Source organism: Trachurus japonicus, chromosome 17, assembly GCF_045865225.1.
Source record: "Trachurus japonicus isolate A0001 chromosome 17, Traja_1.0".
NCBI classification, from domain to species: Eukaryota; Metazoa; Chordata; class Actinopteri; order Carangiformes; family Carangidae; genus Trachurus; species Trachurus japonicus.
The window spans coordinates 12751220-12869614 of record NC_140923.1 but is presented as its reverse complement, the minus strand read 5'-3'; the positions used below and the strand labels follow the sequence as shown (position 1 = coordinate 12869614).

At 41.2% G+C, this 118395-nt stretch overlaps 1 protein-coding gene across 3 annotated transcripts; it reads right to left on the bottom strand.

The window, feature by feature from the left end:
• Positions 1–3133: 3133 nt before the first annotated feature.
• ak5 (adenylate kinase 5) lies at positions 3134–117840 on the bottom strand. 3 transcript variants are annotated; one of them, XM_085804232.1, is made up of 14 exons: positions 117472–117840; positions 115156–115342; positions 112745–112912; positions 108163–108335; positions 104422–104535; positions 89292–89483; positions 72949–73039; positions 62672–62745; positions 46023–46083; positions 44899–44943; positions 30320–30483; positions 9897–10013; positions 8529–8729; positions 3134–4022 (listed from the first exon to the last, which is right to left on the bottom strand). In XM_085804232.1, exons 1-14 carry the CDS (start codon positions 117529–117531, stop codon positions 3936–3938), a joined length of 1734 nt encoding a protein of 577 aa, XP_085660358.1. In that variant the 5' UTR covers positions 117532–117840; the 3' UTR covers positions 3134–3935. The 3 variants fall into 3 exon arrangements, with proteins under 3 accessions (XP_085660358.1, XP_085660359.1, XP_085660360.1); XM_085804233.1 differs by having other exon boundaries at positions 46023–46071; XM_085804234.1 differs by having other exon boundaries at positions 46023–46068.
• Between the last annotated feature and the right edge of the window lie 555 nt (positions 117841–118395).

Genomic DNA, 118395 nt, shown 5'->3' with positions numbered 1-118395 from the left:
AGTGGGAGTGGGAGTGGGGGTGGGGGTGGGGGCTGCTGTGACAGACATCGGACGGACACTGAGGATCGAGGCCGGTGCGTTCAGTTCAGGCGCTGCGGACCCACACCTCGCTCTGCAGACGGACCTGTACGTACGTGTTTCAACTTACACCACTGTCGCACACACACAAACGCTGCTCTCTACCCCTCTACCCCCCCTCACCTTTCAAACACACACACACAAACACAAACGCACGCACGCACACAAACAAACACACAGATGCACACTTTTCATCTCTTATTTCCTTTCCCTTCTTTGCTCTCTCCACTAAAACACGTCTAACAAGGAAGCACTACAGCACGGAGAGCAAAAAAATGTTTTTGAAGGCAGGCGAACGAACGAACGAACGGGAACGTACGGGGAAAAATAACAGAAGACTGTGTTTTTGTTTTTGTTTTCTTTTCTTTTCTCCTCCCCCAATGTGTGCCGTTGTTGATCATGTTGAGTGTACAAGTATATGGTGAAAAGTAGCCAGTGCTAGTTGCTGTGTGCCATTTAAAAAAAAAAAAAAAAGAAGAAATATTTTTTTGTTTTTTTTGTTTTCGGGGGGGAATCCCACCTCCGAACTTGGCCACAACTTTTCTCCCTTTTTGCGTGGCACCATCGACCCACATTACCCCCACATTATCGATCCAGTCACCATCATCATCATCATCATGCCTCTCTTAGACCTTCTTTAATTAATTTCACAGTCCACTTCAAAAAAAGGTCCATTTAAAAGATTGTATTTTTATTAATCTATTTAAAAGAAGAAAAAATGAATTGAGGTAGTGGTTGGTGCCTCCACTGTGGAACAACCCACACAATTTTATACACATAGATTTTGTTGTGCTTGAGTAGACACCATTTTGTATGGTTTTCGTCTCCTTCCCCTCCCCCCTTTGCCCTGCTTCAATATCTGTGTATAACAGTCTGTTCTTATGTAAAAAAATAATTTAAAAAATGTAAAAAAAAAAAAAAAATGCTAGAGGAGAATCGTGGAAATAAAAGTATGTGAAAATAGTGTTTCTACATATGTGGTTCCTGAAGCATTATTACATTATTTGTGTCTTCGAGTTTACTCCAGGTTTGACTCGTGGTTGAGCATAATGAATCGACTCGATTAATAAAAAAAAAAGTCGCAGAAATGTTTCAGTTCCGTATTCAGAAATTGGACTTCGGAGCTTTTCTGTTTTACATCATCGTGACCTGACGAAGAAGAATGGATTGAATAAGAAACCTGTGAAGTGAAATGTGAAGACAAACTATCATTTCATAATCTCATCAAGTATTTACTTGTTAAATCAATTAGTTCTTTGTGAAAATAACTTATGCCCAGTGATGGTTTATTTTGCTTCTTTTGTTCAGTTCAAAATCCAATTTGCAGGATTCATCAAATATTTGACTCTTTTTACTTGGTAAGTGATAAATAATAATCAGATTGTTTGTGTATATTCCTTTTGTTGTAGAGCTAATCAATATCTCTGCTCTATAATCTGCCTGAGATGAATCAACATGGGATTGGAAAAAATGCTGTGAAACTGAATCAAGATGTGCACGTGTGTTTAAAACAGAAACATATACTTGTACTATAATAATATATAGTATAGTATAGTATAGTAATACATACCTTCAATCTCTGTTGACCTTTTGACATTCAGATTTCTTCATTAACCATTGGAAAGTGACACTTGGAATGACCATCAGACTTGATTTGAGGTATAGTGACAATTTCCAGCCATAGCAAGTACATCTTTTGAGATAGAAAGGTCATCCTGGGCACAAATTGAAGCTTACAAACTTGGGAAGTTTTCTGTATACATGTGAATCAGTGAAAGTGGTAGAAAAATGTCATTTTTGACAAGAATTTGTTGTACGGACAGTAATTTTTTTGTGTTTCTGGAGAAATTGTGGGTGATTTTTTTAAATAGCATGGCAGAAGGTCCCAGAAACTTATTTTTTTTACTTTCCCCTATGTTTCATGATACTCCCTGCCAAATATCATACACTTATGACTATTTGTCATAACTAAATCGGGGCTTACAGTATTTTTACCGGGATTTTGGCGCTTTGGGCATCAAAGGGTTAATATTTAAAAATGCTCAAGGGATATCACCGATAGCACCCTCTTGGATTTTGAAGAGGCAACCCCCAGCTACAAGAAACAGCAGAGAAAAAAACTTTATCAGACGAAACAAGGTTCATCAAAAAATCAGGCTTTGGCTCCCGGACTATTGTGTGTTTTCTACATCTATAAAAGGAAACGGCAGGAAAACGTTGCTTCCCAGAAACAATGTCAGACTGGTTCCCCTTCATCAGCGGAGAGGCCGAGAGTGAGCGACAGCTAATTTACCACCTCCTCTACCTGCTAAAGTGCTTCTGTCGTGTAAAAACAAAGTGTGTTTTTTTTTTATAGCATGAGGGCAATTTGAAAAGCTCCAGGTGTTGTCAGAAAAGTGTGAACACATCCGAGTTCCTCATTTCTTTTGTCTCTTTCCATTTCTGCTGCTTTCGTGTCCCCTCGAGGCCTTCGTCAAACACCGAGAGCTGCAGCTAAAGGTCGTTGACTGTATCGTCGTGTTGCATCAGCATAAATGTAGACACATGAGTTATTGTTATATATTTATTATTATTATTATTATTATCTTAAACAATATGCTAAACCAGTGGTTCCCAACCTGTTTTTTGGCTCGTGACCCCGTTTCTGACGTCACAAATTTCTGGCGACCCAATCAAGATGCGCCAGCTCAGATACTATTCGCATTTTATTTTAACTTGATTTATATTCGTGAAAGTGAAAGTATAGAATACAGTTGTTAAAGATTGTGTGTGGTGTTTTTAATCATAATTTTAAAAATAATAATAATACATTTCAAACATTTCAGCTGACCCAACGTGGGGTCCCGACCCCAAGGTTGAGAAACACTGTGCTAAATAAACTCTTCTCCTTTGGCGCTTCTTCATGTAATTCCAGCTCCTCTTTCTCCTGCGAGCGTCTCACCAGCAGATGGCGCCATCAGATCAGCTGTGATCTTCTCCACACACACACACACACACACACACACACACACACACACACACAGGGCACAACAGCAAAGCACACACTCCAGAAATCCTCCTTTTAGCAAATGCACTGTGTTTATTTGAATGTTAAATACCAGACTGGAACAAGCACTTGTGCGATGAGCTCGGAAAAAAAACATACAAATGCAAATATTATCTCTCTCTCTTTCTCTCTCTCTTTTTTTATTTTTTTAATACTCTGCTTTTTATTTAATGCACAAAAGGCCGTTGAAGCTTGATTGTAATTCTTGCATGCTTGTTAACAATGTAAAGCATGTTGCTGTGCACACGAGAGCATGAGCACACGCTGACATTTTCACTTTGTGACACGGCGGGAACCCTCTCTGATCTCCTCCAGGGTGGGGGAGTGGGGGAGTGGGTGTGGGGACAGGGGAGTGGGAGAGTGGGGACAGGGGAGTGGGAGAGGGGGGGACAGGGGAGTGGGAGAGGGTGGGGGGCAAAATGGCAGAGAGATTTCAATACATTCAACTGGAAACACGCTCTCAGTCACAACAGGAAACGCTTTTCTCCCTTTTCTGTACATTTATTGGCCTCAATCCAGTTGGCAGTCGACGGAGAGAAAAAGTGGACGATGCAAGAAGAAGGAGAAGGAGAAGGTGAAGGTGAAGCAGGAACAGGAAGTGACAACCAGGCGCTTCGTCGTCAGTCGTCAGTGTCAAAAGCAGAGAGAGGTTTTCACCGATTTTCAAAAAAAACATCAGGTGGGACATGCAGACCACTGGAGTTCATGAGCAGATGTGGTGTGGTGCAGGTGAGAGGTGGAGTGGGTGGGTCTGGAGGGAGAGGCCTTCACCTCCTGGAGGAGAAGTGGTGGTGGTGCTGGGATGAACGGATCAGAAGGAGGAGGAGGAAGAGGAGGATGACTCCATCGCCTGGCAGATCTGGGCGAACACGTCCTCTGGAGATTTCTCGGCATCGATCTGCAGACGAAAAAGACAAAAAAGACGAGACGGTCGAGGGCCTTTCAGAGGGAGACGTCTGTGTCTTCACGTGTGTGTGTGCAGGGCCGTTGTATAGGGGAGAAAGGTGATGATAACTCTAGGGGCCCAGCGCCCAGTGGGGCCCATAAAAAACCCCAGTAGTCTAATCTTTGTATGACTGATTTATTCTGCGTAAGACCCTGACTAATACTCATAGTACACTGTAAAAACTCAACATCTTTCCAAGAATATTTGTCTTATTTCTTGTCCAAATGTCTCATTTCTAGTCAAAACTAATCTCTTGCCACTTAAAATAAGACTCATTACCTAAAAATTAACTTGTTTTTAGATCATTTTCACTTAAATTCACAATAAATAGAAAAATCTGCCAGTGAAAGTAAGTTTTTTGTGCTTGTAATAAGGAAGAAAAACTTGCTCCACTATCAGATTTTTTCTACTTATTCCAAGTGAAAATATGCTTGAAAGAAGTAAAAAAGTGTCTAAAAACAAGCTACTTTTAATATGATGTGTCTTATTTTAAGTATAATGAGATTTGTTTTGACTAGAAATTACATTTTGACTAGAAATAAGACAAATATTCTTGCTAAGATACTTGAGTTTTTGCAGTGTAATGCTGCATTAGCATCAAAACAAAGAAGGCTAAATAAAAAACAATAATACATACGTAGTCTAAGAAAAAAAAAGGAAAAGTTAGGGGGAGGGGCCCACTTTAGTATTCTTTAAGGGGGCCCAGAATTCCTAGCAACGGCCCTGCGTGTGTGTGGTCGAGGGCGACAGTCTGCTGCGGAGCGACTCCTGCCAGCTCACAGCAGACTGATGACCTCGATATGTTGTGGCATTAAACCACCACCATCACCCTCCACACACACACACACACACACACACACACACACACCTGATGTGGCATTTAAATGTTCAAACAGCTCATTTGAAAGCGACATTCACCCTCGACTAGAAACTGAAATAACCTGCCACCAAATGTGCAGTGAGTTAAGTCTCTGTAGCCTTCTCAACTCGACTTGTATTTAAAGGGGACATATTATGGAAATATCACTTTCTGAAGGCTCTTTAACATATATTTCTGTGTTTGTTTTGCCTTCCGGCCTCCAAAATGTGAGAATTGACAAATAAATCTGTAATTTGCAGGCTCCCTAGGTTGAAATCCATGTGGTTTCACGAGCTGCTCCCTCAGTTTTCTTCCAGTGATGTAACTAGGATCCGAAAGTGCATAAAACCACCCCTACCTGGTACCGGTAGAAGGGGCGGGGCTAGCAGTGGCTCATTTGCATTTAAAGGCACAGACACCGAAACCAGCCGTTCTGAACAGGGCTGTTTTTTTATTTTGACCACAGCATGTCACAGACATGTCTTCAAGACACCTGGGAACTATTTTGATTTGAGGAAAGGAGGCATAATATGTCTCCTTTAAGACAAAATATTAACTGGTGCATTAATAAACAGGTTCATTGATCATATCTGTAAAGAAACAGCTGTAATCAATCCTGTTGTTTATAACAGACACTGAGAGATTTTGGGACTGACTCCACTGTCCTCGTTCTGTGCATAACTGCAGTAATACAGTTTATTTAAACCTTATACAGTATGAAGCTCTGGGAAAAGTCTGAGTTTGGCAGTGACAAGTGTTTTTTAGCACAGAGTTTGTTTTCTGAGAATATTTTGTACCAAAAACACAAACTTTGAAACTCAAAACGCTTCATGACTTGAACTGCTGAGGCCTCATTTCAGGGTAAAATAAAGTCTGGACTGAATTTCTGCACCATCATTTCAGCAAACAAAACCTGCCTCAGTGCTCACACACACTGATGCTTTAAGACAACGTTAACTTTTTCAATGATTCATTGGTTTGGCCAATAAAAACAGACTTGATCGTTTGTTAAAGTGGGTCAAAGGATCATTGGGGTTATTTAAACAACCTCAGCCATGTCCACAGGGAGTTTTGACTTCTGCCCAATATGAAGGTCAAATAAAACCGATTTCTAAAAACATTTGTTCCTTCAGCTGTTGGGTTTTTTTTAATAACATCTGCACTGCAAGGACATTTTAATTAACTATCTATGGACTGATTTTATTCTTAGCTCTTTGCACTCAGAATGATTTGTTAAGTTATAGTATGTTTTAATGTGTCATATCTTGTCATGTGTGCAGAACTGTTGCAAACACAATTCTCCCTTGGGGACAATCAAGCCAATCTATCAATCAATCAATCAATCAATCAGATATGAACAGATGTGTAACAGTCCAGATTTTCATGATCTCATTTGTGTCCATTTTTCCTAATCAGTCTTTATTTCAGACTCGAATCGGTCCATATAACATACACTACACTTTTACTATACTATGACACATTGAAGAAAAAAACTAGTGCAGATATGTGATATGTTGTCAGTGTGGTTCACTATGTTTTTTTCATTTGATTACTTGGATGAATCTTGTGTGTTTTTATTATTTTTTAAAGATACTTTGTGGGCGTCTTTTGTCTTTATTTGAGAGGACAGCGTAGAGAGACAGGAAAATAAGCAGAATGGGGGGGAACGACATGTGCAAAGGATTTAACTTCTGTTTAAAAGCACCACTGTGTCTTTCATTTAACTTAATAATCTGGTCACGTACAAAGATTTAAAGAGCAAAGTTTTTGCCACAGTGTAGAAAATAATGTGGAATAATGAGGAGGTAAAAATAATTGGGGACTTTTCTAACCACAGTGCAGCTGATTACATAACACTTTAGGAGCCTGTCATGTTTTTGTGGAGATAAATGTTGGTGTGGACAGTTTCTCCTCTTAGTGTAATTACTTTAAAAGAAGGCTGCAAAGTGTTTGGAGAGCTTATTACAGCAAATGAATTTCAGCTCAGCTAAAGTGGATTAAAAGGAGACGACGTTAATTCGATGGGGGTGAGTTTGTTCCTCGGAGAGCAGTGAGCCTTAACGGGAATCGAACCTGTCACACAGGGCCGGCCCCTGGCATAAACACTCTATGCGGTTGTTTAGGGCCACAGCCGTTAGGTGGGGGGCCACATGATCAGAAAGGTACCGGGGTGGGGCGTCGCGTGGCGTAGTGGTTAGAGCGGGCGCCCCATGTATAGAGGCACAGTCCTCGCTGCAGTCGGCCCTGGTTCGAATCCCGCGTCGGGCGCCGTTTACTGCGTGTCATTCCCCCTCTCTCTGCCTCCCCGTTTCCTGTCTGTCTCAACTGTACTATCTATAAAGGCATAAATGCCCAAAAAATATATATAAAAAAAAAAAAAAAAAAGAAAGGTACCGGGGTTCATCAAGTCATTTAAACATCCTGAGGTCTGCACGTGCAGCTATGAGCTTTATATGTAATGTGAAGTCAATATTCAGCTTCTTTTATCTCACATTTGAGACATTTGGTGAAAATAGAACGGCAGAATGACAACATTTGTGCTCAAAAAACAATCTTACAAAATTTCATTTTAGACTTGTTTTCTACACTTATCTATTACTGTATTCATATCCTATTTCAAGCACCAAAACAGTTCATTCTCATGACTGAAGGAGTGTTTTCACAAGGGATTTGAATTTTTTTCAAAAAGCAGACCTCAAATTTCCAGCATTTGGCCTAAATTATTTCTTTCTACAGTGTTCTCAGACAAACTGGCCTCAGTGTGCTTACAGCGGAGGTTCTAATATTTAGACATAAAACACTTGAGTATTGTTACATCTGCAAGTATCTTAAAGCAGAAGTAAGCAATATTTTTGTGTTAATATAAGTCTTAAATAGTTATATCTTCCGACAGCAATCACTTACATAGAGTGTTTGGTCTGAAACACGGGTCTGTCAGTCACTCTGCTCTGCTCTGAGCCGAGGAGAAAACATTTATCGTATCCTACAGTTTTTATCCAATGAGGAGAGAGAACGGCATAAAGGGGCAGTGCTCTCTGTGTGTGCAGCCAAGGGATGCGCGTGAATGTGGTGACGTAGGGACGAGGACCAATAGATCCATGACGAGGGCGGGGGCTGCTAACTCCATCGGCTGACAAGACGTTATGGTGCATTCAAGGCAGCCCGTAACTCGTGTTTTTCCGACCTGTGAAGTCGTACCAGTTCAATCTGGTACGAGTTCACGGGTCAGAAGTTACGAGTGGCCGTTATAGTGACTTTCACAGGTAAAACAGGTCGGAGAAACACGAGTGGGTTGCCTGGAACGCTACAAAGTCGTAAGTTGTGACTTGAAGCTGTAACTTACGGTTTCAAAAGCCTGCCTGGAACGCAGCATTAGCCAAAACGACCGGATCGCTTACTTCTGCTTTAAAAAGATCAATTTAAGAAAATATGTAAAAGTCGAGAAAATGGCCTCAAACCTCAGAGGGATAAACACGTCTGTATTCAGTTTTAACCAGTGATTTGGTGTTTGTGCTTAGAGTGCAGGGCCACAAACAAAAACCTTGTTTAGGGGGCCACCAACATCCTAGAGCCGACCCTGCCTGTCACACTCAACTCACCGTGTGCAGGAGCCTCTTGCGTTCGTAGTGAGCGGCCACCGCCCGGCTGCTGCTGCTGCTGCTGCAGAAGCTCTCGGCCCGTCGGTGCACGGCGCCGTCTCTGTCTGTGGAGGGATGGATGGAGCGGCCGCGACACTGCAGACGACTGGACATGGTGTCGGGCGAGCAGCTCAGCAGGAGAACAGCACTGGGTTCACCCATCTGACACCGCAGGGGCAGGAGGAAGGGAAGTCAATGCAGGTTAATAGTAGTAGTTAGTTACTGTAGTAATTACACAGGAATTTCCTAAAAACATGATTTGCATTTGAGGAAATACATTTAAAGGGATAGTTAAACATTTTGACAAATTGGCCCATTGCCATAATCCCTATAGGTGAATCGTTACCTTTAATTGTCGGTGCAAGCTATTTTTAGAACGGCGAAGCAGAGCCGTGAGCTGCTCAGAGCTACGCTACAGAGGCTAATGGGATTTCTTGGTTTCCCTCATCAAACTCATCAAATACACAATCCAACAACTCCAAAACGCTCTGGTGGACAAGTTGTGACCTGCACATTCACCACGCTATGAGATAATAACACAACGTTACCAGACAGAGTTGTTTTAGAGGGAAATTCATGCAAAACCGCTGATGCGCGTTCCTGTCCAGGGCAGTCTTTCATCAAGCAGTCTCTGCATTTCCCTCTAAAACGGCTCTGTCTCGTAACGTTCTGTTATTATCTCATAGCGTGGTGAATGTGCAGGTCACAACTTGTCCACCAGAGCGTTGTGGAGTTGTTGGATTGTGTATTTGATGAGTTTGATGAAGGAAACCAAGAAATCCCATTAGTCTCCGTAGCGTAGCTCTGAGCAGCTCGCGGCTCTGCTCCGCCGTTCTAAAAATAGCTTGCACCGACAATTAAAGGTAACGAACCTACTGCTATGACTATAGGGATTATGGCAATGGGACAATTTGCCAAAATGTTGAACTATCCCTTTAACAGACCCAAATAGTATCTATATTAAGTACGGGACTTTTCATTTTTTCAGTTTGCACATTTTCAGACAGGGATGAAAATGCGGCGCACAAAGCGGGAAACCTGGTCACCCTAGTGTGTGTGTGTGTGTGTGTGTGTGTGTATAAAAACACAACATTTTTCTTTATGTCATTATGATGTCACAGTGACATCCTCCCCATTTCCTCCTGTTATTTCCACACTTTGTCACTGCTCCATTAACACTGAGTCACATCTAAACTGTCACCGATGTCAAACTACCGCTGACAATCAAACCAGCTCAGAGTTTCTATGACTCCAATTTGTGGAGAACTCCCTCCCTCCCTCCATCTCTCTCTCTCTCTCTCTCTCTCTCTCTGTCTTTTATTCTGTCACCTTGGCTTCGTATTCCTCCGCCTGCCTCAGGTCTCGGGGGAAGCCGCTGATCACGAGGCCTTTCCCCTGCCGTACCGACGACGCCACTGCATCACAGAGCAGCTCCAGCAGTGTGTCCTGGGAATCAACACACACACACAGTGCCAGCATTAATCACCAGTCATACCTGAAAGAGCAAGGACATGCACACAGGGCCGTTGCTAGGAATTCTGGGCCCCCTTAAAGAATACTAAAGTGGGCCCCTCCCTCTAACTTTTCCAGTTTTTTTTTTTCTTAGACTACGTATGTATTATCATGTATTATTTAGCCTACTTTGTTTTGATGCTAATGCAGCATTACACTGCAAAAACTCAAGTATCTTACCAAGAATATTTGTCTTATTTCTCAAAATGTAATTTCTAGTCAAAACAAATCTCATTATACTTAAAATAAGACACATCATATTAAAAGTAGCTTGTTCTTAGACACTTTTTACTCCTTTCAAGCATATTTTCACTTGGAATAAGTAGAAAAAATCTGATAATAGAACACGTTTTTCTTCCTTATTACAAGCACAAAAACATGCTTTCACTGGATTTTTCTACTTATTTCACTTGAAAATTTGTTTGAAACAAGTGAAAATGATCTAAAAAAAAGTTAATTTTTAGGTTATGAGTCTTATTTTAAGTGGAAAGAGATTAGTTTTGACTAGAAATGAGACATTTGGATAAGAAATAAGACAAATATTCTTGGAAAGATGTTGAATTTTTGCAGAATAATTCAGTCATACAAAGATTAGACTACTGGGGTTTTTTATGGGCCCCACTGGGCACTGGGCCCCTAGAATTATCACCACCTTTCTCCCCTATACAACGGCCCTGCATGCACACGTTCATATTTAACATAAATGTAATGTATTATTGAAGATGTGTAGTGAGATGGCGGATTCTATTTGCTTTATCTGTTGATTTATTATGAATAATTGTCAGAAAATACCAAAAAAATCGATTTGAACAAGCATTCACAGCTCTGAGTTTCTCTCACACAGCTCCCTCTGTAATATATTCAACACTCACAGTACATCAGGGGCAACTCGGGGTTCAGTATCAAACCCAAGGACACATTGACATGCAGAGTGGAGGAGCTGGGGATTGAACCCATTGCTGACCCCCCGATTAGTGAACGACCCGCTGCAGCTCCTGAGCCACTGCAGGCGCCGAGCTCCATCTGTAATTAGTTGGAGGAACGGAGCCTCTCAGCTCATACGTCTGCTCCAGACCCCCTGGTGGGTTCATCAGACCTGTGCACTGGTTTGCATTCATATGTGCTACTTTACTGGACATAAATAACCTACATACATTATATCCTGCCTGGTGCGTCCAGTGGCAGATATGAATGAATGAATTTAATGAATTTATTTATTTCGGTATATCAAGCTTATATAACCGAAAGGGTGTAGGTTGAAGCCAAAGCTTATATACCCCTACCCCTTTTACCTTAAAAAATTAAAATAAAATAATAATAATAATTAAAAAAAAATATATATATATATATATACGCGTTAATACAATAGGATCAGATCACAGACATTTGAAATTAATCAGTACACTTAAATTTCTGATCACAACAAAATAAAGAATTGTACACAGCGCGTAACCAAGGGGGCAGTTGTCGGTCTGAGAAGTGAAGCTCACTTCCGCGTTCAAAAAACTGCAATCCCCTCGGATTCCTCTGGGGGCTGGTGTCAGAAAGCAGCATTCTCCATAGGCCCCCATGTTAAAATCGCCGACTTTACATCCTCAGTAAACATGTTAAAAGCCTGGTGTCAGAACGTTTTTTCGTCTCAATCGATAGTTTCTACCCCCGCACACACTCTGACAGGGGTGATTTTTTTTTAACTCTACCGTTTTACTGTTATTAGGTTAAAATTCTGGCCAATTAGGGCGCGGAAACGTTGAGTGACAGGTCCGAGCAGCTCCGTGGACAGCTGCTTCGAGGCCAGTGGGCGGGTTCTCGGCCGGCCAATCCAACATGGCGCTGTTCAGGCCGCCATATTGGAGTCACAAAAACGACTCCCCAAAACCAATGGGTGACGTCACGGACGCTACGTCCATTCTTTTTACAGTCTATGCGCGTAACCCAATAGTACAAAATCATTGAACTTCATTTTCCATACTGTAACGAGAAATTATGTTGTTCTTATAAAGTTTTTTAAAGCTGACTAGAGTACAGCATAATTTAACATTTTCAGGACAATTATTCCAGATCTTAACCCCTCTAACAGAAAGACAGTGATTTTTTTTTTTTTTTTACAGTAGTTTGAGTCTTTGGTTTCTCAAATAATAGTGGTCTTCTCAGGTTATAACTGGAATCCTTAATTTTAAACAGATTCTGGATATCTTGAGGAAGAAGTTTATTTTTTGCTTTGTACATGGTTTGTATTGTAATATGTTGATGATATGTTGTTGCACTGGACAGATGCCAGAGTCTTCACAAGCAGCTTCAAAAATGACAAGTTTTTCTTTCTTTCTTTCTTTCTTTTTTTAAACGTAACTCAGGGATCTTGGGCCTCCTGCATCACAGCTTCTGTATGAAGTAAATTGATGTCATTTCTTATCAGAAACTCAAACAAATGACAACATAAATGAGAAAATATGTAACACCAGCTACAATCTAACTACAAATGGTTGTTAAATGAGCACAGAGACACACAAGACTAGTAAAAACAGGTGCAGAATGACTTGAAAGAGACACAAAAGGACAAAAAAAAGAGACAAAATGAGTATTCGTGGGGGAACTGCCCATTGGTTCGACCTCCCGTTACTCCGACAAAATCAACCACAAGTCGGACCAATAGGAGGTCGAACCAGTGGGTGGTCCCGTTAGTTCGAACTGTCATCGCTACTTTGTGACAAGCTCTTCCATTGATAGGAGCATGCAGCTTTCTCTCTCTCTCTCTCTCTCTCTCTCACTCCTTCTCTCTCTCTATCTCTCTCTCTCTCTCTCTCTCTCTCTCTCTCTCTCTCCAGGAGCCAGATCATGTCAGATCGCGCACAACCATCATAAATGCTGATCAAGATGTGTAAACTGATAATCAAAGCCCCCCCTCCCAGAGTACAGAGTAAAAGAAATACACCCCCCCCCCCCCCGCCCCCCCCCTCCGCTCGAGTGTGGCTGAACCCGGCGGCTTGAGCTCACTTCACGGGCGCGAGCCTGCTGCAGCCGCCGCTCCTGCTGACAGCAGACTGAGAGAAAAAAAAAGTAAATTTGGCTTTGGTTAGGTTCAGGCAATGAAGAAAGGAGTTGGTTAAGTTTAGTAAAAACACCAGGTAGAGGCTAGACAGGCTGGAAGCATAATGAGCGTTATATGTTATTAATATGAAGTGCTTGTTTTGCACATGATCCGTTTGATCCCAGAAAGGAAAAAAGGATCAATGCGCAGCCTCCGTTTCCTTTCTGATTGCGTCCGTCTGTCTGTTCGGAGTGGGAGAGAGAGACAGAGAACCCAGTCCACCTGTCTGTAATGTAAGTTTGATTTGATATGAGTGTCAAGGTTTAATTATGGACACTAATGAGCACGCAGCAGTGCGTAAAAGTCGTGCGTAATGACAGCTCCTCGTTGGTGAAACACAATAAACTGCACCTCTTCTTCCACGTGTGTCTTATTGACAGGTGGAGCCTATATGAATAATTATATAAATGCATAGTGAACGGTAAGAATGGAGAGTTGGACTAATGCTAATAACTAGTCCAGTTCGAACTAATGAGGACCTCCCATTAGTTTGAACTCTCATTACTCCGATTGTCGGACCAATGGAAGTTCGAACCAATGGGAGGTCGGACCAGTGCCATGGACCCGTTCGGGCCCATTAGCTCCAGGTCAAAGTGTCAGCCAATACATATCCAACAGGATAAACTCCATAGAAGTAACTTTTATTTATTGCAGTGTTTGACTGGACACTCAAATCAAGCGCACCCTCTGTGCTGTGCCGGCCTGTTTAAAGCTGCAGCTCCACCTGCTCTCTGGCTTCAGCCACCTGAACCAGAAGTGATGATGTAGCGATGTTAGCTCGGATGAAACACCTCTGTTGGTGTTGCTGCTTCACCTCAACCGACTCTGTTCAGTTAAGTTTTAGTAGTTTCTTCCTCTGCTTGGTGTTTGTGTGCTGTGCTGCCGCTTGTGTTTGACTCTTGGCCTCTTCTGTCTGTCTGTGCTAACGCTGCTAACGCTGCTAACGCTGCTAACTGTGTCTTGTGCTGCTGCTGCTGTGGTTGTTTGACTTGAGTGTATTGATGCAAGTGATGCTCACTTGCTTTGTGATATGATGTCATTATGTTAAACTGGCCCAGTTTGGACTTTCATCTCTTGTTTACAGTTTTTCTCGATTGTTTACACACAATTTCTGAAAGCATGCCTCATACTCTCATAACTCTACACACAAATCCAAAAACACACACACAATGGGCAAAACCCCTAACTTCTCCTGCAAAATAAAACTTTACATTCAAAACAATGTTATTTATTCTCAAAATGCTATTTTAGTCTCAAATGACACACGCAAACCATCATATGACTAGACATTTATAAGAACCAGTTGAACACTGATGTGCTCAGTGTAAAACACTATGATGAATGCAAAACACTTCTACTCCATTTATCATAATGACTTAGGCTTTTTTTTTTTTTACTGTAACTACAGACAGTGCATATATAAATGTGTTGTAAAATTTTAGAATATTGTTTTGATACTCAAATACACGGTAACAAATGCTGATCTGACCACAAAAGAAAAAGAAAGAGTCGGTCGGGGTCAGCTGGTTTACAGCCGAACAATTTTGAAAGACTGAACACATAATTTTGAGAAGATGAGACTACAGTAACATGTAGCTCACCTAGTAGAGGAGCGCTCTTTGCAGTCAAAGACTTTGTTCTAGTCTAAGTTCGAATCCCTCTATCAACATGTACCTAATTTTGGTGATCAATGCATTTTCTTTTCTCATCATCATTATGATCACTGCTATATGTGTGTGTGTTTATGTTGTGTGGCTTCTCTCTCTGTTTGGTTTCTCTCTTTTTGGTGTCAGTCCATCACTGCCTGTTATGTTTCCCTTTTATGCTAAAGCTCTGATTGCTAATTGTAAAACTGTGTGACAGGTGTTTACCCATGTGATGAGTCAGTGTGCATAGTAGGGAAACTAACTTTAGAATTTTGAATAACAGTGTGTTACTCGTGAAAACAAGAGATTTTCTTCATGAAAATTGAGCCAAATGCAGAGAATTGTGTGTAGTGTTTTGAAAAAAAGAGTGTTTTAGAACTGCAATTTGAGTGTAAAGCAGGAATTGTGCTTGTAGTTTAGCAGACTTGGTTCAGGGGGTCGGTGCATGAGTTAGATGTTGAGGCCATTGTGCCTCAAGAACCAGAAATTGTGTGTAAACAATCGAGAAAAACTGTAATACAGTGATATTGATCATAAGCTTCATTCATTCTTGTTGAGAGTCTTATTCACATTTTCTCCACTCTCTCTCTACTCAGCACTGGACGTACAACACAACACAATGTTCAGTTTATGCAGCCCTCCTCTACAGTATGTTCTTCTTCATAACATGTTTACACTGCTGTCAAACCACACACACATCCTCTGTCCATTCAAGCCAAGAGGTCGGCTCACACACACACATACACTTTGTCTTTTGTTCCCCATTGAACACATTAAGTGTTTGTGTAACACCTGGTTAAAAGGAAGAACCAGTTATTAATGTAAAGTAAATAAAATGAAAACTTAGATGTGGACCAGTACTCAGAAGATTAGATTCACTCTGGAGAAATGGGTGTAAGTAGAAAGAAAACAAACAAGAGGTCACTGCTGGGGTATATACAAAAGTAAATAATGAAATTTATTTCAATATGAATTGATTGTCGTCTTCTTCTCGGTTTCTTTTTCTTTTCTTTTTGTATTTCTTTCTTTCAAAATGACAACAACAGCAACAAAATCACATATAACCCAAAATGAATATTATATATATAATAAAATGAATAAATAACCTTTGTTCTCTCCACCTGTCTGGTAAGTAAGCCTATCTAATTTGGTTACTTCTAATTATGTTATTATTAAACTATTTATTCCTATTTTGTTATGTCAAATGCTATTTTGTTCCTACCTGCAGGTGGATTATCTAATCACTAATAAACAAATAAAATAATAAACAAAATAATAATGATGACAGCAACAGTATTACCACAGCACGTAAATTATCAATAAAAGTGACAAGACAGAAATAAAAAAAATCACTTCTTTAAATACACAAATAATTTATTCTTCAAAGACTAAACCGTATTGGACAGGTCAATATACAAAGGTAAGGTTGATCAACTTAAAAATAACCTGGTGCACATATCAAATGTTTTTAAATTACTCAGGTCAGAAAATCAGATTTTTTTTCTCTGACAGACTGTTCTGGGTTGGCTCGCCACCTCAGTCCCAACTGAAATGTCCCTCAGAACCAGCTGAGCTGAAGAATCACAGTCTCTTTCGTGAAGATGAAGAAAAAGGGGGGTGATGAAGGTGAAGGGGAGGAGGACGATGATGATGGGGGGAAGAGGGGTGACGATGAGGAGGAGGAGGAGGAGGATGGGCACACACACACACACAAGCTCCTGGCCTTGAAAGCACAAGCCAGGAAAATAATCAATATAAATCTAAAACATTCGCTCAATTATGTTCATATTATTATCATAAACTATCTTTTCTTTCACCAACTTACTTATTAAACACCAAAACACACCAAAACGATCTATATTAATTATTAGTATTAGTTATTTACAACCAGATCAGCTGCTAATCAGCTGATCCCAGCCACCGGCATTTTGCCTTAGCGTCAGTAACCATGGAAACGGCCAGTAACGGCAACCGATGCTAACGTTGCTAATGCTAGCGCTAATTTACTTGCTAACGACTTATTTTTTCCTTTGACAGTCAGTTAAAGAGTTTACTTTGTTGTTAAGTTGTTGTAAACTCACCAAGGCTCTTTGGTTTAAAGCAGCAGGATTGTAACTGCTCCAGGAGATGTTTCTTCCTTCTTTCTCTTTCTCTCTGTTAGCTTTCTGCCTCTTGTCTCTCTAGGTGCAGCTCTGAGAGTGAGGGTACTGGGTTACACAGCCTTTTATATCAGAGGAAGGTTGTTATGGTTACACAAAAAAAATATATACATATATTTATTTCTTAATTAATAATTATTTATTAATTTAAATAATGTAACCTAAATATAAATCAACCAGTGTAAATAAAATTATGATTATTTTTTATTAATTAATTTATTCAATATTCCTAGTAACCGGGGGTTACACTCTCCCCTCTCAAAGGTGTGTACGTCCCGTTACACCTACTTGGCTGCTTAACCACAACTGACTGAGGGACATACATGCAGGGGTGGAGCAGTGGTTTTAAATGTGGGGGTGTTCCAAAGAACGGAAATTGAATTTAAAAAAAAAAAAATGTTTTTAAACACACAGATCAACAAGAAGAGGCTTTTCCAACTTTAAACAGGTATATGGTTGTCCCAGGCCTTGGCTATCAGGAGTAAAATTTCCAACAGACAACAAAATATGAATTAATTTTATTTTCTCGGCTCGCTTTCCTCAATCCAGTCACTTTTGCCACTCCTTGAAGCAGTTCCTGTCTGAAACATGGGCTGAATCCAGTGACTTCATTTTTAGTGCAGTTGTAGGCATGCACTAATGGTCGTACAAAGTCACGCCAATGCACTTTGTCTTGGTCTTGCAAGGTTCCCAGCATGCTCAGAAGTGTTCGGTTGAATCTCTCAACAGGGTTTCCTCTTGGGTGGTATGGTGTTGTTCTGACTTTCTTGATTCCGGCCAATTCGCGCAGCTCTTTGATGGTCTTGGATTCGAAGTCGGACCCTTGGTCACTGTGTAAGCGCTCTGGGAAACTGTAGTGGATGATGATGATGATGAAGTTCTCCCAGAGACACTTGGCCACAGTACGAGCTTTCTGGTTGGGTGTGGGGACAGCGACTGCATATTTGGTGTAGTGATCTGTTGGACGTGTAACTTGAATGTTTACCAGTTGTGCAGCCTTTTGGGGGGGGGGGGGTCTTTCTCCGTACGCAGCGGTCACATGTCTTTATCTTTGCTCCCACTTCAGCTGCCATCTTGGGCCAGTAGAATCTGGAGCTCAGGAGGTCTGTTGTTCTCTCTATTCCTAAGTGACCCATGTCGTCATGCAAGCTCTTCATGGCTGTTGCTCTCAGCTCTTTGGGCAGCACTAGTTGGAAGTTGGTATTTTCCTTTTCTTTCCTCTTCCGGTAGAGAACACCTCCTCTCATCTCCAACCGAGGCCATTCTCTTAGCAGCAACGGGAGTTCAGGGAGCTCTTGTCGTACAGCTGATGAGGGATTCTGCCCAGTCTCTAATTGGAGTATCACTTCTCTGATCATCCATGGACGCTCCCAGACCGTCATCTGTTGAATCCCACTCCTTGTGGTGGAACATAGTCGAAACTCTCTCCTCAGGTGTGTCCGTCGACGGAGAATGACATCACTTTACGGTTAACCAGCTCACAGTTGATAACAATTCATATCTAAACCCTCATAATTAATCCGACCATTGAGCAGGTAAAAAATCACTTCTTTAAATACACAAATCATTTATTCTTGAAAGACTAAACCGTATTGGACAGGTCAATATACAAAGGTGAGGTTGATCAACTTAAAAATAACCTGGTGCACATATCAAATGTTTTTAAATTACTCAGGTCAGAAAATCAGATTTTTTTTCTCTGACAGACTGTTCTGGGTTGGCTCGCCACCTCAGTCCCAACTGAAATGTCCCTCAGAACCAGCTGAGCTGAAGAATCACAGTCTCTTTCGTGAAGATGAAGAAAAAGGGGGGTGATGAAGGTGAAGGGGGGTGACGATGAAGGGGGGGGGGGGGGGGGACGATGAGGAGGAAGGATGATCCGGCACACACACAAGCTCCTGGCCTTGAAAGCACAAGCCAGGAAAATAACCAATATAAATCTAAAACATTCGCTCAATTATGTTCATATTATTATCATAAACTATCTTTTCTTTCACCAACTTATTTATTAAACACCAAAACGATCTATATTTACAACCGGATCAGCTGCTAATCAGCTGATCCCAGCCACCGGCATTTGCCTTAGCGTCAGTAACCATGGAAACGGCCAGTAACGGCAACCAATGCTAACGTTGCTAATGCTAGCGCTAATTTACTTGCTAACGACTTATTTTTTCCTTTGACAGTCAGTTAAAGAGTTACTTTGTTGTTAAGTTGTTGTAAACTCACCAAGGCTCTTTGGTTTAAAGCAGCAGGATTGTAACTACTCCAGGATGTTTCTTCCTTCTTTCTCTTTCTCTCTGTTAGTTTTCTGCCTCTTGTCTCTCCAGGTGCAGCTCTGAGAGTGAGGGTACTGGGTTACACAGCCATATCAGAGGAAGGTTGTTATAGTTACACTAAAAAAATATATACATACGTATATTTATTTCTTAATTAATTATGATTTATTAATTTAAATAATGTAACCTAAATATAAATCAACCAGTGTAAATAAAATTATGATTATTTTTTATTAATTTATTTATTCAATATTCCTAGTAACCGGGGGTTACATTTGCATCAAGGTAACACTTGCTGCTCTTGTCCTGTTATTTATAGGATTGATTTGCTCTCTGGTGTTCATCTGCTGCTGCTTTCTGCTCATTGTCACCTTTGTATGATGTTGTTGTGGTAGCCTACATGTTCTGTGTGTTTTTGTTGTGTGGATTTTATTGAATGTCCTTTGGGTGAAACTGAAAAGAGGTGGACGATGAAGTCGGTGATTATATGTAATCTGCTGCACTCGTGGATGTTCATCTGCTGCTTCTCAACTACATAACTGTCTTAGATTGATTGAAATGTGAATGTCAGCTGGATTTAGATGGTGTCACATCTCTCTATACTCCACTCAGCTGCCAGTTTATTAGGTTCATGAAGGTAAAATTACTCCAAACTGAACATTTGACCGGTCGTTGTGTTGCATGACACTGGATAGAGCGAAGAGAGTAACAGATTGTGCTGAATTACATGCAAACACTGCCCTCTACTACTTTTATGCAAATGTATTCACATAATAAATCTGACCTGTTATTGCTTTTTTTAATACCGCTCAGGGACATTTCAGGAGATATGATTAGAAATGTTGAAGGTATGTGAGCTCTTTCTCTTTTAAATATTTGACTAAATCTAAAAATGTCCATGGAGAACTATTGATCAGGTCTGACGCAGTCATCGAAGGTCGACTAGAGCTAGACGCTCCGGTCGATAAGTTCCTGAGGAAACTGATTAACTATTAGTTGATGTGCTCATATCAGGAGGACACACAGCGGAGTCGGTAGCTCTTCACTGAGTCATCATGATCGACTCTGCAGCCTGAGCTCAGAGCTGTCAGAGACTCATCAAACCACGTGCAGCTCACACACCCGCAGGACAACGACCACTCCACTGTCGGTGATTAAACACATTAAAGGGTTTTTACTCCTCGGCCTCAGCTCAGAATGTGAAGCTGAGGGTGAATGTCTTGTGTGAAGTAGGGATATCACGATTACTTGTTTTCACAATTAACCGCGGTATTAAAGAGGAACTATGCAAGAATATTACCTGAACTATGCTACTTTGGCGCACTGTGACAGAAACACACCCTGTTACCCGTAATCTCTTGTTTATGACAGATTAGACTACACAAACATACACATCATAACATCCGTAACACACACCGCTCTATTTATTGCTTTCTCATTGGCTATGTTGAAAACGTATGCACATGGCCAGGAGGAGGGTTAGCAACACAGTGGAAAAGCGACTGTACTTGCATAGTTCCTCTTTGAACGCCACGGTTAATTAATCATAAAGACTTCTCAATACCGTGACTTTCACATGTGCAATGGCCTGAAGATGGACGTAATGTTGTCTTCTTTTCTTTTTTTTTAAGTATATTTTTTGGCGTTTTTTGCCTTTATTTGATAGTGAGTGAGGTAGACAGGAAAGGGGGAGGCAGAGAGAGGGGGAATGACACGCTGCGTTGAGGACTGTAGCCTCTACATGGGGCGGCCGCCTTAACCACTGTGCCACGTGTAGCTGTGTCAATGTTTACTTTTGTTTTATTCATCTGATCATTCATTATTGTCATTATTTATTTATTTTTCTAATTAATTATGGTGAACATTCTCAAAACCTGGTCAATGCTACACTACACTATCTAAAAAAAGTTAGAATTTCCTGTATTGTTTTATATCAGTTCTATTTCTTTCTAAGTTCCATCTTCACCTGTAGCAAGGGGGAGCGATATTGGGGTAACACACAAGGGGGTACGTGGGTGACGTCGGACCAAACTCCCGGCAAAACTATGGCTGCTTGCTCTCACGTTACTCTGTAAAATCTGCACTTAAACTGTCATGTAATGCGGTTGAAACAGTGCGCTAAAGTAACGACAGCCTTTTATTAATGTGTTACTGTGTTTTCAATTGTTTTTTTTACCGTGAAAAAGCGGCTGTAGTTTCGGTTTAACGTGACGTCTCCCGTGTGTGTGTTTTGTGGCCTGTCGTAGGAGGCAGACTGTTTCTACCTGAAACTGTGTGTTGACAAATATGGACACATGTGCAAACACACACATAATCTGTATGTACTGTCTAGAGCTAAACTTCAGCTCTGTATACTACCTACTGCTAACATGTTATGTCAAAATGTCATAAGTAAAAGAATGTTATATCAAAATGTAAAAAAAAAAGCAAAAGAAAAGATTGTGATAAATATTTTTATTCTGTGGGTAATGGGGGCGGGACTAGATCAGCTTTTGCTTCTCCCGCTTCCCCTTTTGGCCATGTGTATTGTATTATTTGAACTAAGATGAAGTGTGATGATGATGATTTAAATTGACATGCCCGAAATAAACAAATTGATTGATTGATTTCCTGACTCTGCCCCTGTGCTGCATTTGCAGGTGCGTTTTGTCTGAAAAATGCTTTGAAATGTGATTTCTGAGATGTGTTTGTGGTAAATATATGAGAGTTAAGTTTGGTCAGAGCTGTAAAAACGTCACTAGAGCACACATTATTTCAGTTTTTTTTATTATTCTCCTTGTGTAGACGAAAAGTATGGACTATTTTTATTTAATAATTTCATGGTGATTTTTATTCTGTTTTTCTAATAATTATTATTTACAAGTGGGTTATAGACATATTAATTTCATGTGATAATTTTCGTTTTATTACTATTTATTTATTTATTCATTCATTAATTTTTTTATTTTGACAAACAATACAGTAAAGAGCAGCAAAAAAGAAAAAAACTATGGCTGCTCTTGTTGTGGAGGCAGACTGTTTCTACCTGCAACTGTGTGTTTCCTGACTCTGCCCCTGTGCTGCCTTTGCAGAATAAAAGAACCAACTCAGATGCATGGCGTTGTCCTCCTTCAGCCTATAAGCAACCATTTCACAACTGCTACACATGCACCGCCCCATAATGTTGTCTTCTTAATAAGGTGCTCAGTCAGTGAACATTCAGATTTGTTAGTGCCATTGTATTTTAGTTTTTTTTTTTTCTAAATATGTTTTTTGGGCCTTTTAATTGGCAGTACAGTTGAGAGACACAGGAAATGGGGAAGCAGAGAGAGGGGGAACTAGGTACAGCCTCTGCATATGGGGGCGCTTGCTCTACCCACTGAGCTAAATGGTGCCCCGGCCGTGTCATAACGGGAACATTTCCCCCTGGGGATTAATAATTGGTTGTATATTAATAGCTACTTCTAATTAGTAATGTAATCATATTTTGACTAGTTTTGATTTTACACATTGTGAAATCGTAATAATCGTAATACCGCGGTTGTTGTTTTTTGTTTTCTTGGCAATTGGCACTACAGTACTAAAATATAAATAGTTGAGGCTTAATACATGAGGAGGATTAAAGCCCGATAGCTTCAGTTTATTCCTTTCGGCATATGCCATAACTATGGACTCCTAAGTTAGATTGAATATAGTTTGGAAGGAAGATTGGTGATGAGTTTTTGACTGTTTGTTGATTTTTTTACTATGTGTTTAATGCATATTACCAAAATAAACTACTACTATTATCTGTCTGACGATAAACCTACCAAGAAAATGTATAACCGTGACATGTGTTAGGGTGAAAACTGTCTTAACACTGAATGTTTGCCTTTACTAACTGAAGTTGATATTGTGCCTTACTGACTAACAAATAAAACAGAACACCAATGTTTTACTGACTGATGGAATAAAGTTGAACCTGTGTCTGTACACTGGAGACACAGTTACCTCATCAGAACTAACATTGAACACATATTCTCCACCTTGACATTACTGATCAACACTGAATATATCTCACTGATGATTGTTTTATTAGATTGAGCACTTACTCATTTTACACAATTAAACAAGTGAATCCTGTGTGGTGTGAAACATTTACCTTCATGTACCTGTTTATGCATTCACTTTAAGTAGTAGTAAAGTTTAGTCTCATGTTTTAACTAACCTATTGTGTCTTATATTTTTGACTAACCCATTGAGTTTAAAGACCACTGAAACTTGTAAGCAAACCATATAGATTTGTGTTGAGCTTAATGCAATGAGTACCAGTAACCTGTTTGATCATTCAGAGGCAAAGTTGAGAGCACACAGAGCCACAGTGAAAGAAAAACATCTCCAAGGCCGAAGGGAGGGGAGGATGAGAGGCCTGTGAGCTCTGCTGAATGCAGCATTGTGAGGAAGCGTTTTAATGGTCTGTATTATCTGCCCTGACCCCTCAGACACCTGGGATGGAGAGTTCTGTCAGTGTAGGGAGGGTTTGTTGTGTTTCAGGCCTTCATCCTTACATCCTTACCTGTCTTTTTATGAGTTAAATTAATTAATTTTTTGTATATTATCTCTATTGTCTTTATTTGTTACTGAATCACTTTGCACTTTATTTCTTTATTTTTTTTTCTCATTTCTGTTCTTTTTTGCTCATATAACATTGATTATGTATGCACTTTATCTCTTTTTTTATGTTTATTTGTTAGCCATTGAAATTTGTCTTGTTGTAATTTGTTATAGGGGTGGAACCTATGTACAAGCCAACCGGCTTCGTTCCCTCCTTGCACCATTGAAATTTGTGTGCTAAATAAATAAACTCAAACTCAAACTCAGGCCCAGAGGTTCGTGTGCTGAAAAGATGGGACCAGCCTGTGCCAGCCAGAGGGCACCAACGAAGGGAGGGCTAAGTCTAAACCACAGCCACTCCCCACCTGTTTTTGACCAATAAGAATGAATTAAATACACATAGTACGAGATATTAAAAATCAATGTAACGCCTTTGTCTTGGCCAGATGCAAACTGCAGAAGACAGAGAATTCTGTCTCTCTTGGGATGGTGGTTGCAGCTAACTGCTTGCAGACTGCGATTTCCTGAACAGGAGAGTTTTTTGTATCTGATTCCTTTGATGATCCAATTTACTGTAATAAATAGTTAACCGGAACGTCGTTGTTTGTCCTCTCTTGGAATAAACGAACACGCAATGTCAGTTTTCCTGTTTCTTCAACCTGACAAATGTAATCATATTTTGACTAGTTTTGATTTTACACATTGTGAAATCGTAATAATCGTAATACCGCGGTTGTTGTTTTTTGTTTTCTTGGCAATTGGCACTACACTACTAAAATATAAATAGTTGAGGCTCAATACATGAGGAGGATTAAAGCCTGATAGCTTCAGTTTATTCCTTTTCGGCATATGCCGTAACTATGGACTCCTAAGTTAGATTGAATATAGTTTGGAAGGAAGATTGGTGATGAGTTTTTGACTGTTTGTTGATTTTTTTTACTATGTGTTTAATGCATATTACCAAAATAAACTACTACTATTATCTGTCTGACGAATCTAAACCTACCAAGAAAATGTATAACCGTGACATGACATCGCTAGTGTGAAGTGTGACCTCTGCACGGTGAGACTGGGGTCCACACACACACACACACACGGTGCCTGTTACAGTAGTCGATGGCCAAACGGGGATCAGACCGTCTGCAGCCGGATTACACATGACAGAGAATATTAAATTGCCCCGTCTGTGTTGCCAGGCAACTGTACATTAACATTTCACCAGGTCCAACTTTCACCGACACGTTCATGTTCACCACCGAGCCTCGATCCTCAGATGACGGCGCTTTATCTCACGCCGAGATAAAAACCTGAACGGTGACGTGGGTGTGATTGACTTTATGATGCGTTCTGCACCTCAACAGTCCCAGTGTGGGATTATTCATCATCGTCGCCTCTCTCCATAACTATCTTGCTCACACACATAATAAAAAAAATAAGTGTTTGGCACCGAGTGTTGGTGAACGCACTGGGACGTGACCTTAATGTGCTGTAAGGAGCTTAGACAGCTGAGCTTTGCTTGAGAGCCACTGGGTTTCTCCACCGAGACGACAGAAAGTTACAGTAAATCTCTGCGTGGGTGTCTTTTTACACGCCTCGCTTTCCACTCCAGTGAGCCACTTTTTAAAAATCTGGAGTTGATGAAAAGCCTGAAAGTGTTTTTTTTTCCATTGTTGAGTGACGTCTAATCTGTGTTGCTCACAAAAAAGTATGAAATCACAAGTTTTGAGATCATCCATCCATCCATGAATCCATGAGCGATCTGTGAATCTGTTAGGGAGCGTAGAGACAAACAACCTCACACACTGTTATTCACACCAGAACAGGATTTTGAGGCTTTATACTGTAGAATAAACATCTCTAAATATCAATTATCTGACCAGGGAAAATATTGATCAATCATTAAAATGTGTCAAATATAATATCCTGTAAAGATCTGTTTTTATTTTCTGTTGTTGAATGATTGAATGCACAGCTGCTGTAACAATTGCAATTTCCTGTGAAGGAATATTAAAGTACAGTATCTACCTATCTATTTAAAAGCATAAAACACAGTGATTTGGTGATTTTGGGAGAACAAAGAAACTTTAAGCTCAAGAAAACTTCATATTTATTTCAGTAGCTGAATTTAAAACTTTGTCTGTAGGGGGAAAAAAAGTGCAACTGGGTCAAACGATGAAGTCTCATCCATTTTAAATCTGCAGTTACTGTGTTTTTGTGGAAAGTGGGAAAAAAGCTGTAAACATAAGAATGGCCTTGGATTTTTAGCAGATATTTGTACATAAATATTGAGCATTTATGAAGCAACATTACTGTAACAACATGTGGAGTTCTGGTTCTGATTAATTCAGTCTCTTTGAACTCTGTTTTTAGTCTCCACCGACCTCTGACCTCAGCATCAGGCTCGTCAGCTGCTGAATGTTTCACAGTGTTAACTAGATAATCCTTAAATTTGTCCGTTTGTGTGCAACAGGTTGTGCACGGTGGGATTTTAAAGGGAAATTATGCAAGTTCGGTCACTTTTTACCTGAACATGTGAAGCCGAAGCCGATGAGATAACATTATTTATCATATATGATTTACAATGTGTATATTTGTGTCCTAGCTTTCATAAACAAGAGATTACAGATTACGGGGCGCCTTTGTGTTGTGGTGCCACTAGAGGCGCTGATCTTATAATGTCATTTAACCATCACAATTACTCAGAAGTTGTTTTAATTAAAGGGATAGTAGCATTTTTTTAAAGTGGGGTTGTATGATCTACAAATAGCCCCTAAGTACTTTAATTGCAGTAGAAGACTCTCTGCACTCCTCCCGTTAGCAACGCCAGCCCATAATAGCCCTGCCCAGAGATTTACAACATACATTGTTGTGAATGGACCCAAAGAAACGGCCTATTTTCGTGGCCTAAAAGAGGTTTTACCTGAAAAAAAAATACACAGTTCCATTGTTCGCTATAATATAATTTTTTCCAGCCCCTCAAAGTGCAGAAAAAACGCTGTTTTTATTTGGACCTAACCAACTGCTGATCGTCGGGCGCTAACCCTGGGCGGAGGGATACGTGAGTTGAGTTAGGTCCAAATAAAAACTGCGTTTTTTCTGCACTTTGAAGGGCTGGAAAAAATTATATTATAGCGAACAATGGAACTGTGTATTTTTTTTCAGGTAAAACCTCTTTTCACCACATCAGTTGTTAATGTCTGCAGCAGCAGAAATGCACCACCACAATCACCACCACAGGTCACTGCTTGCAGAATAACGTGACTACCAGACAAGTGAAGCCAAAGGTGTAAGGTTCAAAGGTGATCACGAAAATAGGCCGTTTCTTTGGGTCCATTCACAACAATGTATGTTGTAAATCTCTGGGCAGGGCTATGGGCTGGCGTTGCTAACGGGAGGAGTGCAGAGAGTCTTCTACTGCAATTAAAGTACTTAGGGGCTATTTGTAGATCATACAACCCCACTTTAAAAAAAATGCTACTATCCCTTTAAGGTAAAAGTCTTGCAAAGCTCTTTAAATATTGTTTCCTCAGTGTCAGTCTGTTCACTATAACACAACACTTCCTCCAGTTTCTATGCTAATGTGCTCATCTTTACACCATCTGCTGGACCCTGAACGCAGCATCTTAAAGGTGTCTCTCTCTCTCTGCAGTTTCCTTATAGACAAATAACGTTTGTATATTCAGTATCGTTCACCTCTGAGTGGAAAAACCTTTTATGCTAACGATATCTTGCTCATGTTAATGTCACCCAAGTTAGCGCTCATCTCAAAGTACAGCTGTGCAGTCATTAGTTTTGTCGCGGACAAGTGGAAATTTTGACCTTTTGTTGTTGACAGTCGCTGTGAGTTATGAGGATTTATCACCTTGAACGTCTGCGGCAGATTTCATGGAAATCCAACCTTTTAGTGGCTGAGATAACTGAGTGTGGGTCTGAACTCACACAGGCTGGCGTGGGTGAAAATGTACGATTATGATAATGAATAAATACCCTCCTCGCCTCCACGGTTGTACAGCTGGGTGCTGCTGAATCCCATCGCATTAATGCTGTACAGTATGCTGTTTTATTGGGCTGCAGGATGAAGTATTAGTGTGAACTGTTTTCACATTCACCTGCTGCCGCTGACGGGAGGGAAAGTTTCTCCCTCCTGCAGGAAGGAAGGAAGGAAGGGCATTATTAAAACATGTCTTAAACTTCCTCTGTGGAGAAGAAGCTCCGTTTTCCAAGTGGCCGCGGTGATTTAAGCAGCAGTGTCAGTTTTCACAGTGTTGTGAGCTTGTTAAAGGAGCTGCAGTGAATTGTGATGAGCGTCGGTGTGGATGTAACTCTCGTCCAACTGTCTGCTTGGATGAATGAAGCCGTCGTGTTTTTGCCCGCTGGCTTCAGTCCAACATGTTTACGTCTTCTCACTAAGAATGCGCTTTTCCCCCCTCTCTTTTTCCTTTTCTATTTCTTTTTTTTTGTAAGTTGTGGATCATTTATCTGGTTTCACACTCGCACAGTCAGTGAATGGATGCTTTCAGCTCTAATCCAGCCTCAGACGGTCGTATCAGATGAAGAGTAGCTACAGTGAGTGTAGGAGTGCAGTCTCTGTGAAAGCCTTTATGAGCTGTGGATGTGTAATAGCTCCTCTCTGTTCCTGCTTGTGTGTGTTTTCTTATTCCTCCAGGCTCTCTGCAGGAAAACATGTTGTACAGGATATAGCACAGCCTCATGAAATAATGATAATATTCTGTACGATTTTATAGTTTTGTTGGCTTGATTTACAGCTCTTTTTTGCACAACTTGTCAATCATAAGTGTGGGTGGTGACTCTGTGACATCTTTATTTAATTCCCTGTTCGCTCTCTTTTTATTCTAACTCCATACAAACCACTGTTATTTTTTTTCCTGTGACATCCTCTCTCCTCTCCCTCGCACATTTTTTCGCAGTTATCAGTAAAATGTCGTTCTTGTTTCAGTAAATGTGTGAAAACGATGTCGTCTGCGTTTGATCTCTCTGTCTAGCCGCCTGTGTATTTTTTTTTTTTTTTTTACAAAGCAGAAGTGCAAGCCTCTCCAAACGCTCAGAGAAGCTCGTCATGTTCTCACAGCAGGTCTGAGTTCAGCTGGATCTCATTTGCTGCCAACTCGACTGCGACAAAAACATATCCAGAGGGCCAGAAACATTTCTCCATAGATTGCAAGTCTGAAGACACTTGAAACTAGGTCTGTGTAGTGTGCTATGTGAAAAAAAATCTATCATACTGTGATCATATGGGTAGATATTGTTGTTGTGATGTTGTCATCTCTGCTTTTTCATTTTCACTTAAGAAATACAAGATTTATGATGGTTTTTGTTTGGTCTTGTACCAAACTAACATTTATGGAGCAGACAAAGACAATTGCACTTGGTCACATCGCAATTAATTATGCAGCTTCTTTCTTTTTACATGGTATACCTTTAAAATGTCTCCGGAGCAGCAGCTGTAGCTTTTCTTGCGTGATAACAAGAACTGTAGATGTTTTCTATATGTCACGCTGTGCTGGAGGGCCAGATAAGATCCTGCAGTCTGCGCAGGACTGTATGACGGCGGTTTGAGGCTTGAGGTTTGTTTCATAGTGTGAGGACGGAGGACAAAAGAGGAGAAGCACGACATCAGCTCATGTCGTCCATTAGTGCAGATGTGCTGATTATTGTGCTGAGTCACGGTTTCTGTGACTCTATAGATGACATTATGGGAGGAGGACGAAAGTGTGAACTCTCGTTGAGGCTTGAAGGGATAGTTCAACATTTTGGCAAATTGGCCCATTGCCATAATCCCTATAGTCATAGCAGTAGGTTCATTACCTTTCATTGTCAGTGCAAGCTGTTTTTAGAACGGCGGAGCAGAGCCACGAGCTGCTTAGAGCTACGCTACATGAAACTCATCAAATACACAATCCAACAACTCCAAAACGCTCTGGTGGACAAGTTGTGACCTGCACATTCATAATAACGGAACGTTATGAGACAAGAGTTGTTTCAGAGCTCGCGGCTCTGCTCCGCCGTTCTAAAAATAGCTTGCACTGACAATTAAAGGTAATGAACCTACTCCTAAGACTATAGGGATTATGGCAATGGGCCAATTTGCCAAAATGTTGAACTATCCCTTTATGGTTTTTATTCTGAAATTGTACTGATAAACTAAGCAGCAGTTTTCCTCATAACTTGCAGAAAATTTTCTCATCTACAACCAAGAACATTTACGCTGTAGATTGGAGGGTAAATTACCGTGACCAACAAGATCAAGTAAAACTTTCTAAGCATTTAGTCTGGATGTGAAATCAAAGTGAAACACCTTAAAAAGACGTGAGGAACGCGTAGACAGTCATGTGACCATGTGGCTCTGGTTGCTCTCTGCTCTGTGAAAAAGTGAAACTTGAAGCTTGGTTGATGGTTTAGCTACTGGTTGAACTGACCTGCAGTTTGCTGTTCATTACAATATGAATGAGCTGTGTGCCGATCGCTCCACACTGACCTCGGGCAGCTGCTCCCCTCCCTCCAGGACGTCCCGCAGGTGGCGCCCTCTGTCGCTGTGACACTGCAGCTCGTGACACAACAGGTCGCCCAGGTTGAGGCGACGCAGGCCGAACCTGTCCTCCATCCGCTCGCTCTGCAGAGACTTCCCCGAGCCCGGACCACCTGAGAACACACACACAACATAATATAATGTATTCCCGAGCCAGTCTAAGTCGAACCTTAACCAGTAAAACTGAAAGCCTAACCCGATCTAAACCCAAACTTAAACCCAAATCTAAACCTAAACCGAACTCAACCTCGATGGATTCAAACCAAAACACAGCCACAGAGTCGTGTTCACAGATCAGTCCGTCCTCAGCACAGGGTGAGGCGAGGATGAGGATGAAGAGGAGGAAATTGAGAGGGGAAGTAAGAGCATGACAGAGGGCGACAATAGGAAGTAAATGGTGTGTGTGTGTGTGTGTGTAAGTGAGAGAGATGTGGGTATTCAGGAGGAGAGAGAAGCGTGGGAGAAGAGCCAGACTTCAAGAGGGAGGATAGAAGAGAGGAAACAGAGCAGCTGGGCAGGTGAACTCTGTGTGTGTGTGTGTGTGTGTGTGTGTGTGTGTGTCTATACCTGCACATCAGAGGTCTGATTCATTGCCAGCGGCTCAGAGCCAAGTTATCACAGATGATTATCTGAATATATCCGCTCTGTTGCATCAGTTTAACGCACGCGCACATGCACACACATCCGTATTAGCATAACATTATATTGACTTATATTCACTGTGGACTTAACGTCTAGTTTTACGCTCCAGCTCAGACATGTGTATAAGGACACAGATGAAATCTTTGGTCTGCACATTTTCTTTGTAAATTAAAGTAAATCTTTTACAAATGTCAGATGATATAAGAAGAGCATTTGTGAGTTAAAGGTCAAACATCTCTATGATGTTGTAGTCGGTATAGAACAGCTGTGAGGTGATTGGACAGGACTCAGAACTGCCCTCTACTGGACGTATTAGTCATTCATTAGTCAAAACTTGATCAAAACTTATCTTGTTTATAGGCTACATTTAGGTAATTAAGGATGGATTAAAGGTCCTATAGACACAAATTGCAATGTTGAGTTGAAAGAAAAGAAAGTGTCAGGAAACAAAAACACAACAACCATAAGAGCCACAAAACTATTCTGAATAAATAAAAGCCTTAACGATAATTGAAATATTAAAATCAGCGTGTACAGATTAGCTCAAACAGGAACAAATTGAAGTAAAGTGTGATTATAATTTAAGATTTAAAATGTCCTAATGATAAAAGTAAAGATAGTTTTGCATGTTGCATGTGAACAATAAGAAAAACTGGATCCATGGAGGTGTTGTAACTGGTCACTGTTTAGTTTGAGGCTCATTTCTGTTACAGTTTTTGTCCAACTTCAACCTTCAAACACAAACAAAGCTGGAAGTTTTCAGCTGCTGTTGAGTCACAACTCTTTTTTTTGAGAAGACAACATCCACGGCTCTCAGCTCAGCTGCCGTGCCGTGAGGTCTGCAGGTGTTTTATTGCGGGTTAACCACATTACTTGGCCTGGAAGCTGCGCGAGGCGTCGGTGGGCAGGAGGTGATTTATCATCTCCAGCCTTGAGCCCAGTAATAAAACTCAGCATGTGCTTGATATTCATCAGTATGCTGCTCCAGTCAGGGAGAGAGTCGCTGCCCTCCGCCCGCCTTCAAACACAAACGTCCTCACCTCCGTCTCCTCAGAGTTCACGCGCAGACACGAGCTGCGATCACCCACGGGGACGACCGCAGAGATCGATGGAGGGTGGAGGAGGAGATATGGATTTGTTCATTGTATATTCAGCACATTTACACTGACTTAATGTCTCCCCACAGTTGTTTCACACCTTGGAAGGACAGAAAGTGAAATAATGACCCACCAGAGCTGAAGCAGGAACCCTGAGAAACTCGTTAGTGACTCTGCTAGTTAGTGCAGAGATCAGCGGCTCTGTGGGTAAAGAGAGTTGCTCTATAGGAGACTGTCTGAAATTTAGATTACCTGACCTTCAGAGTCAGAACTGAGGCAGGGAATGAGGTTTTTTATTCTGCTAAAACTCTCCTGGGTTGTGCTTTTTCAAAAAGTTTTCCAATAGATAAAAACACATGACAACATATCAGTGAACCACTGAAGAACAGGTGTATGTAGAAACTAATGCAATAATAGAATAAAAAATCATTAGCTGTTTTCTTTTCTTTTCCTATAAATTCACCTAAAATTCATCCCACCTGACATTATTAGCATGGATTAATGTCCATGTAATGTTGGTAGGACATTGGACAGACATTAAACTTTATTTGGAGATGAACAGCAGGCGTCAAACCCAACTTTGGCCTGACATCAACATCCAGCATTGCACAGATGTTGGACTTTGGTTCATTATTGACACAACTTCAAACTTATAAACCAATATCAACATCTAATTTCACACTGTGGAGATGTTGACATTGTGACGTTTAACCAATGTTGGGTTTTGATCATAACTAAAGTTGGTATTCTAGGCTATGTCAATATGATGATGGAATAAAATGTTTAACAGACATTGGATTTTGGTTATTTAACAAAACAACTGAAAACCAACAAAAATATCAATCACACCAGATGTGAACGTGGTATGAATGAATAATGGTTTCTGTCACCTGCCCCAGAAACTACGGTTGAAAATTAGCCAACTTGGCTAAACCGGCATGTTTACAGAAATGTTAATTGATGTGCACTGTCTCTGTATACAGTATTTTAAACCAATAAACTAAACTAACGCACTTTGGGTATCGGGTATTGTTTAAAAAAAAAAGTGCTATATAGGGGAGAGTGGGGCAATGTGAGACACCGGGTAATGTGAGACACCCCCTATATCTAGAAAACGGAACACATTTATGGTCATCTGACCATTATGTTTTCAAGCCCCTTCCATTTCCCCATGGTCATGAAGGAGAGGAACTCATGATGCTGTGGAAAACATGTTTTTTTTCACAAAAATATGATTTTTGCATGTAAAAGTAAATTTTCTTGGTGTCAACTTAATCAACTGTTGTGCCAAAGCAAATTGATTCAGGTAGAAAAACGTATATGATACATGATGATGAACTACCAACACATACAACCATGTGATGATGCTGGCTGAAAATTAGCCTGAATTTCTAAGAGAGGTCGTTTTTTCTAAAATGGGGGTGTTGGGGTAAAGTGAGACAAATGCTGCGGGGTAAAGTGAGACCATGGATGTAGGCTATTATAATAAATCCAAGAGTGAGACACTGTGAGCACACCATACACAAAGATTCACACTAGAATCACGTCCCCCAAGCCAGAAATCTTGCGTGATCAATGATCTGTAGCCACACTGCTTTGTTATGCTAGGTGCTCTCAGTCAGCTTGTTTATTTATTGGTTAATTAACTCAATTTTAGTCACATTCCACTTTGTCGGCTCCCTCCACACACAAGAGGACTTTTGATCAAAATGGTCACCATTGTCGGGGCCTACAATCTGACCTCCAGACTATCTAACTGGTTCTATCTGTCATTTGAATGTTAATTAAAACATTTTGTGTTGTATTTGATTTTGGTTTTGAGTCACTTTGCGTTGAGAAAACAAAAGTGCTTAATTGACCAATCCCCATGTTTCTGCTACTAGTCCGACATTAGTTCTGGGGAGTGTGGTTGTCAAGCTGTCAGGACTCTAACTGTTAGAACATGTGTTGTTACGGTAGTTTCAGAGTGGAAAAAGTAAGTGGATCAGTTTACCCCCTTGATTTTTCTAGTTTGTCTCAGTTTACCCCTGACCTGGGGTAAAGTGAGACACGAGACCACTTTTTTTTGAACAATCATATTTTCACTGTCCTTCATCCTAAATACATTCTGATAATTTCCATTGCTAGGCAACATCCTGAATTAATGGGAAATGTGTAAATTTTACTGATAAATCATTTTAGCTCGCTTAGAGGGGAGCAAATGTAAAAAGTGTCTCACTTTACCCCACTCTCCCCTAATGATGCAATGTCAACTGTTGTCAGCATTTTATATCAGTGTTGTCCTCACTTACATCCAACCAAATATCACTGTCAAATAACATCAGTTGCCTGTTGGGATATAACTGAGTTAATCAACAGGTGTCTTTGTGGTGCAGGAAAACTGCTACAGATTGAACAAGTACTGGTTTTTTAGTGAAAGAAAAACGTTCTACAGATGTTAGGATTGGTCAAGGTGAACAGCTGGAGGAGCTTCGTCTCCAGTCTGGTGCCGTTAAAACCAGCGCAGAGGAAAAGAGACGATCATGCTTCATGCTCAGGATTCACACACTCACATGTTTTACTTTTTCAATTTGCCTAAAAAATTGAAAATCTATTTTAATCAGAGGGTTAGGCAGCTCTGTGTTTGTGTTGACCTAATTTTTTTTGCATAAAATCTGAAGTGAAAGCGAAACACCTGCTGAGCACCTCCAAGTCTCTTTGGAGAGGTTGAACCTTCCCACACACACACAAAGACGCGGATCTCCCTTTAACCCCTCCCCCCATGATGTGAGCAGGTCTGTCACAGCGCTGTCCTTGATTAGAGCCAAAGTGACAGATGAATATGTTGGAGAGCAACAGTGCAGCAGACTGAGATGAAGATGAAACACATGAAACGAGGCAGAGAGGGCAGACGACCACACACGCAGAGCGGCAAAATGGCTCTGTGGTAATTTAATTTGTGTATGTGGCGCTGCTACGTAATTACATTTTTCCTTGGAAGTTTCAGCAGGTAATATTTTGATGTAAAAAGGGAAAAAAAGAAAAGAAAAGAAATAAAAATCGGTCTAAATGACAAATGGGCTGCAGCGGTAACGAGCCTCTCGCCTCGGCTAATTGAGACACCTCGGCTCTGCAGTCGGAGCTGCAGACGTCGACTGGGAGGGAATTCTCCCGGTGAACAGGAAGTGGCAAATCAAAGCCTGAGAGCAAAGATGATGAATGTTCCTGCAAACACAGAGGAGCTCAGACCGAGGAGATGGAGAAGCGCTGGGCTCCTGAATGATAATTGAATCTGCTGCTTTGAAAAGATTTTGAAAGACTTTTCCATTGTCGATGTCCATGTTTTTTTTCAAGGTGCCGCTCACTGAGGTCAAACTCTGTGGATGCTGTCAGAGGTTTTTCTGTACAGATGTGACAGAGTCTGCGTTCATGATTGACACTTGTTTGGTTTGGAGCCACAACCTCCACATGTTGATTATAGGATCACACGGGCAAAAAGCACATTAAATACCTACTACAGTCAGTTGAGATGAACCAACCATATATTACTATTTCAGTGGCGGCTGCTGGTCTTTCAAAGAGGGGAAGCTCATTTTCAGTATCATTAGATTCACGTCACTGTGTTTCTGCGCCGCCATATTTGTGTCCGAATCAGGGCAATCTGGGCACAGATCACAGCATGTCACGTTACCAGAACAAGTGGAGTAGTAGGAGGAAATCAGCAAGAGACCAAAAATTGACATTATTTGAAAGATGCCAGGATTATATTGTGCTGTTGACTGTGATAGCAGTCGCCAAATAAACCCCGGACTGAAGTTTTATTCCATCCCAAAAGACGTAAAGTTAGCCTATAGGCGGAATAAATTAGTTGACTGCAGACTATCAGTGGCAGCATGGGCTGGGACAAGTCTCACAAAAAGAGGGGATTCACTTTTTTTTTAATAACATGGATATATTGAATTCTGCATTTTGATTACTTCTTATTAATTACTCACTGATTCTGCATTTAGGGTCTTTTTATTTCTGTATAACAGACCGTTGCTAAGTAAAAACGGGACGTTGCTAGGGACGCCGCTCTGATAAGCGGAGCAGGGCAGAAGAACTATCAAGGGTTTTTACCTTGTGTTTCATTTTTACCAGCTTCAGACTAACTTTTGTGACGTTAGAAAAATTTTGACTTGTAGCTTTTTAGAGGGAGAGTGGAGGCTCTCTGCCTCCCTCAGCGCTGCTGGAACCAAACCTGCGATCAGAGCGTGACAGAGCGGACGGATATATTTGACAGGTCTTCTCATAGATATATATATCTATGAGAAGACCTGTCAAATCGGACACAAACTATGGCGGCTGGTCCCTTCGACGTGGACGTCACTGCAACCATGAAATATACATCGGGACCAAACCAAGCCTACAGTGAACAAAACAAAAAAAACAAATGAACGAATGAATGAACTAACCAACTAAACTATATTAAACTTGAACAAGGAAATGTGACAATAATGTTAAATTGAAACAAGGAAATGCTATAACAGTGTTTTATATAGTGTATGATATGTGCAATAGAAATGAGCTGTATTATCTCCCATAAGCTGCAGTTTGTCGTTTGCCTCCACTCGCAAAATCTGCAGTGGGAACTGAAAAGTTTTTTTCTCGAAAAACCTCACTGTCGGTGTGTGTTTCAAAAATAGTGTTTATTTCCTCTTTTTTATTTTGAAGTCCTTATCCACCCCCCCCGTCTTCCTGTCAAGTGGTTGTGTGTGATTGTTGTCTCCCTTGTAAGCTGTGTTCCCCTTCCCTTCTGTGCCAGATCGTCTTGTCAAGTAGTTGTACGCGTTCAAGCCTTTTTGTGTTCCTTCGAGTGTTTTCCTGTGTGTGACCTGTGTGTTCCTTGTTCCCTGAGTTTTGTACTGCTGGATTTCTGTACCATTGCCTGAGAGAGTTTCTGATTCCCTGGTTTCAACCGTTCTTCTGAATAACGTGTCCACTGATCCGTAACTGATATTTGCGTTATGAATTTGCCTGTTGGATGAAAAAACAGCTTAACTACTATACAGGAACTTTGGATTTCTTCACAGTGTGGGTAAAGTTTTGTCTTTCCAATCCATAACCAAAAATAAAAACACAAAAGTCGGAGAGATGAATTGTTTTTGTGTCACGGCTCTGCTCCCACATACGTAGCTGTTCAAAATGGCCGTGTCCTGCTGGGGCGGGCAGTGGCAGCAAGAGGAACATACAGAGGCTGAACAAGCTCATCAAGAAGGCAGGCTCAGTGGTGGGCCTGAAGCTGGACTCTGTTGAGGAGGTGACGGTAGCAGCAGAGGACACTGACCAGACTACAGGGCAATCATTGAACAATGCCGACCATCCACTGAGGCTCTGCCTTTAACCAGCAAGAGGAGCACCATCAGCAAACATGACTGCGGTCACTGAACTGTTCAACCACAAGATACGTCAAAGTCCATTTGTCCCCCGAGCCATCAGCTGCACAACTCCTTGAGTGGGAGGAAGAGGCGGGAGGGGGAGTAGTGTAGGAGTAGCAGAAGAAGCGGTGTTGGGGGAAATCCAAAGGCAGAAGGTCTGGAACACTTCTGTCCCTTCTTGTTTCTGTTTCTGCTGTTGTGTGTGGTTTTGTCTTGTCCTCAAGCCAGTCTAACCTCCAGTTTTTATTTATTGTTATTATAATTATTTTTTAGATATTTAATAACTCTGTTTTTATCGTAAGTGGTGTGTGGACTGATTCTCTGTGAGCAGTTGACCACACCTGATTTCCTTCGGATTAATAAAGTAAATCTATCTATCTATCTATCTAACCCTCTGTTTACCCCTGTTGGTTCAGCTGCAAACAACTGTTGTAGTGGTGTGTATGTGCCATGATTATGAGACTTATGGGGCATTACTGTAACAACAACGATATGAAGGTGCTGGGGTTACAGCACACTTATGTCAGTCTGTGAAATGTAAGGATATGTAATGACGCCAGCTGCTGACAGAGCTATTATTTAAAAACCAAGACATGACATTTGAATGAATTCACATGAAACATCAGAGCTGAGACCTAGAAATGTTATTTTTACTACTTATTTTGTTCATTGATTCAACCCATTGTTTTTTCATCATGTAATTTAATGTCTTATTTTATTGATTTATAATGATATAAGGGTTGATAACGAATTTCTTTTAGAGCGTCTACACTGGCAGGGATGTGATGTGTAACGTGTTGGTTTTTCTCATTGTTAATAAAATCCTTCAACACCAGAAACAGTTTCCACCCAATTTCTCCAAAGTGCTAAAAATTGCCATGGCATCAATTCAGGCAGTCTGAAATTACCTCTCTCTTTCTCTTTCTCTCTCTCGCTACAAGAGCAGCTTATTCGCCATTTTAAATTAAAGTCTGATTACCGGGGTAAAAATGGTAATTTTGTGCAGAGAGGAGGGAAAGAGATGGAAGTGAGAGAGGATCGGATGCGGAGCGGAGCGGACGATGACAACGATGTGAAGAGGAGACGAACAGAGACAAAAGAGGAGAAAACCTCACATTAGCATTTTCCCTCAGGCAGAACAGCGGCTGCTGCATGCTTCTCCTCCACCACCTCTCATGGTCACTGGAGGGATTGGACGAGTAAACCCACATTAAAGGAGACACTCCTCCTCTCCACAACTTTTAATTAGAGCAGTTTGAGAACTTATACACGTGAAGCCTACTATAGTTTCTCCTGTGCAGAGTTTTAATTATCGCTCAACAAGCGCGCTCACATAATGTGATTGAATCGACCTGCATGTGTCGGGTGAGGATGTTTAACAAACAGCGGCAGGTTTAATGACATGTTTTAACGACCTGAATCAGTTTGGCTGTGACAGAAGAAACAGGCCAGTGCATCTTTAATTCGAGGCTCTTTTATAAAGATTTTCAGTATCTGTGCATCTGTTGGTGCGTCTGCAGCTCACTTCATAGTGTTTCCTTTATTCTAGTTTCACTGGAGGACTGTGACTCGTCTGGTTCCAACATACTGAGCGAGGACAATTATAATGCCACTGCTGCAGGGAGACAGAAGGAGGAAACTCTCATGTTTATATTTTGTTTTTCAAAAGTCTATTTTTTGTTTGACAGTTTGTGCAGTAACTTAAATGGAAAACTTGCTTAGTTTGAATCATTGACTTCTGAAGTGAGAATACTTTTGATTTTAAGTTGCGGTCTGAACAATATTACAAAGGTTTTAAAGTTAAAAACTATTGCATGATTTCACCCTCCAATATTACCCCTATATTATTTGGTTAAGTCAGATGCAGAGCTATAAGGTCAATTCATCTTTACTCACTTAATCTTAGGCCTTTCTTAACTTCAGGTGTGTGTATATAAACTGTTAAAAATGTTATTTTGTATTGGCATCGGTTAATGAGAGTTATGGGAAGTTATGGCTTATTGGTTAGAGTTATCATTACATCCCTGCTTTAAATGCTTTGGTTAAATAAGAAAAATGTGATAAACAACGGTGTTGCAACTATCCACATTCATCCAGTCTCCATCAGGTCAGCTCTCTGAGAAACTGCAGTTTCTTTTCTACTACATATAAACTGCTTCTTTCCTGTAAAGACCTTCACACACGTTGCTCTAAATTCAGCATTTCGGAGCTAATGACAGATTTTGTAGGGAGCGACTTTGAGCCGCCCTTCACCTGAGACAGATAAACCTGGCTCTGTGCTGAATCAGCAAGCACCATCAACGTCAGAAAAAGAGCGACAGGAGGAGACGGCGGGGTTGTTGAGAGGACACAGACTTTTTTTTTTTTTTTAACGCAGAAGCCGAGGAGTCATCCATTTGCTGCGTCAGGGAGTCTGGAGACAGCGTGTTCAAAGTTCAGGCTTCACGTCTGATGATGTGGCAGGAAAGGCAACGTGTCCCTCTGAGGTGACGCAGGTACAGGTGCACTCCCTGTTCACATAAATAACTCATAAATCCCTTGTGTCTCTGATATAAAAGCCAAGGGCTTTAGCTGCTGCTGCTTAGAGTGTAAAAAATGTGTGTAAATTAAAACAGAATTACCTGGTTCATATTATGTTTGAATAAATATTACAACAGGGACGATGCTGTGGAAACGTGTGCACTCCAGCGTCTCTGAAAGACAGACCTCATTTTGGGCTTTGCATAAATCACTTTGTCCAGTTTTCCCAAAGTTGCAGCTAGAGGAAGTGATGCATTCAAAACACTGGGACGCTAATGAGCCCATAAACAATTAACAAGGAGGGTGCTCAGCTTAAATTAACACAAATGGACAAGCTACTGCTGATCGTTGCACCCTGGAGTGTTGAATCATAAAGTGAGCCGTTTGGCTGCTTTGAAGTTAGAGACGTGCTGTTTTTTTTAAAGCTGGCTGTGGTCCAGATGTTTTGTATTAACAGCAGATTAAATGACTGATGTAAAGTCAGGGGGTCTTCGCAGTGATGAAACAGGAAATTAGCACCGACTCTGCAGCTCTTGGGAGAGTTTAAAAGCGTCTTCCAGCAGCTGTTTTGGGCTTTGCAGCCTGCAGCTTTTTTACTCTGCTGGTTAAACAGTCTCACTGCTCCTGTCAAGCTCCACAGGTTGCACCACCTGCTTAGCATCAGTTTAGCAACTAGCTGGTGAACAAAGCCATACTTTGCACATTAGCAAACGTTTGGCTAAAGTGAACGTTGCGCCCACGAACCACCTGTAAAGACGCCACATGTCACGTCAAAGGTCAAAAAACAATTGTAGAGGAAACCGTATCACATAAGTTTAGGTTGGCTGATGCTAATGTTAGCTGGATGATGTTCTGTTAGAGAAAATGTGTATTATGCTTTCAATCTTTTGTTCAAAACTGGTAAATTAAACTGAAGCGACCTCCTTTTTTCATTATCATCACACAAGGAGACAAAAATGTTAGGCTATGTAATTAGGTTTGAATGATGTGAGCAGACGTTCGCTAATGTTTTTAAGCTAATAACAGACCAGGGGCCTCATTTATCATTGTGGATTCACCTTTTTTTACGCCATTTTCCCCTCGTTTTGTGCGTACGCACTTTTCTCCGCCATGATTTGGGATCTATCAAACCAAAACCTGACGGGGAAAAAGTGCGGACATTTACACCCATTTTGACCCTGGCGTACCGTGATTTACGCCTTTTTTGAGGAACAGGAGGAATTGGCGACACCGTTGCTGAGTCAGAGAACTGCAGTGTGAGAGGGAGGAGAGAGCGGTAGTAGGCTACATTTAGAAGAGCACAGAGGATTTTTTTTGAAGTAATTGTGGTAGTGGTGGACCCACACAACCCCCCCCCCCACCAGCTGATAGCTGGCAATCCAAAACCCGCTCTATAATAACACTAGGCTTTATGTTTAATTGATAAACAGAGCGGATTGTGGGTTTTGCTTTTTTGATTAGGCTATGTGTGACGTTCCGACAATGGATCAAACCATCCAAGTTTAAAAAAAACACATCGGCAGCAGCGCACACTGATCTGCAGCTACTGAGACTGTTATTATTCTGTCACCTGAGTTAACGAGGTGCACGTGTGTTGTTTGGAGCTGACGAGAGAAGAGAATAATAAAGAGCGAGACAACGCGGCTCTGAGGAGGAACTGTGAAGGACTCAGCTGTAGCCTAATGGAAAATGACCTAAACCGAGTCCAGTAGAGCTGTAACTGTGTAGTGGAAAGGCGTGCAAAGTAATGGTAACTATCGTCCTGCTTCTTACATTGTTTTAACATCTAGGTAAAAAAAAAAAAAGATTTTCTGGGATAAACGGGCAGATTACATAAGATTCTTCTTCTTTCTGCTCCCTTTTGTTGAGATTTGGGATGGTTTTGTTTTTATTGTAGCTTTATTAAAATGCAAGATCATTTTTCTGATCTGATTTTATTGCCCGTGTATCTGCTTTCGGAGAAGCGGAGAAGTTCCGCTTCTTTCCCCCGCCCTCCGCCCGTTGTCACCGTTGTCACTTTGTTGTCACAAAAGTTGCTGCGCCACAGAGAGCACATGGCTAATTAAATATGCACGTGCTTGACCATATATAGTTGTATATAGGCGTTCTGGGGGCGGAGTAAGAGGTTTTTGTGTTCACGTGTGCCACCATTCTTGAGTCCTGTGTGAATATTGCGGAGAGTTTGATTGATCTGAAAAAGGTGTAAATATTTAGGGTGTACGCCCATTTTCATCTTTTCGCCGTACGCAAAATATTTAGTAGCAGTTTTACACCCTCTTTGATAAATGAGGCCCCAGATGTTGTGTTCACAGCACAATTAGTTAAGTTTTAAGGATGTTAACATGTATGAGTTAATTTAGCTCATTTTGTACCTACATTTATGATTAGTTCATACTTCTTTAATGAGTCTGATATAGCTTGAGCATGAAACTCGAGTAAGGTCTCGCTGCAGCCTGTAGGACACGCCAGAGGGCCAGATCGGCCAGGTGCTGTCACATGACAACATAGCTGTCACGGGTTTGGGGGGAACGTGACGACGTAAAGATGGCGGACACGGTAGATTTAGGTGAAACTAAAATACGAATAAACTGATAGGTTAAACTGTATATTGAATGCCATGGCGAAGTGGTTTGCATTTTCGCCTGTGGTGTGGTGAATCCAAGTTTGATCCCCGCTGGTTTCATATTCCGAAAAAAAATTAGTTTTTAAATTTATATTCCAAGTTTCCTACCTGGACTCTCTCTACTTATCTGGCCTGTCTAGCCTCTACCTGATCTTTTTACTAAACTTAACCAAACTCCTTTCTCATTGCCTAAACCTAACCAATGCACAATTACACTTCTCTCAAACTCAAAATGTAAACTTATGGAAATATTAAATTAAAAAACAAAATTTTTTCGGGTGAATGTGAAACCAGTGGGGATTCGAACTCGGATTCACCACACGCAGGCGAAAAATGCAAACTGCATCGCCATGGCATCAGATGGTTTAAGAACCAAAACTTTGAATTTGTGGGCGTGGCAAGTGGAGGGATAAGGTCACGTGACAGCACCTGGCCGTCTGGCCCTCTGGACCTCTGGCCCTCTGGCCCTCTGGCCGTGTCCTACAGGCTGCAGCGAGACATTATAGGGAAACTCTGCTCCTGTCATTCAAAGTCAGGGGTATGAAGCTGGTTTAGATATAGTAGCCTAATCTTTGACATGACTGCAAATCCCAAGGTGCAAAACAAGCTGCGAGTTGATTAAATTGCAAACACAACTTGCCGTCACTTTTAAATTCATTGTCGGTTGTATGTGAATAACGTGGGTGATTTTACTCCTAAATGTGAACAAAGAAAAAGTAGCCACAATGTTTCTGTTCATATTCATGTAAGTTATCATAACACTATCAGTCTGTGAAGTGTTGCACACAGTGCTGGCTGCAGTCTGCAGGCAGAACAGCAGGTAGTGAGAGGTGTGACGGAGATCTGAGGAGGACGGTGATGGCTTCAGCAAACATCTGCATGCTGGTATAGCCTACTACACACTGTGTAACGGCTGCTCAGTCAAACACTGGAGCAGGTCGTCTGATGTTTTGCTCAGGTCTAACTAGATTAGACATGAAATCCAGAGCGTAAAAAAACAAAACAAAACAAAAATCTCCCTCTCTGTCGTAACGCGCAGACGGTCTGATCACAGTTTGGGTATAAACAGGAATATAGATCATGAATATGTTGGTGTAAATGGGCCAGACTTTCATTATAAGATCTGCTCAGGAGACAGATCTGAGTCCAGGTGACAGTTGTTATATATGCAGCTGGCATTTTCCTCCAATTATCCGCTGCTGCTGCTGCTGCTGCTGCTGCTGAGGAAAAGCTCTTGGTCCTTCTCCACGTCTGTTTCTCATATAATCAGACAAACTGGTGTTAAAACAGATCAGTGGGGATTTGTCATGTTACTTTCCAGAGAAGGGGATTTTAACAGTAATGCACATAACTGCTCTGTAATCTGTATGGGCGTGAAAGGGAACACGCGCCGCACACAATGCTGATGAAATAATCTTTTAATGACTTGTATCTTAAGTGGTTTTTCCACGCTGAGAAAAGTGAATGGTAGTTAATGGAGACTTTGTGCGTCTCAGCTCCCTCATTAACCTTCATCTCTGTGTCCTGTCAATTAGCAGCCTGAGCTGTGCTGCTGCAGCGCCACAGCAGACTAATTAATGACAGAAATGCACCAGAGGAGTCGAGTAAATAAGTACATTTACTCATCTGCTGCACCTGAACACAATTTTTTAGGCGCCGGCGTTTCTGTGTTTTTATATTTTATCCACTTTTTCATTTCATGTCGCTTCATTTCAGAGCAAAAAAATGTTTTTTTAAATTACACATCAATCTCAAATCTGTTTAGGCTACATCAAACATCTGAGAAGTTCTCACTGTGTTGAAACTTATGTCTTAAAAAACTGCAACTACAATTATTTCCATTACCAACTGACCTGTCAACAATTTCCTGTTCCTTAAATGTCTATTAAATGCCAAATAGCGAATAAATGCCTGTTGTAATTCTTCAGGGTTCAGGGAGCCATCTTCAAAATCCACCATTATGATAAAGAAAGACGGTAAATCAGCAAGTTTAAGAAGCTGAAACCTATGATGTGTAAAAAAAAAAGTCACATTATGAAAATAATAGCTTATAGTTAAAAAACGTATTTTATTTTGATGCATTTTGAATGTGAAGTTTGAGCAAAGAAACTTAAATTACTTCATTAACTCACCTGTGTGTCTGTGACGTGAGTGAGCATGAGACTGAGAGTACAGCTGAGCAGACAATTATCACTGTGTGTGTGTGTGTGTGTGTGTGTGTGTGTGTGTGTGTGTGAGCTCTGTACGTACCGATCATGAAGATGACCTTTGGTTTCCTCTGTTCTGTACTGTAACCTGTCAGAGGAGAGAAAATCTGAGTTAAACATGAAGAGTCGATTAGCAGCAAACACACTGCGCATCATGTACATGCACATGGACACACACACACACCCACACACACACCTACAAACACACGCCTCTGTTTATGAGGCGCCTGCTCTATACCGAGTGAGCCATGTGACACAACGCGTGGTTCATGTTATAAACGTCACACTGCAAAAACTCAAAATCTTCCCAAGAATATTTGTCCTATTTCTAGTCAAAATGTCATTTTTAGTCAAAACAAATCTAATTATACCTAAAATAAGACTCACCACGTAAAAAGTAGCTTTGTTTTTAGACACTTTTTACTTCTTTCAAGCCTATTTTCACTTGAAATAAGTGAAAATGATCTAAAAAAGAGTTAATTTTTAGGTGGTGAGTAGAAAGAGATTACCTTTGACTAGAAATGAGACATTTTGAGAAGAAATAAAACCAATATTCTTGGAAAGATTTTGAGTTTTTGCAGTGCAGCCTCCCTACATGCTACTAAATGCAGCGTATATGTTTCCTTTAATAAGACAGGTGCCCTCCCCCCCTTCCTCCCCCTCTCTCCCCCTCTCTCCTCCTCCTCCTCCTCCTCCTCCTCCTCTTCCTTCTCTCTCTCCTCTGTCCTGTGCAGTTCCCTGACGAGATAAACATCAGGTCCAAGTGATGACAGTGAAGCTGCAGACGAGGCCTCCGCCCCCTCCATTACACAATCAATAATGTTGATGCAGAGCCATGATGATGAACACACGCACACACACACACACACACACACACGCACACACACACACACACACACACACACAGTTCCATCTCAGTAAATGCCACATGTCATGTAACCGTTATTCACCAGATCCCTGAATGAGCCTCTGTGTGTGTGTGTGTGAGTGATGAAATGCTGAATGGAGTGTGTAGTTTATAAAGGAAGGCAGGAGGGGACAAATACGCGGCTGCTAATAAAAAACCTTGTAGATAAGATAAGGTGCTGTGTGTGTTTGTGTGTCTCTCCTCCTTTGACTGTTTTATACAAGACGGGTCGATAAAAATCATTAATTTCGTCAACTCACTGTCTGCAGCTCCTTCAGCATACCCAATGTCCTCTTCCTCCTCCTCCTCCTCCTCGGCAACCTGGAAAGACACCAGACAGAGAGTCACATGACCAACTATTCATTACATCCCTGCTCAAAGCTGTCGACTTCTTGTCTCGTTACAGAGACTAATTTCATGAATTCTGGTTAGATTAAGACTTTTTTTTTCTTCCAAACTTCATATAAAACTGCTCTGGTTTTCCACTTTGGTAGAAAAATGTTCCCTGTGGGAGAATTCACTCACAGTTACACGGACATTTTACTTTGAAAATCCAGTAAAATCTGCCACTATCACAGAATCTTAATTTGGCTCAGGATCAGGGCCGTTGTATGGGGGAGAAAGGTGATGATAATTCTAGGGGCCCAGCGCCCAGTGGGGCCCATAAAAAACCCCAGTAGTCTAATCTTTGTATGACTGATTTATTCTGCGTAAGACCCTGACTAATACTCATAGTACACTGTAAAAACTCAACATCTTTCCAAGAATATTTGTCTTATTTCTTGTCCAAATGTCTCATTTCTAGCCAAAGCTAAAATAAGACTGATAACCTAAAAATCAACTTATTTTTAGATCATTTTCACTTGTTTCAAACAAATTTTCACTTGAAATAAGTAGAAAAATCTGCCAGTGAAAGCATGTTTTTGTGCTTGTAATAAGGAAGAAAAACTTGTTCCATTATCAGATTTTTTCTACTTATTCCAAGTGAAAATATGCTTGAAAGGAGTAAAAAGTGTCTAAAAACAAGCTACTTTTAATATGATATGTCTTATTTTAAGTAGAATGAGATTTGTTTTGACTAGAAATGACATTTTGACTAGAAATAAGACAAATATTCTTGCTAAGATACTTGAGTTTTTGCAGTGTAATGCTGCATTAGCATCAAAACAAAGAAGGCTAAATAAAAAACGATAATACATACGTAGTCTAAGAAAAAAAAAACTGGAAAAGTTAGGGGGAGGGGCCCACTTTAGTATTCTTTAAGGGGGCCCAGAATTCCTAGCAACGGCCCTGCTCAGGATAGTTCAGTTATGATGGAGGTTGGTAACAGTAGGTGAAAGTAGGTCAAAGTTGCATTTTGTTATATAAGACTCTCAGACTAAAGAGACACGAAGCAACAAACAATGAAGCCACATAAATAACCACCAACTTCTGCTCTTCTGCTATTTCTGGATCTGTTTTGTTTCTCTCTCTGTGGATGTTTTGAATATTGTTTTTGTCTCTCTAGTTTGTTGCCTCCTTATGGCCATTTTGTTTCTCATTGCAGATATAATAATCCATCTCTTTGTGGTTGTTTTGTGTCTCTTTCTTTGTGCTGATTTCGTTGTGATTCTCTCTGGTTGCATCTTGTTATGGTCATTTTCCAACTCCGTGGGTGTTCGATTTGTGTCTTTCTGGCCACTCTGTGTATTTTTTTTCTAGTTGTTTGAATATATTTAATTATTTTGTATCTCTATGACTTTCACACAAGACATATTAAAAGTCCATGTATAGACTTGTCTAAAAATGTTGTAATCCTGCAGCATTAAAATCCGCAGCACAAAGAGTCCACAAACTTTTGGCCACACACACACACACACACAGTAATATTATGGAAATCTAAACGGAGACATTTGGCAGTATTTGGGAAAAGAGCTTTATAGAAATAACAGGGATCAAGACGGAGAGAATAGAGAAGAAGAAGAGGAAGTATTTGAGAAAGACAGAACGAGACTGAGTGTTGTGTAAACCCTCCGTCTACCCGGAGCAAACACATGGTCTGAGTCTGGAGGAGGACTGAGACTCCCAGCAGCCTCGTCCACTGAATGAGGATGATGACTACGTGTCGTCTACAAACACATGTCACAGTCAAACAAGGTCAGAAAAACTGGCCAAGAGACCGATTCTCCTCTCACTTTAATTTGTTTCAAGGGAGAATCTGAGTCTTTCGGTTCAAACTGAAATCAATTAAATTCACATATTTGAGAGGTTTTCCAAAAATAAGCCCCCCCAAGTTTCATAGCTGCAGGTTTCCATGGTTATCCTCCTCCTCCTCCTCCTCGGCCATCTGCATCATTTTGGCACAAATGACCTGCTAATGACTGGAGGTGTAGCATAACATTTTTTATTATTTTTTATGATCCAGCAGGCTGAACACAGAAGAAACAGGCAAACATGTAAAACCTGAATGGTTGATATTTTAATATAAAGCACAAAATGCATGTTTAAATAGGGATCAGTGCTCTCAAATGTGTTAGTGTGCAGTGTAGGAAAATAGGAAAATATTCAGAGCCATAAGTGAGACGTTTTTGTCAGAAATGTACAAGTCCCAAAAATGTGATGCAATCTCCAGCTGCAGGGCCGGCCCAAGCCTCCATGGGGCCCTAAGCAAAGTCTTTATTTTGGTGCACTCTATTATTGCCAATTATTATTATTATTATCTATTTAATTTTTTACTCTGTCATTATGAATAATCATATCCTGGCAGGTTTTTACCCATCTAAGATTTTTATTCTGAAATGGCACCAAATTCAGCTAAAAGTGCAGCCTGGGGTTGTTGTCACCATTGATTTACATTTAATCTTCAAATTGATATAATACTGGGATACTGAATGTCAGCTAGGTCGACTAAAAGTAACAAAATAAACCAACAGACAATGCATTTACTGTAAACACATCATCTGCTTTTTTTTAAATTTTTGGTTTTAAATATACTGCAAGCAACAGAAAAGTGCAACAACAATTTGAAATGCAACAATAATTAAAGTTTTTTGTAATTACACAGTGTTTCTCTAAGGATCGACAAAAGTTAGGCACTACAATTTTAAAAAGTTACTTGCCTTTTGGGGGCCCCCCAATAGTCACGGGGCCCCAAGCAGGTGCTTAGTTCGCTTATGCCTTGGGCCGGCTCTGTCCAGCTGTCAGGACTTTCTGTAACTTTGTGATGTCACAAAGAAGCAGTCACTGCTCTGAGATGTGCTCCAAGCCCCGGCCAAAACTTAATTTAAGTGTTTTTCCTGAAATCTATATTTTTCATTCCATCGCTCATAAAAGAGTCAGCCAATCAGAAAAGAGTCTCAGAGCCTCCTCTCTTCTGATTGGCTGACAGTGACCTGTTGTTCTTAAAACTACAAATATATATGTATTTTTATGGATCAACCCTTCAAATAAAACACAGAAAAAACTTAAAATATAGGACCTCAAATTTCATAAATGACCATGTTGACAGATTGTTTTCCCATGTTATGAGATAGTGTGGAAAACAATCTGTCATCTCACTACACAACAGTCTAAAAGGATGTTAATCGACCGTAATAGCCAAATCCATAAATACAGTACGTACTGTTTTGGAGTACCAGAATAATTACTGTAAAACACCACAGCTCTGTAGCATTAAGACAAATTATTGGGAACGCTAATTTATTTCACTACTAATTTGACAGAATGCATCAAATAAATTGTGGATACAATGGACTGAATGATGTTACAATAATTATACTTTAATTATTTGAATGAGCAACGTGTAAATTGATTTGAGACAATCAATTTACACTTAACGCACCCGGTAGTTAAGTGCTGTCTCATCTCTGTTCGGATAACGACGAAGCAGAGAGAGTTTAAAATTGAAATGTTAATTGATCTTTTTAAATGGCAAACACTGATTTATGGAAGCAGAGAGGGAATATGAACAGCACAGATTAGGCTTTCTATTTTCATTAAGTTTCTCAGCAGGAGCAACGACTTGGATGTTCCTTTAAAAGTTGGATTTTTATGTCATCACTGTTTTTTTGTTTAAAAAAAAAAATACAAACTGTGTGTATGGTGTTTGTTGGCTGCAGAAATTATTCTAAATCTGCAACATGCTTATATAAAAAAAACCAAGCTAGGCATCTATTATCTCTACAGGCAGGTCTGAGGCAAACAGCTATCAAAGAGGAGCCCAACAATAGGCTGCATTATGCACTTCAACATCGATGTGTGGAGAAAAAAAAAAAAAAAAGCGGCCAACTTCACATTTGAGGGAAATAAAAAAACTCTAATGTGCACATAAATACAGTGTGAGATGTCCGTCTGCCAGCTCAGTACAGATTTATAAACACACACAGCTCTTCTTATTGTTGAACTAAGCCAGAGAGATTTGACTGAATTGATTTTATATTTCACAAATCAAAGCACAATGTACACATCCAGATATTAAAAAGTATGAGGAAACATATGGATCACACAACAGAACTGAGCACAGTCCTGTGTGATGTTATGTAACATGATTCGTACTGTATCATCTGTAGCTAACTCTGACCTACCACCATCTTTGTTTTGTAACTTTTACCAGGGAAAAAACAATTTTTGACAAAAACAAGAACATCAAATTAAACGGAACTGTACAATTTTGGTTTTGGCAAATTCACTTTTTACATTTTTGTCTAGTTTAAAGCAGAAGTAAGCGAGATTTTTGATTTAATATAAGTCTTAAATAGTTCTATCTTCCGACAGCAATCACTTACATAGAGTGTTTGGACCGAAACACGGGTCTGTCAGTCACTCTGCTCTGCTCTGAGCCGAGGAGAAAACCTTTCTCGTATCCTACAAGTTTTATCCAATGAGGAGAGAGAACGGCATAAAGGGGCAGTCCTCTCTGTGTGTCCAGCCAAGGGATGCGCGTGAATGTGGTGACGTAGGGACGAGGACCAATAGATCCATGACGAGGGCGGGGGCTGCTAACTCCATCGGCTGACAAGACGTTATGGTGCGTTCAAGGCAGCCCGTAACTCGTGTTTTTCCGACCTGTGAAGTCGTACCAGTTCGATCTGGTATGAGTTCACGGGTTGGAAGTTACGAGTGGCCGTTATAGTGACTTTCACAGGTAAAACAGGTCGGAAAAACACGAGTGGGTTGCCTGGAACGCTACAAAGTCGTAAGTCGTGACTTGAAGCTGTAATTTACGTTTTCAAAAGCCTGCCTGGAACGCAGCATTAGCCAAAACGACCGGATCGCTTACTTCTGCTTTAAATGAGGAACTTAGAAATATAACTTGAGTAAAAATGAATATTCACTCCCCCCCCCCCCGCCCCCATTGTGGTTTAAGACTTAAAAAACAAACATTTTGGAGGTGTCGTATAGCTCATCGGGTCGAGCAAGCGCCCCATATACAGAGGCTATAGTCCTCCATGCAGCGTCCCCCATTCGATTCCCCCGGCAGCCCTTTGCTGCACGTTATTCCCCATTTCCTGTCTCTCTAACTGTCCAATTCATTTCCTGTCTCTCTAACTGTCCTATCAATTGAAGGCAAAAATACTTTAAAAAAAACCCCCAAACTTCCTAAACACACAGACATCTACCCCTAACCCAAATACTGATGAGATATTTGGGTCTCACTACGTCTGTTTAATTGAGTAACCGTAACATGACCTGCATGGACTTGAGACAGAAAAGTTTCCCAGAATGCACTTTGTGAAAAGACTCCAAATATGTGGACTGTTTGGAAATTAACTTGGGAATTTGGACATGTTTCCAAATTAATAACATGAGACTGCACCAATATTTGCAGACGGCGCCCCTGAAGATCCAAATGTCTTTGATAATTTAATTAATCTATAACCAGTACACAGATAAGCTAATAATGCTCGGCATGTGAAGCTGATCAGACGGAGCGAAGGACTCGTTCTGAGGTCAGACTCTACAGATGGCGTCCATGGCAACCGTTTCTCACAAAACTGCATGGATTACACTTTGCCGGAGGAGAAAGTGTCGAGAGACGTCTGATCAAATGACGGCAGAAATTTAATCCATTCAGATTAAACCAAAATATGTTTGTGTGTTTGTTTGGACCAGCCGGGGGTTCAGCATGTTTCTGTTTCTGTTTCTGCACACACACACACACACATACACGGTGAATCATGGAGGTCGGAGTGAGCGGATAAGAGGCTGCATGAGTTTAAAAGGTGCAGCACAGATGGCATTAAACATGTAAATGTGTAAACAGACAGACACTGAGGGAAAAGAGGAGGAGGTCGACAGGAGAGGGGATTTTCTAATGCGACAGTGATCCCAAACACGCAGGTGTAACTATGAGTAAATGACTCCTGACTTGAATCCACTGTGTTTTAAAGCAGAAGATCAGGCAACATACAAAACACCCTCCAGCAAAGAGCAGCTGAATGATGATAACTGCAGATAATCTCTCCGCAGATAAAGACTCCGTGCCCAGGAGCATCGAATCTGTCGTCAGAAATAAAGGCTGACACACAAAAATGTTACTACTGAAGGGTTTACTGACTTCTACTGCCGTTTATGACTAATTCAACCATAAGGAAAAGTCCAAACGAGTATTTTTCTCAAACTAAATGACTTCATTTTTCATCTGGCTTTAGGTTGAAACATATAAACAGACCATATGTTAACATTTAATGATATGAACCAGAGGTGACGCAGCTGTACGATGATGCCATACCTTGGATTTTCCTATAGCACCGTTACATTATTGCTTCCTGTCCTTAAAGGGATAGTTCAACATTTTGGCAAATTGGCCCATTGCCATAATCCCTATAATCATAGCAGTAGGTTTGTTACCTTTAATTGTCGGTGCAAGCTATTTTTAGAACGGCGGAGCAGAGCCGTGAGCTGCTCAGAGCTACGCTACGGAGGCTCATGGGATTTCTTGGTTTCCCTCATCAAACTCATCAAATACACAATCCAACAACTCCAAAACGCTCTGGTGGACAAGTTGTGAGCTGCACATTCACCACGCTATGAGATAATAACACAACGTTACCAGACAGAGTTGTTTTAGAGGGAAATGCAGAGACTGCTTGATGAAAAACTGCCTCAGACGGGAACGTACATCAGCTGTTTTGCATGAATTTCCCTCTAAAACAACTCTGTCTGGTAACGTTGTGTTATTATCTCATAGCGTGGTGAATGTGCAGGTCACAACTTGTCCACCAGAGCGTTTTGGAGTTGTTGGATTGTGTATTTGATGAGTTTGATGAGGGAAACCAAGAAATCCCATGAGCCTCCGTAGCGTAGCTCTGAGCAGCTCACGGCTCTGCTCCGCCGTTCTAAAAATAGCTTGCACCGACAATTAAAGGTAACGAACCCACTGCTATGACTATAGGGATTATGGCAATGGGCCAATTTGCCAAAATGTTGAACTATCTCTTTAATGGTTGCCTTGATTGTAGCTGTGAAACCCGGTGCACACACTCATAGTCCCCAGAGGATGAATGATATACTGTAATTACTCCCACCACCATGCACCCTCGTCGGCTTTTAAATCTGTGGTCAAAGGTCAAGACACAGGCCGTGACATTCCCATCCGCTGCACTTTTTTTTTTAAGACACTAATGAACTCTGTGAACCTGGTAAACATTTCATCTGCAGCCAAACATCAACATGTTAACACTGTTTACACTGTAGAGTCTAGAGTTTAAACTATGAATAATACTGTAACTAACAACCGTAAACAGCAAATGTAGCCGCCTGGTTGTAATAAATCGTCCATGAAGTGGTTCAACAATATAAATAACATTAGAAATAGGTCTGTTCAGTCCATATATTAGATATTATTTTGTATATGTGTCCAATTAATCAGTGTCTCCATGGTGATTTATCTCACTGGAGCGCTGCTATAACCAATCACTGAATAGCTTTTGTATTATCCTGAGCAATTTGCAGTCTGGAGAGATGGAGCCGACTGTCATCATCAAGGAGACTGATGAGGAAGAGGAGAGATGGAAACCGAAAGAAAAATGATCTCGCATTACGTTTTTTTTTTTTTTTTTTTTTCATTTTAAAAATCTGTTTCCAGCTCTTAACTCCCACCATCGCATCCTGACGGTGTGTGTGGCGGCGTGTGACGGGTCGGAGTGGAGCTGCAGTCAGACACAGTGGAGGAGCAGAACAACAAAGTGGAGCTTGGAGTTAAGTAGTCGGTGTGTGTGTGTGTGTGTCTGTGTGTGTGTGTGTGTGTGAGAGAGGGGGAGGGCCGGTGTCAACACACAGTCTTGGCATGTGGGTACACCAACTGTTGTGATGACTCAGAGAGAGAAACACATCGCCAGCACACACACACTGCTGACACGTGATGGAGACGACACACACACACACACACACACACACACACAAACACACAGGAATACAAAAATGAGACTGTTTTTCTAATTCCTGTGAAGTTGATACTGTATACTGGTCACCGACACACACTCCTACACTAACACAACATCCAAAAAACAACACTTTGGGCCCTAGTTTGCTGGCGCAGCGCAGGTGTCGCAAGGTAGCGCAGCCGGTCTAATGCAAGTTTCGACCAGCGCAGCCTAGCGCAAAGTCAGATTGGAAGATTGGCAGATCGCGCTGCGCTGAGATAGGCGTGGCGGCGCAGCAGGGGGAGGCGTCACAGATTCAGCTTTGGTGCAGTGCAAGTTTCGGTCCGAAAATGTCCGCCGAAGTTGCGCTGAGTTGCGCTAAGCTCGCCACTCCAACCAGGTCTACTCTCAGCGCAGCGCGGAGCGCAGCATGTGCAGTGGAAGTTTGGCTGACTGACTGCAGTGCACACACGTCCAAGACCTCACAGGCAGATTTCCACAGTTCCAGACACATTTCAATGCAATAAATATCCACAATAACCACTATTTAATGCAACTAACGGAATCAACACGTGAATTTATATCTGTATAGATTGTCCCGTCACATCTGACGTCAGATCAAAGCAGAGATCAAAGGCTGTCGGTGGAAACGCCACCTGAATTAACTCCACCTGAATTACACAGCAGGGACGAACTGGCAACTGAAAGCAGCTGTGGATGTCCCAAGCAGGACTGTGAGCATGGATGACTGCATTGTCGCTGCGTGTTGAGATACCACTCTGCCTTGTGATGATCGCTGTATTTATTATTTACTTATTAATTCATAAGCACGTGCGACCGCATCACGCAGCCTAATGTATGAAAACAAAACACAAATCATCATCTCTCTTAGTCCACCACAACAGCCTCGGTATCAGATAGTCAGTATATAGCCTACTACAGTATACTCAGCATCTCATCACAGAAAAAAAAGAGAAAAAAAAGAGAAAAAAAGAGACGGACAGAGAGAGAGAGAGAGAGAGAGGAGGACAGAGAGAGAGAGAGAGAGGGAGAGAGAGAAAGCGCGTCCTTGCTGATTTCATCCACATGGTGTGTGTTTATGTTGTGATTAGTGTAGCCTACACCTCTGATCTTATACACAGGGTTTGAATAAATGTGAGTTTCTTTATTAGTTTATTAGTTGTTGTTTCTTACATTGGGCAGGGGTTCTCAGTGTATCAGATCAATCTGGTTAAGTATATTTAGTAAAATAAACTCATTATTGGTCACTCTGAGCTCGGACCTCCGGACCAAAACACTGTTTTCCTCCTGGGAGAGGTTCGGCCTCCGGCGTCGCTGTTTCCTCCGTCCATGTCCAAGTATAAAATGACAAACTTGCAGCGCGCATCACCCGCCGCGCAGTTAAAGGTGAGGAGAGGAGCTCCTTTGATTGGTGAAGATCTGACTCGGCTGTGTCAAACCCACTCCACGCCTTCTCTCTCTCCTTCATCTCCTCCTGTCTCCCTCCCGCCCTCTCTCCTCCCTCTTTGCCGGTTTGGCCGCCGTGGGGAGGGACGAGGGGAGGGTTTGCGGTGCGGTCTAAAGTCTGACTGCGCGGCCCACCAATCTTGCGAAATGGACCTGGTCCACGCCCCGTTGGCGTGGCGAAGCTGCGCTGATCACAGACTTCACCTGGTCGACGAAACTAGAGCCCTTTGACTTGACTGAAGCAACAAGGAGTTTAGTTAAACCCGGTTTTAAATGAATTAATCCAATTTAAGATGATAAAGAGGTAACATCACGGATTAAAACTGCTGACAGATGCTGAGGAGACGACTTTTCTTAGATCTGTTATCACTTTTATCCGGACGATAATCTGTGTCTGGTGCATGAATATTTTATAACTCAGCCGAACACTGTAGATAAAACGTGCACCAGTGTTTTTTCCTGTAGCTGCAGCTCTGCATTTATACACAACGGTGCTTTGATAGATGGTGATAACATCACTAACAGCTAACACGCTGGTGACATGTTGATATTTAGATACTGATGATACGAAGTGGAGGTTTTGCTCCCTAAAATGTGAAATGTTCACTCTGAGGGAAAATATAATTTGGTCAGTGAGTAGACTTTCAGTTATAATATCTAAAAGGTTTGACAGATGGTTATAAAAACATCATAATTAATCATTTTCAATTGATCAATTAAATTTATAGTGAATATAAAAATATATGAAATGGAGGAGAAAAGTGAAAGAGTCGGCCTCGGAGGTGTGTTGTCAGTGCCTGGACTCTATACTGGACGTGAAAAGTTGCTGCATAGCGTATAACTGGAGGAGAGTGGGTGAGTTGTTTTTGTCTCTTTTCAATAACAGATGTTTGATGCCTCGTATTATGGGCTGGGACCCTGTTTGTACTGTTGATGAAGGTTGGTGCTGTTCTGAGCATTATTTGTGGCTATGAGTGGCTTTTTGATCGGTTGATAGTGGATCAATAGACTGCGCTGTTTGTTATGGTGCGGCCATTGCTAAAGTTGCTACAGCTAGAGAAGCTAGCGGTTAGCAGACTTCATCTCTCGAGGGGGGGGGGTCTAACTCGGTGTTAACGGTTCGTTGGACCATGGGTTAAATTTACGCCGGAATATCCCTTTAATATGATTCTAATCCTGCACACTATCTGTGCATAATTCATTTTAAGTGGCTTATTTATGTATAAATAGTTCAATATAATTGATATATATCTTATAATGTATTGTATTTTTATGCATAACGCAATAATGCAACAGAAGAATTTTGATTTTCTGATTCTGAAAGTTATGAAGTTGTGCAATCAACAAAATCATTAGGATCAATACTGTATATAAATATATATAAACCATCCAGCAGAGATGTGAGGAAACAGGACAGTGATGTGGTTAGCAGCAGCGTGCGGCGTCTGTCCGTCTGGATTTCAGAGGAATGATTCCTTCACATGTTTGTCCTGCTGTGAGTCACCTGTGTGATCTAATCAAATGAGCTGTGGCGGCCGCCCGCCCTCGACTCATTAAACCTCCGGACCACTGAGCTCAAATGTTGTGACTCTCAAAATGAGCCTGGAGTCGCTCCAGCGGTCTGAGCGACTCTGGGAGCAGGAAGCAGCAGCAGAGAGACGTCCTGCACATTTCTGTACTGATGTTCAGATGAAGGAAACTCGTCTGTTTACTGAAGCAGAGTGTTTAGATGATTTTTTTATCCTCCTCGATCCCAAAATAGTTTTTTAATTCAGGACATATAAACTGTTGCTTTTCCAGTAAAATGCCAAATACTTCACTTCCAGCAGCTTGAAAGCTTCATGAAGTAAAGTTATGATGTGAGTAAAGCTGAGTGTTTAGATTAAAATAGGATGAATACGTTTGATATGATGTGGAGAAAGATCATGGTTTAGGATGTAGAATAAGTTAACTTAACTACTTAATGGTTATATTAGAGGATCTTCATTGTTATGGTTACAATCATAAAGAAATGAATGTGAATGAAAATGGAAATGAACAGCAGTCGACTTCCTCTTGCAATATATCAATATCTATATTTGCTCATCACTAACACAGATGTCTTTACGTATTGTAGATGATTGTGTTGCAATGCATTCAGTTCTTCAGTGTCACAGTATCACTGGATTGGCGATATCGTCGTATTGTGGTGCTATTGTTACTGTGGGTACCTAATGTATCATGAGTTACTCTGTTGTTTTAGGAAAAAACTTAAAGGGATAGTTAAACATTTTGGCAAATTGGCCCATTGCCATAATCCCTATAGTTTTAGCAGTAGGTTCGTTGCGTTTAATTGTCGGCGCAAGCTATTTTTAGAACGGCGGAGCAGAGCCGTGAGCTGCTCAGAGCTACGCTACGTTCGTTATTATCTCACAGCGTGGTGAATGTGCAGGTCACAACTTGTCCACCAGAGCGTTTTGGAGTTGTTGGATTGTGTATTTGATGAGTTTGATGAGGGAAACCAAGAAATCCCATGAGCCTCCGTAGCGTAGCTCTGAGCAGAGCGCGGCTCTGCTCCGCCGTTCTAAAAATAGCTTGCACCGACAATTAAAGGTAACGAACCTACTCCTAAAACTATAGGGATTATGGCAATGGGCCAATTTGCCAAAATGTTGAACTATCCCTTTAACTTCAGATTATAATAAGCTGCTTGCACCATACAGGTTTTTTTTTTTTTGCTTTTGTATAATGGACACTTTTGCTGCAGTGGTTTGACACATTTTGGCTCATTATGTTTGGCTTTTTGTTGTCGTTGTTTGCTCAGGTCACTCAGGTTAAATCTACTTTCATTCACCCTGTGTTTCATTGTAACCTGAGTGTCACTTCTGACTGTGTTTCAGCTTCCACCTGACATCCAGTTGGTAATACAACTTAATTAGATCAGTTGTTTGGACGGCCCTGCATCTATGGGGTCAGGCAATAATAACACAGTTATTATGTTTGACCTGGACGTAGTGGAAGTAGGCGCAGCTATAGAAGGTGAATTGCCTGTAATAGCAAAATTGCTGCACGAATAAAATACATTAAATAATAAATGTAGTATCTAGTGCACCAAATGTTCAAAAAAATAACGAATGGAGACACACACACATCCCCTGTATCTCCAGCAGAGCATGGAGGAGGGCTCAGGTCCACCTGCTAATTAATTACTGATGAGAGAACATCTGCAGCCGACACTGACCTGGATTCAGCTGCAGCTACACACCATAAAACAGTGAAACTACAAAGTTTTTCAAAGCCACATAAGGAAAGGTGAGTCAGAAGAAATACATGAATACTTCAGATCTCACACTCTCATCAGGATCATAATGGTAGATGGTGAGTTTTCTGACACCAGAGCACCAAAATAGCCGCTTGCTCCTGCCCTTCCTGTCCCCTCCTTCTGTGGATCAGCAGCACGCTAACAAAATCCATCTCCGTCTCATTTCTTAGGCCACAAATATGGAGTGACAAGGCTGCACAGCGTCTTTGTTCCACCTCACAGAGAAAATGGTCACAGCTCGCCACAGGAAACGGCAGCACAGGAGCGTCTTCACCGAGTCTCTTTGCTCTCTCTCTCTCTTAGAGCTCGAGCCGCTCTGTGTTTTTTTTCCCTCTACAAAGATTATCTCAGCGTCGTATCGACAGAGCAGGCTTTACCCTCGGTCTGGATGTGTCTGAATAATGATGAGTAGGTGACAGCGCCGTTCAATACCTATCGATCGGCCTCTCTTTTAAGTTCACTTTTATTATAGATCACAACCGGGTCTGAAGATGAAACATTACCATCTCTGTAAACACTCACACAGGGACAAAACATATATCAGTGTCAGTCTGAGGTGTATGAACGGGCTTCGACAAGATAAACAGATCTGACCTGCAGCGAAGAATAATCACAGTGACGATACAAAGTAATATTATTAGTCAGATTCATCTTGGACCTTGTTTACTGTGTGTTTTTTGTCTTCTGTTCTGCAAATGAATTGGACTGAAATATGAATGGAGGGAGATGGAGCGAATAACACTTAATTAATAATAATAATTAATAATAATTGATTGATTTCACCACTTGGGTGCAGCAGGAACTATTTTACAAACACAACACACAACATATCATCTCCTTCTGAAGTGGTTATCTTTCACCTTGGTAGCAAACGATGCTTCTTCTTCTTTTTTTTCTTTCTTTTTCTTTTTTTTTTTTTTTTACAACTCATCCAGCACTTACTGAGGAACATCATTCATAAACTGGAAAATCGAAGTGAAGCAACCAATCTCTTTTAGCTCTGTTTTTGGTCTCCACCGACTTAGAAAAAGGTCTAAACTTTCAAGATAAAGATAATTACATTTCACATATGAGTTCCCAAAGTAGTTTTGCACATTCAATTCTTTATAAATTGAAAAAGCTGTTTGTGATCAGAGTTTGGTGTCAGCTTATACTTCATATTAACATAGGTGTCAAACTTTACAATCAAGAGTTAAAGCGTCATGCATCCTTTTAACAGGGATGTGCTTCAGTTATGAGACATGTAGAAACTTTCCTCTTTTGTTGATTTAAAACTCTAGCACTGACCCATATCATCCCTTTTTAAGACACTTTACACATGCAGAAGAGGAATAATGTGCAAAATGTAGATTAAAAAACAGTGCAGATGAAGTGTAGACTGTAGATTTATCACTGAGTAGGTTGAGGAGAGATGGCACAATAGACAAATGCTATGGAGGAGGTGCGTTTATGCAACTCCCATTGAGTTTCTGCCAAAGCAAAAGACCCAAACTTCTCCAGTGCAGAGAGCAGAGCAGCCAAGACTAAACAGATTCAGTTATCAAGAGCAGCTCCCAGGTGTGAATTCAGTGCACTGTGTAAATGAAGAGGTGTGCTGCTGCTCAGAGAGCGTTTGTGCCCTGAAAATCAGACTGGTTGGAGAAAAAAAAAAAAAAAGTAAAAACCTCAACAACAACAAAGAAGAATCTCCATCAGGCAGCAACACTCCCGAGACGAAAAGTAGAGAAGCAGAAACGGAAAGAGAGAGAGAAAGAGAGGGAGAGAGAGACAAGCTATTTGTTTCCAGACTCTCTGTGGATGGAAATGAGACGGAGGGGGGGTCGGGGGTCACGCTTCACTGCAGCGCCGGGATTGTGTGGAGGAACGATGCTCGATGCATCGCTCTGAAAATCTGAATCATTCGGCCTTTTTGAAAGGAGTTCACTGTTTGCCATTTCTGAAAAGGTAATTTGCAGATTGTCAGTTTTGTTTTGCAGCTGAAGAGAAAGGACGGAGCGAGAATGAGACGAGCGCAGGACGACGTGGACACGGCTTTGCTTTTTTTTTGGCTCGTTAGTGATGATTCACAATTAGATTTATGTGATGGGACAAAGATGAACACCATGAAAGGGACAATGAGATTGTTATTAAGTTGTGTAGTGAGGTTGTTGTGAGGATCATCGGGGTGAAAAAAGGGCCGTGTTGAGATTCGAATCACAAAAACAAACTCAGTCCATCAAAGTGGAAAACTTTCCATATTTACTCGGATGTTCCCGAAGCTTTCAGCCGCGCTCCACTGGCTTCATCACGACTGAAAGCTGCAGGAACACTGAGTTCACAGCCATGAGCCGACACATCAGGATCATTCACAGGTGCAGTGAAAAACATCGGGGTTGTAAAGACGTCTTTCCTCCCAAATTCTCTTCACATGTGTGTTTAAAGCAGTTTCACTGAGAACTTCTCCTTCAGAGAGATAATCGTCCTCCTGACAGGTGTGGCTGATCGAGACGCTGAGTCCTCATTAATACACAGGCGTGTGTGTGTGTGTGTGTGTGTGTGTGTGTGTGTGTATGGGGCTGGTAACGACTAACGGCCACTTTAAAATGTGCAGTTTTTATTTTGTAAAAAAAAAAAAAAGAAGTACAGTGGCCCTGAGAGCTCAGTGCACAGCAACAAAGACACAAACAAGCTGCAAATTCACACACAGCACAACAGAAGTGATTCCACTATAAAGTGAAGAACCTGCCTGAGAGTTGTTGTTGTGAGCTGTGATTATAGATGTTAAAGGTGTTGAAAAACAAGTGCATCCCAGCAGTTGAGAGAGAGCAAGTGAACCAGCGACGAAATCTTGCGCAAAAGTGTCCTGATAGGCTACTGTAGTCTGGGGCCGTTGACTCGCTGTTTTGTATAAGCAGCCGGATCGTGGGCGAGAGAGGCAGGCCTTTCCATCAAAATAAAAGCACCAAGGTAATAAAATGCGGTGAAACTTTTTAATTTAAGGAATATAATTTACAAGAAAATCCCAGAGCCATTAAGTTAATCTTTTTCTTTTGTTGTATTTAATTGTATTACAAGTTATTTTCTATTTTATAAGTTTTATGTTGGTGAACACTTTTACTTTGGTGAATTTGGTGATTTCCAGATCCAGAGTAAACAGAAACCAGGCTCTTCTCCTCTCTGAAGAGCCTGGTGACGCGAGGCTATGATATGCAGCGTGACGATTTTACCGCGAGTATATTCTATTGGTTCAGAATCCAAACCAATCAAATTATCGAGGGATGGAAACAAACTGATGGGGCTATTTTTTTTAGATTCCTGACACTTCCTGGTTGTCGTTTTTGACATCTTGGAGTGCTTTTTAAAAATGTTTTATTTCAATGCAATTCTCTCATATTCTCCTCTCTCTGCTAACTAGCTTGCAGAGAAAGCAGCGTCTCCTTTCAACCAATAAGAAGTGTTGAGGTGCGGGACATGGCCGCACCACTGTTGTCCAGATAGAGACAGAGTGAGCGAGTCAGGTTGGACTTGAATCCAGACTTCTGTTGTGCTGCAGTTTGTCTATTTGCATCTGATCAGTTAATCTGCAATACGTTGTGCCCACCGTAATGAAGAAATGTATTACTGTAGGTGCTGAACTTTGCAGCTCAGGCTGTTGGATCGGATAGGCAACATGCATGAGGCAGATTGTGCAAAAACTGGGATGTTTTCAACCTCCAGAAAAGTGCTGCAAGCTGCAACGTGAGCAAATGATGATCGATTGAGATTCAGGGACGGACAACCCTTCACTGAACAGGCAATAATAAATAAATCGTGGTCTTACCTCATCGTACTTGCAGGCGGTGTCTGCCAGGCTGCTGCTTTCACCCAGTAGACTCAAGTCCAGTTCACTGGGACCTGAACACACACACAGAGAGAGAGAGAAAAACTAAATCCACACAACAATCATGAAACTTGATGTTGTTCAACTTCCTGTGTGATTCTCTTATTGGGTTTCTTGCTGAGAGTCGGACGTCAGCATCAGAGTGACTCATGTCTGTGAGTGGAGTGTGGAGCTGGAGGACCAGAGGTGATCAACACTCCTGAAGTCTCTCCTATAGAAGTTCAGCCCCGTCCTGTTGCTGAGACAAACATAATCACTGGCTGGGTTATTTTCAGACAGAGGCTGTTTTCTTTTGTTATTATAAATGACTGAAGCAGAGCATTATAAACCACAGCAGAGTCAGGGGAAGGTGTTCAGGGGCCGACATGTCTGTCAAGGTTAAGAAAACACTGCGGTTTTTTATTAAAAGTAAATAAACACGTTCATATCTCACTGTGAGCTTTCCCTGGTTTTAACCGAACCATCTTTCTCTCACCTGAACAAAGTGCTGCTGCTGCCTCCACATAAACATATAAAAGTTTAATAACGCTGGAGTGAAGTGAAGTGAAGTGGATTTCATTCTGCAGGATCAGACGTACGACAGAAGAGAAAAAAAGAAACATCCCTGTTCAGTATTAACATATCGGTGACTTCCTAAATATGTGAATTAAGGCGAGACAGCACCCCCGAAAATGCCATTTTCCCTTCTTTTTTTTTGGGTGATTTTGCGATATTTTGCTTCCTAAACATGTCTTCTTTCAAACTAGTGGCAATAAAATGTCAATAACACACAATTAGTTGTTTATTTTAATTCATTTTGCCTGATTGCGTCCGTAAATTCCTCATAAATTCGCCAAAAGTTATTACTTTTGGCACAGCTGTACGTGTATAGTTCTGTTCATTTCATATAAATAACTTCATGCTGTTGTTCAGTTATCAGTCATGTGTTTAGGATGTCTATTACCAATGGTTTGATTAGGTGTTGTGTTTGTGAATAGCAGATTCAAATAAAAATGTATGGAATTTTACAATACATAACTTTCAGGCCGTTTTCTCAAAAATAAGTTTTTCTTACACACCAAGATATGAAATACCCATTTCCCTCGTACCTACACTCACCAAACTTTCCACATTTCTTCCTATCTATATCCTGCTTCTTTTTACAGAAGGGTTTGTTGATATATCATTCATATCCGGGTGTTAAGTACATTTTATACCAAAAAAAAAAAAATAAATGATTTTTTGTATGACTGTAGATGGTATTTTCTGATGTATGGGCTGATAAGAGGACATCCCAGCCACAATCCCTTCTGTAAAAAGTTTCTTGTGGAATGTGTCAACAAAATGAAACCAAGCTTTTGAATCTGGCATCATCCAATGTTGGTGATTCTGTTCTTGATGATATATGCAAATATGCAAAATGCGCATATTTAATGAGTTAGCGCCTAATTTGCATATATAAACATAAAATTCAGACAACGTATACACTTTTTTCTTAGTTTTTATACACATAACAAACTGGGAAAGTTTTGTAGTGATATCTATAAAAATATATTTTTTGCCTATTCACCTACAGTAGGCTGTCTCGCCTAAAACGTCACAATTATGTTTCCTTCAAAACATATTTACTGTTGCAAATTAGTTGTACAGAGACATCATTTCTCGGAGACAGGGTTGAGCCCGGTTGCCTGGCAATGGTGGCGAGACTCCAGGAAGCCGCTGTGCTCGGCTGTTGTTTGTCAAGGAGCATTTACAGCACATGAGGCCACTGCGAGATCACACAGTGTTGTTTTTACATTATGTTCCTAATTATTCTGCAGCTCCTCACTGAACTCAGAGCAGCACATTTTCCGAAAAATGTTAATTTATTCCTCATGTGAAAGGCAGAAAATCCTCATTTTTAAAAGGTTGGAAATAATTTGATTTTCAACAGACGCATTTCATGTCTGGGAAATGTCATTATAAACATAGAAATGAGCTGAGCTGACTGGTAATGTATTATAAAAACATAATGTTGCTGCCACAACCACTCAATACATGAAGATGAATGTATGTATGTATATGTATGTATAGATGTATATTGCATGATCTCTGTGCAGCTAATTTTGTCCCTGTGCACCACAACAGCACGCCAAGGCACATCCAACTTCCAGATGTAGACACACAGCTGCATGCACATCTGCACTTTGGCTCAAACACAAACCTGGAAACAGTTTAATCTACAAATTCATCAGGTTCATCTTAACTTCATAAACCCGTGAACCTGAAGGGAACCGGTGCTTTCCTCCTGTCCATAAGTGAAGCTGCCGAAGGTGACACTGAGATAAAAAAAAATCTAAAACGCGCTGCATCTTCATCCTCCATCCTCCATCCTCGGTGGAAATGGGTCGTGAATAACGCGCCCCCCTCGGCAGATCTTTCCTTTCATGCACGCCACACATGCTTCCATCCTGATTAGAGGAACTGGGTTAGAGACTCCGTGAGGATGAAGCTTCAAACATCCAGGCAGATTCCAGAGAGAGACGGCAGCTGTGAATTCCTTAGATCAGTGCTTCCCAACCTTTTCCCTGCTCATGGCCCACTTTGAAATTCTCAAATTCATCCTAACCCAGACCGGACCAGATACAACGAAGGTGGTGGTTTTGGTCCATGTTGATATAATAAACGGCATCACATGGATTTGTCGGCAGCACATCCATGTTGTGAATCTCCTGTTCCTCCACATCCTAAAGGTCAGAGCTCTGTGAGACTCGGTGACGGTGGAGGTTGTTTGAGTCCAGTGAACTCATCATCATGTCAAAGAAACCAGTGTGAAATGATTTGAGCTCTGGGTTTAAACGACGCTCCGTCGGTGCAGAGGGGTCCAAGAAAATGTCCCAAACCCCATCACACCACCAGCGGCAGTTTGAATCCATGATGTGTAACAAATTGTGTAGACAATACAATACAATATTGTCACACATCTGGAAGGGATTGCTAATAAATTTTGATCCAGATCTTGGTCTAATTAAGATATTTGGACATTATGTCCAAGTTTTTTCTATTCCATTTGGACCTTTTGATGTATTTTGGCCTGTCTTCTGATAATTGATGTGATGCTATAATTGTCTTTTTTTTCCTTTTTCTATTTATTATATTCAAGTTACTGTGCATAAGAGCTTCTATTATATCGGATCTATTTTCTGATATGGTTGGGATGTTCATGACGGTTCACCTTTTTCCTAGTTATATGTAAACTATTATGATGCATTATCGAATATATCACTGTTCCAATGATTTATATGAATGTATTTTCTATCATAATGACTGATCTGGACCAGCTGGTTCTGTTTAATTGGGAGACACACCCACATATCAGTGCTGAGGACGGCGCTTTATATTAAAAGAAAGTCCAATCCCTTTCTGTTGATTCTCTACACATTGTGACAAATTGTAACCGGACCATCTGAATGTCACAGTAAAAAATGAAGACGTATTTCTTTCCTCTATCGTCCAGTTTTGGTGCCCATGTGACCTGTAGCTTCATCTGTTTGATGTTGTTGTGTTTTCAGAGTTACTTCTCTCACTTACAATGCGTGGTTATTTAAGTTACTGTTACCTTTCTATCAACTCCAACCAGTCTCTCCATCCTCCTCTGACCCTTTGACCTTTGGCATCAAAAAGGCATTTCTACTCTGCTGCTCACTGGATATTTTTTCTCCTTTTCCAACTTCCTCTGTGGATCCAGGAGATGGTTGTGTGTGAAAATCCCAGTGGATCAGCAACAGACTCAGACCAGCCTGTCTGGTTTTTTAACAACCATGCTGTGTTCAAAGTCTCTTAAATCGCCTTCCTTTCCCCGTTCTGATGCTCAGTTTGAACTTCAGCAGAAGATCTGGACCATGTCTACGTGACCAAATGCAGTGAGTTGTGATTCAACTATTGGATATTTGTGTTAATGAGCAATTTCATAAAGTCAGTGTACATTTACATCTACATTTACTCATTTGACAGATGCTTTTATCTTTTCTCCTAAGAGACTTGAGCTTCAGTGTAAATAGTGCCGCCTCTTTTTAATTTTAGGGGGTTAGGGTTTGCATTTTTTTAAAAACACTTTCAATGTCTTTAAAGATAATTTCATTCAAAAACATAATTTATATTTTCAGTTTTTTAAATAAACAGTTGTGCATCCTCTCAGGTTGGGAGCAGTTGCTTCCTACTTGAAAGCGTCGACGAGAACCCACCAGAGAAAACATCAAACAAGAACAAGAAGAACAACCACCACCACCCCGTGTCCTCTCTACAGTTCACAACTTAAAGAGTCAGCAGCTTGTCAGAGTGAATCTCATCCTGAGCGATGACAATATAGAGGGTTTTTTTTTTTTTTGTGTCACCGTTTGAGGCCTGTGATGTCAGGTGGCCCATGCAGGCTGCGTTAAGCGATAATCACAGCCTGAGGATGGACGCTCCAGAGGTGTGGACGCTGGCAGCAGCAGCAGATGGACCTGAAGGCAATCTCTTTCAAAGGGTTTGCCGTGACAAGGACTACCGATCTATTTTTAAATTTCACTTTTTTTTTGTTGCTTCCTGCAGCTTTTTCCTTCCTCCGTTTCTTCTGCAGTGTAACGACGTCACCTGATCTCTGAGGCCTTTCACTAGTCCTTTCAAATTGCTCTCCACTCAGGAGTGCTTGTTTCTTTTTTATTCCACCTACACAGAGAAAAATAGAAATACGTAAATGTACTCAAAAGGGTACAAACCCTTGTCGCTCCAGGCGTACCTTTTTTAGAGACAATTGTGTACCCATTGGTGCCGGTACATTTTTGTACCTTTTCAAAATGTACCAGTTTTAAGTACAACTGTATGTCCCACGACCTCCTGCACCGGAGGCGACGACGCTAACCGCTTCGCCAAGACCTTCTCCTTACTGGTACCTCGTGACTGGGGCACCTGCAGACCTCCATTACATATATTTACAAAATAATTACTAGTTGAATGTTTAATTATTATCCCTACTTTCCTACTTAAGCTACTATTTTTTTCTAACACACTGTCTCTGATAATGTACCTTTAGGGGGTAAATATGTGTACCTTAGGAGTACATATATGTACCTTTTGCCATTCTGGAACATTTATGTGCCTTTTCTACCCCCAAAAGGTACACATAGGTACTCTAGAGTACAATAATTGGGCCTATAGGCTACAGTAGGACAGAACTGTACCTTTAAGTACAGAAATGTCCCCCTTCTGTACCCCTATTTTTCTCTGTGTATTGTGAAGCTCCATTATGGAAAAACACACGTGAAAGAAAGAACATCTCCACAAATGCTCTTAAACACATCTCACAGTGCCTGTTCATGACGAGCGCTGCGTACAGTAAGTGGACCGTCGATGGGAAGCTCTCGCAGCCAATTATCGTCCTAAATGAGAAAAAAGATCAATCACTGACGTTCCTCGCTGGAAGAAGAGTGAGTGACACATTATCTTAAGAACAATAATAATGACGGTTCAGTAGGAGTCGGTGAACATTAACAGGGTTCAGCAGCGTCTCTTCTCCGGCAGCGAGCGATCAGTTAACGGAGCTTAAACGATTTATTTTTGAGGCTCTGTCACTCAAGTGGAGTAAATGCAGGACAGGATTTATTCTATTTTTTCTCCCCCACTTCTATTCCATTTGTTTGGTATTTCTGTGTTTTTGTCATGAAGCTGACTGCTCTTGAGTGTGAGGAGAACAGCAGAAGTGCGTCAGGTAGCTGTTGAGTTGAGCACGAGCCAATTTCGATGTCAAGGATGTGAGAGAGAGATGTGAACCTCCATCCTGTTATGTGCTCGGCCCTTTATGAACTCTGGAGATGAGCTGAAAAACTTTTTCCATAAATGATCTGCAGGGTTTATTTGACTTTGATATGAATCCGTCAAAGCAGCAAAATGTGCTCAATAATAATAATATTAAAGCTGCAGTCGTAATAATCTCTGCATGTCCATCATGAGCTTCCTGAGCAGCTCTCCAACTTCTCGTGCCGTACTGTATGTTCTCCTGTTCTGATTCTTCACCTCCCGACACAAACTGCTGAGTGAATCTGTTGTGGTGAATCTAGATCTAGACCGTTCCCGACATCGAGGGCGTCAACAAAGCAGTTTTGCCATTGTTTTTCCACAGCGAATGGGAATTAAAGATAATTTGACAGGTCATTGAAGCAAAATGGCTGAAAATGGCTGATACAGGTGTCTCTCTATCCACCACTTTATTTTCCCATGATCCATTGCGTCACACCACAACGGAAGTCGGTTTTAGTAGCAATCTAGCGAGCGGCTAACTGGTAGCGTTAGCCACCGGTGTAGGCACCAAATGTGGGGGCTCCGGGCTGCCAAAACCGTTTTGACTAAATCTTATGTTTGTTAAGTCTATAAAACGAATTATTGAACACACATTACTATTTCTGTGTGCACGTTTTTGTAATTAGTCATGGTTATCGTAGTTGTTAGCTTTACTGCTGCTGACAGCTAAGCTAACAGCAGCAGCAAATCAGGACGTCAGCTGTCAAAACCATCCCGTTGTCGGACACGACATGAAACTACTCCAGTTAGCTCAGTCATGTTGTAACTAGGATATCCGCTGGAAAAATTTTTTTTTTCATGGGCAGTTATTATTGACACTGCTAACGGCTAACAGCTAACGGTTAGCCCAGCTAATCTAAAATGTTTGTTCAACAATTCGTTTTATAGACTTCATAAACATCAGAGTAGTCACGACAACGGTGATTATAGCAACGTGAAAATGTGACATAGCTAAAGCTAAAACCTCGTCCGTATTGTTCTCATTAAAATTACGTGAAGATTAAATAAAGTCATCACGGCCAATGTCTATCAACCAGTCTATGCTATCAACAATACAGTAACGGTGGAATGGAGTGTCATTCTCCGGAAAGTGGCCGGATAGGTTGAGTTGGATTGGAGTTGATAATTTACTGGTGGTATGGATCAGTTTTGGACGAGCTGGATGGAGATGGATGAACTAAAAGCAGCTTTTTACTCTTTTACTCCACACTTCGTCACGTCACAGCCACAGCACTTTCCTGTTTCCAGGTCACATGTCATCCACCTGCCCAATAACAGATGAGGAGAATTTGTCTTTAAATGTGCTGTAACCCACACTCTCAAGATATAAACATGTACAGACCTTAGTGTATAAATATATTAACAGATCGAGCATCATTCAGAATCCAGAAGTTAAAGAAAGCACTGAAAATATTCATTAATTAGTGAGTTTTGGTCGTGTTGTTGTTAAGTAGGATTATTGTCTTCCCTTGTTTTAAATGTGTGGTGCTGTTTGTTCATGAACCAGAGCTCAGTTCACAGTAAAACAGACCAAATTATTTTCTGTGTAAACACATTGCAAATAAAGTTTAAACAATTTAATTAATCAGCGTTTCTTGCCCATAACTTAAAGTGTGATTGACAGTTTGGAAAACAATCAGTGCACCCTAATTGTCAATAAATGACTTTGACTATTATGAGCTCTCTTAGTGATGATCTTCAAATGCTTAATAATTTTCATATATTTCAACTGGATAATACAGACTGTTGTTATTTTATTTCCTCACTTGGAGCGTCGGCAGCTCTAAACCTATTTGCTCTCACAATAAAGCTGCCCTCTTATAAATAAGTTAAACCAGAGATCCTCTCTGTGCTGTGCAAAGAGAAGCAGCTGCAGCTTTATGTTTTACAGACCAACATGAGAGAGGTTTTGATCTTCTCGTCTAATTCTCCAACAGAAAACGATTCAGTGTCTTTCCTAAAACGTGTCACTGTTCCTTTAACAACCAAAAGAAAAAGCATGATAAATGATGATACAGTAGCCTAGCCTACATCATGGATCAGATATCAGTCACCAGTCTGTATAACGACATATCTACAAAGTAGAAACATTCAAACTCTCCGCTGTGAGTCTGACTTCACACTTCAAGAGGTTTTTATGCTGTGTAGGCACATTTACAAGTTTATATCATGAAAAGCAAAGGCATATATTTTTTTGCCAGCTCAGTTCTGTGCCAGCAGTGATATATATATATATTTTTTCCCCCTTTCACTGAAGCCTTTTATGATCGCTATCATTTCTGAAATCCCTGCCGACCGATCATATCTTCTAAAGAGACTCGAGGCTGTGTCTGCCAGACCTCGGCTGAAGGCGATGAACACAAAACTGTCTGGGACAATTTTGAAAAATGATAATAAATTATTTATTATTATTTATCTATCTTTTTTCTTTCTTTCTTTTTTTTTTTTTTTTTACATAACACAAACTGGTCGTCTCCATCTGAGGATCAAAGACTCTTTCTAACCTTGTTGAGTCTGTGGTTCTCACAAAGCGTGGCTAACCCTGCTTCACCAGTTGCCATGCCAACTCTTGTGGTAACCAGGGAGCTGGTGGGTGATGTTTTTGGTTTTCACTCGTGTGTGTGTGTGTGTGTGTGTGTGTGGACTGTTTTGGAGAAGCCCTTCATCACTGTGGCTGTTCAAAGCCAGTAAAATCCTCCTGGTGCTCTTCACTGTGACTGTAGGTGTTTTGATGCTGAGGAGCTCAGAGATGATGATGATTGCATCATATTTCATCATTATTTGGCCCAGAGCTGCTGTCATGAACGTCTTCTGCACACATACATATAGCTACTGTATGTAAACACACCTGTTGCAATATTACGTTCTTTCTTTTTTATTTGTTGTGGCATCTTAGCAAAATCTTTCTAGCTGCCTGTGTAAATACACTAAGTACTGCACAGTGGTGGAAGTAAACAGAGCTTTTATAGCAATACTGCACTGCAGAAATATTCTTACAAGTAAAACTCACATTTTAAAGGGATAGTTCAACATTTTGGTAAATTGGCCCATTGCCATAATCGCTATAGTCATAGCAGTAGGTTCGTTACATTTAGCTATTTGTCGGTGCAAGCTATTTTTAGAACGAGCTACGCTACGGAGGCTCATGGGATTTCTTGGTTTCCCTCATCAAACTCATCAAATACACAATCAAACAACTCCAAAACGCTCTGGTGGACAAGTTGTGACCTGCACATTCACCACGCTATGTGATAATAACACAACGTTACCAGACAGAGTTGTTTTAGAGGGAAATACAGAGACTGCTTCTGTCCCTGAAGGCAACGCGCATCAGCGGTTTTGCATGAATTTACCTCGAAAACAACTCTATCTTGTAACATTCCATTATTATCTCATAGCGTGGTGAATGTGCAGCTCACAACTTGTCCACTAGAGCGTTTTGGAGTTGTTGGATTGTGTATTTGATGAGTTTGATGAGGGAAACCAAGAAATCCCATGAGCCTCCGTAGCGTAGCTCTGCTCCGCCGTTCTAAAAATAGCTTGCACCGACAATTAAAGGTAACGAACCTACTGCTATGACTATAGCGATTATGGCAATGGGCCAATTTGCCAAAATGAGGAACTATTCCTTTAATCTGATTCTAATCCTGTACACTAGTTCATTTTAAGTGGCTTAATTATATAGTTCAATATAATTGACAGGGTATATCTTATAATGTATTGTATTTTTTATGCACAATGCAATAATGCAACAGAACAATTTTTCCTCTGGGGATTAACAGTGTGTTTCTGATTCTGAAAGTTATGAAGTTGTGCAATTAACAAAATATATCAGTACTTAATAAACTGCTGTTTAGTTTGTGTATTTCCAGGGAAGCGCAGTGTTTTTCCTTAAGCTAGAACATTTATTGAGTATTTAATGTGTTGCTAATCTAAATCTAAACAGCTACTACAGTAATCAAATAAATGTCATAACATTTGCCTTTGAATTAGTGAGTATTTCCATTTTATGACACTTTACACTGTACTGCACTAATATTATGTACTTTACTTCCCTTGACTGTTTACAGTTCTACATAAAGTTAATAATTAACAGTGTCTATACACGACATTCATTTACAACTGCACTGCACACAGCCTGTCTTTTTATCAGCATAACAACCAACGTGTGTAAATTGTTTTTCTTTTTTTATTTCCCACAGTAATCCCACACCAATAAAATGTCAAACTAAATAAGATGTCTGTTGAAATTTCCCTCATGTCGCCCACACTCACTGTACAAGTCTCCCATAGACAAGAGTGGCCTGATGAAATCCCTAATATTTCCCAGGATAGTTTAACTGAGGTTAAGACCTAAAGTTTTTAAATGTGTTTTGCCTTAATCATATTGAGATGTTTTATAAAATGAGAGCTCGACTCACCGGCTGCAGGCTCTTTGGAGGGAAACAGCTTGTTGTCCAAAGTCATGCTGATGTCACAGAAAACCTCCTCTTCATCTCGGTCGGCATCCAACTGAAACAAAAGAACAGAAAAGAGAAATCCTGATATGATCCTAAACCCATTTATTACATAAACTACATATTCTATTACTCATTAGCCTAGAAATCTAGATGCACCCTAGCGGCAGCAAATATATTTGCTCCGTAGGTGGGTCTAGAAACGAGCCATAGGAACTTTTTGAGTCTCGAACACCGATTGTGTTCACCAATCACAGCGCTCTATCTGTTTAGAGAGTCGTTGGGCGGGCTTAACGCGATGACGACATACATTTTAATTGGTTTGTCAGGCTAATGTCATCCTGCTCTTTGCTCTGATTGGTCGTAGCGCTACCCTATTGGTGCAGAGGCAGTTTGAAAGCCTTCATCCCGCCCCCTGGATTGAGCCGAGGTCTACCGGTCGTTTCCAGACTATACATTTTAGTGATATAGTCTGGCTTGTCAGGCTAATTACTCACATTAAATCTGTAAAAACTCAGGTCTAAACGTCCCAGTGAATAAAACAATCCTCAGATATTTCTAAGAAAAGCAATTTCTATGTTGCTTTAAAGGTGTATAGAAATGGCCGTTTGTCCTGTTTGTCGCGCTGAGTTGTCACGAGCTGCAACACGAGTTTACCTGAGTAAGGAAAATGAATTTGATTGGTCGTTATCGAGCGGGCGGGATATTCAAAGCTTGGGGCGAGCCCGAGCTCCGTGTGTGTGTGTGTGTTTCTCGTTTGATTGACGGATGACAGATCCAATATCAGTGGCTGATGAATCGTGTACAGGCTGACGTATAATTCGTGCGCCTGCATTATCCAAAGCAAAAAAAAACACACACTTTCATCCCGGATTTACGCAAAAATAGAATTTTGCACAAAGTTTGGCCTACATCGTCTGATAGATGAGTTATTACATTCATTTTATGACCCAGAGTGGGCTTACATTCAATTTTCTTTTCTGTACACCTTTAATGAACTTGTATCTGTAAATGAAATATGTGTGGTTATGAAATCTGGTAGGAACTTTATAACTTTATAACTTTATAAATAAAATGACAGACACTTTGTTTCACTTGAATTACAATGAATCTTTGTTTGGCAGCAGTCACATGCAGCGGCACAAGCTGAAAAAGGTCAAAAGTTAATTCAAATATCTACAATATATAAAAATCTGAGATATAAAAACACTTCTGTACAGTATAGAACAAGTTTAAGTGCTTTTTCTCTCACAGCAGCAGTCGCCTTGAAGCCGTTGCACGTGTTCATTAGCAGCATCATGTGAAGGAGGGGATAATGGGAGGGAATGGGTGACGGGTAAATGTGTGTTTGCATGTGTTGTGGGTGTGTGTGGTATTTCTAATGGCTGTGTGCATAACGTAGGGACGTAGTGTATATTATATTGTATAGATCAATGAATTATATCTTTGAAGTTTGCAGACAGAGGCTTCACAAAAAGTCACGACCTTAACCTACGACATCAGAGACAAGAAGTGACACGCTGGGCCGGAGTTAAGCTGCTGCTGCGCCGTCCACAATGAGACTCATTATGAGATCAAACATCAGAGATGAGCTGCAGGTCCTGGGAGCTCCACACACTCAGCTCAGAGGTTGTTTTGTATTCAACACACACACACACACACACACACCAGCAGCTTTAATAACACCAGATTAATTAGCCTCTCCCTCAGGCGCTCGGTCTCCTTTAGATTATCCGGCGGTCGGCGGCCGTCTCCTCCTTTTGCACGTACGGCGGCGGCAAATTGGCCGTGAAGAATCTGCTTTGTGAATGAAGTAGAAGCTGATTGACTCCTCCTGCCTAATCTGCTCTCTGTCGCCCTTCTGGTTGAACTGAGACCTTGCGCACACACACACATACAATAAAAAAACCCCTGGGTGAATGTAAACAGACTGGATTGTAATTGATCTCAGTCTCAGGTGTGTGATTCTCAGCAGGAAGCTAAAACAAACAAACAAATTAATGTCACCGAGTCCGAGTGAGTGGAGGTCAAACAAATGTAAGATAAGGATAGCCCACCAACCACTGCCACCACTTCCTCCAGGGGTTTCCATGGTAACAGCCTTTAAAAAAAAGAAAAGGAAAGAGAGAGGCTGGTCCCTCGGGTACACCTGCAGAAAAGGAGCGAACGGGATCAAACTGAGGATTCCCTGGAGAGTGTGGTATTCAAAAAAAGAAAAAAAAGCCATCAGTGTAGTCGCAGCTCACCTTCACATCTCAACATGTCAGAGAAAGTGTCTGTGGACTCTTTGTATGGTGAATATGCTGCTACGCCGACACAGAGAAGCTCTGTGAAATCCATTTACTCTCACAAGACGAGAGAGTGTCACTTTCCAAGGACGGACGGGGAAGCTCCGCTGTCTGAGTGAGTCAGTGTCCTCAACACTAAACAGACCTGTTGTCTTGTCTCCCTAACCCTCCTAATAATCAAAACTGATGCTGCACCACGACGCATCCGGAAAATGTTGTGTAGATGTTTTCTATCTGATCATGACAAAACACACATCAACACACGCTGCTCATGGGAACAGCTGTGCCACATCAGGTTTCTGTGTGTCTGCTGCCAGGTGTGGGGGCGGCACGGGGACACAGTGGTCAGCAGCACTGTCACTGAGTTTGCGTGAGATTCCTAAAAGCACCTATGCACATCAATAGCTGCGTTTCCACTGCAGGAGTTCCTGGTAAAAGGAGGGGGTAGGAACTTCTACAGGAACCGTCCTCTCACTCGGCCCTCTCAGTGGCCGTGTCTCCACTGCAGACAGGACCCACCGGGCTCTTATGGCGACGTGCAACAGTTTCAATCGTCACATAATCCCGCGATCGCCTATTTACCACTCTTTTTTTTTTTTTTTTTTTTACCAGTCCTAACTGTTACTGCTACTCTCGTCTTTTACTGAGTTATTCTCTCTTTTTTTCCGGCCGTTTTTCCGTTTTTAGTGACGTTGGGTTACAAAAATGCATCTTATTTTGGGGCTTTCTTTCTCTTAGCGTCACATGATCCTGCTTTGAGTCTGACCAATCAGCACAGAGTAAATCTCAAGTCCCACTGGGACTTCTTCAGGGCCGATCTGAGTACATAACGTTACCCCCAGGCAGGGACTCCGTTTGGCCCTGTAAAGGTTCCTGTAAGTGGCCCTGTGGGGGAGGTTCCTGCAGTGGAGACACGCACCAACGGGGCTGGCCCCATAAAATTACCCCCAAGTTCCTGCAGTGGAAACGCACCTAATCTGTGACTCCTCATAGCTGTGAATGTGAGTGTGCGAGGTTGTGTGACCTGATCACAAACTGTAAATAAAGACAGACGTCGTGGTTCAGAGTAGGGGTTGCACAGACTAGTCGATTTTACTGCTCCACAATGGCGTTTTGAGCTTGACGTCGATTTTGTCAGTACGTAGAAGAGGAGAGCAGCTTGAAGCAACAGCTTGAATGTGCAGACTGAAACTAATCCGTCACCCTAATTTATTTAAATTGTCTTCTATAGCTGAATGCACGGCCTTGGTAAACTTGGTTATTCATGTTATTCTAGGTGAGGGTCTCCACGGATCGGCATGCAAGTGTTCCGCGGATCGTTGATGAAAAAAAAAAGTTGTGCATGTAGTGTGGTAACACTAGCGCACCGCGTTTTATTGAAAAAAAAAACACACTAGTGCACCATCGCAGCCAAATAAGCAGGCAATTAAACAAATGAAGAAAAAAACCTCTGCTCGTATAGGCAGCTTAACGTCGCGCACAACAACAACCAACTAACCAGGATCAAAAACCAAAAACTGTGACTGAGCAGGACTGTGATGGTGACGAGGCCTGTGTATCGTTTTCCTCCCTAATTAATAATAAATAAATACAGACAGTAGGCTACAGTCATTTCTTTTGCACTTACTATATATGAGTGTATGTTACACAAAAAAACTGATTTACAGCTTGTTGTTTATAAAGCTGCTGTTCTGTGTACTCATTTCTGTGCATGAGCTGTCTGTCAGCGAAAAAAGATTGTTGCAAAGCATTTCCCTCCTGTGATTTTATTTAGGACGGGAAAAATATTACTCAACTTCACAACAGTCGACTTTAATTAATCTGAAATCATGCAGCCCCTATAGTTCAGAATGGGTCCAACTTTTTCAGTTCTCGATGCCACCTAACTAAGAGGAGGGTTCACAAGTGGAGATGCAACTTTGGTGCATGATGCCGGCTTGTGTCAAACACACTCACAGAACTTAAAAGCAAACGATGCAAGTCTGGTCCTCTGCATTTTGTTTTTCAACAAAGCCGACAGGAACGGAAACGGAGCGGAAATGGAGCGGAAATTACGGATTACGGTCAGGGTTCTAAATTAATTTTTTAGATCACCAGCCAATTTGGCTGGTAACTTTCTAAAGTTACCAGCCAATCAGGATTTCCACTAGCCAAATTTTTTCCGGTGAAAATAAGAGAGATTCTTTACGTTCATACTGTGTTTCCCATGAAAACAGCATGTTTTTAGCCTAGCTATCATACTGACAACTGAAATAATTACTTTCAGGTATTGCGCCTCCTCTATTACAGTTTTTCTCCATTGGTTTGGCTCATTTTTCAAAACAGAAATCACATTCTCAAAACAACATGGACAAACCTCCAAACCACTTGGCAAATGTTCACAAAAGAATTGTATTTCTCATTAATTTCATCACATTGTAGCCTAAATGTCTTCGTACATATTTGCAAATGATTAAGTAGCCTACAGGTAATGTGTGATGTCAAACCTTATAAGCTACTCTTACCCTAAAATCCTGTTTTTATTATTTTATTTTATCATTTATTTATTTATTCAGTTTTACACACAACTGTATTCTGTTAGCTAGACAAAAAAAAAAAAAACTAGTCCAGTAACTATTGTCAATGAAGGACTGGGCTAAGACTGAGAGGTGGACATGGGGGATATTTCAGTGTTTCTCTTCTATAAAACACATTCTACATGTGGGGGCAGAACTCTGTGGGAAACAGGGGAGAACCAGCTGGACAGGGAACCAGGATTTGACACAACACCGACAAGCACTGAGAGCCAGGTAGCATGTTACTGCAGGACAAGCAGGTCCGTGCAGCAGCTGATCGATTCACATGACATGCAGTTTGCTTGCTGCCTCCCAAAAAGTTGAGCACCGCGGATGAAAAAACAAACAAACCGCGACGCATCGTCTGCCGCCGCTACGGCTTCACCTAGTTGTGAGCGGGCATGTGGCGCGTCTACACGTTGCATCTGAACGGTGACGGTCCCATGCACGCACACACGCTTCAACTACGGGCCGGTGTGAGTTGCGAGCGACGTGTTGGAGTCTCCTCTCTGCTGTAGCGTGAAACACCGGCCTGCGCGCAGCCAATGGGCGTCTGATACGTCATCACGTAGCATGTAGTGTTCATGGGAAATGTAGTAAGTACTGCCAGGGGGACAAATGACTGAGAACAGTAGAGCGGCTCTGGCCGTGATGATTGCCTTGTGCATCACCGGCCAAACTGGCTAGTAAGTATTTGTTAACACCCGCCAAAATGATTTTTTACCCGCATTTGGCGGGTTGGCGGGTGTTAATTTAGAACCCTGATTACGGTGTTGCTGAGGGCCAGATCTGGTCAGAGGCACCAGTCTTACAAGGTGGTTGGTTTTCAGGCCAAGAGACGCCAGGTAGAAGGAAGAGAGCCTCCATTCTCCCCATAACAAGTCATTTAACCATCACAATTACTCCAAAGCTGTTTAATAAATTAATCATTTAAATGTAATAAAGGTAAAAAAAAAAAAATCTAGCATAGATCCTCTTTAAGGCCTGAATAAAAGTTAAATGAGTGAGTTGTAGAAAGATTCACCTCTCTACAGTTGCCATGAAGGAGGAAATTAAACATAGACATAGAATTAGTCATGCACCAGACTGGAAACACTGTGTTTCTGCAGTTTTTGTTACTTCAGTTTTAGGTTCAGTCTCAGCCTCTTACTGTATGTTGCTGTTTACATGTATACAGACTGATGACCTGTCTAGGTGTTGTCAATTGTAAAAAAAACAACAACAACAACATATTGTTACGTGAGGATTTCTGAAGGCATTTTGATCAAAATGTGTCGACAGTTGCCGGCTTTTCTGTTTCCTTTCAATCACATATGATCGTACAGCCACAAAGTCCAGATGAAGCAGATTGACTGAAGTGATTTATCACAACACTGAGCAGATTATGTTTTACTGTGTTGTGTTTTTCTTATGAGGAGAGAGAGTCTATTTGTACGTTTTTCTATTGCAACATACAGTAGCTGCATTTCAAATTCCAGTTTTCTATGAAGCTTTGCGCAGGTCAAACTTGTCAGAAAACAGACGAGATATAAACAAACAGAGGTATGATACAGACTCACATGGATCAAATTAATATTTAATAACGACTGAAGGTTGTCTCTTCAAAGACAGATAAACAGTATCGTGAAATTTGGATCTTGTTGTTGTTTTGACACAAAGACTGATTAGCTCCCTACGTCTCATTACATGTGTTTTTCAGGAATAACGAACCAATACCTGGAGGACAGACAGAGTGAGGTGTATCTGTGTGGCGTCGCGCAGCGTGTGGGGCCGAAGCTGGAGCTGATCTCAATCAGCAAATACTTAATTAGATTGCTGCTTTTTTTCCAAGAATGATGAGACGGCTTCAGTAGAGAGCACAACAAACAATTATCTCTCCTCGCTGCAGTTTCCGATTTTAGCTTCACTGTGGAGATGTGTGTGTGTGTTTGTGTGTGTTTTTGTGTGTGTTATTTAAAGTTGAGTCAGTGTAGATGATAAAAACAAACACGCAGGCCTTTGTTTGAGAGTGCGTCACTTTTTTTCACCCCAAAAACTAAAATGTCAATATTTGACACGCACAAGAGCTCGGACGTAAAAACGCTGAGAAGCTCAAAGGGTGACAACACGTCGTCACAGCAACAGAGGTACAGTAGGATGAGTTGATAGGATGAAACATCAAGAAATAATAGACGTGCAGACACGTGTATCGACGACCTGGTCGTTCCAAACCACGCTCGACTTTGTGGAGTAATGTGTCATTGTAGTTGTTCCCATATTGAACCTGACATTTGGAATTAAAGGAGCGCTCTCTCACAAAAGCCGAGTGCAAAAAGCAATTAAGCTTCAGACGTTTATTGGATTCATTAGTCAAGAAAGTGTCGAGTCCTTCTCTGGAGACAACTACTGAAGAACACGGGGTAAACAGAAATAATCCAACCTTCAAACTCAGTCACTGTGCGTCTGTCAGAAATTCTATGCATAGTATTTATGTTTTCTTTAAAATGAGAGACAGAATAATTGGTGTTTTGACAACAGAACAAGAAAGAAAGTTTATACACAAAACATTATTATAGTGACTTCTTGCACGTTTTCTGTGTGAAAACTGTTCATTTTCACACCTCGGTGCAAACACCTGAAACAAAGACCCTCTGATAATTTGAAGTGTTGGTGTTACTGGCAATTAAAGGTCCCATGTTTTACACTTTTATTTTAAGTTCTGAGCCAAACAAAGAGTTATTTGTGGTTTCCAGGGCCAAAAACCATCTCAGTGTAATTGTAGGCTACATCTCCTCTAGTGTCAGCCAATCAGAGGAGAGGAGGCTCTGAACCTGTCTTCTGATTGGTTGACTGTTTTCTGAAATTAAAGCAGATTTCAGGTGAAACTAAATCCTGCATTGCTGGATGATGAGTCCAGGTGGGTGGGGCTATACTTTTAAGGTGTATCTCTCTGTGCACTGAGCAGATTTTACTGCTTTATAATCAATCCTGATTCATTTCCTCTTCCAATATTTTGACCTATTGTTTGTCTTAAAATCATCATGTGTGATATTTTGAAGGCAGGTTACGGGCAGTTCTTTCAAACCTGTTATTATCAAACGCTTTCAACAGTAACTATGAGCAACAGTACTGTTGTGTTTCTGGCTTTCTGGTGAATCTCATCCAATATTCTCTCTCTTTTAGCTCTGATTTTGGTCTCCACTGACTCCTCTCTGGTTCTTTTTTATTTATTTTTTATTTTTTAAAGATATACTGTATTTCTAGGTTTTAAATGCTTTTATTGTGAAAGGTCAGTATGAGAAATCAGAGGAGAGAGAGAGATGGGGATGACATGAAGCAGAGGGCTGCAAGTCAGATTCAGTGCTGGGCCACTTAAGTAAGGCCCCTAAAGTAGGCATTATGGGGTGGAGCCACCGGAGCGGACCTGCTATCTGGCTCTTCAGGTGCTGAATACTTCACTCTGTTCACCAACTCGTCTCTAACTGTGTCTCTGTCTGATGTTTGATGACAAGAACCGCCCCGAAATGTTCAGCGCCGACATCAATTGTCAAGCAGTAGTTGTAGTCGTAGTTGTTGTTGTTTTAACAGCGTGTCAGACTCTGTCAGCTTTTGATTGGGATGACTTGACAAACAAGAGGCCGAGAGTGAAGGGGGAGTGACGCTGTTTGTCTGAGAGTCCCTGTCGCTGGTGCAAAGAGAGTGTCGACAGCCAGTCACAGAGACGTGGGAGGGAGAGGAGGGAGAGGAGGGGGCTGAGTGAGTGTTGTTGAAATTGTGGAGTCAGGTCTGAGTGACACAGCATGTCAGCAGAGTTCAGCATCCTCGTCTCTGGGCTTCTTTTTTGTATTATAAAATGTCGTGGAAATTCTTAGCCGTTTACTGTTGGTGAATAATGAAATAGAGACTTCGCCGGCGGACATGAATTTATTTCCTTGCAAGGAAAGGTCAGTTCTACCCGAGTGGGTGATGGTAAAGAAAAGACCAAGACAATGGGAAAACCTAAACATTTATAGCTGAGGGAAGGTCCACTTCTGGGGTGTGTTTGTGTCCTTTGGCCGGCCCCTTCCCTGATTGTGTTTTCACACCTTCACCTTTGAAGGTATCATCACCGGTCTCCCGAGGTATAATGGAGTTAAGAGATACAATTTAAAATACAAAGGGGTTTGAGTGTGAATTAGGAAGTGGGAAGTTGGGCATCACAGATGGTTAAGTGTAAAGGAACTTGAATTTACAATTGCAGAAGGAAGTCTGGGAAAGTAGGGTGTAGGAACGTCTCAAGTGATTAAAACAAAGGAATATTAAGATTTACCATTACAAAAATCAAACACTGGTCCACTGACAGAACCTGGAGCTGCTCGGTAACAAGTAAACTGCTCTTTAGAAAGTGAACCTGCTCTTAGAGCTTCGTCCTCCTGTTCTCTCTTCTCTTCTTATGCTGATGATGACTCACATCCACCTGGTGAATCTCTCTGGTCACCTGCAGACTGTGCACTGGATCTGTATTAACTTAAAGGGATAGTTCACCCAAAATTCAAATTGCACTCATTATTTACTCCCCCTCATGTGGACTAAGGGCTGGGAGAAGTTTCAGAGTCCTCCGTGGCTTCTCTGAGTTACAGGGGGTCTCGGTCGGCGTAGCAGTGCATGTCCATATGACGGTTGCGAACGGACACCATTTTTCTTCGTAACAAAAAGACACACCAAAAAACATCCAAATACCTCCATGCTGCTCGTATGTAATGTCCGTCTTGTATTGAAGCCCCGAAATACGAAATTGTGCCGGCATCAGTGCGATTACTGACGCCGGCGCAAAGATTTGGACGAACCAGGAAGAGAAGCTTCCGCTACAAACAAGCTTGAAATATAGACTTATTTAATTTTTTTCAGGACAATTTCGCATTTCGGGGCTTCAGTACAAGACGGACATTACATACGAGCAGCATGGAGGTATTTGGATGTTTTTTGGTGTGTCTTTTTGTTACGAAGACAGTTGGTATCCATTTGCAACCGTCATATGGACATGCACTGCTACGCCGAGACCCCCTGTAACTCAGAAAAGCCACGGAGGACTCTGAAACTTCTCCCAGCCCTTAGTCCACATGAGGGTGAGTAGATAATGAGTGCAATTTGAATTTTGGGTGAACAATTCCTTTAAAAAAAAATTAACTCTGAGAGTCTGTCTGAACAGGAAATGACAAGTCCAGTTAAACATCATGCCACAAATCTGTGACACTGCATCTCAACTTCAGTTTTAATCAGCACATCGCTGCTCAGCCGTTAAAGAGGATTAGGCCTGGCCTCATTTTTCTTTTAAAGACACTAAATGTTTCTCTTCTCTTGTCTTAATGAAAAAAGCTTCTGACAGGCATTAACTGTTCAGATTCAGCTGCTGGGCTTCAAACTGTATGAAGAAATGGGCTCGTGTTACCTTAACTTCCCCCGTGCTGCCTGTCTGAACGTGTTAGAGTCAGTATTGGGATTTATAAAGTCATCCACGACACCTGACGTCTACGGAGCTCCAGTCTTTTCTCTTTCGTTCTCTTTGCAGCTGCTTGACTTGTTTACTTCTTTGTTTTTCATATTGTTTCCTTCTGTCCTTCTGCTGTACATTGTTTTATTTCATTATAATGGAGCTTTTCTAGCAAACACCGTCTGAAGTGCATGGACGGAAAAGAAAAAGCAGGGCACAGGTGTCTGAGGCTTCACCTGTGACTGATATTTACTGCTCAGGTGGATTGTTTTTCATTATTCTGGCTGACACAGATGACTGCTGGGTAATAATATAAAGTGATAATAATCACCATTCAGTAGAGTGTGAATATAGATGTATCTGCTGTCTGAGTCTGGGAGGCTGTGAAGAGTCTGAAGGAGCGCACACAGTGTGAGAACAACTCATTTCTACTGTGAACAGCCAAGATTCAATACTATAATTAAAGTAGCTGGGAACACACAAACAAAACACCATATTAAACACGCAAATCTCATAAAGAAAACAACATTTGCCACAATTCTGATTGCTGGTTATACTTTCATGTACTTTCAAAATAAAAGCACCATAAATTCAGTTGTTGTTTCAGACTTGAAACTGTGAATAATTCATATTTTTCTTGTTCTCCTGTGATGGCGTCTTTGCATTTTGGTGCCATTGCTCAGACACATTTGGCGAGACATTTGGAGAAAACACCTTTTTTCTTTTTAGCTGTTTTCTGACATTTTATGGAACCAAATAATGAAATGCTTGATGAAAAACTGCCTAAAAGAGGAGAGAGTCTTTTCACCACTTCAATTTTAGACTCAGAAAATCACACTTATGCAATTTTCATATTACACTGAATAATAACTTCTTGTGCCCAAATGAATGACTTTTAGATTTTGACCTCTCACTTTAATACAGAGCTTTAAAAGGTTAAGTGCACGATGATATTTTATGACAAGATGGCCCCCGGGCTCCTCTATATTTTTTTTTCATAATTTGCCTTTATTCTGACAGGACAATGGAGACTGGAAAGAGAGAGAGAGAAAGGGGAAATGAGATGCAGATTGAACTCAAACTTGCAGCTGCTGCAGTCAGGACTAAGACGATATGTCTTGCTCAGCCATATCTGGCCAATTTTGACAAAATTGTGATTTAAATTTGAAACTTGTTGCATCATCAGACATAAAGAAAACTGAGCTGTGACACACAACACTCCATGTCCATTTTTAAAATGCAGGTAATCACTTATAAAAAGGCAGATGGGATTAAAAATCTGCACATTTTCTTTTTCCTCCCTTCATGAGTGACCTAGATTCACGTGGCCGAGGCTGGACCACAACAATCAGACGGATAGCAAACGGCAGCATCCATGTGGAGACACACACACACACACACACACACACACACACACACACACACACACACACACACACACACACACACACACACACACACACACACACACACACTCCCTCCCCAGGTCTGCCCCACATTCCTCCAACAGAGTGAAGAAGACGTGTCGATTAGATGAACTAGAAACAAACAAACATGTGCAGCCAGCAGTATGAGCCCTCTGACAAATGGGCTTATTGCTGGCTGGCACCGCGCTCTGGGAAACCTTTAACAAGCTAAACAGGAACATTGCAAACGTGTATACAGGATCATGAACTGTGACGAAACACGAGAGCAGGAGGAAAGAGACAAAGAGACAATCGCACAACGAGCAGATTGTGAAAAATAGATGAGATGCTTTAAGATTTTGGAGAAGAAACGCTTTTATGCTTTTATACGTGACTATACAGACACATCCTGCTACGTTTTCCTTTTTTAAAATCAATGGGAGATTCTCTGGAGATGATCCCATGTGTGTTGGTTTAAAGACAACGATCCACAGCGGCGCAGTAACACAGTGGAGCGGCTCTTTGGTGTTTCCCCTCCGCTGTGAAGAAGACGACGCAGCGCCGAGACCCAGACGGATCAATGAGACTCCCGCCGGCAGCGTGGGCCGCCACTTCCTGTTGGCTGCAGGAGTCGATAGCTCTATTAGCACCCGCCTCACACACATACCGCGGGGTGACTCGATGCCCCCTCTGCACCGAGCTACACAATCTAAGAAGATCCCAGCGGCCTCCAATTAACAGCAACAGGACTCTGACTGGCAGCTCGCGAAAGAAGCGGCAGCGGAGCGGATACAGTTTGGAAAAGACTGGTGTTTTGGTCTGCGCCTCCTCCTGAGGTTTAGCTTCAGTTATGTTAACTAGACGACCAGTGTCAGACTGGGACAATGACTCACTTCCAGACCACACAGACCACCACATCTTGTTGGCTGACCCTGTTTTTTGATCGAACAGTTACAGCAGAAGTAAGCGATATTTTTGTGTTAATATAAGTCTTAAATAGTTATATCTTCCGACAGCAATCACTTACATAGAGTGTTTGGTCTGAAACACAGGTCTCTCAGTCACTCAGTCGCTCTGCTGTAAACCGAGGAGAAAACTTTCCTTGTATCCTACAAGTTTTATCCAATGAGGAGAGAGAACGGCATAAAGGGGCAGTCCTCTCTGTGTGTGCAGCCAAGGGATGCGCGTGAATGTGGCGACGTAGGGACGAGGACCAATAGATCCATGACGAGGGCGGGGGCTGCTAACTCCATCGACTGACAAAAAGTTATGGTGCGTTCAAGGTAGGGTTGTTCGGTATACCGGTACTAGAGTGGTACCGGGGTACTGACGCATTTAAAAAGGTACCATACTGTGCTTAGATGGGACCGGTACTTTCATTTTGCGCCGCCGGCAGCGGTGACGTCGCCGCGTGAGGTTGCCGCATTGTAATTTGAGCCGAGGCGAGCGAGTGAGCGAGTCACAAATGAAGCAAGGCGCTTTTTTAAATTACCGTTACAGCGCCACCTGTCCATGTGCCTGTGTCTGTGTGTGTGCGTGCGCGTGTGTGTGTGTGTGTGTGAGAGAGACGGCCGCCACAGACTCATTAATTAATGCAAACGCTGCTGGTTTATAAGTTTTGTTTTTACCGCGGATCACCACTGGCATGCATGGTCTCTCCCTGTCTGTCTGTCTGTCTCTCTCTCTCTCTCTCTCTCTCTGTGTGTGAGTGAGTGAGCACAGCGAAGGAGCGCGACGTGGAGATGAATTAACGGGGGGGGGGGGGAGGCAGAATCAATTTGGTCTACGTATGGGAAACAATAGGTGTGTGTTTGAGTAAAATGAACGTTTGTGTTTCATTCTATAAACTACTGAGAACAATTTCTCCCAAAAATTACAACTGGTCAAAATAATAAAAAAAAGATGCAGTGTTTTCAGACCTCAAATAATGCAAAGAAAACAAGTTGATATTCATTCATATTCAACAGACCACTAATGTTTTAATTTAGGAAGAGTTCAGATTAATATACTGTAGATGGACATTTAATCCTGCAGCATCAGTAACTGTTTACTGATTTACTGATTATTTACTGATGCATATGTTATAGTTCTAAGATTTTCTATTAAAATAAAGCCAATAATGACATTTTTTGTATTCTCTTTTTATTTGGGAAAGTACCGAAAAGTATCGAAAAGTATCGAAAGACATGTTGGTACCGATACCGGTACCAAAATGTTGGTATCGTGACAACACTAGTTCAAGGCAACCCGTAACTCGTGTTTTTCCGACCTGTGAAGTCGTACCAGTTCGATCTGGTACGAGTTCACAGGTCGGAAGTTACGAGTGGCCGTTATAGTGACTTTCACAGGTAAAACAGGTCGGAAAAACACGAGTGGGTTGCCTGGAACGCTACAAAGTCGTAAGTCGTGACTTGAAGCTGTAATTTACGGTTTCAAAAGCCTGCCTGGAACGCAGCATTAGCCAAAACGACCGGACCACTTACTTCTGCTTTAAAACTCCAGTTATAAATTAGAGAACTCTGTTAACTGCGGAGTAGGCTTATCCAAAATATAAAAATTAGAACGTGTTTATGACATGAACTACATTAGGTGTCATTGATATCGCTCATACACGGCAAAAACATCACTGTCTTGCACAGACTGTGTTAGTTATGTTACTGTAGCCTGTTTTGTTGTCAGTAAACACACTTGACCTTGGTTATGTAGTACGACCACATAATTAGGGCTGACCCGATTATCATATTTTGATGATCAAAGCTTCGCGGACATAAAATCGATAAAAATCGAAGCTTCAACGGCCGGGGGGGTGCGCGACCGTAGCGGAAATAATGAAAGTAATGGCTGCGTATCTCCAAAACCAGGCAGGTTTCCAGGATGCCAGGATGTCATTTTAATGTAACAACTGCCGATGAGAACCGGTGTCAAAAAGGAAAAAAGGAAGAAAAAAAAAACAATCGCTCACGGACTTCATGATCGATTACCATGGCAACGAACAAAGCTTCGAAGCTTCTACCCTACACATTATACACACAGAAATATGAACGTAAATGTAACGGAGGTCCGCGGGTATAGCCACAGTCACGAGGTACCAGTGAGGAGAAGTGACAACGCGTGGCGGTTAGCGGAACTGAAGTTAAACTCACTCACCCATAAAAAAACGTGCAAACCCACTTGCCAAGTGGTCACTGACCTCTTGGCGAAACAGTTTGCATCGTCGCCTGCGGTGCGGGAGACCGGGATTCGAAACCCACTCAGGGCAAGCCAGACAACGTCGGTCACACATACACTTTTCTTTTAATTTAATTCAATTTATCAATAAATAGGATGGTTGAGCAAGACAGGAAATAGGGAGGCAGAGAAGGGGGGAATGACTTACAACAAAAGGGCCACTGGGGGAACGAGTGCTGTAGCTATACGGTGCCCCGTGACTACATAAATGTACTGTTTTTTTCTACCAGCAAACTGTAGCGTTCTTGAATGCTGCTTATTTTGCATCTGTGCAAACTGCACTTTTGTTTTTTTTCTTGCAGCTTCCACATAAACACATTTAACAGCTGCGGATTTAAGACGCCGGCTGTGCTTCACAGAGCATTGTGGTTACATTGGTTACCAGATAAGTGGATTTGTTTAATCCGTCATCTGATTCTGATTCTGATTTGCTATATTTTTGCCGATGAAGTCGACTGTTCACGACCAGAACGACCATCAGGCCACTGGGAAATGTCTCAGTGCTCCTGGTGTGCAGTCTCAGTTCACTGGTGATGATGAAGTATATATCCAAACAAAACAACCCATATTACCTGTTCAATTCAATAGTGTGGTGTTGTGAGTTTGAGTTTGTCCTGCTCCCTGTAGGATCGTAATCAGACAGCTGATGCATGACGCCTGGAGTCGTAAACAATAAAATCTTTCCCATCTCTATTTTCCATCATGATGTGAGTGACGGGATCTGACCTCAGATGTGCTTCACACACTTCCACAGTCTGGAGACGTACACAGGTGTAATGTAAACGTGAATTTGTGGCAATAATGCGAGCTGACGTGGCCAAAACTCGGGAGGATATGGCGAAGTTAAATGCGGCGAAGGCTGCAGAGGAGATGGATGAATAAAAGAAAATGGCATAAAAGGGCTCTCACACCATCCCAACAAATAATAAGTACACTGGACTTTTGCTCTCTGTCGATTGGACCATTCTGTGACTTTGTGACATGTCAGGCTACAAGACGAGACTGTTGCTCACTCATGACGGACAACTATGGACACATGTGCAGACACACACGTAATCTGTATGTACTGTCTAGAGCTAAACTTCAGCTCTGTATACTACCTACTGCTGTAACATGTTATGTCAAAATGTCATAAGTTAAAGAATGTTATACCAAAATGTAAAAAAAGCAAAAAGAAAAGAAATTATTATGATAAAGATTTTTATTCTGTGGGTAATGGGGGCGGGACTAGATAAGCTTTTGCTTCTCCCGCTTTCCCTTTCGGCCATGTGTATTGTATTACTTGAACTAAGATGAAGTGTGATGATGATGATTTAAATTGACATGCCCGAAATAAACAAATTGATTGATTGATTGAAACATATTCCAGTACCAGCCTTACCGTCACGATGAGGCCTCTCTCCTGGAAGTATTTGACCAGAGGGATGGTGTTTTGCTTGAAGTTGGTCAGGCGGCGGTCGATGGCCTTGGGGTTGTCGTCGGGTCGTCCCTGCTGCTCGGCTCGTTTCTGCAGCCGCTCCTTCAAGCGGTGGTTGGTGCAGGCCAGGAACACCACCAGGTCGGGAGTGCAGATCTAAAGAGAGGAGGGAGAGGGCGTCACTATACGACACACTCAGCTCAATCTTTTCTTTTCATTTTCCATTTCAATCTGATCCAGAGAAAACCAGTGAACCAGCGCAGGGTCAGTCTCATTTTTAAATTCTTTGCACTCAGTTCAAAAATGTCAACACTTCAATTTAAAGAAGAATAAACACTTAGCTCTCAGCAAGGTCTGAAAAGATTGAATATCTTTTTTTTATTCATAGCAACGTTTACCACCTGAATTTCCCTGGATTGAATCAGTGGAGTGAAGAATTCAGATTGAAGCCCTGATGTCAGCTGCAGCTGCTCTGTAGCTTTAATACGAGTGTGACGACACCGTGCTCTCCCTACAGGAGACCAGAGCATCATTACCTGCCTCACACACGGCTTCTCTTTGTTTCTGCCGACTCAAAACCACATGAAAAATATTTTAAAAATCACTTCGTAACAGTAAATGACTTCCTGAAATACGATCACTCACGCTGCCTCTTTCCGTAACTGTGACAAAAGCGTTTCTATTTAGAGATCAAACGTAAAGAAGAAGACGTCACTCAACGGCTCAGGATGCGACATCCCCTCCATTTCATCTGTGTGCGTGAATAATGCTGTGATTGCTCATTAGTCTTTGTTGCCAATCAGAAAACTGATTACTTGGCATGTAAATAATTCTTCTCTGGTTTATTTGTTTTTCAGTTTTTCACCTGTTCTGCTGCACAAATGCTCATTTTAAAGCTCGTTCTGCAACAGTTATGAACCGTTGATGCATAAAAATGGTTGCGAACAGTTTATGTAGACACGTGTTCAAAGGTATAGCGGTCAAAACACAACACTGACACAGCAAAATGTCTGTTTTCTTGATAAATATCCACTGGTTGTTTAGTTTTGAGAAAAATATCTGGACTTTTAGCTGCTGCAATACCACTATCATCACCACGTTGCTGTGTGGTGAGTTTTTTTTATTAAAAACAGCTGCATATTATACCTGTAGACAAAACTGAGGAGGGCAGTGATAGACAACCAACATATTAAAGTTGTGTGATGTAAAATCAAAATGCTGAAATGCCTCGTAAAGCAAAGGAGATCTGTAAAATCAAGATAATCTACTGTTCTGTCACTATAAGCAACATTTTTCATGGTAATTACATTTATTGTGGATATGAAAATACAGATAAGTGCAGCTTTAATTCATTTTCACAACTTACTGTAATATGCAATTAAATAAGTTATCATGTACTGAATATTGTTAAAGAAACTCAATTATAATGATAAAATCTGACAAAGGCTGGAAACATCCCACTGAAGTTTATGAGCTTTGTTCTGCAGAGTGAGTCTGACTGAACACGTACAGACAATAATCACACATCAACATCAAACTCTGCACACAGCGATATTGTTCTGCTAAAGTTAGTTCAATGAGATGGTGATGAAATATCTATGACAGGTCTACCGCCACCTGTTACCAAGGTATTATAGAGGGCAAATAAACAATTAGCTATTCTCATTTTACAGGTAAAGGTCAGACAGCAGCAGCAGCTCTGACCGGTCTGAGTAATAGAGATTTAATTTGTGCTGCTCCATGAGTTCGACCGCTTCTGTTTTACAAAGTTCAACACACAAAAACATTCCTTGTCAGTGCACAAACTGACGTGTGCACCTGGTATTTCAAAGTTAAAGGGATAGTTCAACATTTTGACCCATTGCCATAATCCCTATAGTCATAGCAGTAGGTTCGTTACCTTTAATTGTCGGTGCAAGCTATTTTTAGAACGGCGGAGCAGAGCTGCGAGCTGCTCAGAGCTATGGAGGCTAATGGGATTTCTTGGTTTCCTTCATCAAACTCATCAAATACACAATCCAACAACTCCAAAACGCTTTTGTGACCTGCACATTCACCACGCTATGAGATAATAACAGAACGTTACAAGACAGAGTTGTTTTAGAGCGTTTTGGAGTTGTTGGATTGTGTATTTGATGATTTTGATGAGGGAAACCAAGAAATCCCATGATCCTCCGTAGCGTAGCTCTGAGCAGCTCGCGGCTCTGCTCCGCCGTTCTAAAAATAGCTTGCACCGACAATTAAAGATAACGAACCTAATGCTAAGACTACAGGCATTATGGCAATGGGCCAATTTGCCAAAATGTTGAACTATCCCTTTGAGTAAAGGATACAGTGATCAATCTAATGCAAACATTAAAATGAAGTAACTTGGTTTCTATGGCTCTGGTGGTCACAGTGTTTAAAAGCTCTCCTCATCCTGGACCTGACATCTGCTCACCCGGTCCACCACCAGCTGGGGCTTTCCTCTATAAAAAGCATCAAAAGTGGTTTATAACTATTCATGCTCTGTCATTTGTTTTGCTCCTGCGTTGGATGAGATGCACATGATGATGAACACTCCAGAGTCGTCCTGCGTTTGATCTGGAGCTCTGCCAGAGCCAGAAATAGCTCCCACGGTGCTGCTGTTTATTCAGGCGCATGCCACTCCGGCAAACAGGACTCAGTTTTGATGAAATGAAAAGTTTCTGTTTCCATAGTAACCACGCTCACTCAGATTATAGCTACTGTATAGTCAGACAGACCCCACAGTTAACCCTAATGAGAATTTCTTAGTTATCAAGGTTTCTCGAGAAATGTACCATCCTCCACATGAGCGAGATAGATAAAGATAAGAAAGATAGTTGTTGTTCTTGTGCTGCCACTTCGCACGCACGGTGCTAAATATAGGCTATAAGGACATAAGCAGGCAGGTGTTGAGATGTTGACCTGATCACTGTGCCAAGGCTTATTCTGCTAACTTCTCTCCATCAAAAGAAGAAAAAGAAGAAAAAAAACCTGAGAAATAAACTGATGGCAGAGGTTCAACAACTGATATACAGAAAAATGTGGCTTCCTGTTGAGCTTCAGAGGAAAGTCAACATCCTTGATAAGCTGCAACCTTAGATACATAATACTGATATGGTTTCCCCCCACATTCAAAAATACAGTCTGTGTGCATTAACGCTGTGGGAATTAATCTAAAACATTCACACTTTTTTAGTGAAACAAGCCTCGTATCAGATTATTCCAGTTATTCAAAGTGGAGCTAATTGTTAAATAGTTTTTTCCTCATGAATCTGACCCTCTCTGGGGTTCAAAACAGTCAAAACTGGTATAGGCTACATGATGAAAGACCTGAATGTGGGCATCAATCCAGAGTACTGTTTGCTGTATACTGTAGGTTAATTTCGTCCTACAGTAAGTGTGTAGAGACTATCCGGCGTCTCAATCTGTCTCCATAACCCCGGTTTGTAGCTGGGGTTGTTTCCTCTCGAGCTGCCGTCCTGCAGGTCTAATGGAGGACAACAGACTTCCATGTCTCAGATGTCGCAGTGAGGTTTGAATGGCATTAATCTAACTCGTCCTAACAAACAGAACCAAACCAGTGCACTTACAGTAGATATCCGTATGCTTGGAGCCTACGGATAGCCACTTGGGCAGTTATTTTCATTAGCTACTGATCTGTTTGAGCATTATTTTTTAATTTATGAAATAATCGTTTTCTTAAATCGACTGCCCATCAGCATTTTTGAGGTGACAGAACTTACTTTTACTGTTTAACCAATGGTAAATAATCCTCGTTTCTCTGTCTGTTATTACATAAGACAAAGAAAAGCAGCAAATTCTTTTAACATATAACACAAAACATTTAAAGACCAGGAAACATAACATTTTTGGTATTTTTGCTTGAAAAAATGACAAACTATTCACTAATTCACTGAAATCAAAATAGCCTGTCATCAGTCATCAGTAGCCTCCAACTTTTCCCTGTTAAAAAGGTTTTCTGTGGAGTTTTTCCTCAGTCGATGTGAGGGTTTGAGGGTAGAGGATGTTACGATGACAAACTGTTTGTAAAAATGGGCTATACAAATAAAATTGCCTTGCCTTGTCTTATGGTCCCTGAAGTTGGAATTACAATTTGGAAACCCTGAACTCACAGTCCAAGATGGCTGCTCTGTGCATCAACAGCGAATAAAAGCTGTCGATTTCACTGTTTATCATCCACTTAGTCTTATTGTTGTGTCGTTAAATTAGTCGTACCAACAGTAAAATGCAACTTCTACCAATACTGTAGAGTGTAGACATGTTGTTATGTTGCTTTCCCGCTCAAACTATCCCGTAGTGTGGTGTTATCGGCTGATATTAGTTAACAATTCTTGCAACAGCAAATCAGCAGCTTTTCCAACTTGTCACCAACTGGAACGTGGTCAACTCGGATGTGACGTTTTTCTCCAGCTCTGAATTCTGACTTCTTAAGTAAATTGACCACGGCGTGAGATTCTCTAATCCACCTTTATTATGATTATGAGTATTGAAATGATTTTGGTTTAATCTGTGTGCTAAAGCCAGTGAAGGATGAGCCTTTTAGTCTTCATCTGTAAACTCAACAGATTTGGTAAATGTCACTTTCACACCTATTTTCTGCTTATTCATAGCGAAGACATATCTCGGTGTAACCTCACAGGAAATGAAAGAAGTGAAAAAGCTTTTTTTTTTTTTTTTGGTCTGGTAACGCAGGGAGAGCTTTGTACAAGACGAGTTATATAACATTACTGTCTTTCCCCTTAAGCCTTGAGAAATCTCACAGGAGGAGGTGGATGAAGCTGTGTGCGCTTGCAATATGCAGTAATTAATTTTAAACTCTTCTCAAAGCGTAATGTGTAATTTCCCTCTTCGCTGTCTGAGAGGAATGTGCAGGGACAGTAATGATGTGTGCACCTCGATCTCGCTGCAGCACAGCACAACAACAGCTGCTCTACTTTTTCTTTTTGCCACTTTTTCAAAACCCTTCACAATTGTTATTTACGAGAAACAAGGTGACATATTTCATGCCGCAAACTGATCAATGTCCCACTGGCACAGCTGATGAGAAACTCACTTGTTTTGTCAGACTTAATGACATCAAACAGAGACAAGCTGCAAGTCCTCAGGAACTGGAGCTATTTTCCTTGATAAAAGACTCGACTGATGATTATTCAGTTACAAAGATTGATGGATTTGCGTGTGTTGTGAACTCAGAAACCCACACACTGAGACTGACAGGGATAAATAGAGAGACAGACACCTCCTTAGTCGATAGGAGTGTTTGTGAAAGAGCTTGAGGGGGCGATGAAGGGATAGACGGTCTCTCTGGGCGGCTATAAAGAGGAGCAGGGCGTTTGCTGAGAGGCCCATAGGAAAAGCCTCAGAAATGGCTGCTGTGATGTTGTAAAGGGCAGAGTAGCATCATGGAGCGAGGGGAGACTAATGAAAATGGATACCGTGGGTCCTCAGAGGATCTCTCAGTCACCCCTGAGCTTACACAGTGCTGGGAAATATAGGATCTAAAAAGTGAACTTTTATTAGCTGCACTGTCTGACGCTTAAAGGGGACATATTATGCCGCTTTTCCACAAATTAAAATAGTTCCCAGGTGTCTTAAAGACATGTCTGTGACATGCTTCAGTCAAAATACCCCAAGGATCAAACATCACAGCTCTTTTCATCCTCTCAAAACAGCCCTGTTCAGAACGGCTGGTTTCAGTGCCTGTCCCTTTAAATGCAAATGAGCCACTGTTTGCCCCACCCCTTCTACCAGTCCCAGGTAGGGGTGGGATTATGCAAATTCGAAAACTAGTTGCATAATTGTCAGATAACTGAGGGAGCAGCTCGTAAAACCATGGATTTTAGGGAGCCTGCAAATTACAGATTTTTTTTTTGTCACTTCTCACATTTTGGAAGCTGGAAGGCAAGACAAACACCCAAATAGCCTATAAAGAGCCTTCAAAAAGTGATATTTCCATAATATGTCCCCTTTAAAGCAGCAGATAGTCTGTGTGCAGGTCATCGGAAATTCAGGATTTGGCCCTTTCAAAGGCAATCCCCCCCCCCCCAAACTGTAAAGTTACAGTTTGGGAATTTAAATTGTGGGCTATGTCTGCATGATGAGCCCACATTAGCTTGATGCTACAAAACAGAGAGTGGGCACAGTCCTGAGTCGTCCTTCAGCACACAGATCATTAATCTAACTCCAGCCTGAGCAGCAGTGCAAAACAAGAGTGCAGCAATGACACAGCTGAAGCTCAGACTCCAGGGTTTGGCTCGGTAAATTATGTTTTTATTGGCTTCAAACAAAAGAATAAGGCATTCTGGATTTATGAACTCTCCTTATTTTTTTTACCCAAGGGCATTAAATGACACTTTGACCATTTTTGTAATGTCTGCTGAATTTTAATTGTTCCGCAATGACAGGATTTGTTTTTAAGAGACTCATCAGAAAATTAGTTCCCCGAGGGATGAATTCAAAAGCAAATGGACAAAAAACCATTCATGCTCCTATTCATACCTACAGGCCTTTGCCAATTTAGACCTTGCTGCATGTATATGTGGACGGTGGGAGGAAACCACAGGACACACTAACTCTGTGCTGGCTACTGCGTCACCGACCGTGTTGCCAGGTAATAACTCAGTGTTTTGTTGAATCATGTGTCCAGGCTTCTTATTCCACAGTATAAATCAAAAAAATAACTTGCAGATCCATGTTGTGAATAGGGATGTCACGATAACTTTTTTTCACTATTAATCGTGGTATTAAACGCCACAATTAATTAATCGTAAAGATTCCTAAATACCGTCACTTCCCAAATGAGATGATGTTGGAACCTTATCGGCAGATGTGCGCAAAAATAAAGGTGAATGCACAGAAACTGGTCCATTTATTTAACGTAACATTGAATCGGTAGGAATTTAAATGTTAGTGTGTCATTTGTATTAAAAAAAACCACAAAATAAAACAAAAAATGATTAAAATAAATGTAAACATTTGGTATAGATGACAATTTATGACCTGAATATTTTAAACATTTCCCCTGGGGGGTTAATAATTGGTCATATATTCATAGATATTTGAAATATTTTGTGTAAACAATGAGTAATGTAATTATATTTTGACTATATTTGATTTTACACATTCATAGTGTTGTGAAATTAATTAGCCTAATGCATAATAATTGTGATAATCGTAATACCGCGATTATTCCTCTGACAATAATCGTACCAAGAAAATTTGTAATCGTGACATCCCTAGTTGTGAATCATTGGTATTGCCATGTTTTTGTTGTATTCACTGTCAGTGTCGATCAGACTCTGTCTCTGTCAGCACTAATCTCCCTGCCAGTGCCAGGACTCCAGGCTCCTGCAGCTTCATGTGCCTTCATAAATTTTCCAGACTGTGTGTGACTTTGCAGCTGAATGTGTAACTTTCTGCCTCAGGGGCCTCCACCTTTAATCACAGCAGCTTCTCCTTCACTGCCTCAGCGTTTCTTCTCCTTCTTCTACTTCTTCTCATCTCCACTGGTGTTAAGTGTTGTGCTGCTGCTAATGATGAGGAGAAGAGTTTAGAGCTGAGTCTTCAACCAGCTCCCACTGGGACAGTTCACAGCAGGTCTGCTTGTAAAAGGAGCGTCATGCAATGCAGCATTTTTTTCTTTCTTTTTTTTTGTAGACTCGGGTTGAGTCCAGTTGAGATGACATTAGTCTGTCGAAAATTAATCTTGGTGAATCTGTTGATAAGCAATGAATGAATGGAAGTAGTTTTTCTCTATATAATGCTGCAGCCTTGAAATGCAGAGTTTCCTCGCTCTTATATTACAGTATATAGATCATATGATTAAGTGATTATTCAACACAGTATTTGACAGGTTAATCAGTTGGTATATGGTTTAAATAAACCTGTTCTAGGCACTTTCAGTAATGAGAGCTCGTAATGTGGTTGCTGTTGCTATATAATTATCTTATTATGCAGATGAAATGCATCAATGTGCATAATCACAGCACTTGCACATCACTCCCCAGCATCTTACACTTGGATTATGTAACACAGCTTTTTCTTCATCTTCTTTAACATTATCAGCTGTAGACAACATGACGTTTGTCCAGATATGATGGCTGATTGGAGCTGGATTCATTTGAGCAAGTTAAAACAAATATTGATTTATTTATTGATTAGTTTATCAGTGTTTTTCTTAATGTATATGTGGTTCACTTGTCTGATTCACAGCCAATAAGTGGCCTCATCCTCGACAACCCCAGGTCTCAGCAGCTTATTTGTCAAAACATACCACCATTATTTGCTCTCCCTGGTGCTGAGCCGAGCTAAAGTCCCTTTAATAACCAGTTGTCACTTAATTCGATTGTAAATCCCAGGGGCTGCGGCATCTGTGCATCACTGGCTAAGTGGTCTTCAGCTCCTGTCCGACCCTCGGTGACTGTACGAGCTGTTTTTCCTGGCGGTTGCCTGGAAACGATTATAAACACAACTGTATACACGTGTTATCTCTGTGGTTTCATCTCCCGTGAACTTCCTCGGGCCCTTATCTAACCCTGGGGCCCCGTTTGCAACCTGTCATCATCCCTGTTTAATAGCCGCCTTGTTTGTTTTTGTCTTGACGCAATTTGAATAACACTGTGACAATAAATAAAATCTATCTGGCGGAATCAAATTTCTGTGATTACCGATTATGAAATTTAACTTCTCAAATTATTAGATGAGAGATGCGACAACATTTTCATTATGAGACTTCCAGGGCCGTTGTTGCATGTGAAAATGCCTGTTCTCAAAGGTTCAGCAGCAAATTTGAGTTTATCACCAGTGTTTAGTGTTTACAGCCTCAGCTAATGTGGAGACATGATGGGAAAGTATGTTTGTTCACATCTAAACAGCTGGAATTGCTGATTATATCCACAATAATAGCTTCATTGTGAGCTCCATCAAAGGAGAGGGCTGATTGTGTGGTTATAGTCTGGTTAGAAATCTCTCTCCCTGTGTACGACTTAGCCACACACACATATCCATATACTGTATATATACGCTATACTGTATATCATCTCTTCTTTGTCTGATGGGGCTGTACTGTACTGAGAGGAATCTGTTGTTACGTGAGGTGGACCAGGAGACAGCAACAACAACCACATTATGAGCTCTCATTACTGAGACTCGGCCTCTTCAGAAAAACAGAGAGAAAATGTACAATTACTCTAGACAGGCGAATATAATGAAAACATGAGGGAGGATTAGCTGTCGACAGCGGTCAGTTTGATGAAAATCTATACACACACACGCCTGACACAGTTTGCTGCTATCAGGCATGGTTGGAAGTTTGTATCTGTTCATCTGCTGTAAGAAAACCTTAAAACCTGTTTTTTAAAATCATCTTTGTTATAGGTTTGCTTGAGGTTTTCTCCATTTCAGCCTCTCTAATGCTGCTTTGGTCACTTTGGCACTTGAGATCTAAGGTAAGATGACCAAAGCCTTTACCAGCAAAAAACAAATCAAAACAAAACCACATAATGCTAATGCTCATCTCCAGACTCCATCATATCTGAAATGGATTCATCCAGACTCAATAATCCACAGCAGGATTAATCAAATGTAGCCTAATATGCAAAGTCAACAGGATGATTAAAGCCCAAACTGAAATGCACTGAGTAGGTCATGTGGAATCTCATTTGGTACAGTTTACATGACATATTCCCATGTCATACGTCCACAGGCTACTCTTTATTCAGGTGTATGTAGTATTAAGGACATGCTGTGTGTTTCTTTGTGTGCACTTTATGTGTGCAAATATGAAAGTAAGTGTGTACATTGTGTATGCACCCTTCTATGTGCAAAAGTTTTGTATATTAAAGCAGAAGTAAGCGATCCGGTCGTTTTGGCTAATGCTGCGTTCCAGGCAGGCTTTTGAAACCGTAAGTTACGGCTTCAAGTCACGACTTACGACTTTGTAGCGTTCCAGGCAACCCGCAACTCGCGTTTCTCCGTCCTGTTGCCTGTGAAAGTCACTATAACGGCCACTCGTAACTTCCGACTCGTGCCAGATCGAACTGGTACCACTTCACAGGTCGGAAAAACACGAGTTACGGGCTGCCTTGAACGCACCATAACTTCTTGTCAGCCGACGGAGTTAGCAGCCCCCGCCCTCGTCATGGATCTATTGGTCCTCGTCCCTACGTCACCACATTCACGCGCATCCCTTGGCTGCACACACAGCCTTGCATGCCGTTCTCTCTCCTCATTGGATAAAACTTGTAGGATACGAGAAAAGTTTTCTCCTCGGCTCAGAGCAGAGCAGAGTGACTGACAGACCCGTGTTTCGGTCCAAACACTCTATGTAAGTGATTGCCATCGGAAGATATAACTATTTAAGACTTATATTAACACAAAAATATCGCTTACTTCTGCTTTAACTATATTCTTTATTTTTGGCATGTGATTGCATTGTGTAAAAGAAATACAGAACAGAAAGCCATTCACTGTTTGTTAACTGAACCGACTGGAGCAGCCAGATATACAGCCATGCAGCCAGCTGTTGGGCCATGGCTGCCTGCATAAACGGGCCATTCACATGAGTTAACTATAAAGATGACGAGATAAAGCCCGACGCCATCGTTCACTAAATGATACCTCCAGAAGAGCCCCATCTGGTTTCTCCTGCAGTAGCCAACAAACACCCATTTAATAACAATTCAGCGCCGCTGGGGAGCCGCAGTTTGTTGACGATAATGCTGCTTGATACTTTACATCTATGCTCTGCTTCGGTGTTGTGGCATGCTAACAAAACACATGGCCTGTCGATGAGCACACTCACCTCTGCAGTGACTCAGCCAGCCACATCGTCCAGCAACTTTAGTGAAGTGACAGTGTGTGATTTGTGAGCAGGACTTTTATTTTTACCCAGAGAACAAAGAGATACAAAGTCACTGAAGAAGTGTAGCACAGCCTTTTTTGTCTTGTAAACCCTAACAATGACTGAAACGTGACAAGTAGCCCTCTCATTTTGTCTATCTATCGCTTGTTTTCCTCTACTGAAATTAGCATGCTAACAAGCTCATCTCAGCCTATTCGAACTGACTTATCACTTTCAGGTACAATTTATTTAATAATTTTGTTTTTAACACTTGCTGAGCCTTTCTTGTAGCCTATTGAAGGTAGCCTGCCAATCAGCTACCCCCAGCCTATGGCCCCAGCCCCATCAACTGTGCTTGTCATCTTTCAATGTCGCCAAGTCACTGAAAAAATAGTGCCACTCAGGGGACTATTCAAAATTTTGTCTTGTGAACATATAAAGATCTACTGTATCTGTAATAATAACCCCTATTTTTACTTACACTAAAGTTAGCATATAGTCCCAGCTTGGTCAGAAATTCACATTGTTTTCTGACATGGTGCCACTGTGGCATTCAGTCGGCCCTGCAGAGCTTCCCTGAGGACATATTATATAGCTGACCTCTTGTATTGTAAACAAAACAATAGTCAAAGCTTTTGCCAAGATAAGTTCTGGCTATAAAAGTTATATAATAATATATACGTATAAAAAAGTGTGATAGTGATCGACAATATGTGCAAAAACACGTCTGACATTTAATTTTGTACAAAGAAAAGTGAACAAACAACTTCCTGAACTTGTTTGCCAATGCTAATATCAAACAAATGGGATTGTTTAGAAATAATTGGCTACTAATGGGCAACTAATCTTACTAATTTGATAAGGATGTGACATGCTGCCTTTAAAAACAACAACAAAAAAGATTCTAGTCTATAAAAAGACACTGTTTTAATTGGAGACAGCTGCAATACAAATTTGTAAAAGTGAGTTTAGTTCATCTCCTCTTGGGACATTAACCCCGTCCAAGTGGGACTTGAGACTCTTATGTCCATCCCTCTTGACCCAACTAAAATGACCAGATTATAATGTCACTGTATGATTGCACTGGCTGCACAGACCGCAGCCTATCCCCCAGCCTATTAGTCACTGAGTGCTCATTTAAAAGTTGATAAATGTTAAGTGAGTTAAAATGTGATAAGGAAAACCAATAAATCCTGCTAAAAGCTGTTGTATCACAGAACTGGGCACTCAAATGTAAAGGATATATTTCCATTAGCCTATACGAAAACTTTGCTATGATTCATACTGTATATCATTACTGTCATATTGTCAGGGTATTATTCTATTATTTCTCCTGTCTGATAAAACTGACAGATAATACTTAATGGATCCACTGAAAACAGGTCAAAAATCTGCCAGACAATTTTTAGTCTCGCTCAAGGACACATTAGTTTGGCAGATGCTTCACAACAAAAGTCCTGACCTAGTCTGCCAGTCAAAGGGCAGAGTCCTTGCTCAGAGCTACCGCCTTCGCATTTCAGCAACACTGAGCATTGACTTGGCAGTGAAATGGAAAACAAGCGGTTCACTGTTGAATAGCTGATCAGCAGGAGGAGCAGCAAGCGGAAACATGCTGATTTAAGACATTGTTAGCATTAATGGTGTGAACTCAGGGTCAGTGCCGCTATGAAATATTACACACTAGATGAGAGCAAACATATTCAAACTGACTCTGCCTTCGCACTGATTCGTTTATTGCTCGTGTTTCAGAGAAGAACAACACGTCTAATCCACCACTGTCTGTCTATAGCACTGTGTTGCATAGCTTATAAATGACATAATAAAACCAAATTCCATCAGTCAGTAAAAAGAAGATGAGAAATAATCCTAATGGTCCAACCGCAGGCTGCAGACTCTGCTAATGTGTTGTCTCTGCAGGGACACGTAAAGGGAAATTGCTGAACTGAAGGCCACCGCTACTATAAGTTATGGCTGTTATAATAAAACTCTATTGTGCACTATTTATTATTTACAGTGCCCTCAGGGAAATATTCCTTGCTACAAATTAAATTTTGTTATTCAGTGCCTATGTATATTTTATACAGCATGTCTTCGGTGTTTATTTTGAATTTGGGTGTCTCTGGTCCAAGCTGTACCCAAATATGCCAGTGATCCTTCCATTAATTTTTCTAGTGGACCCAATTTATTTAACTTGTCAGGGTTTATTTTCCTCAAAATGCTTTAAACTTTAAAAACATTTTGGCCCACTTTGTTCATGATACTTCCACAGCATAAAAAGCTTTAGAAAAGAGGTAAACTCAGAAATGCACTGGAGTGATGATGGCAGCGTGAACAATACGAATGAAGATTTACAGCCAGTTGACACGACAGCATTCATATGCAGATTAGTGTGTGACTTTTTCTGTGAATTTTCCCCAGCATGCTTTAGCTGCCTTTGCTCGAATAGTTGGCAACGCAGCCAATGTTAACTGCAGTCAAGACACAGATGCTTTAATCTGCCAGCGGTGGTGTTCTCCGCTCCGTTGACAGTCTGTCTCCCAACAACTTCAGCTCTCAAAAGTCACTCAGCTGCTGTCATGGAAAACACTCACTCAGAGGCGTGCAAGCACAAATGTGACATATTTGTACTTAGGAAAAAAATTACCAAATATGCACAATAGCTGTCATCATGGTTCACATTTCCCCACACACACAAAAAAAAACTGAGATTCAAATTTCAGTCAGACCCACTGAAGTACAACGGATGCAAAATCGTAGTTATAATTCAGTCTGTATTAGTTTAATTAGCAACAGCTGGGAGATTTCTCATCTGGAGATGAACTTTTTATATAATTTCATACAACTGATTATATATTTATGACTCCACAAAGAGTCTAAATGCCCTGACAGTGACCTCCAGACGCTGTGCAGCCTCTGATATCAAATAAATCAAACCCGGATGATACAAGTCAAACCACTGGGCAGCCACCTCAGCCATCCTTAGATCTCATGCTCCTGGAGGTGAAGCCTGAAAGATAACAGCTCCAGTGTGCGGTGGTGAGCAAACAAGTCATTTACATACAGTAAAGGGCTCGTGGCAGGCGCCAATTGAAAAGCTCTCTGTCGGTCACACAGACAGGAACTGTTGCTGTCTCTACAAACAAACAAATACCGTGACTCTCTGACGCCTGTGTCTGGATGCCATAAAGAGAAACCAGCACGTTCCCATCACGCATTCACAATATAATCGTCTTCTTATGCGAACAAAGCATGTGCGTCAAACAAAAGATGTTTTCTAGCCTAGTTTGATTTTAGGCTGAATTTGCCTTCAAAGAAAATCTGACAAGAATATGAAGAATGCCAACAAACAATTGAAAGGCTTTACTCTCCACGACTGCAGAATTCATTGATGTGATGTTTGCTTTGTCACCGAGACAAATCAAGTTTAAAGGGATAGTTCAACATTTTAGCAAATTTGTCCACTGCCATAATCCCTATAGTCATAGCAGTAGGTTCGTTACCTTTAATTGTCGGTGTAAGCTATTTTTAGAACAGCGGAGCAGAGCCGCGAGCTGCTCAGAGCTACGCTACGGAGGCTAATGGGATTTCTTGGTTTCCCTCATCAAACTCATCAAATACACAACCCAACAACTCAAAAACGCTGTCGTGGACAAGTTGTGAGCTGCACATTCACCACGCTATGAGAAAATAACGGAACGTTACGAGACGGAGCTGTTTTAGAGGTAAATTCATGCAAAACCGCTGATGCACGTTGCGTTCAGGGACAGTTTTTCAGCAAGCAGACTCTGTATTTACCCTGTATTTACCTCGAAAACGGCTCCGTTTCGTAACGTTCCGTTATTATCTCATAGCGTGGTGAATGTGCAGGTCACAACTTGTCCACGAAAGCGTTTTGGAGTTTTGGGATTTTGTATATGATGAGTTTGATGAGGGAAACCAAGGAATCCCATGAGCCTCCATAGCGTAGCTCTGAGCAGCCTGCTGCTTAGCTCCGACATTCTAAAAATAGCTTACACCGACAAATAAAGTTAACGAACCTACTGCTATGACTATAGCGATTATGGCAATGGGCCGATTTGCCAAAATGTTGAACTATCCCTTTAAGGAAACAACCCCCTCTCAAATGATGGGAGGTATTAACTGTAGGTAGCATCTGGAACAAATGTGACAATGCCCCTCAGAGGTAATCTTGTGCATTTTCATAGAACTGATGGAAACTCAACTCACCTGGTCCTCGAAGGACAGGGCCTGTCCGACGTCTCGAGGGAACCCATCTATGACGATACCATTAGCGTCAGGGATCTTCATTATCTTCTGCTTAATTTCAGTTATTGTGGTTTCCTGGGGGGAAAATACAGCAACATGATTGTCATCACTTGGTGCCTCAAATTTTAATAGCTTGATAACAACTGATTGCTGGGCAGTTGATAAGATGATTAACTGTTCTTAATTTATCAATTTTAATAGCTCAACAATTAGCTAGATGTTAGGATTTCTGTTGCTTCCCAATTCCACTGTTTTGTCAATGAGTGATAAAGAAAAAAACTTTATAGTTGTAATTATAATAACATAATAACATGGACGGGGGAGATTAGCTCTGTGCTGTTGCAATTCCCAGTGTATATTCATCAAGGTTGTAGATTAATTGCGTTACATTAATAATGAGTAGCTCGTTTAAAGTTGTAAAAAATGGTGAATGAAAAACAGCACGTTGGAGAATTACACAACATAATTCCTGTGTTTATCCAATTGCACTTTAATATTCTTGAAAGCAGCAGAGCCGCTGTCTTGAGAGCACTTGAGGGCAGAGAGTGCCAGCATCTTTCAGCATCGCTGCCGTCCTCGTGGCCGGAGGAGGTCAACATGTTGGAGGTTATCTCTTCAGGCCGAATGCATCATGCGATATGGCAGCGATACATGAGCAATGCCCTGATCTAAAAATAACTACTATGGCTGTCGCTCCGCCCAGCGTTGACTAACACAGACATTTCATTTGCTTCCAGCCACAGAATGTGAGCAGTGGCCCATAGCAGACTATATACAGAGATTAAACTTAATCTCAGTTTCATTGAACAGATTAATGTACGCGTGTGTGTATGATAAAATGAGAAGAGCTAATCTAGAAGCCCTTTGATCCTCTGCATGGCTTCACGTCTGAGCTCTCACTGGAGCGCCAGGTCAGACAAGCATCTGATGCCTAAAGATACCATCTATCTATAACTCTATAGCAATCATGCAGCAGACAAGCAGCTGGAGGGATTGTCTATCCCCAATCCCCCTGTATTCCCAATGCATATACATCTGTTCGCTGTGTAGTGAAGCGCAGTTGTAACATTGGCATTTGAATGGCACAGGCAATAGTAGCCTAATGTATATTTCACACTCGATATAGGGATGCCGAGGCAAAATGGCAGAAAGGTTAGGTTTTATATGGGATTAGGGTTAGGTATTTTCTAGATTCATCAATTTGTTGTCTATAAAATATGAAAAACACCTGAACATGACGATCCTCAAATGTCTTGCTTTGTTCAAACAACAGTTCAGAGTCTTTAAGTTGTAAGATGAGTATTTTATTTTTATCAATGTTATATTTTATTTTTTCAGATATTTTTTTCTTTTTTTTGTCTGTTTTTCTCCTCGTCCTATCTATCTGTTTCTCCTTTTTTACTTTCTTAAACAGACTATTCATTTGTGCCATATCTGTAACACTTGAAATGTCTGTAAAGTTATGTTAAAACAAATACAAATTTGAACAGTTCAGAGTGCAAATAAATTCAATGAACTATTAGTTAGTGAATTAGACACTAATTTAGTGTCATGAAGAGCAAAAGAAATGCCCAGATTTTTAAAATGTTGTAATTTTCTGCTAATATAATTACCGTAGTAGTAGTACGCTACTTATTTATTTATAACAGTGTATGTTAAAATGCTGTGCAAGTAAGTCAAACAACATTGATGTTTACAGCTGCCAATGCTCATGCACAGCTCACAGATAGCTTGTGATTGATTGGTTGATTGAGCTGTGACGAACTGAAGTGATTGAGGTGTTTTTGTTTTTGTGTGCCACTGAAAACCAAACAACCTAATGACATGTCAGTGTCACCAAATTGGAAAGATGCATTATTTTTTAGTGTAAATGAGCATGAATAATTTACTATGTACTGGTTCGAGGGTCTTCAGCTGGTTTTGAAACATTTTTTCCACTGTCTGAGGATATAAAAAGTACAAAAGTGCTATGAGTTGTTAATTTTAGACCAGACTGTCGAACGTCCAAGAGCCTCTTACTGTATGAGAAGGCCAGTGGGATTTCTGAGAGAACACAGGGTCAGAAATATACTGAGTCACATGACCTGCAGTGAATTACTGTACAGACAAACCGTGAGCACTTCACGTTGATTTGGTGCTTGCCTAAAGGTCAGAAGTGATGCTGTGTGCTCGTTGCATTTTGAATAATTGCTTCACAGATGAGCACAGTTACATACTCTCTTGCCAAGAGCGGCGATTGATGCTGTGATCATTTCTGTCTGTTACACATGAAGCTGGATCCACCAGCAACTTTTGTTCCAGGCACTTTCTCCCTGTTTAGAAACAGGGAGAAACAAAGCTTAGCGCTATCCAAGGAGAGAATCTGCCAACCTGCACGTCTAATGCTCATTGCTCAATGCTACTGCCAAAGTGTAGAAATGATGAGATGGAGTAGTTATGTTCCAAACTTTCTTTGCAATCATGCTGTGTGTTGTCTAAGCTAAGCTGACAATTTTAGGATAGGAATAGGATAGGAATTTATTTATTAGAAACAGGGACAATGCACAAAAACATAAATCTTGTGAGACAAGAGAAGATGCCTTGCGCCAGGTTGTAGCAACATTTGCTAATTTCCACCTGTAGTCCCTGGGCAGGTAAGAACAGATGAAGAGGCTATATTATATTATATTCTGGCTATAGCTTCATGTTAAGATCAATAGCATAGATCAATTTTCTCATATGTCTCAGTGGAGAGATTAAGTGTATTTCCCAAAATGTGAAACTATCCATTTAATTTGCAGTAAAGTAAACAAGTTAGGAAATAAGTTTATAGCTACCAATTAAAAACAAGTTGTGAATCAGTAATATGTGTCTCAGCACATCATAAAACACTATTTATGCAGCCGCCAGTCTCTCACCATCAGATACAAAATCATTAAGAAACCAAATTGTAATCTGAATTTGATGAAGTAATCATAGCAGGGAATTAAACACCTATCAGCCACAAGTCATTTTTTCACCCATATCTATCTAATATGTCTGCAGCTTGGCCTACATTGCTGTTTATCTCCCTGGTTCCCGGTGAACGGCCAGAGGGGAGATGCAGCGTCGTGTCAGACAGGAGAGATGATGAACGGTGAGACTGTTATTGGAGATAATTCAGGAGGGGACACAAGCTTCAAACTCAAATCACAAAGTCAGGAGGAGGAGGAAGAGGAGGAGGAGGAGGAGGCACTCTGTTTGCGTTACAGCCCTGAACTCCTCTGCATGAAGAAACAGGCTTTGTTATTTATCGTCATTGCCTTGGTCCTTCCTTTGCCCTTTGATTACAAATTTTAATTAGGGAAATAATCTTCATTTCATACACAAGTGTGAGGCCTCCTCGTGTGTTTTCTACACCGGCTTTGAGAGAACGGAGAGCACAAAAAAACAACCAGAGGTGGTCGGTCTGTGCCCATTTTCTTCTCAGCCAGATTAATTATCCTGCAGAGAAGGACGTTAATAAGACGGAACAACATCCCTCTCTCCAGCGCACTCGTGATATGGATGCTGCTAATTAGTCCCTTGTTACACGCACGCTGCGATAAGGACCTGCAAGTGACTGGACACACTCGGCGCTCATCCATCCATCCATCCTCCCTCTCATATTCTCCCCCTCTTTCATAGAAATGCGACCCCCATAGTGTGTCCCGACCCTCCCTCCTTCTCCGTGTCTCTCGCTACCTGTGGTGCCAGCTCTCCATTGGTGATGATTTTAGCGATCAGGCTCCACTTTCTGTTGCTGGTGGCGTTGTGGATCATCTTCTTCCTCAGCAGCTCGCCCACGGACACGTACTGGAAGCTGTAGCGCTCGGCGATCTTCAGGCACTGTGTTCCTTTGCCGCTGCCAGGGCCACCTATAGGCACAGAGGGAGAGCTGTTGATGTTTGGGGGAAATTGTGAAAAAAGAAGTGTGTGTGTGTGTGAGTGTGAAACATTATGTGTGTGGGTGTGTTGGCGTACTGTAGGCACACGTGTGTATTAGTGAGAGAATCCCAGACTTTGTGTGCATATTTGCACATGTGTGAGAGGGTGTTTTTGTGACTGTGTATTGCTGCTTTTGTGTGTTTTGTGTGTGTGCGGGGGAGAAGGGCACATTGGGAAAGGGGAGGGGGGGTGATAGAGAAACAGGTATGTGTGAACCTCCTACATTAGCTAACAAATCCTCTTTTTTATTATTCAAATGGAGAAAAAGGAGGAGGAGGAGGAGTGATGACAAGAGGACACAGCTCCTACAGCTTAGTGCTGCATAGTTTGGTAAATATGACACGTTAGCACCTGTTTTAACATCTTACAATATCAGTGCAACATTATTAAAATCGATTATAATTCCTTTAAAATTAAAATCTGAAGACACAAAGTGGTGAGAGCTTTAAAAATGTGTGAGCGGCCAGCGTTAAAGCCATCTGGCAAGTGGCAACCTGAATGCTGCTTTTGCCTGAGAGACAACTTTGCATTGAATTTCATTTCAGGATTTCTGAAATGCTACCGTTACCATAGAAATGTCAACCGCTCCAAAATCACTGCTGGTTGACAGCCAGGCTGGAGTAAGGGTGAAATTAGTCAGAGAACAAGCTGTGTCATTGGTAATTTATTCCATCATGGCGTTGACTGTCAGAAATGATTTTTTAAGGGATGAGGAGACGAGCGCGCGCCCGAGTGAGGAAAATCATTACAAGTCAGTGATTGTTAATATATTATTTGGTTGGATTTAAATTAGATCATCCATTTCTGACAACCCAGTTTCAGCGAAGTGACATGTAATGTGGCCCTCTAAATGGTTTGCTGAGCTCCAAGTAGGCCTATCCTGCAGGTATCCGGGCCAGTGTCCGCCTTACAGCTGGGATTAATACTCAGGATTTACAGGATTTGCAGTTAGGGTTCAGGCCTCTGCATGTTTTGAGCAAAGTGACGGTCAGATTGAGTGGGAAAGGGGGTCTGGCAATGTTTGTGTTGCTCTCTGAAACTGATCATCCATCAGCCGTGGCCACCTTGTTCAGAGGTGTGAAAGTAAGTTAGTAAAGCCTGAGCTCCCTTCAACATTTCTTGTTTTCACTCCACCTTCACACAACTATTTCGTTTCAGCACTCCACAAAATTACTTCAACACCATGAATGAGAAGCTGAAAATTGTGTCTCGCTCCTCTTCTCTCTGTGAAGGCAGAGGCCTTTGAACGTGGCCTTTTCTAAACACTTCTGTTTTTAGACGTGGGCAGACGACACGTACAGGCCAGTTTGTTTGAAGCATACTGAGGCTTTTAGAGCTGGACCAAGGTCAAGTTCATGGTTGTATCAGTCTGAGGAAAAAGCAGAAAAACTGCTGCTGTGTATTTCTGTTGTATTTCTGAGAGAGCCGCAGGCTTTGCTGCTTTACTATGTTTACAGCGTCTATGCTATGCTAAGCTTAGATAAGGGGATAGGCTACCAGCCTTCTTGTGTAGACCGAGTGATATAATTATCATAAAACTGTGGTGACTTCTTGATTCAGAGCTGGATAATGCAGGCCCCTCAAGGCAAACAGATGTTTGCTAAATGGCAAATCTTACATTTAGCTACCGCTAGCTTCTTTTGAAAGTGAACAGTGTCATGCCTACTCTTTCACCTACTCCCTTCTCACTATATAGGGAATTCTATGTAGTAGACTATGTAGTATAGAAGACTATATTGAGCTCACTGGTAAAATGTAAAAAACTTTCACCACATAGTTAAAGCAGAAGTAAGCGATCCGGTCGTTTTGGCTAATGCTGCGTTCCAGGCAGGCTTTTGAAACCGTAATTACAGCTTCAAGTCACAACTTACGACTTTGTAGCGTTCCAGGCAACCCACTCGTGTTTTTCCGACCTGTTTTACCTGTGAAAGTCACTATAACGGCCACTCGTAACTTCCGACCCGTGAAGTCGTACCAGATCGAACTGGTACGACTTCACAGGTCGGAAAAGTCGGAGTTACGGGCTGCCTTGAATGCACCATAACGTCTTGTCAGCCGACGGAGTTAGCAGCCCCCGCCCTCGTCGTGGATCTATTGGTCCTCGTCCCTACGTCACCACATTCAGGCGCATCTCTTGGCTGCACACACAGAGAGGACCGCCCCTGCATGCCGTTCTCTCTCCTCATTGGATAAAACTTGTAGGATACAAGGAAAGTTTTCTCCTCGGCTCAGAGCAGAGCAGAGGGACTGACAGACCCGTGTTTCGGTCCAAACACTCTATGTAAGTGATTGCTGTCGGAAGATATAACTATCTAAGACTTATATTAACACAAAAATATCGCTTACTACGTTATTATGGCGCATAATTAAAACGTTGCAGATCAATGCCAACCGCAATATAACCGCAATGCATTATGGTAACTGTATATTACTAGTAATATACAGTTACCATAATGCATAATCAGTACAGAGGTTGTGTTGGAGACTCTGATCAATATTCCAAAAGCTCATCTCTGTCAGCCAATAGGAAAGCCAAGTAGCTTTAGAAAGCTCTAATCATTATGGAACAAAAATATTATTGTATTACAATTGAAGCTGAGCAACATATTGAAATTGTATTTATTTTAGATAAAGTTTTGATGATATTTTTGTTAAGAAGTTGTTGTTGTTTTGTAGTGTCTTTTTTGGCCTTAAGTGGCCCCCTTTGACCCTAAATTTTGCACAGTGGTTGTCTTGGAGCTCCAATACAGTTGTAGGCCTGCACTACTTTTCACGCTGCATTGTGGGATACTATGTAGTATCAATACTCACTAAACATTCGGAGAGCTCTACAAATCGGCGTAGTCACTATATAGTGAGTGAGCGAGTGATTTTGGACACAATCCTAGTCTGGTTCTGTCTAAAGGCAAAATATATTTTAACTTTCTCCTGGGTCTAGCTTTTTAATGCACAACAGAGTGCTGACCTCATGTTTACGATTATTATCATAAAACTGTGATTCATTACTAATGAGGTTTTGTTTCAGAGCTGTGATTTGTGTTATTTATAGTTCATCTTTTATATATGAGTGAAATAAATGGGGCATTTTTCACAGCAGACATCTTTGAACCAGCACACCCAGATGGAGCGCAGCCACTATCATTCATATTAATTACAGCAGTGTTTTTCTATAATAATTCTGTCTGAGAAAGTTTTGCAGAGCAGAGAAGAGAAAGCGTGGGAGAATAAGAGAGATCCTTGAATAACGCGTTCGGCAAAATGTGCACTTTATCTCACATCTGAGTGTTTTGTAACGCTCGACACGCCTGGTCCCCTCCCAGCCTCCTCATGACCACACGTGTCTTTGTCAGTCTGTCTCTCTCTGTGCGAACCTGGCAGACAAAACATTTGCCATGATCCTCCAAAGGGATGACAGCTGCTGTCGTCCTGTTCTCCCTTTTAAAATAGGGCACAATGTGCTCACAAAGACGAGATAGGAAGTGGCTTTGTGCTGCGAGGACAAATAACTATCATCCCGCATGCATAGACAGTGCGAACATCCCAGGTACACACCAAAAGCGAAGCACGCTGCAGCAGAAGGTTTTTTTTTAAAAGCTTTTCATGGACACCAAAGTCGTTTTGTTGCTTACATATACACTAACCTTCAATAAACTACTTTATTTTTTAAATAATATAGTTATAGTTTTATAAATAGTTTTATAAATAGCAGCTCTTTTTTGATCCTGCTCACCCCAATGTCATCATCAGTCTTTCTGTGCAGCTGCCGTGCCTAATTTCTAAGATTAATGAATGTATTTGACAGGTTAATGCAAGGCCCATCAAGGAAATCAGATTAGGAGAGCGTGAGTGTCTAACACAGTGAGTGACATGCAACAAGATCTCCGCGGCTGATACAGACAGAGGGAGGTGGGGCTACGTGCAGAATACCAGGAAAAACATACTGCTACTAAACACACACACACACACACACACAAAAACACAAACACACACTCCACGACTCATAGATTCCTATCCAGGTCATGTATTTTTAGAGCATCAGAGAGTCAAATATAAACTTCTATTCTGTATTTTTGTTGATCTTTTTATATACACGGCCAAAACTCTCATCAGAAGCAAAATGAATAGACGCTGGATGCTTGTTTTTACTGTGTTTACACACAAATAGCTCTTTACTGCTCCGTCTTATCTAATGGAAAACATGACCCGGGAGAAACTCAGATCAAATCAGTAACATCAGCAGAAGAGACAATAAATAGATTGTGCCTCAAAGTTTCCTCCTCGGGTGTGTGTATTTATAGTTTTGGTGTTATTGGTGTGTGTTGCAGTGAGTCTGTTTTACCGATGACGAGGATGACTTTGGGTCGGGGTCTCGATGGATCGAACACCTCGTACTCCTCGATGAGCTCCGCCGTCTCCGACAGGTCCGAGTCGCTCTCGATGGAGAACTGGCTGATGGGAGGGAGGCGGTCGTAGCGTCTGTAGGGGAAATTGGGACTGTCGGGCAACACTGTCCCACACACACACACACACACACACACTCGTAAAAAGGTATGGATGAGAACAAACTGTTGTAATTTCATGCTGCCAGTCAGTTGCTCGGTGCAGCTGTCACATCATTTCAGATTCTGCCAGTCAAAATGTTGATTACCGTAGTATAACTGATCTACAGTCATTAATTAGTGTGATGACACAATCAGAACTTATACTACAGCTGCCTATTGTGATGTTTTATACTATATTGATGTAATATAACACATTTGTCACACACAGAAGTCAGGCATTTTCTATTTATGCAGTATTATCTCCAATTTTTTCCCTGTTAAAGGGTTTTCTATGGAGTTTTTTCTCAGTGGATGTGAGGGTCTAAGGGCAGAGGATGTTGTTATGATGCCATGTGAAGCCCTTTGGGACAAACTGTTTGTAAAAATGGCCTATACAAATAAAATTGCCTTGCCTTGCCTTATAAATTACAGCACTAAGAATCACATTGATCAGACAGTGATCATAATATGAGAGAAAATGACAATAATTTAGCAAAACGCAAAAGCTTTCAGGAGTTTGCACATTACCAATCTAATACTGCAGCACCTGCCTTAATCTAAGGGCTCACTTTTGCCCCACAGACATTTCTACCTCATAAATCCAATGGAAAAAATACTTTTAGGAAGTTGGAGCAGGATTTCCTTCCAGCGAGCATTTTAAAACATGAAAGATCTGAGCTCCATGCAGCTATCGCTCGAGACGGAATCACAGCAGAGGGGAAATCTCTAACCCTTAATTAGGCTGCAGTTGCCAGCAGCTAAACTCTGCAGCTGGCAAAGTTAACAGGCGCCTTTGCCACAATATTTAAAGAAGCAAGACAAATCTGAAATTCCAAAAGCACGGTGCTGTCCTAAATGCATCTCGAATCATCTTTCTGGCTGTGGATGCTTCTGTTTTTATAAATATTGACCCTGCATATCTGTGAGTAATGCACTAAAATGTCCCCTGCTCACACTCGACTGCTTTCTATTTCTCATGCGCAGACACTGTATACACTGATACCGTGCTCCACTCACATTACCAAACAAAGAAGTGAATGTCTGAATTCAAAGTGGACGTGACAACTCGATGCAAATGCGGGGGAAAAAACCTTGTTAACATACGAGAGCTGTAGTTGAGAACTTTGCTTTGCAAATTCAAAGTTTGCATCTGTGGTGCCTCCAGTTAAACCTGTGAGAAAGTTTTTGGTATCCTTATACTCAGATTAATATTTAATCTCACACATTCATTTGTTTTTTGTCGTATAGCACCGTTCAACCACTGTCAGGTCAGTGAAGGCAGCAGAGGCATGTTCAAGGCTGGTCCATCCCACTGGGTTCAGTCTTGGAACGAGTTGATTTTGGTGATTTGGAGACAGACGGAGGCGGCTGCCTTTTGTTTGTGGGGGCTCTGGGGTCCCAACAAACGCCTCTGGCTCTGTTTAGCAAACTAAATCAATCTGAGAGAGGTGATGCACACACAGCTGCGACTCTCACTCCTCAGTTTAAACGCTAGTGCAGCCACAGAGGGGTTCATGAGGGTGTAAGGCAAATGTTAACACCCTTTCCTGTTGAAACACTGAGCGAGTAAAGAGGAAGTTGTACTGTTGCCAGCATTCTTCGAAAGATGCACAGTAGCCTACCAAAAACATATACAGTACATCCAATACATATTTTATTTATATTTTGGCTCTTACAGTAGTTGGCAGCTTTTTCTTTAACAGAAGTTGTGCCTTAAACATAACAGATGTTTTATGGACGGTAATTAATGATTATTATTACCTGTAATTTAGGGAAAATCTGGCCAATTAGTCTGTAAAGTGTCAGAAAACAGTAAAAGAAATGTGTAAAACATGTCCTGTTTTATCTAACAACATTATAAACCTATCTATTTTCTTTTATTTTACTTTTATTTGCTCTTGCTTTTAACTCTGTTTTAGTGTTTTGTTTGTTTTTATTCTGTCTTATGCTTCTTTTTTTTAATGTTTTGTCTTTATGTAAAGCACATTGAGTTGCCTTGGTATGAAATGCGCTATATAAATAAAGATGCCTTGCCTTGCCGGAACTAAAGTTTTGGCGTCGTAGCTTTGAAACAAAACTTAAGTGATCGATTGGTCATTAAATTTGTTGCTGATGAAAAAATTCCTGTTTACCAATTAACTGGTTAATTGACTGTGGCTAATGTGTTTATGCCACAGCCTGAGTAAAATGAGCCTTCACCGCCGCTCACCATTTCTGAAGAGGGACCTGCGTGACTGGCCCCCGTTGAGAGGGGGAAGGGACTTCTTCTCCTGGCCCACGAAGGTGTCCCATCGCACCTTGTCCGTTCCTCCCAGCTCCCTGACTTTCTTCAGACAGCCCTCCAAGTAGTCGATGGGGTCATCGGGCCGGTAGTACATCAACCCTGTCAGCAGGCTCTGGAGAAAACAGTGGAGGTGGTGATGAGACACAGAGGAGGGAGTTAAGTGTGAGGAGGAGGAGGAGGAGGAGATGTTTGCTCTGACATTGCTACGTCTCTGTAATGATGTGTTGTTGTGTGACAGAGTGGCGGGCGGCGGAGAACAGCGACGCCTTTAATGAGGCGAAGTTTTGAAGTTCAGATCTGGTTGCCTTGGCTCGATCGGCTCCACCGGGGAAACAAAAACATCTCGTTTTGTCAGATGTCCGTGAAATTGGCCTCAGCCTGGTGGCCGAATAAACACAGAACTCCACCGACCTGTTATGTTTGTGTGTGTGCAGGGCCGTTGCTAGGAATTCTGGGCCCCCTTAAAGAATACTAAATTGGGCCCCTCCCCCTAACTTTTCCTTTTTTTTTTTTCTTAGACTACTTATGTATTATCGTTTTTTATTTAGCCTTCTTTGTTTTGATGCTAATGCAGCATTACACTGCAAAAACTCAAGTATCTTAGCAAGAATATTTGTCTTATTTCTAGTCAAAATGTCGTTTCTAGTCAAAACAAATCTCATTCTACTTAAAATAAGACACATCATATTAAAAGTAGCTTGTTTTTAGACACTTTTTACTTCTTTCAAGCATATTTTCACTTGGAATAAGTAGAAAAAATCTGATAGTGGAGCAAATTTTTCTTCCTTATTACAAGCACAAAAAACTTACTTTCACTGGCAGATTTTTCTATTTATTGTGAATTTAAGTGAAAATGATCTAAAAATAAGTTAATTTTTAGGTAATGAGTCTTATTTTAAGTGGAAAGAGATTAGTTTTGACTAGAAATGAGACATTTGGACAAGAAATAACACAAATATTCTTGGAAAGATGTTGAGTTTTTACAGTGTACTATGAGTATTGGTCAGGGTCTTACACAGAATAAATCAGTCATACAAAGATTAGACTACTGGGGTTTTTTATGGGCCCCACTGGTCGCTGGGCCCCTAGAATTATCATCACCTTTCTCCCCTATACAACGGCCCTGTGTGTGTGTGTGTGTGTGTGTGTGTGGAGGAGGAAACGCTGTGGCTGTGATGGATGTGAGAACGAGCTTCATGCCAAAAGCCAAAAGACAAAGTCAAGTGTGTGTTTGCGTGACATTTGTCCCCTTTGACCCTGACTGTTTTAAAACAATACCTTCCTGTGGGACCTTATCTCCACCCTCCTCCTCCTCCTCCTCCTCCTCCTCCCTCATGACAACACGAAGCCTCTCTGTGCTTATTGAGCTGATTGATAATGAATACACTTCCATATGAGCAGCAATTGCGATCAGTGAAACGACTCCGCAGTTATAGGATGATAATGTGTCACTGCTGGCTGCTCAATGTAATTTGAACTGCCACTAAATAAACAAGCACTGATTGCTTGCATACATTAAAAGCTGCAACTGCATTCAGAGCTGAGTCTAATTATGTGATTGAGCCAATTTACTATCCCCTCAGGAATATTAATATCATATTTCACTATAAGTCCTCACAATGTCTGCTTATTAACAATTAGTTTTGAAGATAATCCTGTAACCATTAATGAAATGTCCAACACCTCTACCACAAATATACGGTGTCATTAATATCCTGGAGGTTAAGAGACATTATAGTAATTATTATTTTCCCTATTACACTTCTGAGATGTATTGTGAACTTTTAATATTCTTTTTTTGTAGCCCACTCTGTCACAGTTGTTAGACTAATTTTCATTTTTCACGATAAAAGAATGTCTCCCGCTGCGAACATCTCAATTAAAAGCAAATTATGCAGAGGAGCAGAGCCGAGAAAGGTCTGCTTGGTTTAATTACCCTTACACTCCGTCTCTAATTATGATTAAATATCAATATAAGAGAGAGAAAAAAGAGAAAAACATCATTTTAGAAACCACTTTGTTACAAATGATGACTCCCTCAGGTCCCCCCCCCCCCTTTTGAGTGATAATAAGATTTCAGAGAGACGCGCCACAGCGAGATATACAGTACTTCATATCATAAAAACCATCTCGTCTCTGTTCTGACATGCATTCTGCAACACTGCGATGTAACACACACATGGTCAAGTCCGGTCACTTCACCCCCCACCCCCCCTAAACAAAGCGCACACCATCTCTCACCTCAAATAGTTGAGGTATCTCCCGGCGTGCGAGATACTCCTTGGCATCGTTGGTATTCATCTCCGGTCAGATTTTTTTTTTTTTTTTTTTTTGCCCCCTCTCTCTTTCTCTCTCTCTCCCTCTCTCTTCTGTTCTGGTGTCTTCAGTGCCGTGAGGTAATCTTTGGTTAACGACCGAGCTCCGGACAGATTTCTTCTTTCCCCCCCTTCAGCGCATTTTTGCCTCGTGCCTCGCGTGGACTTTACAACTGGATTCCTGCAGGCAGTCACAGTGCCACCGCTGATGCGGATGCGTGGCTCGTCCGTCCTCCCTCCTGCTGCGCTCTGCCTCCACCACGCACCGTGAGAGCGTGTGTGTGCGTGCGTGTATGTGTGTGTGTTGGCACAGAGGTTGCGCGCTGTGTGTGCCAAAAAAAAAAAACGCACGCACCGCCTCTACGAGTTGTTTTTTTTATCATACCGATTGTGAAACGGTCGTGAGCTGCAATGTTACAGTGACACAGCGGAGAAAAGTGATCTAGTAGATAATTAAGAACCGCACTGACTTCACTGTAGTTGGGTGTTTCAATTTAATGCTTCTTTAATCTTCTGAAACTCTGAACTTTTCACCCCACTAATCCGACAGCTGCAGTTACTTACAGAGTTACTTATTAGAGAAACAAAACCCATATTAAGTCTATCCAATATACTGTGGGCTAATATATTTTACAGATTAACAGTATATCATTGATAAATCAATAATATGGATCTGATAATAAAATAATATATATGGACATTAATATATATAAATAAAGTTTCAAGTTTTTAATTGATGATCCTTCTATACTTTTATAGAATATTCACTACTTTTACTTGTACCTATACATTGCTACTTCTACTAAATAATATGAATTCTTCCACCACTTTAATGGTCAACATAATCTTC

Bases quoted from the DNA above. Each gene is read 5' to 3' on its own strand.
- ak5 (XM_085804232.1), bottom strand. From the start codon at position 117,531: ATGAATACCAACGATGCCAAGGAGTATCTCGCACGCCGGGAGATACCT. The intron at 104,536-108,162 runs GTAGCGAGAGAC...TTTTCCCCCCAG, and splicing joins ATGGAGAGCTGGCACCACAG to GAAACCACAATAACTGAAAT. The intron at 10,014-30,319 runs GTCAGTGTGGAG...GTTGATTCCCAG, and splicing joins GAGGGGAGCAGCTGCCCGAG to GACACACTGCTGGAGCTGCT.